This window comes from Phalacrocorax carbo, chromosome 3, assembly GCF_963921805.1.
Source record: "Phalacrocorax carbo chromosome 3, bPhaCar2.1, whole genome shotgun sequence".
Taxonomy (NCBI): Eukaryota; Metazoa; Chordata; class Aves; order Suliformes; family Phalacrocoracidae; genus Phalacrocorax; species Phalacrocorax carbo.
The window spans coordinates 68,358,989-68,469,462 of record NC_087515.1 but is presented as its reverse complement, the minus strand read 5'-3'; the positions used below and the strand labels follow the sequence as shown (position 1 = coordinate 68,469,462).

Here is a 110,474-nt window from a genome sequence, read left to right as displayed (position 1 = left end):
CTCAGGAAAAAGCGCAGTGGTTTATAAGCAGTTCTGTTGGCAGATCCTCAAAGGTGCTAATGTTTGACAAAGCTGTTCTCTGTTTTTCCTAAGGGATGGATACAGAAACCTTTTTAGCCTGGGTAACATCTAGAAAGTGATGCATATCCTTAAGTGAGTCTGCATAGCTGACCTATGACATATGTTAGGGTTCCCATGTGGAACCACACATGACACACAGCATTTACATGGTTTTCCCAGCAAATGAGCACTTCTACACAGCACTTACGCATTCAATACACAAGATATGCTGTAAAATATATCACTTGAATTTTTTTTACATGCTCTAATTGTTCTTATTTTGTACTACATTCTACACTCAAAGTAAGATCTTTTCAGCCATGTTTAAACAGTGAAGCAACACACCAGTATAGTCGGTATACATTTTAAAGTGGAAAAAATATGTAGGATTTGTCCCTCAGAACTCCTTCCGGATTCACACGGAGTGCAACAAACAATTGTGCATGTCTTTTAAACTAGTCTTACATCAACGTAAGATTTTTTCAAACAGTGACACAATCATGTCCAAAGTCAGAATCTGGCCTCTCGCTGAGGAGGTTCTTCACTAGTCTCTATGAAAGGTACCAGCATCAGGCACAGCCACATGTCTGAAACAGCCAATCAACCCCAAAAATGCTACTAGCTAGATCCAGACATGTTTACCAGGCAGCGAAGAAACAAGAACCTAAACAAAGTTTTTGAATTGTCTTGGCATCTGATCAGTTGGGTGAATCAAATGGCTCGAGGAGTGAGAGTAACCGGGAAGACATACAAGAAAACCCTGAAACTGAACAAACTGCTCTCACTGGTAAAGACAAGCAAGTGTGCACAGTTCTGGCCAGCCAGTGAGAGCCTGTCGAGAGGTCCCTTTTCAGGTGGTCACTGCATAACTGGGGAGACTAGTGCTTGCTACACTTTATGAATAATTAGTAGGACGCTCGCAGCTCATCAGCACTTTGAAGGAGTAAAGCAAGTGAATGGGTTTAAAGCACAGGAACCAGGTCTGACTAGTTCAGGCATAGACACCTCTGGTTTTTGTTTGGCTCCTGCTGAAGACAGACAGCCATGGGGTGGCTGGGGGCATGGCCACCACTTTCTGTGGGCTGCACTGGCCCTTCCCTTCTCCCTCAGTGACCTGGGCAGGACACCCCCGGGCAGGAGGAGTCACGCACCTCCCTGGTAACAGATACCAATTTCTTTTAGGAATCACATAGTCAAAGAGCAGAGCACCACTGCTAAGCAACATGGGCTGCTGCCTAGCACTTCTGGATTGCTATCTGAGCATGACTGAGGATTGCTGAATTATATGGTTACTAATCACTGACAGCACTCCCCCTCCAGTTTACCCATAGCACGAATATGGAGACAGTGATGAGTAAATAAATTTTAACATATTTCACAGAACACATTTTTCATTTTGTACTACTAATTCATAATGATGGATGCAGTCAGTCTTAGGTTTTTGTATTAAGGAATTGAGTTGGCATGTGAAGCCAGGTGAGGTGGGTATGATTGAGATAGATGGTAAAAACAAAACAGGCTGTCTCATAGGCCTAATTTATACACTAGAAGCAGCAGTTTAGCTAATTTGTCATGCATTGGCACAAACTCTTTATGTACAGGGTCTTCTAAAGAATGAACTAAGTAGCGCATTAATGATCCAAAATAGATGTCCCCGTGGGGTGATTGCATTTATTTAGTTCACTGATGTTTAGGGCATACATAGCCCATTTCTTCAGTAGCCTGACAGTTAAGAATATTACCATACCAAACGTCATTACTGCCTACCGCCTGTGTGTTACTGTCTCCTTAACACATCCAGTTGAAGAAGTTCTGTAAACACATCTGATACAAGAACTTTAGCTGAAACCACCAATGGAAAGATAATATCTGCAAGACGGAAGTAGGGAAGTAGGGAGTTTGAACATCTGTAAGCTCCCATTGCTGTTTCTGTTATGATAGTGTAACCACGACGTAAGTAAAAGAATCCACAAGCCCTCTTCAGAGGACTGTTTGTCCTGCTTTTTGCCTCTTTTTCAGCTATGCTAATCTTTGAGGCCTTGGGGAAAAAAAAACAACAAACGAACCCACAAACCCAAGCCAAACAAAAAAACTCTAAGAAACAAACCTGAAACACATAAGGACCTATATATGTATAACCATTTGTTCTAGTGACAATGATGTAAATTTCCTAGTTGAAGAGCAGATTGAGATTGTATCCTTAGGCAGACTATAAATTTGTGAACCCACATGCCCATTGACTGATGTAATCTACACTTCTGAATTACTTTTGTAAAGCAGAACACCTCAGTTTGAGAAATTCACTTCGAGTTGCCCCCAAGCCTCTTGGTTAGCATATAGGATACATGAAAACTACACTTAAATCCCTGCTAAATTTCAGATCAGGCTGAGCAGGGATTTGGGAATATGCTTTACACCTTCAGGCTGTCAGCCATTACAGACTGGGGTGGGATAGTGGTTTGGAGGGGAGGAGATGTCAGAAAAGGCCTGACCTCAGCTTAAATGCCTTCTCCAGGAGCGGGGACCGGTGAGGGTCTCAAGGGAAAGTAAACACCTCACCCCAGGCAGGGTAGATATAGATATAGATATCTACCCAGACAGGTAGATATAGTGCATTCAAAATAGCCACATAATGTTCGTTTTATGCTTGTCTGGTGAGTTAATGAAGTCAAACTTGTTTTCCAAAATAGCTGAAAGTAATCAGCCTTGTGATTCAGTCTCAGGCAGTTACAGTGTATATGGGAAAATGTAAGGGTTCACTGATTTAGCTTTGTTCGCTCATTCTTGGCTCCTAAACCTACGCATTTTATAAATAAATCTTTTCTGACTGTAGGTCTTGTTTGCATTGCAGACAGTCAGACTGAAGCAATACAACACCAAAAGAGGTGTGAAATTCTTCTGCATGTGTCTTAAGTAGAGTGCTAATGTCAAAACATCATTTCATTGTTAAAATGCTAATAATTTAAGCAAATGCATATCCCAAGCAGCTCCACAAATTGCAAGTTATTTGTATTCGATTATACACACTGGCCAAATACAATAAAACATACTTTGGTATACATGGTTCAGCAGTCAAGGATAAGCAGTATATCAAGATCTTTTTTTTCCCCCTGCAAAGTCACATTGGTTGGCTTTAACAAAACCAGGAACGAAGGCACTTTCCTGCCCAGCAAATGGCACAGAGGTGCTTCTGTGATTGAAGGACAATGTTGCCATATCTGCCTTTCATCTTTCTCTGGCAAACACCAGAACAATTCCATTTTGAAATAATTTTTATTTCCATAAATATATAACAGCATTGTTGTATTGATATTCCCAGTCACTGTTTTCTCATTTGCATCATCCTTGGGTTCATACCAAAAGAGAGCACAGACAGCTTACTCACACGCAGCCAGTATATATACACTCACACACAGATATATTAGTAAGCTTTTCTGGATGCAGTGGTATAAAGATAGGCATACAGACTCAAAAAGTATTTTTGGACACCATAAAATCATAGCATTTGTGATTAACATGCAAGAAAACCTATTAAAATTACTTTGTTTTCCTTTTTGAATGGATCAGAATAACCATTTCCCCAAACACTCAAGTTCTAATTAAAAATACTATATTAACGTTATATAAGTAAGTAAACTGCTTGGAATTTGTTACTCCTATGTTTCACTGTATCTTTTACTGGGTATATTACTATTCAGAGGTATACTGTAAGATATTAACAATGCAGCTGTCAAATACAGCCTAGATGAATACTTAAAACTGGGCATTTATTTCCACTGTGACATGGAAACCATGGTTAGTATACAATCAAAAAACTTCCAGAGATTAATATGTGTTTTGGTCCAAAATATTACGCTATTTCATGTCACTAAAAAAAAAAAAAAAAAGAATTATCGTCTTCCCTTTTCTCATTGTTTGATTAAAGTAAAAGCCCTATGCAGTCCCTTTGCCTGGCAGCTCCCTTCTGGATGCTCTGTTGCTCAGCCGATGTAAGCACTGGGGGAGCTGTTGAGAAACAAGCCACTGACACTGAAAGAAGCTGTCCCTGTTCCCTCCCCATTTCCCTGTCCGCACTGCCCCCATCCCTCCTGTCAGCCACAAATGCTCTGTGGCCGTATGAGCCAGATCAGGGGACTAACACCACTGAAAACCAAGAACATGGTTAGTTTTGTGTCACATCTGGTCCCCCATCCGGTTCACCATACAGTTGTAGAAATGCTTGTGCTGATGACAGGGAGGTGGTGATGCAAAGATGGCAATGGGCTACCAGGAGTTTATGGGGGAAGACTTTGTCATTTTGGTAACACTGTTGGCTTAAAATATGTGTTGAACTAGTGCCTGATTTAAATAAGGATGTAGACAAACAGTCATTTTGGAAAGAGCTGCCCTGATGTGAAGCATTACTTCCAGCTGCTTATTGTTTCTCAGCTGGAAAGCTGTTGAAACCAAGCTGTTTGGGTGCTCCTGGATGCCAGTTTAGCTATGCAGTAGGTAATCACTGGCACAGTAGGCATGATACCTTAAACTACTACAGCTGTTTTTCACAATGACTCTGACCAAAACTTTAGATGACGAGTGAGTGAATTGTTGCCATCTTTAGAGTCACACTGATCTCCATATTTGCAGCAGTTCTTACAAATCATACCAGTAGGAATGACTGCTAAGGGGAGAATGAGGGGAAGCAGATCTGCCTGCAGGTTAGCGGATTGCTCACCTCTGGGATCCTCCAGGCATTTCATCTCACCCATGCCTTACTGCTCCTGGAGTCCCACTCAGACTCAGTCTTCTGAAAACTGAGTGTTCATCAGATCCAAATTCAGTGCAGGACAGATCCAGTCTTTAGGCTTGCTGTGAGTCTATATGGCTCCATTTATGTTTGCAGTCGAAATGGCTGGGGTAGTCACTTAGGAAGTCAATGTTTCCACCGTGTCTTACTGCTGCTTGGCAGCTCATTACTCCCTGGTCTCAAATGGTCAATGGAAGAGAATGCATTCACGGCCACTTTAATATAGAGTCAGGGCTTAAATCCTCTTTGTTAGTTTAACTTAAGTTGTTGGACTCCAGTGGGTAGACAGGTTTCATTACCATTTTGATGTGGATGAGATAATCTTTAGTAATAGATGAGTGGCGGAGGGACAAATCAGCATTACTAGGCAACTTGAATTATTTAAGACTGCTGGTATTTGGAATTTCTCACATTACACTTGCAAATCTTGTATTCCTTATAAGTACAGACAGATGTTTCTTTTTTCATATCTTCTTTCCTAAGTGTAGTTGGGAGTTTAGAATCTTTAATAACATCTTCAAAATCTTGAGTCTTCCCCTTGCCACAGCATGAGGTCCGGGGTGCTGTAATGCTGGAGCTATGCTGTCATAGCTCATGCCAGTCCAGCACTGTGCAAGGCTGTGTCTAGAGCATAGCATAGCACAGGACAGGTCTTCCGTGGCTGTAAAAAGGTTGTATGTGTCTCTGCAGAATTTGGAGGTGGGTTGCTCTTCATTCAGTACAACCCACAGATGCCATGGTTTGCCCTCCAGCCTGTCCTCTGAAGTCCTGGGCGAACCTGGGGAGAGCTCAGCAGCGCTTTCATCCTGCTGCCTGGCACAGAGTGGGGAGATGGTGGGGAAAGCACAGCTGCACAAGCAGCCTTGAAACAGGTTCTGACAATTGTTTGTGTCCTCTTTTTTTTTCATTGAAAAATCTGACAACCTCAGGATTGCTTTGCCCTTCCCATTGCCTTGTCTTTCGTCAACCAAGGGCTGTCTGTATTCTTAACTGCCAATGATATACAGATGTTAAGATTAGATGGTTGAATGTACCTTTGTAGCATTAAAGTTTACAGAGTATCTAAAACTCAGCTATATCTTAAAGGGCTAAAAATAACCAATGCTGACTGTTATTACTTATGCAATTAAAAATGTAATTAAGGCAATCAAAGGGTAGCACAATAACTGCTAAATGAAGTTTCAAATATTACCACACAGCAATACTTCTATCACACATTCTATCATTTTTATAAATGCTTGTAAAGATACAAGATACATTATCAATTATGTTTTGCAAAGCTGTCTGCAAATCCAGTTTTACTGAGAAGAAATAATTAGCTACATTCCCAGTTTTGTCTTTTAGGATCTCTTGATATTAAAGAATTACACCAAACTGCTCCAAAGAGATTAACAGCTTTTCATCAGTATTTCTGTAATGCATGTCCCTGCTAGGGTAGTGAATTATGAATGCAAGCCGCAGCTAATTCTGCGTTACTTTAAAATACTGAGCTATAAACTGGGGTAGTTTAAGAACTGTTTCACAACCACTTCAATATTCTTTGCTGTACAGACAGCAAATTTCAGAAAAGACACCCATGAAAGTCCCTCCAGCTGCCTGTGTTTGTGTGTGTGTATATGTATTATTGTTATATAATCTTAGTTACAGCGGGAGTTTTTGGAAATAACTGGCTATTGTTCCCTTTTTAGAAGGATAAAGTAAAAGAATTGAAGTCAAAGCAAGTTTTGGGTGAGTGAGAACATTAAATTTGACCCTGGTACATGGGCTGAAATAGCACGAATTAAATGCTCATGGCTGGGGAAAACAGGAACGAAAGGAACAACTCCAAGTGTTCAAAAACTACAAGAACAATTCAGAAAACTAGCTTTAGAAGTTGCTTTATAGCCAAGAATGTTAATGTGCTCCTTTGTGCCAAGCACGTCTTACAGGTATTGTCAGTTTTGACCAAACAGTGATCAACTTTTATAGAATTTCAGCATAATAAAAAGTATCATAGAACACTGTTGGAGCTAACAGCCTTATTCAGTATAAGCAGGTGGTAACAAAACAGGGATTTTATTGACAGAATAGATATTCTTGCTAGCTATTTTCCTCCAGTTCTGGTATTGTATGTTTGAAGGGCACCCTTACGTCTTTTGAAAGCAACAGCAATAATAAACTGCTGGGTTCCACGGACTTCCAAGCAAGAAAATAAACTATCTTCTTGTACCTGCCTGCTGGCCCCTCTCCTGGCAGAAAATGAGCCATTATTTTATAAATATTATTTAAAATACAATGTGTAATTGCTCTGGTGAAATTTCCCATGTTACTGCCACTGTCATTTAGCAAAACTGTTTCACATTCAGTTCTTGGTGAAGCAAGTGATGAAGCCATGCTCTTCTATGCTTGTTTCAGGCAAAACTGTGTTACAGAAGGGAGCAAAGGACTGGAAGCGTCGTGCTAGCCCCTGTACTGCGTGTAGCAGACAGTTCTTACTTAATAAAACAATACTATCAGGCTATTTTTGATTACAACTGAGAATTTGGACTCTAGTGTGGCAACGCTGAAGTAAAACCATCTAGTCTCCATGGCACAGACAAGACAGTCTACATGGCTGTGTTAAGCAAGTCCCTGGGACTGTCCCTATGACCATGTCTCGTGCACCACGTGGAATGGCTTTTATTTCCATAGCTCCGGTTTAGCTCCTTACCGTTCCAGACTGCAGGCTTGATGCTGGCTCAGAAAGGGCCGGGCTGGTTTCTGCTTCTTGGTCTGAACGAGTAGCTATTGCACAGTGCAGTTGGTGAGCAGTAAAATGGCCTATAGTCTTGTCTATACATGCAACCTTGGTGTCAAGCCATCTTGTCTGTGGCTTTGATGCTGGTAGTTGATAGGCAAAATTGATGGTTTCTGCCTTGCAGACACTTGCCTAGGACCCTAAGACACCTCTAGATAAGTACATTTAGGTGCTATTGGTCTGGAGGAAGAGAAGAGAAAGGAAGACTCTGCTACGAGACAGACTGTGGCAGTTCCCAGGGGCAGGAACAGATAAACTGCTTGAAGGGATGTTCTGGTCAGGCTAGCCCAGTTCGGCCAGGGGCAGTATGAAGCTGCTGGTTTTAATCTGCTGACAGCAGTCTATGCAGATCCCCTTATTTGATACCCAACATGGTATGTTCACTGTATAGGGAACCTTAATGTCTCCCTCACAGCTCAGGATTTTATGCCACATAATTTGTCTAGGAGTTAAGTGTGTAACACCTTGAAGTAGTGGTGAAGTGGTTCACCTCAGTGTGAAACCACATCAGTTGATAACAGCATTTCAGTGGGGATAGATCGTGTCCCTTACTTTTGTTTGAAAAGTTCAACCCACACTAAAATAATCTGCATCAAAGCAAATATTTCAGTGGCATAAACTGTATCTGGTGCCCTGATAATTACATTACTGGCTAAGCAGAGAAAGAGAGAAGATCTAACTTTTAAAATACAGATGCTTTAAATATTCCCAGAGCACAGCTTTCTTTTAAGTTATGCTTCTCCAGTAAAAAGAATATAACCTGTGGCTTGAAAAATGGAGATTAGTTCAATAGCTGTATCAGTAGTTACAGTTAAAGCTATACATGAAGCAATAATTTTAGTTACATATATTCTTAACATACATGGGGGTCATAGGAACTGGTGCAGTAAACTGGTAAAATAAAATGTTAACTAAGCCATCTGCCAACTTGCTAAAGCTTTGATGCAGGACACTTGCCAGTTATCCTTTCTATGACTGACATTTTCTTAATTCCATGCAAATTATGTATTAACTGTTTTTGCTATAATCTCAGTGGGCTGCTATTATTAATTTATTTATCTGCATACTAAGACATCAACTGCAGTCAAAACAATTTGTTACTAGCTCAGACTTCCTAATGCCTCTGGGTTTTTACAGCTTTGAAACACTACTTTATCAGAAATTGTGATTCACCCTCAACCCAAGGATAGCATATTTAATTAACATTTCACAAACCTTTTCCAGTAATTCTATATCTGGAAAAAAATGGTACACATCCAATGTCTACCCCCAAATATTCCTTATGTTAAAATCAGCAGAGGGATTAAATTTATTTCAAGTAAAAAACAAACCAAACAATCAAACTTTGTAAAATCCCGATGGCTACTTCAGAAGATCAATTTGAGTCATAGAACCACAGAATACCCTGAGCCAGAAAGGACCCACAAGGATCATTCAGACCAACTCCTGAATCCGTACAGGACAACCTAAAAGTTAAACCGTATACCTAACTCTGTTGTCCAACACTCCTTGGACACCGAAAGTTTAGGGCCATGACCACTTCCCTGGGGGGAGCTTTTTTCAGTGCTTGCAAAGTAGTAGGCATTAAAATAAGATGATCTGAAATTTGGGAGGATGGTAGACTTCGTGTTTAAGATGAGCTTTTTCCATCCCAATAACAAAATGCCTGCATTGACAAAGTTATAAATTGCCTACAAGTCTCTGGGGGATGACTGGATACCATTTCCTGCTGGAAAGCTTTCTCTGCCATTGAAAGCACTCTAAATTTGAGGGTACATCACCCTCAAAATGTGTCTTATATAAAACAATATAGCACTGGTCTCCTTGTCTTTTGGGAAGAGTGAGGATTTGTTCCTTTGAACAAACTTCATAACAATGGTCTTGACAAAGCTGTCACTACATTGTTTGCTTAGCAAAGTCGTGTCTGCCCTGTAATGTGAGACCGCAGGAAGAAATCCAACACAGTCTCCCAAGAATCAAAAGAAAAAAGTGGTCCTTCAGCATTAGTTGCTCTTTGTTTATTATAATGTGGGACTGGACTAGGCTTTAACTGCCAGACACTTCTACCTGCCTGTGGTTTGGAAAAGGTACTGACATACTGCAGTGTGGAGATGATGCCGGGATCATCATGAAGTCTGATAACAGCCACTTAAAAAACAGACCCTCCTTGTTACGCAAAGCTCTCTGAGAAGATTACAGACAAGACTCCTTAGTCTGCCAGATTTCTGGATGGGACTCCTTCTTTTTGGGAAGGGAATCGGGTCAGATTTGTTTTTCACTATAAATACTTTGTTTAATGTTCTATGATACAGTCTTTTTTACTCCTAACTAGAATATTGCTTGTGTCAGGGAGGGATCATTCTTGCCTGTGCATTTAAACATTTTCTGTACCTAACCAGGTCACCAGACAGAAATAATTTCTTTCCGGTTCTACACTTATTCTCGTGGGGATTATGTGTATTATGGGGAGCTGGATGTACGCTTGTTCTGTACTCACAAGAGTGACCTCTTCCTGCCTGCCCCATGTACAGTGCAGACTGAATTATGATAATGATTGTATTTATCTCAAAACTCGGTCAATGCTCTTTTGAGACTGCATAGAAAGTTACAGAGTACGTTGTAAAGCTCTGTGGAATAGTATGGTGAGAGGCCTTTCAGGTTTTGTAGCACAAAAGCAGAGCATTTCAGCAGGGCAACTGGACGGCTTTGTGTGGATGTGGAGGGCAGTGGTGCCTCGTACAAAACCCAGCAATTCCAGTGTTCCGCTTATTGAATGCCTAAGCACGCACAAATAATAAGGCACTGGTAAGGTGACAGGATCAGGTCACTGCACCCTCTAAGAATTTCAAGAGTTGTTGTAATTCCATTCATGTCACTGCAAACTTTGTGCATGTCTGCAGGGGGTACAAAATGCAACTTTGGTGCATAAAAGTACTCTGATGTAGCTCCAGCATCAGAAGGAGAGTCACTATGTTCTTCATTTCAGAATAGGTAGCTCTGGCCTTTCGAACCTGAGGGATGTCAGGTGGAACCATGCTGGTGAATGATGTCAGTGTGTACCTCGCTGTGCTCTCTTTAGGACTTTTGAAATAGGCATTTGTTCTGATTCCTCATCAGTGAGGTCTCTTCTCACATAAGGACTGCCTGCAGAGTTATAAAAATGTAGCTGCTAAATGCTTCTCTCCCCCGCCTCACTGCCCATCCTTTGTGATGATAACGACCCTTATCAGGCATCCAGCACCTGGCAAATGATAGGAGCAGAGTGCAAAATGAGGAATATTTGCTGTGCTACTAAAAGATTGCATAGCACAGAAGTGGCTGAGGATTCTAAAGACTGAGGAGAAGAGAGAGAGGCACCATGACCGTGCTGCTGCAAGTATGCAATGTCCAAGAAGAGTGGACAGAAAGGTTCACGGTTAGGGAGTGAAGAAATGTGATTTGTGGAAAACGTGAATAGTCTGAGAACCTTCTGGAAAACATGTAATGCTCCCCAATTTTTCCCTCTGAAACTGCTCCCCTGCCTTATGTGGCTCCATCTGATGTGGAACTGAACACCTCTTACTCGTGTAAGTTTTGCTAACCACAAATCCTCCTATCCAGAAATTTCATGTAAATAATGCCACATGTGAGTTGCTCTACCAATGCTGATTTCTGCCATGTTTTTCCATCTCTCGAGTGTAATCAGGAGAAAACTTGCAATGGCATCTCCCTGAGCTGTATGGCCCAAAGACCTTCTCCCTCTTCTTTCTTTCAGAATAGCAGCACTAGAACTACATGACCAGCACCCCTGGAAAAAGTTACTTTAGGGGCTCTGGCAGGACTTTCTAGAAATAGTAATATGGCTTGGATCCAATTACATGCTTTCACCAGAGACGGAGTAGCCTTCTTTCTGCCTCAGTTTGCCTGCCCTTCAGCCTCCTCTGTGCCTTTTCAGTGTGGAAAGGCTTCTGTGAGGTCTGACTGAGGAAGTGATCTCACATGATTGACCGTTCTTCCCTTTTCATTCCTTTAGAGGAATCTGCACAAACCACCTAAATTACATCGTTAGGTAATTAGATGACTGGCACCTTCAGGGTGACAAGCATATTGCTCTGCCGTACTAGAATCTCCACCCCATCCTCACTGAAACTTCACCACCACCAATCCAAACATCTCACCCAGACAAGACTCATCTTCCTTCAGGACTTCATACTTGCAGTACCTCCAGCAGTCACCTGCTTCTGCTGTTGGGCTGCCAAGTGTTGCCAAAACGTTGTTGATTCTGAAGGTGCTCTTATTTTTAAGATACAATTTGATCATATCTTTGGAAAATTAAAAAGGATGCCAGCTTATGCAGCAACGTGGCTTGATGCTGTTAAAGCAAGATCGTTATATATATATCACTATATATATATTTCAAGGAAACAGCAATAGTGTGGCCAAGTATGCCCTGTCCTTAGGAATTACACACCTGCAGAACTGCATCTCAGGAAAAATATCTATGACGTAAGACACTACTGTTATTAAAGTAACATTACTGTGGAGGCATTCTGAAGTAACTCATAGTCAACTGAAATATCAGTGAGTGTGGTGTTGTCACAAATACAGATTTGTGGACACTGCCAGCTACACCAATTTGTCACAAATATGATTTGTTACATGGCTTTGGTTAGCAATTTAAGATTTATTAATATTTTTGAGATAGATCACAGTCTTAGGTTGTACAATTCTTAACAGCACTTAAGCATCAGCCAGTTTAAAACAGCAATTTGATGGAATTTGTTACAATCAACATAGCGACTTAGTTGAAGATCCAAGAATGGCAAGGTTCACTCTACTACTTACATGGAAGAAGTGCACAAAGGAAAAATTGAATTACACTTGAGTTAGAATGATTCACAGAGGGATCCTGGATGCAGCAGATAAGGAGGACCCTCCCGTTGAGTCACAAGGTTCAGAATAGGCCCTCCTGTTTTCTGAACTCCTTTCAGAGAGAAGTCTAGGTGCAGCTAGGTCCAATCTTAGTCTCAGACTTGGTCAATGGTTTATGTGAATAGGGATAATACGTATGTATATATAGTCAAGTTGCACATGTACACACACACCCTGAGGTTAACCTGTGATTAAAATTTTCCTTTTTGTGAGTTTCATGAATTACTCACTTTTATGTGCTGGCATTCATCAACGGACAGTTGGTGGACCTCGCAAAGTCAGGCCTTTGAGTCCTCACAAAATCGTCAACAGACGATCGTTCAATCCTTGTGAAATCTACCCTGAGAGGCATCCCAGCCCAGGGGGAGATCCAGGGTCACACAGCCCGCTGTGGTCCCGGAGAGTTCAAAGGGTCTCCCCTCTTGGATCGCTAGTTATAGGATCTCGAGATGATTGGCTTTGGTCAATTTTTTACATTCCGGCCACAATTCGTGCTAAAGTTGTTATGCCCAAGATAACAGGGTGACAGGGCTTATCCTGAGATCTCTGAGTGGCCTGGGAGCAGTGCACCACCACAGGTGTAGCTCAGGCTTTCTGCATGGCTATTGCTGCTAATTAATAGCTTTTTGAAGTAGAGAAGTAGTTCTAAAGTAAATGGGAAATGAAGGTCATACTGTAGGGGATTACTGTAAACCACATCCTTGGTTCACAGGATGTCGTATAATCCTACATTTACGATTACATACCACAACCTGCTACTGATTTACCAGAAATAAAAGCAGATAATTGCCTATTAGAAAGTGGCAGGTCTAGAAGCTCTTACATTATGTATTGAAAGTTCCCAAATGTTTGACAAACTCCATAAGAATTGCTTATTCTCCTGTTCCTGTTTTTAGCTGCCTTGAATAGAAAAGAGTAGCCTTTGTTCACGAGAGCCTTTCTTCAATATTTCTTAATACCACACATACTTTTTAACAGAGATAAGATGAAAAATAACTCTACCAGTTGGTGCTTTTGTTAGGATAAATTCTAGGATATAATGATTAGAAACAACGCTTCAAAAAATGAACTACAAAGTACTTTAAAGATTGTAAGTGCTCAAGATCTCCATTTTACATCTGATCCAGAAAATCAAATGCTCTTCAGGCTTAGTGAGACAGAGGTGTATTGTCTGGCCATGCCCTGTGCCTCATCAGCACAGCCTGAACTTCCCATTCAGCGCCATTTCTAATTATTTTTGTCTGTGTGTGCTCACGTGTGTGTGTGCGTGCGTGCGCGTGGGCGCATACAGGATCATAAGTGCCAGCAGCTGGAGTGGGACCGTGGGTCACAGGGCCATGTGTCTGGGTGCCAGCAGGGCAACTGGCTTGGGAACCAGAGCGGGGTGTGGGTGTCTGTGCATTAGACAAGCAGGGAGAGCAACCGCCCAGGTGCATGAATTAGGTGCGTGACTCACCAGCTAAGCTCAGTTATTGGAGGCATCCACAATGTGTGTGCATGTGCTCTGGTGTGTGAGGGGCTCCCGTGCCCATGTGCCAGCAGCTGGGGACAGTGAGGATCCAGGCTGGGTGGGCTGCACCTAAGCCCGGCTACTGGAGGGATCCACACTGTATATGCACATGTGCATTTCCCACTAACAGACCGACATCCAGATCAGCCAGGGAGGGGAACAGGATGAGGTCGCTGGCGCTTGTTTGAGTGCTGTGGTTTCTGTGTCGGTCTGTGTGGCTGGCAGAGCATTTACATGGCAGCCTCGCTGCTGTTGGGCTGCTGGATTTGGCAACCCTGAACTTGTGCTTTTGCAGCTGATGCCATTTATCACTGAGCTGCACGACTGCTATGCCAAAGAAAGGCTGACCATTTAGCCTAACTCCTGCTATCACTGCTGCCAGCCAAATATTCCAGAAACTTCAGCACACAGAAGAGTCTACTTCCCTAAAAATCTGGCCCTAATAGAAAGTTTTAATCACTCAGAGCTGGGTGCAGTAGGGCTACCTGTGTATAACACAGCCCTAAGACTGAACAAACATCTCCAGTTATATAGAAGCACTAAGATTAGTTTGGTGATAATTTATTTAGGAAATAGAACACTGGTTGAAAAGTGTTGGATCAGCTTCTTTCAATCTAAATTTCATATAAACTCCAATCTTACACAGGCTTCAGACCTCCAATCTCAGGCTGGCTTACAGTCCCCTGTTCTGAGTGCTCACTTAGTGTAGACATGCTTAAAATCAGCCTTAAAATACTTACAGATTATATATGTACCTCCAATATTAAATGCTTTTATTGTGAGCCACAGATGTGTCTGTGCCTGTGTATGCTTTGATGAAACTTGGTCTGGGGAGCTACACACCTGAACTCTACTAGGATTGTGAGATGGGCTGATGACATCCAAATTTGGATTAACCTCCCAGCATTTTAGACCTGCTCAGTCTATTCCTTGTTCATTCTGATTGTCGTTTATTAAATGCAAAACACAGATTGTCAGTGTGCAACGACTCATCTAGGAAGTAGATGACCTGGATCTAGAACACCTTCAATCTGAGGGTGGTGGGACTACTAGACTGTGGAAAGGCCTGGTCTGAGACTCTTCTAGGACACGTCAGCTACAGCTTCAGCGGCCAGAGCAGACTCTCCTTTGCAAAAGTGGGACACAACTTTACGGAGACAAAGAGCAAACAAGAGGCAACCCTAACTGCAGGCTGGAAACAAGAAAATTGGCCCTGAAGCAAGGGTATATTATACAGTCCTATGATCAACCAATTGTCTTCATTATTCTAGGCTTATTTTGATATGGTATAGGGAAAATAAGTGTATAGGATGAGGAGATTCAAGACATATTTCTAGGATTTTAAATATGGCATTAAGATTGCACAGGTGCTATGTAATTATTCACTTATCTGGGAAAGGCTCTAAATGGTAGACGACAAGGGGTTATGTCGTGCATTTCCTTATGGAATGCTAATTACTGTCAGCAAGAATTGATTTCACTGTGGATCAGCTGCTGTTGTTTCCCCAGTAATAATCAGTTTACTCAGCCTTTTCCTGCACTAAGATGCAGAGCAGACAAAAAAAATTCCAAGCCTGCTGAATGTGTGATTTTCTTAGATGAAATCCAAGCAGTCTTTCTTCCTTAAACAAGTGTTTGCAAACAGGGGCTGATATGCTCGTTGGGCAGATGATTTCTATTAAAAACAGTTTGGCAAACATATGGATTAAGTCTTGCAGATACAGAAGAACCCAGTTCAATTAAAGTAAATGGCAAGCACATTGATTTTAGTTGTGTAGGAACAAACCCAGGACGGTCGGTAAAATGGTGACATTTTAACCATTAGAGAGAAAATAAAGATTGAAAACAGATGCTTACATGGAAAGTCACCTTAGACTTTAGGATTATGATTTTTTGGAATTCTGTAGGATGATCCTACAAGAAAAGCATATTTTATGATTAAAAAGTGTCAAAGCTCAAAGCACTAGTGTTGTACAATACTTGTATCTGGTTATTTTAAACCAAATTTTAAAGAAAATTGTAATGCATTTTATACATTTCTAGCCTCTTATTTTACTGAAAAAGGTCTTAAAACAAAGCTTTTTCTACCCTCAAAAAAGGAGTTAAATCTATGAATAAAAATATTATTAGTGACAGATTCACTAGGTGGCAGCATAGTTAGCAATTTTCTGAAAAATCTACCTCATATTCTGTGTATATTTTAGGTACTTTTTGGCCAAGCTGGATATGAAAACAGATAGAAAAACAGCCTCTTAGAAAGCTAACATTAATAAAATAAAATTATTGTAATATGACATTCTTTCAGAACATGTACTAATTTAAGGCTATACTCTATATCTGAGATAAATGGCATACATGTATTACAGTGTGGTAAAGATCCAGAACACAACAGCAAAAATGAAATTCCTAATAAAACAGGTCCACCATAGCTTTTAATCAAGTCTATAGCAGATGGAATCTGAATTGAAGCTTTGGAATGGTTAAAAATAAAAAAAAAGGTAACATTCAGCTATTAAAAGGTATTAGAAATAATCTGAGTTGGCCCTAACCAAGTGAGATATTTAGACAAAATTGCACCCCAGGAGATATAATCACTGTCTTGGCTCTTCAGAACTGGGTGTAGGGCAAACAGCATGGTGTTGAACAAGAGAACAAAGTGAGCAGAAAAGAAAGGTTACGTCTGTGGCTGACCATTTTCCAAACAAGGCTGATGCTGTGAACTTGTAGTTGAAGTCACCTGGTTGAGTATGAGGCTGAAAATGGATCTCACCTGGTTGCAAGGTCCTCTCTGATTTCACGGTCTTACTGTAAATGACAGCTTTTTTTCCTTCTCTTTAAAGGAAAAACTAGGTTAAAACCTTCTCAGCAGGGAAAATGGATATGAAAATACACTGGTAAATGGACTGAAATAATTCAGACTTCTCAACTTCAAAGATTCAGATGAACTGATTGGCCCGTCTCACCTCCATATACACCTTACAATGGGCAATCATAAATTCAGAATGGCTAATGACGAATTACTAAAATGTTCTGTAAGCAAGCTCTTTCCTGGTACAGATCAACGTAATTATCCAATAATCTCTGTTCTGCAGTGCAACTCTCAGCCAGTTCTGCCTAATGTGTGTTTGCGCCGCCGACGCTGCTAACTCATGAGGAACCCAGCCGTGCAGTACTGAGTCAGGCAACCTTCTCTTTGTCTGTCTAATTTCCCCTCATTAATGACTGTGAGATCGGTTACTTTATATTCCAAACTTTAGGACTAATCCCTGCCCTGCTAAGTTGAGCATTTTTTCTTACCAGTTTCTCTAAGGCAGCTTTGCAGCGTAGTTCAGGGTTGTTTCTTATGCCTTTGGCCACTTTCTTTCCCCTAGGAAAGGAACAGGCTGGGTAGAGGGCAGATAGCTACGCAGTTCTGAGCTAAATTCCAGTCCTGGTATTTAATCACAGGGGCTGGCTACCATTCACAAACTGCTTGAGCTGCACACTTGCTGTTGAGGATCTCAGCATCATTCCCTGATGAAATGACAGTTGTGTTCGATCAGGATTGATGCATGCTTTTAGACTTGTGGCAAGCAGAAGATGTATGGCTCAGAAATTAAGTGTAATATGTTGTAGATGTTGCCGTTTAAAATTAAATGGAACAGATTTTGTACTTTTATAGTGCCTGTATATATTTCAGGGGATGGGACCAACAGAAAATACTGTATTCAGCAGAACCCTAGTGACTTTAATTCAAACTAGGCATAACACAGCCTAGTAACTAGAATCTTAATTTCAGAAGTCCAGTAGAGCACAGATAAAATATAACACCTAAATATGTGTATTTATTTTTATAAACTGTGCATGTTACTGTATGATATATAAACATCTATTCATTTGTTCAATTCATTTTCTTGGGAAAAACTCATACTTTCTTCAGCCTCTTTTCTTGAACATGGACTAGAGGGTCAGTTGTCAAAATTTGAAGCCTTGATGATACAGTCCCTGAAGTGCGTGAAAGCCTTGTTACTGCTGCTGCATTGGCATGACGTTTTTCTAACTTCTCTGAGTCTCCTCTCAGTCACGGAGACTTAGACACCACCTTGCCTTCTGCACCTCACAAGCCGATATTCTGACATGTCAGTATTTTAGCCATGGAACTGATGCTTCCTTTCCAGCAAGGGCAACGGGGATCAGGACAGGGCTAGCGGTGGACTCGGCCAATTCCCTGTCATGCCAGGCATCAAACCTAAGTGCGCACCAATGCAGCAGAACCAAGCGTGAGCTGAAAACTAGATGGGAACCATACTTAGGTCTTTTGCCATGGAGAAGGGAGAAGCAAGGACACATAATTCCTCTATCAGCTGTTGTAAAAGCAGAATAACTGCACACCATCCACCTTGCAAAAAGCTTGCCAAAAGGCACAGCTCTAAAACTGTATAAACGATTTGGATTAAGAAACATTAAACACATTCACACCTGCTTTCAAGCTCTGAATGTGCAGCTCTGCAAAATGTCATCTATTTGAAGAAAATCAGATATTCTTCTTTCAGTAAACATCTGTTTGGAAACGAAAAGCTTATTTTTCTGCTATTAACTTTCCTGTCTCCTTTATGCATTTATCTTCCTATTAGCTGAAATACACACCATTGATTACCACTGCACAACAGCCATAAATAATGATATTAAGTTATTCCATTCTTTGCCTTCTCTCCTTGGCTATAAGCTGAAGGTTTTTTAAATAATTCTACATACAATTGCTGAACTTTAATATATAAACAAACTGAAAACCAACAACAACCTGCTAATAAGTATTGAGATGGAAAATATATTATTCTGCTTTACTGTTAAACACAAGAGACTTTCAGTTCCAGTAGAAAGCAGTCAGACTCAAAAAGTGAATGAAAGTCAAATCCCTGTTTAGGTTACTTATACGATGTGAAGACCAATGAAAAACAATTCACTGGACAAGAGTATTTGAAGTGAGATCTGATTTTATGAGATATTCAGTTTTAGATAAAGTATTACAAGCTTGATTTGAATCAATCTGTAATTTAGAAATCCCAAGGATTAGGAAAAAACAGAGTAATTCATTCAAGCATTCACGAGGAAACTACCAGGTGTTTCTTTAGAAAAGAGAGGAGAGGGTAGGAAATCAATGAGGCATTTAACAGTATAAACGTGTTAATATTTGACGTGTACTTCAGACGTAAGGTTGTTTATCCTGGCAATGTGTTCCAATTCAGGTAATAATTCTGAAGTCAAGAGAGTTATTTGTATAAATAAAGGTACTTGATCATGTGTTAGGTTCTGGATTGTTATTTGCAAAGTCATTGTGATTGGAAGCTGTACTTAAACCTTTCTAAAGTACATTTAATGGAATGTTAGGATTTTCCTGATGAAGTTGCTGCAAAATCATCAGTGGTGTGGAAGTGCTGGATAGTATTTAAAAACTGTTTTTACACACACATATCTGCAATAAGCCCGGCTACCACACAGTGAAAGTGATGTACGTGTTTTAAAGGAACCCAAGAAAACAATATGGGTAAACATGAGAGAAGATAAAATATTTAATACCTTATTATGATTAATAAGATATTTAAGTTTACAAACTAATGGAAAATCAAAGGGGTGTACCAGTAAGGTGGTTGTAGCTGCATTGTTTTATATACATTATATATTAATAAAGTTCACTTAGGGAACTTGGTGTACCCATTCTAAGTATTTGCAATTAACTTAAATTGATTAAAAATGTGTGTAAGCTAGCCTGTAGGAAAACAAATCAAGATTAAGTCCAATTTACCTTCAATGCTTTCCCCTAGCTTTTGCAGAGGGTAAACTCTCGCTTGGTAGCTCGAGATGAAAAGTGCTAGCCAACACCTAAGTTAAGAACAGCATCAGCCTTGCTTTGTAATGTGGACAAAATTTAGTTCTACCCTCCTCCCATCTGACAAACCCTTCTGTAATGAGTAACCCAAAACTTACTAAAAGTCATAGGTACAGAATCACAGAATGGCTGAGGTTGGAAGTGACCTCCGGAGGTCATCTGGTTCAACACCCCCTGCTCAAAGCAGGGCCACCTAGAGCTGTTTGCCCAAGACAATGGTTTCTTAGTACCTCCAGTGCTCCATGACCCTCACAGTAAAAAAGTGTTTCCTGATATTCAGAGGGACCCTCCTGCATTTCAGTTGGTGCCCATTGCCTCTGGTCCTGTCATTGGGCACCACTGAAAAGGGACACTGTAATCCATACATATTTTGCAGTAGCTCTACATGTTGACACACTACAGTGAAGCCAGACTATCCTTCCTTTAGAAGAGGATTAAGCTGAATCTATAGCGGTCCTAAATCCAAATAAATTTATTTATGTAGAGACTGTCTGTCAAACAGCAAACAAAGTTTAAATTCATGCCATACCTTGTTTCACAACAGCTTTTCTATGCACATGTCCTGAGACTGGATCTTGGCAAGTTACTTTCATTTTATGGAGATAAGACTTCAGATTACTCCACAGGTGAACAAACCAGAGCTGTTTAAAGGAGTCCAGTGTTTTAAATGTCTTCCAGAATATCTTCCACTAAAAGGCTTTGCTATTTCCAGTATTCACAGATCTGTAGAGTTCATACGCATCATTACAGGACTAAAGGTAGGTAGCTTGCCAGTATTTCTAACATCCCCTCTCAACACATCATAAGCCCAAAAAAGACATCTATAAAGAACAGCTTTGTTATTTTTTCTAGATCTTTTTATCAGAAACATTGGTTGTAAGAGCAGGTTCAAATGGGAATGGCAGTATTTTGCACAGGTGTTGGAGACTCAATAAGGCTGAGGGTCGTGGCACATCGAGCATCTGTTGTCTGCGGCATTATGCTGCACAGGCTGCTGAGCAACCCTTCTGTGGAGCTTGTGCTCCCGTAAATCCCTTTTCTGTACTGCACGGCCACTTCTTATCTAAAATTTGCACTGAGAATGCCATGGGAGGCTCATTCCCCTTAAATAAGTGAGTTCTTATATTCACATAGTAATTTTTACTGTGATGGACTTTCAAAGCACTTCATAAAATTGGGATATTTCCTCTACCGGCAAACTTCTAACAACTCTCATTGTTCCCTATTTGCAACAAATGGCTACTCTGAACAACTGAGGACAAACACAATTCTACTGCATCTGATGCCATTGCTATTGCAGTATTATGTTTAGAACCTGCATTTTTAAGCATTGACTTTTTATTGTCTTTTATGCCAAAATAATAATTTTCAACCCAAACCCCTCTAATTAATAGCACATGTAAAGAACTTAACAATTGGACTAACAAACTCCTACATTTTGATAGTGAAAGTTCATTACTTCACAAGGTCCTGAGGGATCCCAGTATGGGAGATTACTCTCTGAACTGGTAGTGAACGGCTCTGGTAAAACCCACATGAACTCATAAGCCAATATTACACCCACAAGCTCCTGCCACAGAGCAGGATCCTCTGTGCTGCTGGTGGGTGTTCTACAAACCCAGAACAAAAAGGTTGTCCTTGTCAACAGTTCTGGTGTCCCAGAGGTGCTGTCTGAAGTGTGACCGCTTCCCAACTCAGTTTAGAGTCACTCCCTCAGCTAGCCAGCCATGACCTCTCTAGAGCAAGGTCAGCCTTGGGACTGTTTGCCACTGTAACCCCCACTTCACCCTGTGTCCCCCTGAAGCCAGCCACTGCCTCTGGATATGGCCTCACCCACAGCTGGAAAGCAAGCTCAGTGGGGAAGGAAATGGGACACCAGCTCCACAGGAGTCACGTGAATACATCTGGACACTGCAGGTACGAGGGATGCTTGTTGGAGCCTACATGGTTAGTCTCAGCCTCTCACGTGGTCAGTTCAGCCTCAGGATGTGGAGTCACTCCTGTGCAGTCTTTCAGACCCGTGGTCTTTCTCCGATTCCTCCAGCCCCACTCCTGCTCTGCCCCCATAACAGCCTGAAGTCTAGACGTCCCAGAGCAGGAAACTCCACTGTCTCCTGCCTCAACAACCCATCTTCTTAGTAGCTTCTGGTTAAAAAGCATTGCGATACCTTTCCTGTCTGGGCCAAGCCAGCATGCTTGAACCTTTCCTCTTGTCATGAGACTGCATGTCCTAAGGTAGGGAGACCAAGGCTGTGGCAATGCACATGAAAGCATACTCATGAAATCATACTCTACTGTGTTCTTCCACCTATGACAGCCCCTGACTCCAGAAGATGACAGTCTAACCTTACAGGGAAGGACACCAAATTAGGAAACAGTATGAATCGTGCCTGGTCAGCATGCCTTGCACTGATCTCAGCGTTGTCAAATGCTTTTAAAGACATCGCATACCGCTAAGAGGATTTTAGTTGAATTAAACTGGTTACCAGTGAAGTTAGTAACAGAATAGATTTTAAAATTTATTACAAACCAGAAGCATTTTTTTTTCCTACTAAAGATACGGATTTAAGCTTCCCTCAATGGGAAAAGTTCTATGGGAATAGTCAGATGCTTCAGATCCCATGGTAAATAAACTGTAGACCTGAAACACAGCTGATGACTAAATGAAAAATGGAGGCTCTCATGTTTCAGTGAGCAGTGTACAGCCATGCTATTTAACAGCTGTTGGCAAGAAGGCAAGAACAAGAGTGCTGTGACAATTGGAAACCGCAGAGGGAATTTAAATTAAAAAAAAAAAAAAACACAAACAAAAAAAGGCAAATATTCATGCTGGAGTATAACTAGGAGACCAAGGCTAACATCAGTAGTTTTCCTAGGTGGGAAAAAGACCAGAAACTGCATGTCATTTACATGATGCCTTTCATTGACAGATAAAATGAAAGTAAGTACTAGGCAGTACCTCCCTCTGCCATCCAGTGCACTAAATGCACTCTAAAGTCAATAAGAATTTGAATGCAGATGGGCACATAATAAACTGCCTGGTTATGTATAAATAACTGTAACAGAACTGCTCTCCTGAGGAAGATGCTATCCAGCTTTGGTCAAGCTGTGAAGAAGAAAGATATTTTCAGAAGAGGCAGTAAAATAAACAAACAGACACTGACAAAGGTCCTTGTGCTTAATTTCAACACAAAGAATGAATTGATATTTTGGCAAACTTCATCAACGGAGGCTCCAGCTGGCCTGCTGTGTGCTCGTCAGCAGATGTGCTGAAGCAATTAGCAATATGCTAAGGTAGTCAAGCTCATTCTGCAGAGCATTTTATTCCAAAGTAACTCCTTTAACTTAAATATGTTTGGAAAATTGCTTAAAAACATCTTTAAAATAACAGTTTTTCTGAAGCATTTTTCTCCTAGCATCAGGTTAATATGTTTTGACACGATCCCTTTCCATCTTTAGCACTTCAGTGAAGGTATCAATACTTCTCTGAAAATAATTCTGACCTGTACTTAGGATTTTGTTATAATAAATCCTGAGAGATGTATGGAAGTAATGAATAACAGATTCCCCTTAATTAGGCTTTATGTTAATTCCCATTTAAGCAAATCTAATATTCATAAGTAACTATTCAGTTATAACCCATTCATAAATAAGATTTCAGACAATACTGTGATAAAATATGTGGAATGGTAGATGGATATGATTGTTATATAATTATTAATAATGGAAATTTTAAATATTAATAAATGGTTCCACTGCTATCTTTCTGCATTGCCCTCTTAAGCATCATTTGTTGATAATTTACCGGAAATATGCAACAGATTAGATGTTCGTATGTAATTCACCCCTAACAGGCATTTAGAGTTCTTTAGGCAGAACAGAGACCATGAAAAACATAAATAAAATCCTTGAATGGCATCTTTGTATAGAGGCTTGCCCTATCCCTCAATTTTCCCCTTTTCATTTTAGCATAGTAACTACCTCCACGGTGCCTTCTGAGACGATTTCATGATATAAACTGTACTAAGAATCTCCTGTGTTCTGGGTTACTGGTTCAAAAATGAAAGTGTTGTTTATGGGCTTCTCACTCATGACTACAAAAATGATAGGCAGTAGAATGCACTTTTAAAATGGGCTAAAAATTTCAAACGTTTCTCTCCATTTAATTTTTTTTAGCTAGGACATATCTTTCAGATTGATTTGCTTTAGTATACAATCCTCTAAAAGTAATGTATCTCCCAGTATGTCTTACTTGGTTCTCTTGGGAAAACTTAAATCCCTAAGCATTGCAAAATTTCTGTGGAAGGAGGGAAACCTGAATGTAATGCCTTTTTTTCAAGCATTAATTATAATTCTTACATACAAACATATATGTATGTTTGTATGTATGTATTAAAAATCCACTATTTATAAGTACAAGTTCCATATCAGAAAAAAACCAACAAAACATTTTCTAAGAAACTGGGGGAAAAAAGTAAGTTATGGCAGCATATCACCATGCATGTGTTGATGGGTCATGCGAGTACAGAAATATCTCTCAAGCAGATCCATATAAAAAAGGCATGAAGTCACCCTGTTTTCTTTCCCTTAGGGCTTAGGATATTTCTCCACTGGTTCAGAGCACCTCCTCAGGAGGATGGACAGATTACCTGAAGACCTCCCTGCTGAGCTAAACTGAATTCTGAAAATTACAAAATAGTAAATTTTGTCTAATACTTGTATTTTAGTAAAACTCTAATATGAATTAAGACTCCAATCTTATTTTTATAGCACGAAGAGCCCATAATTGTCACTAAGTCAGCTTAGCAGGACACTGAGAACAACATCAAGAGCAATATATGGGGTTTTCAGTTGCATTATTCATGTTTAAATACGTCTTGAAATGTTTTACTTTATAGTGGCAGAACATTCTGCATCTGGAGGAGGCTCAAGCCACACAGGAAGACCCTCATGACATCAGACTAGACTTAATGCAAATGCGTTTTTTTCCCTCTAGAATATGTTCCAGGACTCCTCTATTGTGTGGCATCCTATAACCCCATCCTGACAATCTTTAAGCGTAATGGGAATCTCTAAAGATGATATTGTGCCAGTTTTCTATGCTGAAGATATTTTAGCTATTTTCCCTGAAACATCAACATCTTTCTGAAGTCTTTCCTATAATTGAAGCATTAAGATCTAGCTCTTTAATCAAGGATAGGCCATAATGGTACCTGATTACTGTGGATAAAACGCTAATGACCATGAGAGAGGTGCACTGTCTTTGAGGCACCTGTCACTTTGTAAAATTCGTGCTTTAGCAAAACGTGCATATCTGGTCACCTCACAGGAGGCTTTTAACACCCTCATGCTTTCTTAATGAAGCAAGCTATTGTTCGGTTCTAGTTTCTTTTTTGCCTAGAACCAATAATAGTTAGGAAGCTCATTGGTGGCACTTGTAGGTAATCAATTACATGTTTTACATAATAAGATTGAGCTTATTACATAGACATGGCTTTTTTTCAATGTAAGTAGGCAACAGAAAGAATAATTGCTGCTTCGCTCACTGATGCATTTCGACAGGGATAGAAGTATTCCAGTGAGAGTCATCCATTCACGTTCCCTAGTGCTTCATAGTTTTCTCCCACAATGATAGTGAGAAGAATTTGAGACGGCAAGGAAGGGCATGAAGTCTGAACTCACTATCACCACAACTGAAATCACAGGTGATTACCATGTGACATATGAAATACTTCAGTGACACCATTCAAAATTGTGAAAAAACCTATATTTTCTCCATTATTTAGATTTTCATTCAGAAGAGCAACAATACTTTTCTCAAAGATAGTTCTGCTTCACTTGCTCCTAATTTCCTATAAGTCCCCAGTGGAATTTTATACGGAGATAGAATGACTACTGCTCATGACAGCACTTGCATGGGGAGCTTGTTATGAAACTAGCACATTAAATCACACGGCATGTTGCTTTTTGTTATCTTCCTGGAAATATATGATGAAAAGATGGCAGTTCTGTAAGCCATTTTCTCTTTGCTGGCACTACTGTTGGCATTTCAAATGCAGAGACAAGTCCTTATGCAAACAAGGAAATACGCTGCCTGCGGTCCCAGCATCCCAACTACCTGTCTTGAAACAGCCCAAACAGAAGATCTGTCATTTTTGATTCATCAGGAAACCTTACATGCAGAGAAGTAAAAGCGCCTGCTCCAAACAGTTCAGTAATCTGAGAAAAGATTACATTTCCTATACATTTGTTCATTTAAAAAAATTATTCCGCTAGTACTTTATTTATTGAGGGCTTCTGCTATAATGGACATAAAAGCTACATACTACTCTTCATCTTCTTTTCAAGATGGTGCTGCTATTTAAAGATTCCAACTCAAGAAAGTGTCCCAGACATAGGCCATAGCTCTTAAACCGCACCGACTTCAATAAGCTGAAGAGACCACGCCTTTCTGGAAGAATTTTATCTTCATTATCCTATGCATCAAACAAGAGTTCCAGTTCATATGTATTTAACTTCCTTTATTCAGTGTGTTTTTCAGAGTCTCTTCACCTACATGTGCATATTAATGGTTCTATTTCTAGGTGAGGATTTCTGTGGTTTTTATTAGATACCGACGTCATACATTCCAACATATCCAGGTATTTGTAATATATAATAACATTTTCTTCAAACATTTCCAGTAAAGGCATAATAAAATTTTATTATGCCAGTGGAACACATTTAAGCAAGCCTGATTTCTTAAACCACTTCAAGACAGATTAAAACCTACTACACTCGAACACTTGTTTCATACTTTTGTTGTTATCAAGAGAATAGATATTCCAGCACATTCTTTATATAAAAAAGCCATATATACCCTCAATGCTGAGCAGAAGAAAAAAATTTACTTTCTATTTAGAGAAACTACCAACACATGATTTTCAGAGATTTATTTTTAATATATATACATTTTCATTATACTTGGAGAGCTGGGTGCCTCTTCTTTTTTAAAAAGTTAGGCTGTAGGAAAGTACAAACGGATTAAGTTAAATCAGCATTTTAAGTATTGTTGACAGCTCGCAGATCATTTGGAAGCAGACATTTCTAGCTGTATTCTCACCAGCTTCAGAAACTGTTCAAGGTAAAGCTCAAGCCAATAAATGGTAAATTACATAGTATTCCATCCTGTTTAACTATTGTTAAGATAAATAGTGACACATGCCAGGATCCTTTTACATGATTCTGACACTTTCTTGGCCCTGCGTTTCTTGGCTTACGTTGCTGTTACCAAATATTTGCAGGGTAATTCTGCTGAATGGGATCTCACTGCTTTCTCTCAGTGGCGTACAGATGCAAACCAAAAAGATGCTATCTGCCATGGAAAGCTTCCAGCTGAGTAAAGACGGTGTGTAACAGATGAGTACGGGGAACTGAATTGGTCAGCCTGAGAGCCAGGGGTTTTGGCATTGTGACAGCCCAGCCGCTTTCAAGATTTTTCTAGGCAATATAGAAAGGAGTTTCACGCCGCTGTTACAAGGAGCCCAGTGAAGTAGCTCTGCTGATACTTACAGTGAACCCCTCGTTAGGACTGGTGTGCAAGGCACCATAGGAAAAATAATTAATTGCTTGTTAAACACCTTGGCTAATGGATGCTGGCATAAGGGGCTAGGAGCTGAGCTATCAGTATAACATGGGATATATGCTATATATACCTCTTCTAGACCTCCGACAGTGAGGAAACGTAACTTTTATTTGAAGAGACAGACAGTGGGAGGCAGTGATAGAGTCACAAGTTAAAACAACAGCCTTTGAAGCATCATTCCCCTCTAATAATAATTTTACTGACTCAGAAAAATAGAAAATACAGTAAAGCATACAAGGCCATTTTGCGTGCTCTAGAAGTATATTATAGAAATACCTACACTGTTAACTCCATTTCCTGCTGGAAAACATTGGGATGATTCAGGTCTTTCATGACTGAATTTTGGTTGCTAGCTTGTACCTCCTGATTACATGTAACAGGCTTGTGATTTAAGACTTAGACACCAGTTAGATCCTTGATTGCTTAAGCACTTTCTCATGTACAGATTAAAGATCCTAGATTTTGTACTTCTAGGGGCAGAAACCAGCTATTAAGCCAGAGATCTAGACATATTTTGTGGTTACATGTTTATTATTTATTGACTAACACATCATTTATTATCACTGAGGAACTCTTGATAACCTTATTCACTGCTTATACAGACCAAACTATCACTGATTACGCTGTAAAAAAAATGAGTACAAACAAATCAGTATGAACAAATGATGGATTGAAGATTTATTTTATGTCTTAATCAGAATTAAAGGGATAACAGCTTTAGGCCAATTTTTTTAGTTTAATATAATGTGGAAAGTAAGCTATGTAAGATGACTGATCCACAGTACTATTCACATTAAGTCTTAGCAAAAATAAAAGCTTACAGAGTGGTGTATTCTTACTACAATGGTCCAGACTTGACCACAGCTCTTCACCTTTAGCAGCGATCCTTTCAACCTGCAATTTCATTCATGTTCCAAATTCAGGATATTTCACACTTATCTCCCTATTGCACAGGATAGTTAAGCATCACAAATTCTAGCCAAAGTAGAAATGAGTCTGGATCTTAGAAAAAGTTCCTGTCCAAAGGTGAGAACTAAAAAAAATGCCAGCCTTCTCAGGAAAAAAAAGGAGAGTCTACTGCTTTTGGAAGAAGGGGCAGGTAACACAAGAAGAGTACAGAGACCTTGTTAGGTCTTGCAGGGAGAAAACTTGAAAGGCAGAAGCCCAGCTAGAACTTAACCTGGCCACTGCTGTAAGGGATAACAAAAAATGTTTTTACAAATATATCAACAACAAAAAGAGAATCACAGAGAATCTCGATCCTCTATTGAATGCGGAGGGGAACATTGTAACTGAGGATGAGGAAAAGGCTGAGGTACTTAATGCCTTCTTTGCCTCAGTCTTTAACACAGACCAGTTATCCCCAGGGTACTCAGCCCCCTGAGCCAGAAGGCAGGGATGGATCACAGAATAAACCCCCCATAATCCAGGAGGAAGCAGTTTATGACCTGCTGCTCCACCAGGACACTCACAAGTCTATGGGGCCAGGTGGGATCCACCCAAGAGTACTGAGGGAGCTGGCAGAGGAGCTCACCAAGCCACTCTCCATCATTTACCAGCAGTCCCGGTTAACAGGGAGGTCCCAGACGACTGCAGTCTTGCAGATGTGATGCCCAGCTACAAGGGCCAGAAGGAGGATCCGGGGAACTACAGGCCTGTCAGCTTGACCTCAGTACCGGGGAAGGTTATGGAGTGGTTCGTCTTGAGTGAGCTAACCAGACATGTGCAGGACAACCAGGGGGTCAGGCCCAGTTAGCATGGCTTCATGAAAGGCAGGTCCTGCCTGACCAACCTGATCTAGTGGATGAGGGTAAGGCTGTGGATGTTGTCTACCTTGACTTCAGTAAAGCCTTTCACAATGTCTCCCACAGCATCCTCCTAGAGAAGCTGGCAGCTCATGGCTTGGACGGGTGTACTCTTCAATGGGGAAAAAACTGGCTGGATGGCCAAACCCAGAGAGTTGTGGTGAATGGACCTAAATCCAGCTGGCGGACGGTCACAGGCAGTGTTCCCCAGGGCTCAGTGTTGGGGCCAGTCTTGTTTAATGTTGTTATAAATGATTTGGATGAGGGCATCAAGTGCACCCTCAGCAAGTTTGCAGAAGACACCAAGTTGGGTGGGAGTGTTGATCTGCTCAAAGGTAGGAAGGCTCTGCAGAGGGATCTGGACAGGCTGGATCATTGGGCCGAGGCCAATTGTATGAGGTTTAACAAGGCCAAGGTCCGGGTCCTGCACTTGGGTCACAACAACCCCATGCTACACTACAAGCCTGGGGAAGAGTGGCTGGAGAGCTGCCCGGCAGAGAAGGACCTGGGGGTGTTGGTTGAGAGCCAGCTGAACATGAGCCAGCAGTGTGCCCAGGCAGCCAAGAAGGCCAACAGCATCCTGGCTTGCATCAGGAATAGTGTGGCCAGCAGGAGTAGGGAAGTGATTGTGCCCCTGTGCTCAGCACTGGTGAGGCTGCACCTTGAATACTGTGTTCAGTTTTGGGCCCCTCAGTACAAGAAGGACATTGAGGTGCTGGAGCGTGTCCAGAGAAGGGCAAGGAAGCTGGTGAAGGGTCTACAGAACAAGATATATGAGGAGAGGTTGAGGGAACTTGGGTTGTTTAGTCTGGAGAAGAGGAGGCTGTGGGGAGACCTTATCGCTCTCTACAACTACCTGAAAGGAGGTTGTAGTGAGGTGGGTCTCGGTCTCTTCTCCCAGGTCAACAGCAATAGAACGAGAGGAAACGGCTTCAAGCTGCATCAGGGGAGGTTTAGATTGGATATTAGGAAAAATTTGTTTACTGAAAGAGTGGTCAGGCATTGGAACAGGCTGCCCAGAGAGGTGGAGGAATCACCATCCCTGGAGGTATTCAGAAACTGTGTAGATGTGGCACTTCAGGGCATGGTTTAGGAGACATGGTGGTGTTGGGTTGACAGTTAGACTTGATGATCCTAGAGGTCTTTTCCAACCTTAATGATTCTATGATTCTAAGATACACTTAGAGTGTAATCCACCCACTGCCTTGCTTATTACAGTAAATGAATGACTTTTCATAGTATGAACTGAAAGGTGTAGGCTGAAACGGAAACTGGTATAATACTGCTAACATCCCAACTTTCAAATCAAAGTATTCCATGGCTTTAAATAAATTAAAAGGATGTCACTCATGAGGCTAATTACTGATTCTTGCTATAATCTCAGAAGCAACCACCTTCATAATTAATGCATTAAAATGTTTGTTTTACTGGGCATTAGCACTATCAGTATTGACTTTTAAAGCCTGGTATATTGGTCTTGAAATTGGCTGACTCTCCAGAGATGTGTAGATGACTGAGATTTGAAGAGCCTCAGGGCCTTATTCTCTTCTTTCTTTTGTACTGCAGATCAGGAGTGAGTTCCTTAAATCAATGGTCTTAAGATCAGTATAAAACTGCTGTAAGTAGGAAAAGAAGCAGGCACTACCCCTCTTTAAGAATGCACTGATAGAATTTTAGAAGAATCCAGGCAACACAGGTAAGAAGTAAAGCTGAATGACATCTGCTTGCAAGACACATCTCCCCAGTGCCTGTTGCTCGGATGGGCAGATCTTGTGGTACTATAATCCACAGCAATCTCCCACAAAACACGCTGCCCACAATAATTTAAATTGATTGTCACATTTTCCTACATATAATTTAATAGCCACATGTAAAAACAACAGACCTGCCGCTCAGTGGCAGTGTGGGTTTTGCACATACAGCAAATGCAAGGGGAAGCCTACCCCAGAGATGCTTCTCACTGAGTAGCACTACTGAAATCAGCCCTCTAACCTGTTCACTCTGTCCCCAAAACCTTGGTGGCTCGTACTGTCCCCTGCCTAGGATCTTTTTGGAGGGGTGCTGTTTGAGAGCATAAATAATCTGAGGATTTATTTTAAATGCCAGCACTTCCAAAGGACAAAAGTAATCTGAGAAGCATCTTATGGCATGAAAATATGAATAGAGAAGAAAGACATGGTGATACCATACCTGGTGCAGTTTGGAGGGAAAACAGATGTCACCAGCAAGAACTGAACAGATTGTTTTTCTTGTAGATTTACAAGCCTCAGCCTTTCCACAGAGTGTACAAGAGCAGTGGTGAGTGAAACTGGCACTGGTTGACATCACACCCTTGCACCCCATTTCATCATCTACTCACAGCACAGGAGGATGAAGTTTCCAAATCTCTTCCACAGTGCCATTTTCCATTAATTTTAGAGAAAATTTCTGAATTTTTACTTGTAGAGACATCGCATCTAGAAGGGATTTGGTGGGCATGTATAATCCTTTCATTCATTCCCTCTGTGATGCACGGCTGGGTCTTAAGAGAATTTGAGGTCTCTGAAGTACACACCTTCCTGCAGACCTGTCCCCTCACTAGCCGACATCAAGTATGTTACGTCACACACAAACCAAACTACAGATCTAGTAATATCTGAATGAACAGACTGATATTTGAAAGTGATCCTTCGCTCCTTAAATCAAAACATGCTGAACAGCTGGAAATGCAAAGTTTCACACTTCTGAGGAATGTTACTCTTCTCTTTGCTAGTCCAGAGTTGCTGGCATGTGCTTCTCCTTGCTAGAATAAGGTGATAACAGGGAATATATTTAATGCGGAAGCCCCTGCAGCCATCAGTATAATTGTTATAAAGTGCACGCTGAGAACTGACAACACACTGTACAACCACAAAGAAACTGTACGCGCTTTGGATTTGAAGTCCTGTTGCAGGTTGGTTGGAAGCTCCTAAATCACTACCTGAGATAAATGTAGATATGCCAAGTTTAGCTTATTTCTTTTTGGGAGATGTGTTAGGTAAAACTATGGTAAGTCATATAAAAGGCAATGACAACGGTCAAGTACAATCAGTTTTTGAAAATGAAATAAAACCAGCTACTAACTCAAAAGAAGCGCAGATTTTCCCCCCAAAAGATACGTTCGAGCTCCCATGCAGGCTAGGGTCTCCCCCTCTCCCAACCCCACCGGCTGGATTACCTCGCCTGACTGGAAGGTGCCAGCAGCAGGTAGCTCAACTCTGCCGTCCCCGGCTGGACACGAGGGGTGGGCGGGCGGCCACAACAAACAAAAGAAACCCAAAATAAGCGAAAAAAAAGAAGAGGTGAATCATAAAAGTGTAATTGCCGCTGAGGTGAACCCCCCCATTTCGCTGAATCACTCCGCGCTCCCACGGTTCCCGTCCGGCTTTCACGCGGGGGAGGGGGGGGCGGGCGCCGGGCCACGCACCCCGGGGCCCCCCCGCCCCACCGGCACCCCGCCCTCCCGCCCTCCCTCGCCCCCCCCCCCCCCCGGTGACTCCTCCCTCGCGGCCGCGGCCCCTCAGCCCGCCGGGGCGGAACCGGGCGCCCTACAAATCCGCCGCTCCGGCGGGGCGGGCGGCAGAGCGGCGTGGGGAGGCCCTCTGGAGGGGCGCCCCGGCCGGCTGCTCCTGGTGGGGGGACGCGGCTCTCCCCGGGGAGCGGGGAAACTTCCCTGGCGGGCGGGAGGTGGGGTAGGAGCTGCGTTCCCCATCCCGCGTACGCGGCCGCCGTCCCGCCGCGGGTCTCCCTGTGCCGCCGGCGGCGGGCGGCCAGACCTGCTTAGCGCCCGCCCGGCCCCGCCACGCTCGTCCCCGGTCGCCCCTCCGAGCTCCGGCTGCCGCCTCCTCAGCCGCCCCGCGGGCGACGGGGCCGCCCGGGCTCCCGCCCGCCGCCCTCCTCCGCCTCCTCTCGGCCGCGTCCCTGGGGGACCGGCGGGAAATGGGGGGATCGTTTCCATGGAGACGTGGCCGCAGCCGGGAGGCTTCGGAGTGAAACTTTGCGGCGGGCGGGCGGCCCTGAGGGGAGCGGCGGGGCGGCCCTGAGGGCGGGTGTCCCGCCGGGGTCCGGCGGCGCCGGGGCACCGCGCTGAGGAGCCGGGAAAGTTTTGCGCCGCGGAGCCGCCACCCGCCCACGCCCCCTGAGGCGGCTGCCGTTCCCCCTCCGAGCTCCCGGCGGCCCGCGGAGCCCGCTGCTATGGCACCCGCCCGTCGCCGCGGGGCGAGCAGGGGGAAGCCGCCTCCGGCTGGCCGTGCGGCGGCGGCAGGGGAACGCGCAGCCCCCGGTCGGCGGGCGTCCTCCTCCGGCCGGCAGTGACCGCCCCGGCCTCGCTCCCTGCCTGCTCGCCATGCCTCCCCCCGCCCGCCTCTCGCCGAGGACGATGCCGGGGACGGGCGAGGGGAGCCGCCGCCCCGCCACTCCCTGAGCCAGCCGCCTCCTCACCGGAGCAGCCCCATGTCCTCCGGGCGCCGCGCAGCCCCGCAGCTCCCCGCGCCGTGAGGGCGGCGGACACCTGGCACCTCCCCACAGGTAAGCGGCGGGGTGTGGGTGCGGGTGGCGGGGCTCTCCCTTTCGCCCCGAAACTTCAACCCGCCCGCAGCCGCCGCCCCTCCCGGGGAGCGGCGGGGCCGGGCCGTGGCCGCTCCGGGCGGCGGCGGGGGGGACCGGGTAGACCTGCCCGTGCCCTCGGCGGCCGGGGGCAGGGTGGGAGCGGGGACGGGTAGGTGGGTTTGCCTCTCCCAGAAATGGACTTCCCGCCTCTCGGCGGAGCCGCTGCCGCGCTCCGTGCAGCTGCTACACACCCTCTTTTGTCTGCTCTGGGGCCGGGATACTTGACGTGCGGCCATCGGCTGCCCCGCCGGCCGGGAGCCCGGCCCTGCCCGGCCGAGCGGCCTCGCCCCCCGCGCCGCGCCCGCCCTCCCCCGGCAAGTTTCCTTTATTCTCACAGAAGTTGGGTTTTCCTTAACCGTTGTTTGAGGGGAAAATGGTGGTGTGCTGGGTGTCTGGAAGGAGGAGAGGTAGATGGGGACGGCGGGGTTGCCCAGTTCCCTTGCGTGCAGGCATAACCTACTGCTAAATAAATCGCTCATCGGGTAGAGATAAGCTTACGAGTGAGGTAGACTTTGAAACAGAAGTACTGCAAACAGCTTGGGTGCATGGTAGATACTCCTCACGCTTTATTAACATCACCATTGTTAGTGCTTGCGCTTGAATTCAGTCCGCGTGCAGCTGTTCTGCGGAGCTGGAATTGCAATAGCTGTATCTTCTTGACACTTAAGACTAATTGCCATTAGCCACTGCTAGTCTATTTTATATGGTGGTTATGGAAAAATAAACAGGTTTTACTGTTTAAAGGCAAAAGTATGTAGACAAATGTATTCCTTTAGTGCGGCGTTCTGTGTAACGTGAACTACAAAATAACCTTTAGCAATATAGTGGACTTGCATTTCCTAATCCTTTTAGGACGCATGGACTATATTGTTCAATAAAATTCTGTCAGCAAAGGTTTTGTCTTCTCTGGCTTACCCTGCTTCTAGATCAATACACTTGTAACTATTCTGTTATTTTTCTATAAGCAGATGGTGCTTCCTATCTAGGCAATGGAAGCTAATTAAGTGTCCAGATAGAAAGAAACAGTGCATTTTTTTTCCTTCAGTTGTTTCTGGGCTGCTTTGTAGGAAGGGGGGGGGGAAGGGGGAAGCCCCTTTAAAACAGAAAAATATCTTTCCACTGAATGTAACGTACATTACTTAATAACAAAGCCAAAGGGTCTTTCAAGTTTGAAACGTTTCAATGTACTTCTCATGTTGCAGGTAAATGTACTTCTAGCAAAATATTTGTTAGAAGATAATTATAAGGCAATTTTTAGTAACTTGAAACACGAGTTACAGTTAGGTTTTTGTCCTGAGTGTGGAAAAACACCCTCATGGAAAAAGATATGCGGTAGTTACTGTTTAACTTGGAAAATAAAATCATATATAATTTATTTTTTATTGGCATAGAGATCTATTTTATTTGTTGCTCCTTTGTTGGATTGCAACAATGATCCAAATGAAAGTTGGAAGAGGAATACTGGTGCAAGAGTTCAGCATACTAGAATTATTTTATTTTGGATATAGAAATGGTTTTGCCTCTTACAACCTCACTGGAATTGGAACAGAGCTTCATTTTTTTTTTAATGGAAGCTCTGTAATCAGATTATAAGAGGTGGGCTGTCTGAATTTAATCCTGTGAAGTATGGACTGAGCAAGCATTCCAACAAAGCACTGAAATGTGTGCTGACCCTCAGGCAGGTAAGTAGTTCCAACCTCCATCCCCAATGGCCACCTACAGAGTGAGTTCATTGCATGTAGCACCAGGTCCAGTAACTTCAGTGAAACTCTTCACTGGCTTTACTGCATTGGACTTTTCCTGGACCAAGCCCTCTTTCACTGTGTTCTGCTTCCATTTCCTTGAATGCTGGGTATACGATACAAAAAAACCTGTGCCATATCCAGGTGCTCACATCAGGCATGTCTCACAGGTTGTGTATTCCTGATTGACTCATACCTCTCTGGAAGCAAAAAGGGGGATGAAAATTGGTTAAGGAGTGAAGTACATGCATGGAACAGCAGGAGGCGGCTGCTACTTCTTGTGCCTTGTTCAGTGTATCTTAGGAGCCAAAAATCTGAAATGCTGAAAATTGGTGAAAACTCCCACTGAAACTACTGAAACCAGACAAAGTTATGATATAAAAAATATGAAACCTAAAGGATGCTGTCATGAATAGTTTCCTATTTTTTTAATAGAATGTTGTCCGTCTTATCTGTAAGAGTGGTAGAGAATGTAGTAGAAATAAGAGGAACTCCATATCCTAGCTAGTGATGATGCCTGCATTTGAATTAGTGTCATGCTTTATAAACACATTGATTACTTTTAGTCCATGTGTATTTGATCTCGTGTTACTGGAAGAAAGGGGGAATTGTGAATAACTTTCTAGTGTGCAAGACTAGAGACTAAAAGTAGGATTAATTTCTGAAAACAAAGGCATCCTGTGCCTGTTTAGAAACCCTAAGGTTTCAGACCTCTGTATGAGGCTGGCAGGCAGTGTCTAAGGAAAGAACCCAAACACTTCTAGTAAGGCAGCTGAGGACCAGGTAGAATATCCTATTAGGTAATGTACATACTACAGTTCTACATAAAAGCCTTTAAAAGGACTTGAATTTGTTCTCTGAAAACCTTGTCATTAGACTTCTGATGCTGCAGTATGATGTGTATGGAAAGACATCCCAAATATGATCTTGCTACCAGGATTTAGGGAGGTCCATTCTTGATGTCCATTTACCAGCAGAATCTTTGTATTACTTCCTGTGCTGCTAACTGGTGACTGCCTTTGAGTTCCTCAAACATACTCATCCATAGATGAAGAATTGGGAATCTCCTTAGAGGTTTGGTACATATTTTAAAACATCTGTGTACACTCTCAAAGCCCACTAGAAATAAAGGAAATTGCAGACAGTGTTTGAGTTAGTGTTTTAGTTAGTACTTTAGCTTTATCATAAAAATACTGTAACTAAAAGGGTTTCCTTCTCTACTGGGTAACACATCACCCACACAATCTCTGGGTAATTAGCTTAATAAGCGGACTGCCGATTGCATGGGAAGGTGAAATGCTGACAACATCAGTGAATTAAGCTACTGAACAGATGTTTTGCACAGCTGTTATCCTACCCACTAATTTTACTGGCTGCTGGGTGTTCACCTTTTGTAGAATTTTGGAGAATAAGCTCTGTTCTAAACTTCTGTATTGGGACTTCAGTCTAACTGTACAGCAAGAAGTCACTGCTTTATTCCACCATTAACCATTTCCACATAATGCAGTTTAGTACTGGGTGTATATATATAACTGCTTTTCATATAGGTGAATCTTGCCAGGAGCAGCTCAAGTGGACCTGATGACTGAGCTTAGTACTGAAATACTCAGTTTATACTGGTCTCTTAGTATAAATCAAATTACATTCTCCTTCCAGAACTCTGTTACAGCTTCAGTGTTTTTAAACTTCATGATTTCACCTGGGTACCTTTTCTTAAAGCTTTTCTTTTTTTGCACACCTAGCCAAATGAGATGGATATCCTATAGTGCAGAAACTACTTGAAGCCTTTTATCTGCAGCGGTAGTGGAACATGTTTGTATCACTCAGTAATCTTATTTTGATCTTTTGGTGACAGAAATATTACAAAGAGCACTTGGTGTGTTTTGCAAAAATTCAGTGGCCAGAAGAGCTGAGATGGAAGGATGATTTTCCTCAGTTGTCTCTTCTGTTCTTCAGTGTTTAATGTTGGGGAAAGCTATTGTCCTTTTTCTCTATGTTTCAGTATCTAAAAAAGAGTGACAGGGATCAGGGCCCCCTAAGAAAACTGAATGTCTGAGGAACATTGTCAGTGAGATGTAACAATTTAGCAGAGATTTCAGGAAAGGTAGTACCAAAACAGACTTGCTCAAAATTAAGCAATGAGCTACCATCTTGTGTAGAAAGTCTCTGAAAAGTCTTATGAGGACTGTAAGAAAGTTGTCACTTCACTCTCTTGTGCCCATTTATATTAACTTCTCATTATTTATATCCCCTTGGAATTTTAGTCAATTGTTCCTTTTGTTGGAAGTGTGACCATTTGCCTCCAATTAAAATAAGTAAAAACAAAAGACATATTTGTCTACACTGTTTTTTAATTCTACCCCACTGAGCTAAATGGTGAAACTCTTACTGAATCAGAGAAACTAGGGTTTTGTTGCTTCAAAGAAATACACTTCAGATACATACCCTCACCAAACAGATTATAAAAATCACAAGACATATAAAATATAATGTAGGTTACTTTTCATAGCAACTAGTTTAAAGAAAAAGAACTAGAAAGGAAGGTAAAAAATATTTTTTTACATGAATTAGTTTTTTTTCTTCTTTGCTGTTTCACAAAAGCAGTTGGACCAAGCACCCCAGTGCTACGGTTTTAATACCATCAGTGAAAAGTGCTAAAATTTGAGCCTGTTGAAACTGTATATTTCCATAATTTACTCTGAATTTAGAACAAGGGCATTTTCGATGAAGCGTTGATACAGTTGGGTGCTAATAGCCTATGAGTCCTGGCAATTGGTTAGTGGCATTTAATTCTTTAACTCAAAGTAGTAGAATTTATGCTTTGATGCCTGACCTGTGCTGGGCTCTATAGCATTAGCTCAGAGAGTGGATATGAAATCAAAGGAAGCTTTTCAGAGCTTTCCAATGATAGTCACGCTACTTTCTTCCAAAAAAGGTTGGAATTCAAAAAGTAATTTTAGTTTTTTCAATTTAAACCACCATCAAAGCAGATTAATTAAGAGGCAGTTAAAAAACTTCACTTACTTTATTGATTTTGGTGTGATAGTGGTAACAGTAATAGAATTTGATTTTTTTTTTTTTTACATTCTCCATCTAAATGTGTCTGAATAAATGGCTCTGCTTATCTGTAATCAGTTGCCTATTGTTGAAGAACAAGTTTGTATCTAATTAATTTTATCACTTACATTTTGCTATGTATTAATGGCACTTTTAAAATTTACTTGTACCATAACTTGTCCATCCACCTAGCTGCATGTGTACAGCTGCAACTCAGACTGGTGTTTTCCCTCTCCTTTGTGTAATTCAGAGTACCAAGGGCATATCACACATTAAAACACAGAAGAAATACACAAAGTATGCTGTAATTAGAAACAGTTTGTTACTCAATTTTTGTTTGCCATTACTGAAAAGCTTCTGCTTATGGTTTGTTAGGATTCAGTGTGTGAGAAACCAAAATAAATGAGTAGCTCTTGGAGTTGTTAGGATATTAAACCATCTTCCTGTGTGCTAAAAAAAATCATAATGAAGAGTTATGTTGTATTGGTAGTGCTTGCCCTTTTTCATACGAGTTGGCAGGATTGTCGAGGAAGCATGTTCTAGCCTAGCAATCAACTTGATCCCATTACCTATATTCTTAGAGATGTTCCTCTTTCTGCATGGGTAATTGCACAGACACTGTCTATTTCTCTTGCTCAATTATGAAATTTGGCATGTATTGACATTGTAATGAGATGTACTTTTAACGTATTCCTTCATGAAGAGGGATGAGAGCGGCATCGTGCCTCGGGGCACCGTTTTGCTGCAGCAAACAAGCTTTCCTAAGGAAGTGTTCCTAGGAACACACGATGTGTATGTGACTTAACTGCCATAGCATCTCTTTTTTGCATGATCTTGTGCTAGGCGTGCTTGGTGTATAAGGTATTAGGCAGCCTGCTGGACCCAGAAAAAGGGATGCACCATGGAACTATGCTGTTCTGGAGGCACGGGTGGTGTGGTAGGTTGTTGGAGATCAACTGGAATAAACGTGATACAGTGTCTGAGAGTCGGCAGGTGTGTACTTCTTGCTATAAATTGCTGTGTATTTCACAGTTGGCTTGTTTCACCTGAGGTATGACTATATTTCTGTAGGAAGGAGAAGTTAAATGACAGATAACAGACAAAAAAGAACAAGCAACAAAGTAGGGTAGAAGGGAAAGTAGAAAAAAGAGCAATGACAAAAGAGAAATATTGAAGAAAGAAAAAAATGAAGGCAGAAAAAGGGTGAGGTCTAGTAAGTTGCATTTTTAAAGATGAATGATGCTACATTCAGTGGTATAAATGGAAATAAACTCAATTAATGAGTAGAATAGTAAGACTAAGATGGTGGTGTTTCTTTTCTGAGGTATTCCCATCTTTTGACTCTGGAAAATGAAGAGACTAATTCTTGTCTTTCTAAGATGCATTTTAAATGATTTGTTTTTGTGTATCAAAGTGTGATGCTCTGAAAAAATGATGTTGAACACTTCTTACAGAAGATATACTGTAAGCAAATCAGTTCAAACAGACATATGAAAGGAAAGGGAGCTACGGAGTATAGTTGCTTACAAAGACAGAAACTGCATTTTGAAGTATTTGCAAGTTAGGTGAACTTTTGTTTCTGTTTGCAACCAGATTAATACTCTGAACCCAAAAGTTACCACCGTGCAGATCTGTGTGATCTGTCATTGTCTCACAGAAGACTAGTGAGAACAATAAGCACAGTGGGCACTTCCTTGAAAATGGTGGATCACACGAATACTTAGTTACCATACTTGCACAGATTTTTTTTTCGATATGTTTTTGCTATGTCTGTGTTAAGAAACTAATGAGGCAAAGGCCCGTTCTCTGGCCATGAGGCTAGCCAAAGTGGTCTGTCTATGTCCAGGTGTTAAAATTTCTTTGAGGTGGGCACAAACTGCCTGGTTGGAAGGAGCTTCTGGACTGAACTAGCTAAATGCCTGAGACGGTGCTGGCTGACCTTGGCCACAAATGCCCCCGGCATCCTTCTAGTAGTGTGAAGGAGACACAGTGGATTCCCACTGCCTCTGCCTGTGCCTGGGCACAGCAGCTGGTACTGGGCACTAGATCCATGACTTGTTCAGATCTTTTTCCATGTCAGCCCAAACAATCTTACTACAATGATCCTAATATACATGATTTGAGATAGAAGTAATATATTAAAAATGATCTTTGGAGGCCATTTTCTGCTCTAATTACATTAAAAGAAATCTGATGTCACTTTGCTATTATGGTAGTAACCTTGGTATTATGGGAACCGGAATTTGGAACATTATGTTTAGATACACAAAATATGTGGAATTGGTGGAGCATACTGGGACACCATACTCCCAAATGGATTACAAGTGGTTTGCTAAACAAGCACAAACTTGCGCACAAAATAAATCTCTAGCTGACGGTTCCTTAATGCCACAATAATTTGCCTGGTAAAAATAGCCTGGTACAAAAATGGCTAGCAAATATTAATAATAAACATCCAGAGGCCTAACAGACTCTTCTTGGGAAGTAATGACCTGGCTATTTTTATAGACTTTAAATTAACACAAAGTGATTCTACTGCTCTAAAGTCAAAGTGCTTTCCCCAAACCTTTCCTATGACCCCTACTAAGTATTTGCTTTTCTCTTTGCCAGGAAGAAATTTATTTTCAAATTACTTTGCAGGCGCCTGTTCTGAACTTATTGCCATTATTTTTCGAATTCAATTTTTTATTCTCCTAGGATGTGGCCTCATTAAGTGCTGCCAGTGGTGGAATATCTACAAGGTCCTACATATGTTGCTGGAACATAGGTCAATAGGCTGTGTTTTATTAGAAAGACACAAGTCACTGTTTTCCAATCTAAGCTTGCAAACAATAAGCATACCAGTGAAATTACACACAGAAGTGTTTACTGGTTAAGGACAAGCAATGTTGTGTTTTGCAGAGCTCTGGTTTGTAACTTTTCATTGTCCTATTGGCTATAGAGTTGAAACAGTAATGGAAAATAGGCTATAGCTGGAGACAGTGGTTCTTTATTTTAGTTATTAATGCTGTAAATTTTTTCATTCAGTTAGTTTTGTGTGATCTTTTTCTTGCTGTGGAATTTGGAGATTATGACTAGATGGCATTGAATGTCTTATAATTCCTGTAAAAGAGGTAAGATTATCACAGAGTCAGAATTGGACTGTGAGAGGCTGGGCCCCGATGAAGTAGTATAGCTTTCTGTTAATGTTTTCTAGATAATTTTACCAATGTATTCTTGTGCTGCCTTCATAGCATACAAATGCATTGCTGTGCTTTGTGACATGACTTCATGACATGTGAAATTCATAGTTTTTCCTACTCCAAGGAATTTTGAGAATACTTTTTTGCTTTTATGAGAACTTTCATCAGTGTGCATATTTCCAGGTATTTACCCTGTGTTAGGGAAGGCAAAATCCAAAGGGAGAACCTGGAGCAGAAAATGGTCTGTGTGTTCCTTAGTTTCTGCAGTCCTTCCTTCTAGAGTTTAGACCTAGCCTCAGGGAAAACTCTCTTGTACAGAATGTTCTAATTGTTACTAGACAGAGTTTCATTTTGAATAAGGCTTGTCATCTGTGATTTTCAGGTTTGAGCTTGGGAGGTAATTTTCAGCCCAGAATATTGAGTGGTTTGAAAATATGCCTAACATGTTGCTTAATACTCCTTGAGAAGCCAATATCAGCATCACCCTCAGGTTAAATATGCTTTTGTTAAACTCTGTGGCTGAAGAGATGGCCTTCAGAATTCAGTTCCAAGCTTTCTTTCCTAATGTAGCTATTCTCACTTGTCAGTTGAAGAAGCATCTACTGTGGGATATGGGGAGGAAGAAGAAAAAAGAGAAGGAAGGTCCAGTACAGCAAGCTATGAAGTCAGATGAGGGGGGAGAGAGAGGCTGAAAGAGAGATGGTACTTGGACAGGGTGCTGATGTAAGGGAAGTTTGGTTTGGAAGATTTTTCTGATGAGTCATTTGCTCTGGAATTAGTTGAGGATGTTGCCCTTCAACAGTGAGACTGTGTCTGGGAATATCCATATTCCCAAGAGTGTGTGGCTGAAACTCTTCTAGTACTTAGGGGCTTGGGGCTTCTTAGGTTGGACCTGGTGCTTGGATGTCTGGGTAATGTTTATTGTGTGGATTCTTCTATTGCTTTATATCTTATTGTTTTGTTGTGCCTAACTACCTGCATTTGATTCAGTTGCATGCATTCAGTAGCTCTGTGTAGTGCAGAAAACCCACAGAAATTCTGACACAGTTTGTTAAACTTTCTTAAAAATTGTAGGCAAACACAGTTCACTCCTTGACAATTGTAACCCTGTGACTATAATGATATTATGAAGGCAGAATGTGAATAGAGAGGAAGACGGGTCAGTGGTATAGCAGCAACCACAGACATCAATTATTCTATAGGGGCAAGACTATATTTTTGCAAACAATATTTTAGACAAGTAGTAGGGTAACTCTTACCTGAACAACTGAGAGTATGGGAAGTGGGTCTTATGTCATGTGACTAGAAGTATGTGCAGCATTAATCTCATAACACTGTTTTCCTTGTCTTTCCGTAAATCCACAAGGACTGATGAGGCCAGGTGTTGGCATTTGCCATGGTTAGCAATCTAGAAGAGAAAAGACGTGGTAGAGGTAACACTCAGGTCTTCATCAGTGACAGCAGAGGCTTTGATGTACAGCAGTAAAAGGGCTCTAAAAAAGGAGTCTGATCTGCATTTATGCCTACTGCTCTCCAGAAGTTTGTGGGTTTTGAACTCTTTGCAAACGCTCAACTTAAAAGTTTCTCTAGCAACAATTGCATTGCACTGAAAAAATGCCCTCAGCGTGGTCTTATGCATGTTTGTATTGCTTCTGTCTGCCTTTTGACCATACATCTGCCTTTTAGACTGTGTGTTGTACTCAGTGATGTGCTATGGATAGTGTGTCCTGGGGTACGTTCCAGCCAAGCTCCAGCCCTCATATGCTCATTCACAATATGGAAAGTAGGCAGAGGAGGAAGGGGTATTTGCAGAGGTTGTTGAGATGAACACTAAGTTCAGGTTTTCAAGATTTTTCTTCAAGATCTTGAGGCAGTTTGTTTTCAAAAGCTGAGATGATAATCATATGGTCCTTGAAGGTAAGGTGCTGGACATGTTTCTGCAATTCCTGTGCCTAAAATCTTGTCTTGATAGGTGTCATGGTTTAATCCCAGCCTGCAACTAAGCAGCTGTGTGGTGCTTGCACAGTCCCTATGCCTGCCTGAGAGGGATGGGGGAGAGAATCGGAGGAGTAAAAGTGAGAGAACTCGTGGTTTGAGATAAGAACAGTTTAATAATTGAAATAAAATAAACTGAAATAGTAGTAGCAGTAATAATATGCAAAGCACGTGACGCATGGTACAACTGCTCGCCACCTGGCAACTGATGCCCAGCCTGGCCCCAAGCAGCAATCACTGCCCCCAGCCAGCCTTCCCCTAGTTTATATACCGAGCATTATATCATATGGTATGGAATATCCCTTTGGCCAGTTGGGGTCAGCTGTGCTAGCTGTGCTCCCTCCCAGCTTCTTGTGCACCTACTTGCTGGCAGAGCATTGGAAGCTGAAAAGTCCTTGACTAGTGTAAGCACTACTTAGCAACAACTAAAACATCAGTTTATCAACATTATTCTCATGCTAAATCCCAACCACAGCGCTATACCAGCTACTAGGAGGAAAATTAACTCTAACCCAGCTGAAACCAGGATCAACTTCTCAGATGAATGAGACAGAAAATGTCTACAGGTCCTACTTCATAAATTTCTTACTGTTTTAGATGCAGTGAGTTTCTCCTGAAAAATCCAGAATTTGAGATTTGGTCAAAACAACAGAAATTATTTAAACAGCACTTAAAATAACTTTCACATACATCACTTGTAAAACCATGTGGCTATGATTAAACAAGCTCATTGTGTATGAAAGCTAGAGGGTGTCTGTTTCTGAGTATAACTTGCTTTACACAGATTTTTTCGGAAGAACTACCAGTCATAATGATCAAACTGTAAAAACAGAAAATATGAGCCACAGCAGAGATCTGAAAAACGGCCAGAGAAACCATCCTGGATTTCATCAAAACCCAAAAGATTATACAACTTCATGTCATGGCTTTGGGAGGGTGATAAAATCGAAGCTGATGAATGGCTTGTGTTAATAATTTTGTATTTGGCTTGTATTTTACTTTTCAGGATACTTTATTGTCTAACTTTTTTATTGCTTTTTCTCAGTGTGGGTTTTCTTTGTTTTTACTAAGACAGACTCTCTCCATTCTGTCTGGACAGTTCATGGAGAGGGAGCATGAAAAAAGCCTGGCTATGTAGCCAAGCTAGCATTGCATTATTTGAATGTTTATTTGAACCTCCTGTGGGTCTTCTGTCTGTTCTGACAGTAATTACTGTCTTTCTCAAGCAAACCTGTCTTTTCCAATCACACCTATATATACAGAAATATATATGCATGTATTATAGATATATAAAATCCTGGGAGGAGCATGGGGAGTTTAGGGAACTACTTCATCTTTTTTGTGGAGAAAAAAAAAGATTAGGTAGTGTATTTACCTCATATGGGGGCTTGTAGGCCCCAGTTTTGTTGTGTGCTTCAAAGAATAACCGTATAAACACTTTAATGCTGCAGCCCTACTTTATGACGTGAACTCAAGCCACCCCTGTATTATATAGATACAGGCAAGATACCAGAGTGTACTGCAATATGAAAGAATTTTGTGGACATGATGTTATGTAAAAGGTTTGATAACAGCTGACTTATTCCACTCATCTCTGAAATAGTCCTTTAAATCCTTCAGGTTTTTTGTGTCCCTGCAATGCTCTCTCCTCTATTTATATTGTAGAAGATCTGTTGTCTCCTCCTTTGTTTCACATCTCCCTTTTTGTTTTTTTCCTACATCAGAGCAGCAAATACTTTGGGAAGCATATGGTATTTAGATTTTCTTATATCTAGGGTGAGTATAGCCAGGAACTGTGAGCTGGACCACTGAATGACTCTTGCAAAGTTAATTTCTAGAGTTGTATAAATTACACAGGTCAGCAAAAACATAACAATTTGGATTGTCTGCTCTTGTTACTCACATCTTACATCAATATAAATCCTTGATTTTAATGGAAGTTTTAATATATGTCACAAAACTCGTGGAGGATTAGATGTTACAAACTGAGAATTGGTTGATGTGAGTTGAAAATTGTCTTTTCCTGCTGTGACCTGAAGAACACTGTAAAAAGACTGAATTATTCTTGTTTGCTTACTGTTGCTGTGGTAGTGTGGTGAGATCCTGACCATGTGAAATGGAAGGCAGAATTCCTGTGTATTCCAAAAAGGTTAGGATTTCATTTAGTATGTTAGCTAGTCATGGACTTAGTGCTGGTTCTTACATGGCCCAAAAATGTCAAAGAAGTTTCCTATGAATCATGCCGTTAATACACAAGCAAGCCAAAACAGCTCTCAGAAGGTAGAAGGGTTTTAGTTTGAAGCCATGGCTATCAGTTTCAGCTAATAAGCTGCCATCCTGGAAACCCCCAAAGCCTTCCAGAATGTGCTTTCTGCAAAGACGACTGTCTAGTTTATCTAAGCCATGTTAAGGTGGTATTTTTGTTGTTGTTTTAACGTCCCTAAACATATGCTTTTATTGGCTGGATTTTTAAATGTCTGTCTTCTAAATTCTAAATGATACATCTAATGTGACTGGGTAGAATGAACTTTAGAAGTAGGAGAGATTTTTCCATCTAATTTCTTTGATTATAATAGAATATTATGAAAGTATATGGTAGGTTAATTAAGTTAATCAAGATATGGAGTAGATGTTCAGTTTTCTTATTAGTGATATTCAGACTCTTAATGGAAACATAATGAGGAAGATGTCTCTTCCAGACCAGGGGAAACACTTTTGAGAGAACTTTCAGAAATGCTTTAACACAGATACAAAAGACTTTCTGAGGCCAGTAAATCTCAGGAGGGCAGATGTTCATTCTGCAAAAAAACTGGCCATTCATGAAAGCTCACATCCCTCACTTCAAAAATAGTAGTAAAATCTCAGTAACCTTTATGTCCCAGTGTGCTTCAGCAATAAGATTGGAGTTGTAGGAAAGGTTATATAAATGTACGGAAAATTTACTTTCTTCTTATTCTGCAGTCCCATCTGCTGGGATAGGAAACACTAATTTTCTGCCCCTTGCTATGATCTGACCTGCTTCGTATGACGAAAGGCTGTGAGAGTAAGGGGTCTGTGCCTAACAAGGCTCCTCTCAGAATACCCTTTGATAACTATTAGCTGCATTTTGGAGAAAACCTATTAAGCTCTTTCATCTACTCAGTAGTGTTCATTGGTCCAGAAAAAACCTCTTCCTCCCAGGTTCAGATGTGAAAAGAAACAACTGAGTGTGCATGCTTCCATTGACATGGTGTCACTGGGGACTGAACTGCCGGGCTGAGGTCTTTGTTGTCTCTGCCATGGGTCAGAGTTTCAGCAGCTGCCAAGGAGAATTTGGGCTTACTGTGAATATCGGTGTTTGTGATTCATTCAAGTGTTGTCTTGTATGAAATGGGGTAAGAACAGTGAGTTGCTTCAGCAGTGTAAAAACTGTTGCATTCCTGTGCTAGAGAGTTTGTACCATTAACGTAACTGAAATATTAGTATTAAATTTGTAACGTGCTCCTGAGCTGTTCTAAATGCAGAGTTGTACACCTGAACATCATACAAGAGTATCTGGGAATAATGTATTCAAATTGTAATGGTCTTGCTATAGAAGCACAGGCATAAGAATCTAATGATGAGGGTTTTTTCTTGGCGTTGCCAGAGGTAGTCTGACTTTGGAGAGCTTGCCTGATCCACCTTCCCAGAAATGCCTAGGCACATTGTTCCTGTGTTATTTTCACCCTTTGGAGAATATGTTCATTAGTGTCTTCCTTCAGTTTGCCTTTCTGCAAAATGGGGATATTTCTATAGGAGGGTTAACACTCATAAATACTCATGAAACGTTTTTTGAGATATTTGATTTTGCATAGCACCTTTCATTGAAATCAGTATTATATACACTGAGTGAAAGAGTTCTGTGAATGTTGGTGCCCGAGCAGAATCATAGAAGGTATCTTAATGCACCAAAATATATTGGAAGTTAAAAATCAAAACTGAAAATAAAATAACAATTGAAATTGGAAACATTTCTAACAGTGAGAAGAATTAATTCTTAAAGTACCTTCTAAGAGCTCAGTTCTCCATTAAAATCAAGATTCTATTTCTGAAATATCTAACTCAAGAAGAAGTTATAGGCTTGATACAGAAATCAGAGGTGAATTTCCTTGGTTATGTATGTAGCATACATAGGACAACAATATTTTCTGGCCTAAAATACCCATGAATATATATATTTCTTGGTGGAACAGTCATATGTTTGTGGCTAAATACTGCTTTTCTCTAGAGGGATTTAAATTCCATCAAAGCTATTAGTTTGAAATGTGTAATGTAAGCTCATTATTTAGACAAACATAATGGCCTAGATGTTTATTTTAGGCAACTCTCTGAGGCTGTATTGATAAATAGATGTTGGAGAGATTGGATGTGATTCTCCAGCACACACAGCTTCTCAGATAAACTTTAGATTGCACATGCTTAGTGTAGTGAATGGAACAAACGTGCCTAAGCAGGAGTAGAATTCTGCAGACACACTGTGCCTTTAATGCCTTATTTGTGTGTGGCAAAAGTAGGGCTGATATTGGTAGGCCTGCTAACAAAATTCAGTACCCTGTGGTGATGCCTGAGCTAATATGGGCACCAGACATGGGCTGACTATTACATGCGTGCTCCAGATGAGCCAGTCCAGATGTTTCCATGTAGGACTGGATAATTTACACAAACCCTGTGAGTTCATGAGCAGTTGTCACGCTACGAGCTCTAAACAGCAACATTAAATGTACAATACTACATATAAGCAATTTGGTAATGTTCTTGATGTCTTGAACAAAGATTTGAATCATGTGTCTTATATGGCACACATGACTAGATAATTTCAGCACTTTCTGAACTGTTTCTAAGTTGAAATAACAGTTGTTTTTTATTTCCTTTGCAGTTTATAGGAAAATAAACGTGAATTGCATACCTCATATAACTTTGGAGTTAGTGGTAGAGGTCTCTTCTAGCCTAAACTATTCTATAGTTCTGTGATTTAAGAATAAGTGGGTTTGCTTTGTGTTTGTGTAAGCATGAGTCTGCATACTTCAGGGCCACATAGTTGGACAGATGTATATCGTTGGAGCTATTCCAGGTGTGGAGGAGTCTGTAGACGCCCTTAATGACTGTGGAGGTGAGGTCAGCTATAGGGCTAGATGGGAAGCTTGCAGGCCAGTCAGCAAGGAGGCTCTTTCCTTCCCTGGGGAAATTGCCCTCCGAGCTGGCTAGCACCCTTGATAACTCAGTGCCTGGAAAGGCACCCAAAAAGAAGTGTCGCCTTAAGAGTCTGCCTTTCCTCCTGCCTCTGCTTCTTACAGGCAGCTTCTGTTGGCTGAGTTGTGGTTAGCTTTGTCTCCTGGTAAGCCTCAGGTGTGGGATTTGGAGATTCTGTCCAAGGCACCGATAAGTCATATTTTTGGAGGAAGGACATTATGGCATGTGTTTTGTTCTTGGTGAGGTATTGGACTGTGTTCCCATTGGTGGACTTGGGAGAAGGAAGGTTAGACATGCCAGCTTTTCCCAAACAGAAACAATTAGATGACAACATGGTCTGGGTAACTATGAATGAAGTATTATTTTTAAACATACTTAATCCCTCTAGTATCTCATGCAAATAGTATTTCCAATAAATACTTAGTTTAAAGACAAATGCATACTTTAATAAGCAAAATAATGCTTTGGCTATTTTAACAAAGAATGTAAAAAGTACAAACCACAGTGTTTGTGAAGAAATTGGTTTGGCATATTTGTGGGTTAATTAACCAGTTGAAAAAGTTTGCAGCTAGTGCCTGCTGATAGTACTGAGAAGAATTATTGTGTTGCTTTTATGTTGCAAGGTTAGACCAAAGTGTGGGCAATATCTCTCACATCATATTAATTCACTTCACAAAGCAACACATCATGTGGGGGTCTCAAAGAATCATTGAGAGTTTCCATGATAATTTCAATGGGACCAGAATTTCATATGCCTAATTAAATAGAATAAATGGTTTGTTCATTCTAAAATTCCCTTTGCTGCCCTGAATTCTCACCAAAGCCTTTGTATTTGCAAAGAGCCTAACCTATTACTGCCAAGTCCACCACTAAACCATATCCTCAAGCACCACATCTACCCTCCTTTTAAATACCTCCAGGGATGGTGACTCAGCCACCTCCCTGGGCACCTGTTCCAATGTTTGACAACCCTCTCAGTGAAGAAGTTTTTCCTAATGTCCCACCTAAACTCCCCCTGTGCAGCTTGAGGCCATTTCCTCTCGTCCTATTGCTTGTCACTAGGGAGAAGAGTCCGACCCCCACCTTGCTACAACCTTCCTGTTCAGATTCATGATACAATATAATTGAACAGTTCTTGACATACCTTTTCTTAGAAGAAGAATAATTTGTATGATGAAGATTGGCAGAATATTATGTGAAACATCCAAAATCACCCCCATTCTTATTTAGGTGGCTTGGTTAATAATGGAGAACTTATGTGTTTATCTGTAAAATCTGTACGGTATAAAGAAACTTTTGAAACTTATTTTTTTAAAAGGTAGTTTAAAATTTTGGGCAGAACAGAAGATTATTCTTTCTTGTGTGTGTATCATGTTCTTTCATGATATTACAGAATCTGAACAAAAAATCATCACAGAACTGATGTCCTAGTTATACCAATAGTCTGCATAGCATTTATGTGTATATATGGAGTTGCAGATTTTCAAATAACTAGTTAAAATATTAATATCACTATTGCTATATATTTCTCCCCAATCTCATCTAGAAGTGAAGCAACCAGGTTTTGGTGAAATTTTCTTAAAAAACATTGGATGCAGGACCGCCCTGTTCCATAAAAGTCCTAAGCTGTTCAATTCTGGCAAAATTACAAACAGGAATTTACAAAGAAAATAACTAAGCAACTGGTAAACCGAGCAGCATTTTAAATGGACTTTGGAATGGGAAACCATTCCCTTTGCAGTGATAAAGTATCATCATGAATCAGAAAGTCACAGATACGGCCGTTGAGAATGGTCATTTAATAATTTCTTGTGGTCCATGGCTGAATCAGCTGGAACTGCTGGACCAGATACTGTCAAGCCATAATGCTTCATTCTCATACCCAGCACATAGTTAGAAGACAGTGCAGTTTTAAGCATTATAAATTGCAGGCTCATACTATCTTTTAAAGTAAAATACTTGAAAATAATTTAGATCTCTACCTACCTAGTTAGTTCTCAATTTCAACTTTCCTGTGAACCAAAGGTGTCAGTGCAGGGTGAGGTACAAGAAAAATAGTAAGGAAGCACAATATCTTTGGTGGATAATCTTGAAAAATATCAGTAGGGAGAAGACAAGAATTGAAAGAATGATGGATTTCCATAACTGTTTCTTCACTAAAATGCTCAAGAAAAGGAAGGCGAGTCATACTCTGCATTTTTTTTTTAGTGAACTATGGGAGATTTCATTATGCTTAGTTTGACTTTCAGTGCAAACGCTCTTCATCTGGAGTATATCTAACTGTAGTGATTGTTAACAATGGTTACATTTTAAATTCAGATGTTGATAGCAGAGAAGGCAGGAGGATTTACAATGAGGACATCAAGGAGCTGTAACATAGAGGCTTCCAAATATTTCATAATTTAAAAAAATATACACTTGAGGTCTGCTTTTACATAGTTATGATTAACTTAAAGATTTTTTTTTTTAATGCACATGATTGAAATATTTTGATAAATGTGTCTTTGGTCCTTCATTTATCTGTCAGTGAATTACTAGGCTTTACTGTCAGAGATGCTTTGACTTAATGGACTTGCCCAAAGTCTAAGTTAAATCATTACAAAGTAATAAGTGAACTGCAGTGGACCTTAGATAAAGATCTTCCCCTAAAAACGTTCACTTCATTTTCAACTCAATTGCATGTGCTTATAAGGAACTAGTCTCTCAGTCACACAGAGCTATGCTAAAAGATAACTCTGGATTAATGTGGAGAAGCACTGCCTCTCAAAATGCAAGGACAGACTTAAGGACTAATTTTCTCTTGCCCTTTCCATAGGATGCAGCTTCCTCAAACAAATGGCAAACCTTGACACCGTGCATGAAGGGCATGGCTATTAGTTTTCATGAGAGCCCTTCAGCTAATAGCAAGCTGTTCAAAACGTGGTTGTGTCTGCACATCGCAATGTCAGAGATTTTGTTACCTGCTTAACCAGCATTATGCCATCTGGAGAAAGTAACATCTCTGCAAAAAGAAATACAGAAGTGATGATGTATCCGAGGCAGTAGGATTTGCTTCTCTGCTTTCAAGGCCCAAGCTAGCACCTTTGCATGGTGCTTTGTTTTGAATTTTGTTAGCTGTAGCTCAGTGTTCAGTTTACTGTACTTCATTGCATGGTGTAAGTATGCCCAGTGGCTGCATTCTGGCTGAAAATGAAAGTGGAAAAGACTCTTTATGGTCTGCACAAAAGATCCTGCATCTCTATTCAAAGGCCAGACAACAAAGTATATCTGATTGTTGTAAAAATGCTCTTTATGTTGACAAAACAAATATTTTGTAATAAATATTAGCTTTATCTGTAAAGCTTCTGGTTTTATCTGAAAATAATAATTTAGTAGCTATTTTTTGTTTATTGAGATCTCCACATTCACTGAATATTAACATGAAGTACACTTTATTTATTTCCACTTCTGTAAAAGCTATACCACTGTGCACTTATAGCATACATTAATTCAGTATAGCTTCTTTATGATTTAAAGGTACCAATAATTATGAATTATCTTTACCAACCAATCTGTCCAGTGCTGTGCTGTATGAAACTCTTAAGTTCTTGGGACAAATGAGTGAGTCAGGAAATAAGACAAAAGAGAAGCAAGGGGAGCTGAGGAGAAGAGTAAGAATCCAAACTGAGCTAGTATTTTCATTAAATCCTTGTATTCCTTTTAACACAATCTCCTTTTAGTTGGTCATATTTTTTTTTGTGGTCTACTTTACACTGCACACATGTAGTGGCCTGCAGTGTTTGCCTTGTCTTAAGGCTGATGTGGATGAGGCCTTTATTGTCATTCTGAAACAAAGTGTTTCTGAAGGAAGATGAGGCAATGGGAGGCGTTCTCTAGAAACGTCAGAATATCATTCTAATAGTCAGCATTTTAGAGTGACTTTGATTAAAAACTGGCACATGAGCTTTCCTGGTTCCTTTATAGAAGCAAGGAACTAACCAGCCCTATTTCCAGTATGCATGCTAACATACTGACAAGTAGTCTACCAAAGAGAGACCAGGCTTTATTTCAAGAGAAGGCTGGGAGCAAGCCAAAATAAAGCTTTTAGTGTACAGAAGCATATGACAAGCCTAGATTAAAAAGATATTCAGCGAAAATATTTTTCTCTGGTCATGTCATACTTAACTGCAGTCAGCTTGCTAAGCATTAAAATATACTGCTGAATGCACCTTTTAACTAATTTTAAAATGAGGAAAAACTTCTCAGTATAGTTGATGTGCTAGAGTAGAGAGTGGAAATCTAGGGAGAGTTCAGGGGAGCTACAGTGATATCACATTTGTGGAAGCACGTACACAGATGTGCCTTGAGGAAGGAAGAGGCTTGTTCTCTGCAGTCAGGAGAGTTACATGAGGTAAAGCAATGGGGAGGTTTGTCTTTTTTTTTTTAATTGAACTTATTATGGAAACAAAGTGTAAAGTGGTGAGGAAAATTAATGCATTTAAAGTGTAAGAAACAAGTACTTATCTTTGAGACATGGACTACTGTGTTTTATAGTGTGTAGTGCTGAAAGGTCCTGGTTGGTGAAGGAGCTCATAGGTGCTGTGGTTACTGTGTATGACCTGCTGCTCATAAGTTAAGAGCTGAACTATTATCATAAGTTAAAAATAGAAGGTTTTGGAAGACTTACAGCAGGACTACTTTTAAAAATAGTTTTTCAGCTTCTTGGCCATGTGTCTCCTATTGATTCATTTTGACTGGCCAAAGTGTCAATCCTGCAAATAAACTAAAATGCAAGTTTAGAAAATATCACACAGCTCATGTGTTTCATTGATAAGCAAAACCGTATGAAATTACACATATGATTAGGTTTGCCAGTTTCCATGGAATGACAGAATTTTTCCCCACCTGCCAAAGAGCAAAATGAAAAGCTGTATTACTATGGCCTCAGCTCTGCAAATTCTTGCCAGTTCTAGCAGCTGTTAGTCACATGAAAAATCACGCTGATTTTGATGGAGTGAATTCCAGGATTTAGGTGCACTAAAGGCATTTTCGTTCTGACAAATTCCTCATCCAACTTGTAAGATTATAGTGCTATTTTGCAATCAAGGTGCAATAACTCTGAAGAATTTACTGTGATAGTTTTGTGACCTTAAAATGAAGACGACAGTGCAGGTAAGCAGATGTTTACAGATTAGGCTCTCTGTTGAAATTTATGCTAAATCTGTAAACATAAAGAATACTTTTGTCACTATAGAAATAATAATTCAAGTTCCCATAATTCCTCAGGTACATTAAAATGAGTCTCTTACTTTTTATGGTTATTAAAAGATCAGCGTTTAAGTTCCATGGTAATTATCATCATATTGTTTAATAAGCTAATTTAATGCTGAAGCATGAGTGTTTAAGAATGAATAGCAAGATCAGATCTCTTAAGATTTGAGATGGACAGCCTCCGAAGACTCCTAAGCACATAAATAATAAACCATAGTAGCAGTTATTTTGAAAAGGTGGCAAGGCGCACATCAAGAATTACTGAGAGGAACAAAAGTAATTCTGAGTCACATACAACATTCTGATTGCATTTAAACTGATGGCAACTTCCTCTTGCTTGAACTTAAGGTTTAACCTTTTGTCTTGTTCTGTGCTTTCAAAGCACATATGTGGGCATTCAGATATCTAATTGATAAGACGAATGACTTGAAAATCATGCAGAGAATGGGGAAATGTAGATGAAGCATAGACAGAAAACTTGGAGAAGAAAGTTAACCCTAGAATGTGCTGGCTTCCATATCTCTTTGTCATTCAACTTTTTTTCTCAGCTAAAGATTAATGCATATAACAGTCCTATGACTAGGTGGCTAAACAAAGTGTGGTCTTATCTTCCTCTTTATGGCATACCTTTACTTACTGCTGTCTTTCTGCTGGGATGGATAAGATGGATTTCTTTTGTATTCTATTCCAAAACCCTTAACAGTCTTCCAGGAGCAGAGAGCTAAGACCTATCAGCATGGATTAATTTTTTTTAGTGGGATGTTGTAATATGGAGCATGTAAAGAAGACCTTGCTATTGCTTAAGAAATGTTGATATGACTGTAGGATTGAAGACATCTGTACATTAGCTTTAAGCAAACAGCTAAGGGATGTTATAAGCAGCCATTACCTCCAGAAGCTCCAGAGCCAGGTGATTCCTGCTATGTGGCTGCTGGAACCCAGCCTGAGGTAACCTGAAACCCAGAGGTCTCCATCCCAGACCTGCTGCTTTCCCATTTACAGGTTCAATCGGTAGCAAGGCTAAGCACATACCCCAGAGACACACACACAAAAAGGACATACGCATGACTGGCTACAGAGACTGCCATAGGTGAGGTGCTTCCTTCAACAACAGCTGTGTGTAACATTTCCGTGAGTGACATAACAACCAAGTACCCTTCCTCCTCCTTGTCCGGTAAGGACTGATGTTCACTAGTGAAAGCACACGTACTTTCTTGGGTCCCCCAAGCATCGGCACGGCCCCTCTGTCTGCCCAGCACGTCTGTCTGGATCCCAGGCCCCCTTACCTGCCCTGTGGGTCCTTTACTTGCCAGCTGGTTCAGCTTGGTGCTTGCTGCAAACAGACACATGCACTCACACACTTGTCCCACAGGCACTCCACAATTGTGGGTCCCCCCCCCAAATACCAGCATGAACTGTCTGCTCACCTAATACCCCTGTCAGGTCCTGGAGCCTGCTACTCACTAGCTAGTTCAACTTGAGAACTGTGAGTGAAGACACAAGTTTATCCCTGGTTAGCTTCTTAATGGCCCATCAGTTAGTAACTAGAGGTGTTTGGCATTGTCTCGATTTATCCCTTGTCTATTAGTTTGTGTCTGTGAGCTTTTGTTTATCGCTTTCCTCTTTGCTTATTGTCCCCTTTTGTATTGAAAAGGTCCTTCACTGGATAAAGTTAATGAAGCAGATACTCTCACCTTCCACATGCTGTTACACAGGCTTTGGTGTTGGTAGGGGTGACAACTTGAGCTCAGTAACTTGTACTTAGCGTACCCAAAGGTTGTGCAGGCATCTGGCCAGTTAGACAATGCTTCTGGCCTCTGACCAGTGGCAGGTTTAGCTCTGGTGGTTTCAGATGTTACTCCTGCAACTGTTCATCCCTGTGCTTATGAAAGGACTCCTCCATTGCCAAGCAGTAGCTGTGAACATGTGACAACTCCTCAGTTGCTACAGTTAATGTTTTAGCATATCAGCATGAATCATTAACAAAGTGTTCGTATATTCCATTGCAACTTGCAGTAACTTTGGCCTGGGCACATCTGATTCTGCCGTTCTGCAAGGGCACTGTAAGACTGAGCTGAGAAGTTCTGGGGTTGGATGCAGTAGGGTAAAGCATTTAATCCACTGGACTTCATGCATTAGGGCACTTCCCCTGGTAAGCAACACACAACCCCACTGAGCTGAAGCTGGCCCAGTTTGTTGATAAGACCTCCAGTCACTCCTCTAGTAGCGCTGTGAACCTAGCCTATCTATGTGTTTCTTAATCTTCATTACAGTTTTATCTACAGAATCACAGAATTGTAGAATTGTTTTGTTTGGAAAAGACCTTTAAGATCATCAAGTCCAATCACTAACCTAGTACTGCCAAGTCCACCGCTAAACCATGTCCCTAAGCACCACATCTACGCATCTTTTGAATACCTCCTGGGATGGTGACTCCAGCACTACCTTGTGGTGGAACAGAGCACCCTGTTCCAATGCTTGACAACCCTTCCAGTGAAGAAATTTTTCCTAATATCCAATCTAAACCTCCCCTGGTGCAACTTGAGGCCATTTCCTCCTGTCCTACTGCTTGTTACTTGGGAGAAGAGACCGAGACCCACCTCACTACAACCTCCTTTCAGGTAGTTGTAGGGAGCGATAAGGTCTCCCCACAGCCTCCTCTTCCCCAGACTAAACAACCCAAGTTCCCTCAGCTGCTCCTTATAAGACTGGTGCTGTTGGTACTTCACCGGCTTTGTTGCCTTTCTTTGGGCACACTCCAGCATCTCAATGTCCTTCTTGTACTGAGGGGCCCAAAACTGAACACAGTATTCAAGGTGCAGCCTCACCAGTGCTGAGCACAGGGGCACAATCACTTCCGTGCTCCTGCTGGCCACACTATTGCTGATGCAAGCCAGGATGCTGTTGGCCTTCTTGGCTGCCTGGGCACACTGCTGGCTCATGTTCAGCTGGCTCTCAACCAACACCCCCAGGTCCTTCTCTGCTGGGCGGCTCTCCAGCCACTCCTCCCCAGGCTTGTAGTGTAGCATGGGGTTGTTGTGACCCAAGTGCAGGACCCGGACCTTGGCCTTGTTAAACCTCATACAATTGGCCTTGGCCCAATGATCCAGCCTGTCCAGATCCCTCTGCAGAGCCTTCCTACCTTCGAGCAGATCAACACTCCCACCCAACTTGGTGTCTTCTGCAAACTTGCTGAGGGTGCACTTGATGCCCTCATCCAAATCATTGATAAAGATATTAGAATCAGCCCCTACACTGAGCCCTGGGGAACCCCGCCTGTGACCGTCCGCCAACTGGATTTAGGTCCATTCACCACAACTCTCTGGGTTTGGCCATCCAGCCAGTTTTTTCCCCATTGAAGAGTACACCCGTCCAAGCCATGAGCAGCCAGTTTCTCTAGGAGAATGCTGTGGGAAATGATATTAAAGGCTTTACTGAAGTCGAGGTAGACAACATCCACAGCCTTACCCTCATCCACTAAGTGGGTCACCTTGCTATAGAAGGATATCGTTAGTCAAGCTGGACCTGCCTTTCATGAAGCCATGCTGACTGGGCCTGATTGCCTGGTTGTCCTGTATGTGCAGTGTGATGGCACTCAAGATGAACTGCTCCATAACCTTCCCTGGCACTGAGGTCAGACTGACATGCTTCTTGTTCCCTGGATCCTCCTTCTGGCCCTTCTTGTGGATGGGAGTCACATTTGCTAACCTCCAGTTAACTGGGACCTCCCCAATTAGCCACAACTGTTGATAAAGGATTGAAAGTGGCTCGGTGAGCCCTTCCGCCAGCTCCTTCAATACCCTTGGGTGGATCCCATCAGTCCCCATAGACCTGTGTGTGTCTAGCTGGTATAGCAGGTTGCTAACTGTTTCCTTTTGGATTATGGGGGCTTCATTCTGCTCCCCATTCCTATCTTCCAGGTCGGGGGCTGGGTACCCAGAGGGCAACTGGTCTTACTATTAAAGTTGTGGCAAAGAAGGCATTAAGTACCTCAGCCGTTTCCTCATCCTTTGTCACTATGTTTTGCCCCACATCCAATAAAGGATGGAGATCCTCCTTAGCCCTCCTTTTGTTGCTAATGTATTTATAGAAACATTTTTTATTGTCTTTTATGGCAGTAGCCAGATGAAGTTCTAGTTGGGCATAGGCCCTTCTAATTTTTTTTCCCTGCATAATGTCATGACATCCTTGTAGTCCTCCTGAATTGTCTGCCCTTTCTTCCAAAGGTCATAAACTCTCCTTTTGTTCGTGAGTTCCAGCCAAAGCTGTCTGTTTAGCCAGGCTGGTCGTCTTCCCTGCCTGGTCATCTTTTGGCACATGGAGATGGCCTGCTCCTGTGCCTTTAAGATTTCCTTCTTGAAGAATGTCCAGCCTTCCTGGACTCCTTTGCCCTTCAGGACTGCCCCCCAAGGGACTCTGTCAACCAGTCTCCTAAACAGGCCAAAGTCTGCCCTCTGGAAGTCCAAGGTAGCAGTTCTGCTGACCCCTCTCCTTCTCCATTCTCAATTCCACGATCACTATGCCCAAGACAGTCTCCAACCGTCACATCACCCACAAGTCCTTCTCTGTTCACAAACAACAGGTTGAATGGGGCACCCTCCTCAGTTGGCTCACTCACCAGCTGTGTCAGGAAGTTATCTTCCACACACTCCAGGAACCTCCTAATCTGTTTCCTCTCTGCTGTATTGTATTTTGAGCAGACATCTGGTAAGTTGAAGTCCCCCATGAGAACAAGGGCTAGTGATTGTGAGACTTCTCCCAGCTGCTTATAGAATATTTCATCTGCCTCTTCATCCTGACTAGGTGGTTTGTAACAGACTCCCATCACAATATCTGCCGTGTTGGTTTTCCCCTGACTTTTACCCATAAACACTCAACCCTATCGTCACCATCCTTAAGCTCTAGACAATCCAAACACTCCCTAATTTACAGGGCTCCCCCATCGCCTCTCCTTCCTTGCCTATCCCTTCTGAAGAGTTTATAGCCATCCACTGCAGCACTCCAGCTGTGCAAGTCATCCCACCATATTTCTGTGACGGCAACTATAACATAGTTTTACTGCTGCACAATGGCTTCCAGCTCCTCCTGTTTGTTGTCCGTGGTCTCTGCATTGGTGTAGATGCGCTTCAGTTGGGTTATTGATCCTGCCACCTTTTTGTGGGTAAAAACCCTATGGTAAAACATGGTAAAAACATGACCATTCCCAGGCACTTCTGTGGTTTCTAACACATCCATAACCGTTGCATCTTTGCTGCTGCGTGTATCTCCATCCCCTACCTTCACTGAGATGGCCTACTGAAGGACTTTGCTAGCACACTGTCCCTCAAATGTTAGCTTGCCACCCCCAGGCTTACCTGTAGTGAGCCTGGTTTTATCCCATCCCCCCTTCAGTCTAGTTTAAAGCTCTTTCAGTGAGCCCTGCTAACTCCTGTGCAAAGATCCCTTTCCCCCTCTGAGACAGGTTTACCCTGTTAAATTTGGGGTTTTAAAAATGTTTTTGTTCTGTTTTCTGGATCTCCACTTGCCCATCATGCAGAGATCAGGGTGTGGGAAACATTACAGTAGTTCAAAGAGCTGGCTGTTGCCAGTTCCTAGCATTTTTGGCATAACAGATCTCTATCACAGATCTTACAATCCTTCCAGTAAAATTGACATCCTGAGTGGTTCATCTCCTAAATAGGAAGAAAATGAGGAAGGTTGAATAAAGCTTATGAAGAAATCATGTAGCACAGATGGGATGGAGAGAACTAGAGACACCCAGACCCAAGTCAGAGAGAGTTATGGGAAAAGGGGAAATGGGGAGAGCAGGGAAGCCTGGCAATATGATTTGAAGGGATCCTTGGTGACCAAGTGAGAGAGAGTTGGATCCTGCCCGAGGAAAGAGGGAGATGTTGGAAGCTCCTGATGAGAAGGTTGCACATAGGACAGTTTAGGATTGGGAGTGGATTAAGGGAGACACCTTCTACAGAAGCACCAAAAGGCATTCAAAGGAAACATTCAAAATGCACTAGTTGTGTGACCTGTTCTTAAGCCTCCTCAGGATTTTATAATCTGCAAGTATAATCTGCATTATACTGTGTGTTAGAAAATGCATTTTTCTTAAGAAATGTAAAGGCCCAGTTCTTGCATCCATACTAACAGTAAATAGAATTTTCCTCAAATGAGTAGCCCCAGTCAGTTCCACTTGAACTGTCTGTAATATAAGAAGTAAGGTACTACGTGGTATCTGTAGGGGCCCCAGAATGATTTTCTGTGAGCTACTGTAATACTCCTACATTGAACAGACTGTAGATCACAGCAGGATTTCTCCAGTGGTGTGGTGATATCCCAGATGAGTCACAGCAGCAGGATCTAGCCCCAGCCAGCAAAGTACTGATTGTGGCAAGAATGGCTGTGAACTATAGACAGCAAATCTCTATTCTGTGTTCAAGAATATAGCCAAATTTCAGCTCCATGTTGATGCCATGTCTGAATTAATATCTTTGTTACAGGGGTAAGTTTTTTTAGCCCTTCTTCCTTTGTTTGGTTAGGGTTCTTTTCCCCTGTCTGAGCAAATATCCTGAGAGAATGTATTTGGCCAATAATGCAGCTGTGGATTTTTATGACAACAGGGTGGCAGATGTTGTGTATTTGAATTCCTCTTCAGATGTTACTACATTGATAAACAGCATTCAGGGACTTCTTACTTTGTTGCCTAAGTGTTTTTCCATTTGGCATTTGCCAAGTGGAATGTTAAATTCTGAGACTATAGAAAATGATAAATCAGTGATGATGGCTTAATCACTAACAGAGACGAATTGAATAATAAGCAACCAAAGTGAACATTTGCGAAAAAGTAGCTGTATATTTATACATTTCAAAAATTCCGTGAACACCAGGAAAACTAATCTTTTTAGAGACAGACATTATCTCATTTTTTCCTGGTTTTTTGGACTAATCCAAGGCTAATATATGGACGCTTTCTTCCTATGAGTGATAGCTTCATACTAGGCTTTTTGTTTCTCCTGATTTCTTCCAGTTTCTTCTTTTCAAATGATATATACCTGATTTTCATGATCATGTATACTTATTCTTATATTGCAGAGATCTGGCTTAATTTGTCATAGCATCTCCCGCATTTACATGTGTATGAAACACCTTCTGGCTGAAGGAAATCACGTATTTCAGAAACTGCCAAGGGTTTCCTACAAGGGAGTATAGGGAGCGCACAATTCAGAGTCAGCATGGAGGACCAGGACCCATCTGTGTGGAATATCTGCTTCATAGCACAAGTGTACCTGTTTAAGACATCTGGCTGTTAAAATAACAGTTTGCCGTGAAGATTTAAGGAGTTACTTGGTGGAGGCACAAAAGGCATGAAGAGAGATTTCATCACTCCCCAGTTCTGCCATCTGGAAGTCAGTTGACATGAGACTTGGCCATTGACTTTCAGTAGCAGTCCATTAAGGCCCTAACAGATTTTGAGATCACTGGGGCATGAGGACAGTAGGATTTGGCCTTGAAAAGTTAGAAAGTTAAGATGTTTGCTACAGTATCTGGACACCTCTATGGAACCTTTCTGAACACACAAAAAAGAAATTTTATGTATGCATTTTGTTTTGGTTTGTTTTTTTCCCCGCTAATTTTCCCTCAGAAACCTGTCTTCTAAAAGTAATGGTTTTTATTTCTAAAAGACAGTTCATTTGGCTGCTGAATTTCTGATGTGGCTTTCACCTTGTGATCTTTGGACTCCATGGAGAGTGGCAGGGGGTGGGTCTGTGAACAGCTTCTAAGACACTGATGACTGATTACAAGAAGTCCACATATATTAATTTTGCAGGAGGTTGCACTGGGAATTTTTCAGGTGTCTACAAACCTCAGAAGTTTGAAAAACACTGATCTAGAATATTAATATTTTGCTTGCTGAATTACAGGTGCTAAGGTTTGCCCTCTTCTTTGCTTTTAGTCTTTCCTAGGCTTTCTGGCTCTGGAAACTGGAATCTGGTATTTGCCTTTTGGCTGGTGGCATTATCCAGTTATCTTGGAATTCTTTTCCTAGAAGATATACACATTTCATTTTCCATTGCCAGTTTTATGGCTGGGTGTTAGGACCAGTGTGAAAAAATTTAAAGTGCTTCTAGCTTAAATATGTATTATCTGTGTATTAAAGAGTATTAAAGGAGACAACATGCATTAGAAATCAGTACGTAATGTAAGTTTCAAATGCTGGACTTTTGAGTGCTCTTGAAAGTATTAACACTTTTTATTTTCTGTTTCCTGTATTGCCATATGAAAAAACTCTCTCAATGACCACATAAGAAATAGAGAACCTTGATGTACAAAAAATATTGGCAAATACACAAAATACACAAAATTGAGAAAAGGTAAAACATGCCTTATTCTAGTTGCTCTCAACTGTTACTGCAACCAGTAAAGCAAGCAGTATTAAATATTTAGAGTTTGGTTTTATTAGCTATGTTTAAATTTTAGGTGTAGAGTCAAGACCTCATCAAGGCATTGGCCTTGCTCTGAGTTGGAAGATTCCTGTGTGGGTCTGAGGATGCGGTGTAACCAACTTTTCCTGATAATGTGTCTCAGGCTAAAAATATATTTCAGAGCACTTAGAGCCAGATGGCTCAATACCTTGCAGTATTGATTCCTGACAACTTATAGGCTGATCCTGCACCGAAGATTATAGTAATTTTGCTAGTGCATTCAGTTGGAGGTCATATAAGGGCCTTACCAGTGAATAGTACCTCAATTCTAAATGATATTTTGTGTGTTATTTACCCAATACCAACTACATGCAGTAACACACATGATATTTTATACAAATTTAATAGAAGTAATTTTAATGTTGAAGTTATCATGAAGCTGAATATTGTAACCAGCGTCAAAGTTGGGGAATGGGACTGCATGGAAGTTAGCAGTTACAGCTGGGGTGGGTACTGAGGACTACTGCCAGTGCCAAAGGGTATTTGTGATAATATGTGGGGTGGGGGGCACTGAGGGAAAGGTGGGAGTTGGGGGATCGTGAATTTAACCATGGCCTTTCACCTGTGTCAAGAGATGGCATCTGTTGCCACCATCTGTTCTACTTCTCTGTTTATCTTCCCACGTACAATACCAGGCTGGGAGCCCAAAAAAGGTGACAGAGGGGACACTTTAATGAAAGTTCGATGAATGCTGCTCTGAAGTCCCCAGGCAGCAATTGGAGCTTCTGTGGATATGTGCAGTCTTTTGCCTGAGAGGAAGATGCAACAGGGCTGTCACAAATGTAATTAATATCGTGCAAGGAAGTTTTACTGACTAAGCTTCTATGTAAGATAAGTAGTATGTTTTCTGACAAAAAACTGTAGTGAAATAAAGTTCAGAAAGTTAATCACCCTTAGAGAATGACCATTTGATGGAGCTTCCTGATTTAAAGTAGCTCTGCAGCTACTGTTTAAAACTCCATTCCTCATAAAATCCAGCAAACAGGAATATGTAAAAGTTTTGGCAACCAAGAGTAGATTTCAGTGAGAGAACAATGGGATAAATTAAGGGAAAATAACCAGTCATTGCCATAAACATCTTCAGCTCTTCTAATAAATCTACGGTATTTGGGCAGCAACTTTTCAGCTCTTGGCAAGCCTGTAGGATGTTCCATAGCAAAGACAAGAATTTGGAACACCTCAGGGGGCAAGCCTGGCTGCAGTCTGTGACAGCTGGTAATACATGAGTCTGAAAATGGGGTGCATTTTGTATAAAAGTTTCTTACGAGCAGCATGATTTGTGGAGATCAAAATCACATTTCATAAAAACAGACAATTTTTTTTAACCAGATGAATGTCAGCTCTGTGTGAAGTGTTTCTTTCTTTTGACAGAAGTTGTGTGATTTATAATATGACTCATTCTGTACATGCAATATTTTGGTTAAAAAAAATCACTTTTACGTGTGAAACATTTCACTCCGACTCAGTGTTGACAATAATATGAAAGAAGAGCTTTAGTAAAGTTTCTTTTCATCATCTTTTTTATTTAATCATTGTCAAGACTCTGAAATGCAATGGAGCTAAAATTGAGGGTACACTACGTGATATCCCCTCCAACCCCAGAAAGGTGATGGAACAAATCATTCTCAAGGTCATCTCCAGGCATGTAGAGGAAAAGAAGGTTATCAGAAGTAGTCAACGTGGATTCACCAAGGGAAGATCATGCTTGACCAACCTGATACCCTTGTAAGATGTTGTGACTGGCTAGGTTGATGAAGGGAGAGCAGTGGATGTTGTTTACCTTGACTTCAGCAAGGCTTTTGACACTGTCTCCCATAACATCCTCGTGGACAAGCTTAGGAAGTGTGGGTTAGATGTGCAGACAGTGAGGTGGATTGAGAATGGCAGAGCTCAGAGGGTTGTGATCAATGGGGCAGAGTCTGGTTGGAGGCCTGTAACTAGTGGTGTTCCCCAGGGGTCTGTGCAGGGTCCAGTCCTGTTCAACATATTCATCAATGACCTGGATGAAGGGACAGAGTGTACCCTCAGGAGCTTCGCTGATGATACCAAGCTGGGAGGAGTGGCTGATACGCCAGAAGGCTGTGCTGCCATTCAGCGAAACCTGGACAGGCTGGGGAGCTGGGCTGAGGGGAACCTCATGAAATTCAACAAAAGCAAGTGCAAGGTCCTGCACCTGGGGAGGAGCAACCCTGTGCACCAGTACAGGCTGGGGGCTGAGCTACGGGAAAGCGGCTCTGTTGAGAAGGACCTGGAAGTGCTGGTGGACAACAAGCTGACCATGAGCCATTACTGTGCCCTTGTGGCCAAGAAGGCCAATGGTATCCTGGGCTGCATTAAAAGGAGTGTGGCCAGCAGATCCAGAGAGGTTATCCTCCCCCTCTACTCTGCCCTAGTGAGACCACATTTGGAGTACTGTGTCCAGTTTTGGGCCCCTTAGTTTAAGAAGGATGCAGAACTGCTTGAGCAAGTCCAGCGGAGAGCTATGAAGATGATCAGGGGACTGGAGCATCTCCCTTATGAGGAAAGGCTGAGAGACTTGGGTTTGTTCAGCCTGGAGAAGAGAAGACTATGGGGGGATTTCATCAATACCTATAAATATCTAAAGGGTGAGTGTCAGGATAATGGGACCAGGCTCTTTTCAGTGGTGCCCAACGACAGGACAAGGGGCAATGGGCACAAGCTGGAACACAGGAAGTGCCACCTGACTATGAGGAAAAACCTCTTTCCTGTGAGGGTGCCAGAGCAGTGGCACAGGCTGCCCAGGGAGGCTGTGGAGTCTCCTTCCCTGGAGACATTCAAAACCTGCCTGGACGTGGTCCTGTGCCCCCTGCTCTGGGTGTGCCTACTCAAGCAGGGGGGTTGTACGAGATGATCTCCAGAGGTCCCTTCCAACCCCCACCATTCTGTGATTCTGTGATATCAGAAGAGCATTTTTGCTAATTATATCTGTTTTTCAGAAAAGCAGTTTAGATTAAAAAAAACAAACCTTGTAGGGGCAGCCATACTACATTCAGTAGGTGGGTTTGCCTTAAAATAATAACAATTGAAAACAAAAGCTGAAGCAGCCAAAATATTTTTTGAGTGTTTTGAAAGTGAAACCTTTTTTCCTCTCAAAAGGATGTTTTTAGTCAAAATTCAACCTAAAAATAACTGTTTTAAAACTGGTAGTGACACCAGAAGGAAACCTGTTGTTTGACCCAGAACTAGTTTTGCTTGGTTAGGATTTTGCTAAGAAAGATAAAAGCTATTTATGTTCATGTCCAAACAGTTTTTCATATAATTTCATTTTTAGGATCACTGCAGGGGTACTGGGCCTAAGATTTCCCAGCATATGAACAACTAAAAATTCAGAATGCTGAGTTGGCGCATACGTTACTGAATATCCTCTAGAAAGAATTATATTTTGTTTTTTAAAAACTAGCACTGTTAGAAAAAATTCATTCTTGCATGCTACATTTTTTCATTTCCTGTGTGGTGTTGCCCACATTTGTGTAGCTTCCAAATTATGATAGTGTGAGTGAAAGGAATGCTTCAGAATATCCACAAAATAAATTTCTAATTCACAAGTGAAGGTCTGTCCTTGTTTAAGTCAATGCAAATTTTGCAGCTGAAGATAATAATTAGGATTTCATCCAGTAGTGTCACAGTCATCTTGATCCTTGTGACTCAGCGATCATACCTGATTTATTATTTTTCAATAATGTCTCAGAATTCAAGACTCCGTTCCTGTAAATGTGGAGTGGAAAAACACTTCAGCAACAGTGTGAGAAGTCTCTGAATGCTGTTGAAAACAATTAGAAATTGAACGAAACACCTAATTTTGTTGTACATTGAGAGGGCACGTATGTAAAATTGTGTTCTCAAAATTCAAGAGGTCTCATCACCAGTGTCTTTTGACCACAGTGTAGTTCTTTGGTATTCATAATCCTATTTTGTGTTAGAGGAGCAACTTAATATCCTTTAATATCATTCTGTATTCCTTACACTTTCAAAACTTCCATACAAGCCAATCATAACTTTATATGCACTTAGAAAAGTAGGACCAGGCCTCTAATTGTAGATGACTTTTTTTCTAATTTTGTTTAAATGAATTATGCGAAGTGTAATCCTAAAAGACATTTCCAGATCAAATTCTACTTGCCTTACTAATGCAAAGTTCCTGTTGAGAATTGGGCACCAATAAGAGTAGCATTTGCTTAACCATAAATCTTTGAAAAATCTGATACACAGCAGGTAATTTCAGAGATAAAGAAAGAGAAAAATCATATCTATTACTCTTTCTTCTATTTGGAGATAATTAAGTTCAAAGGTTCTGAAGCAACATTGACTGTGTTACAGGATGTCCTCCACACCAGAAAATGAAATTAATCAGTCATCGCTGTATTAAGTGAAAACGAATTAGTTGCAGACAAAACACTGTAATTCCATTAGTCATGTCAAGATGCAAATGTGGAGATATATATCTTCGCATAAATGTTCACAGATAAACAAAATAATTGAATTCACTGTTCTTATGCAACAGTTATTCTCTTAAGTGTATGATATTTGGTTTACAAGGGTACACAGTAGGTTCTTTACTTCTGTTTTGTCTACGATGATAGGAGAACTTAATTTTTGTTAATCTGGGGTGCCTGGATTCAGGCAGTGGCTCAAGAAAACATCTGTGTTTGTGCTTAGTACAAACAGTCCATCTAAATCTCACTTGCTGCAAGTTTGTCTTTGTTTTAATAATGTTCTCCTGAGGAGTATACTACACAGTCTGATCTCACAGTTTTGCAAGTGTCCAATGACTAGAACTGAAACAAAAGTTTTGCTTAATATATTTTCAAAGCATTTCATTAATTAGTGTCAAAGCAAACTTCATTCTGAGCATTTGCTTTAATTTCTGAAATGTTTCTAGCAACAGAAAACACTTAAAATCACCTGTTAATTAAAAATTACTCAATATTTAGTTGACGTAGTTTTTTTCTATCTACTTGAGGGAATGCAAAGTGGGAAGGGTTCCCTGCCACATTTGAGTGGTAGTGATGTACACAACCTGCTGTGCATAGGTGTGAACTCCTGCATAGCTTGGAAGACAAAGAATCAGGTTCAGCATGTCTGCCCTGTGGAGTTTACAGTCTAACATGTACATCTTCAGCTACTCTACATTCATGCTGATGGATGGCAGCTGGGAGTGGAAGACTATGAGGAAGAGGATTTAGAGTAGCAGTAGGAGAATTTTTGTCAGAACTGTTCTCATAAAGGACGAAATTCGTGGAAGAAACTAGACTGAAAGGGTTGGACCTCAGGTAAGGGACATATAATGGAAGACAGGTGAAGGGGTACAAATCAATGAGTATAATGAATGGGAGTGTTTCCTCTTCACCCAGGTGAGAACTGGACTGCATTCAACATACAAAAAAAAAAAAACAAAGGAAAAGAGACTTCACATTTCTTATTTGAAATCAAAGCTTTGTAAGCTTCAAAAGATTAAATATTTGCTGACAGTATTTTGGGCAATAATAATGAAAATTAAAACAAAGTATCTTTTTGTTATGGTAAAGGTAATTAGGGAGAAATTTGTTTTCTGTGATTGGTACACCTTGCAACTGGCAAAGCAGGGCTTCTTGCATGTGTTACCAGACAGAGGGAGGGGTGCTCCACTGCCACGATTCACCAGAATGGTTTTTACAAATAAAGTTTAGGGAGATGATCAAGATTCTGCCTTCATTATAATGAGGTTGGATAGTTACTACTGCCTTCGCTGTTGTGACTGGATAATTACTCCAAAGCCAGATTTTAAAAGTATTTTTATACAGTGGATATATATGCTTTCATTATGTTATTATCAGCTGATGGTCTGGAACATAAAATGTTGCATATTTTCTGTTGCTAAGGAATCAGCCCTTTAGGGTTGGAAAAAGACTTCAAGCCCTTCAGTGTTTGCTGAAGACATCATTATATTCTCCCTCTAACTTACGTTAGCTGGGTAACAGTGTCTTCAGGATCTGGGAAGAACAATCTAATTTTTTTTGTTTTTGCATATTTTCTTCACAGTTGTCAAACATGTTTAGTTTTGAATAGTTCAAGAAAATCAGTTGAGGTGACAATGAGGAAAACACAGAGCAGCATGGGAAAAAATGAGTAATCAAAACCTCAAACAACCCAAAAGCAAGCAAAGGGCAAAAAGTATGAAAAATGTAGCCCTTCTTCAACTGTACATTGCAGGATCAGTAACAGGGATTTGCGCATATGTCTTTATATGGATTAAAGTCACCTATCAGTAAAAAAGTAAATTGCAGATCTTTCTGAAACAGCTAATAAGTCAAAAGACAATAACAGTGCTGAACCTGTAGAAATCTTAAAGCCTACAGTCCATTTGAAAGAACCACCCTGATCCAGGGTGGTTATGCAAGCTCCTCAGCGTCCCTCTGTGAATCTTTTACATTAAGACTTCAGCAGGATTACAGCTCACAAAAAACCTGCAGGAAGAGGAAGGTGTTAGGACCTAACCCCTGTGTGTGCAACTGGGAAACATCCACCACCATGCAACACTGAGTGTTTGATCCTGCGTTTGTTTGTCAGCACTTTAGTTTCTGTGTTTCCTCACAGCAGTTGATGGCACCAAAGGCTACAGCCCACCTCTTGCTCCCATTACTATAATTATTTCAGAGGGAGGGAAGCCTAGGTTTAGAATCTGGGAAAGTGGGAGAAGGAAGAGCTAGCATAATACTTGAATATTTGCTTTGTATTGCATGAGTGCGCAAATGGAGTTTAATACTTAAGGTCTTCACTACAATAAGGCATTTTTCAATCTGTAATATATGATGACGTTTCACAAGTAATATTTTTATGTTTATTCCTTGTAATAGACTTAAGCTTAAAAGTTGCTTTGTTTGAAACATTTTAGCTACTTTACAAAAAGAAACCCTCAGTTGCTGATATCAGGTAGAGTACTTTTTTTCTTTTTTAATTTCTAATTAATCAAATGCATCATGTGAATATGGTATTGATTGTTAGATTAGTCTTAATAGGTATGCTCTTAAAGAAATAAGAATTACTACATTAAAAATGAACAGCAAACCCCCAGGATGTTATGCCCTAGGTTATTCTTTCTTGATGCACAAGCTTGTCCTTGTTGCATCTGCTCTTGTGCCTGTCCTTTGTATTGGCTACCTCAGGTCCTCATCTCCTGCTCCCTTGGTCTCAGTCTGCAACTTGTGGAGCATGTTGCTTCAACTCGTCAATGCACACAGCATTTTAGCTTAAGGAATGTGAAGCACACTTGTAATGCTGTCAAGGTCAGCTGCCATATTCATATTCTTAAAGTTCAGCATACTTTTAAATGTATTGGTGGATCAAACAAGTGATTTGAGAATATAAAAAGTGATTAATCTGTCCTGCTTAATACTACTGGGAATTCTGAAGGTACCATAACAAATTAATTCATTAGAGAAAGAAATAGCAATGGATTGTTTCATCAGCAGAGCTTAACTCAAAAATATAGTTGACTTCAACTATCTCAGAATATGTGGCACAAAACCAAATGAGCATAAAATGAGCATAATCCAGGAATAAAATGGATCTGGAAGTGAGAAGAATATTTCTAGCTATTGGAGTAGAGTGATCCCAGTGTGAGGGTGGAAACAAATACTTCCTTTTTAGAATGGGGTCTGTATATTTGTTGAAAGAGATTATAATGGGGTTTGATTGTAAAATAACGAACCAAACATCTTTTATAGTCTTGTATTTTTAAAATAATATCTGGTGCTACCTTTGCCATTGGTAAAGGGACTAAACTGTTTTCTCCCTGGATTTTAGTTTGGCTTTAAGGGTGGCATCAAAGAGAGAGTATTTAAAAAATATTCAAAGAAACATTTTCACCTAAATTGGCAAGAGTTTATATTTGTAGAAGTTATTCTGAGTGTTAAAGTACTCTAGTTGACATGGTACAAAGCATGGGCTTCTTTTTAATTTTGTGTGGAGAAAGAACACAATTAATGTTTACTGAGCAGCTGAATATTAAATGTAAAATGTGAAGTGATCCTTATGAAGAAGACTGTGTCTAGGGGCCAGCTTCAATGTTTCAGCAAGGCAGCCTGTATAGGGAAGAGTAAACAAAGCCTTATAGAATTTGTTTATTCTGTTAATATGTTTATTTTCTGTTGGTGTAAACAAATGACATTTGAATGTGTGGTATATTCAGTAATGTAGCCCTTGTGTAATCATTCATACTATAGTAGAAAGATGCACGATTTTGAATTTATATATATTTCAGCATTCTGGTTACTAAGCATGTTAATAATGCTGATGCTAAGTCCCCAGGTGAAATATTCAACTGACAGAGAGCTTTTGACGAAACTATTGCTGCAGCCCATATATTGTAGGAATATTTTATAATAAATGTTTTCCATGTACATTTATGATATATTATTCTCTTCCCCCTCCCCTGTAATTTTCTGCAGCAGAGCTCTGCAGAAGTTCACAGGTGGGCTGTGAACTACAAGGAAGCATGTTTTTAAAAAACAAAATTGAAAGACTATAATTAGAAAGGTCCTTTCAGCAAAAGACTGGTAAATCTTTGTTAGTAACTTTGCTAACGTGTTCTGAATTGACATGGGTTTTGGTTTTTTTTTTGCACACACAAACATAGCCTATATTTTGGTGCTATATAAAGCCTACTATATTTTAAGGAGGAATTACTGAATATGGTCATTACTTAATGTATTTTGAATCTGCTTTTTATGTGCAATGCAAAACCCCAAGCAAACTGGACTGCTGAAATAGAGAGTGAAGAATGCAAAGATTTTGTCCCAAAGTAATGACAGGCATCACCTTATAAATACATTAGGGAAGTGAACAATATGGCCTGTGTATTCTTGTTTAAAATTATTTTCCTCCTTTTCCCATTAGAGAGGCTGTTAGACAGTAAAGCTCTACAGATCTAAAGACAGCAAGGCGTGAATTCCTCAGTTGAAACTTGCCTGAAGCCTTAAAACCCAGTTCAGGGTTGACCTATGTGGAGAATAGGGCAGGAATGAGGAAAGAATAACTGTCAAGGGAAACAGTTATAACTTAATTACTTGGTGCTTAGTAAATAGGAATTTGAAGAGAGTGTTCTAGGGTCAGAGCGAAAGAGCCACAGCCCAGTTAACAGATGGAAACCAGGAAGCCCTAACGCTGAAATGCTTAAAGCTAAACCTTTCCATAATTGCAGGTTCAGACCCTAAGGGTAAAAGTGTCAAAAACTTCTAAGTAATTTGGGAACTCAATTTCCATTTTGAATGAAGATCCCTGGTAACTTCTGAAAGGTTCTGAATCACTCTTTAAAATTTTGCCCTAAGCTTTCTTATGCATTAGTTGTTCCACAATGAGGAAAGGGATATTGACCTTTTAGAAGTGTTTTAAATACCACTGGTGATAATCTTCTGATGATATAATTTTTATAGCTATATTCCAGACATCCTGGAACATAACTTTATTGTGATATTGATGAAGAGTAGGTTCCGGTATGCTTGGGTCTGTTTATGGTCTTACAGGTAAGAAACATGAATCAGGACTTCTTACCTCGAAACAGCATCTCTTACTTACCCCTTCCCTGAGCCAGTAGAGTAAACAAATATTTGTCATTATGCCACGCTAACGCTGGTCCTCAAGAGTTGGCCCTGGGTGGATGTAATCTGCTTACATTATCGGTGAAATAAAGGTTCTTAAAAACTGACCTGTAATACAACCGCATGTGCTGTCAAAAGGAAAGGATAAGAATAAAGATGCAGATGAGTAAAGATGTTCTGAACAATATATGCCTCTTGCAGCCTATACAAATCTAAATCTGTAAATCCCTCCCCTTCTTTTGTCTTGTTCTTACTGCCCCTGTTCTTTTTTCTGTGATAACTGTTTCAGACAAGTACAAGAAGCTCATGTGGAGCATATGGTTAATCCGTGCTAAATGAGGATGCAAATGGTGGACAGCACTCATTGTGAAGGAATGGGAATAGGTAAATGTAGCCTGTGCTGCAGAAAATCAGAACAGGATTGGATTAATCAGCACAGTGTCTATTAGGAGGAGGCCAGGGCAAGCCCAGTTCAATTGAATTTCAGCATGTCACAGCTCTCCAAGCCAGAGTGTCTGTAATTAAGTTCAAAAATCAACGTTAATGCTCAGCTGGGTCACACAGCTCAAATCAGAATATAATCAGGAAGCGCTGGAAAATTAAAGGTTGCATAGAAATATTCTGATGGCTGTATTGCACTTCACCAATGCTCTTCAGTAATGCTTTTTCTGAACAAGTACTACACAGTGGTGTAATACAATTAGGACTGTATGACACTCTTCAAGGACAGGTGTCACTATGCTTATTCATGAGTGTAACAACAAGTAGAATAGAATAGGGGAGGAGTAGGGTGCTGCATCATGCACAGATTGTGAGTTTCCGAGCTAGAAAATGTTGGCACATTGGTATCTCAACTTTTGGCCACCTCTCAGAGCTCACAGGACTTGAGGCCTTTAGAGTGACATGAATGGCCCAGCTGTACTGAAAACAGTTGAGGTGGCACCACGGTCCTGCTTTACAAATTGCATGATGTATATTATACCTCAGGAGGAAAGAAAATTAGAATCTCCTTACATATGCTGATCCTCTGAGCAGGATCACATAGGATGATATTTATGACACCAGGGGATAATGATGTAATTAACAGTAACAGTCTTTACTGACATTTCTGTAATGATTTTAGTATAAGTGAGAATATTTCATCAAGAAAAGTTCTGCATGCAGACTGCATGCAAGGGAGTTGTGTTTGGTAAGACCTATGAGCTGGAGAAGTGATGATTCCTTCCAGGCTAATTTAGGGATTATTTAGGAATCTGTCCCACTGGTCCCAAAGCAGGCTGACTCATCTGGGTTTTTCTTGTTTCAAAATCTGCTAAGGTTCTGCCCTAGCTTCACATAGTGTACACACAAGCTTCCTGTAAAATGGGTCATTTATTTTTTTGCTTCTCAGATGTGGAGTTTTCAGGCTAGATTTGTGGATCTACATATGGATTATGAACTGAAAAGTTAGGAAGAGAGTGCACAGCTGGGTTTCTGTTTGCAGATTTAAGTCGGCTTAAATAAAGCAGACAAATATTGAGCACTAAGACGCTCATACTGTGTCCCTGCTTTCAGCATGTCTGGCAGCGATGAGTTGACTGTTGTGCTGCTGTTCAGCAAAGGCATGTAGTAACAGCCCTTGGGAAACCATCAGGTTCAGTGTTGTCACTGACCATTCCCAGGTATATGGAAGGCTCCTTCTGTGGCACAGAAAGGCTGCCACATGTTATCAGTAAGCAAGTAATAGATGCCTACTATACAAGCATCTCTCCATGGCTTGGAAAATGTGACTTGGGACTGTATGGAAGTGGACTGTCCAAGTGAAAAATCTAAACACAGCTTTCAGCCAATCTGAAACGCTGTGAGTATTCATGGTTGCAGCCTGCAGCTGGACAGACGTCCTTCAAAGATCCCGAATAAAACATTGCAACAAATAAAAATTTGCCAACAAGAACAACAAAAACAAAATAACTGACATGATCTATTCTGTTTTCTGATAGTACAGAAATTATATTTCTAATTATGTACTAGGCATCTTATCTCTGGATCTTTCTCTTCTGAATTTAGCTTTCGAGGGCTACAGTAGAGATGTTGTGAGTACCCTCTGTTCTGACCCATTCGTTCACCCACTCAGCAACTCAGCCCTGAAAAAGTGCAGGCGGCTTGTGTTAAACCTTTTCTCAAATTCACAGCTATTTGAAAAGCAGAAGCATCAGAATTGGCTGGAATTTGGAACAATCTTGGTTGGGATGTGCCTGGCTTAGAACCACGCCCCGGGATGTCAAGGCAGTGTGAGAAGCTGCACGTGGGTACCAGGGCAATGCAGGCTCGTTTCCAAGAGAGCCAGCTGGCATAAGTGTCTGAGGCTTAGGTGCTTACGAACTGCTCAGAGTACACAGTACTTCTCCCTCCGATGGTGGCTATACTGAATCAGCACAGAGCAGTCCATGACTTCTGTGAGGACTGTAGCAAGTTTTCTTATTGGTGTCTTAGCGATGCTCTAGGGTAAGGAAAACTGAAGAGTAAATGAGAAGCCTAAATTAGGTACCTGTGAAGTGGTCATTTAGCCTCTGAACAGGTGATGGTCGATCATTTCTGTAAAGGAAAAACAGCAGTGTGATATGAAAGGAAAAGGAGATTCTTGTTCTGTAAAATCTTACCCTCCAGCTGAACCTGGAGGATGTGATCAGCTTCCAGATCTGCCAGCAGCTGCAAGTGTATCTGACTAGTTAACTCCCACAGACCTTACACATTTCCTACAAATCACACAGTTCTCATAACCAGATGCTTTTTTTTTACATTCCCTTTTGGTTTCATTCTCATCTGTCGTGTTTTTTCATTGCTTGCATAGATCTCACTGTTGATTTGATTTTTCCTTGCCTCCTAGCGTGTCCTCATTTGTTATCTTCATTTTTTTGGCATTTGCGTTGGTTAAATTACAATCTATCTCTGACATTCCAGGCTGTTTGCACACAGTTGCATGATCTGGTTCATCTCTCTGCATGCCCCTTTACCTCTTTATTCACTCTGGGTGGTCCTCAATGTTTGCAGCTCTATCAGCCACTATTTCAAATGTCAAGCTCAGTTCATGTTGTACAGAACTTTTTCCTTCTGATATTTGCTCTGCTAATTCTTGGGCATATTTTTAGAAAACATAACAGTTGTCCTTTTACTTTCTCATGTATCTGGCTTACTGTGTCATTGCTGCAGTTCTTTAATTGCCTTGAACAAGTAGGAATTACTTTATTCACATTTTAGTCCCATAATGAACTTGAACTCATGTGTATATATGTAATCCAGCTGTCTAACCCATTTACTTTACCCATGGTGTTCTAGGAGGTGCCTTTTCTGCACAATCAAAGCCCTCCAGGCTTTCCCAAGGAAGTGAAAGAGCTAGCATAGTACCTGTCTTCAGAATTGACCTGTTAGGACAGTATCTCACAAAACTAGAGACTGGTTACACTTCAGGCATGCTCTGGTTGGTGTTAACTGCACTAATCTGGATAGTCCCAACTGTTCCATGACGTCTGTTGTATTTTAATGTCTGTTGCCTCTTACTCCATACTTACACTGGCGTTGCTGCTGTCTTTCCACTGGGAGGAACAAGCATTGAACAGTGACCTTTAAACACAACTGTGAGAAAAGAGGAATCAAAATTAAACATTTGTTAAAAAGTATTCTGCGTATTTTCTATGAATTTTAGTGAATAGCTTTAATTATGCATGGATAATTTTTGTTTTGTTTTTGCTTGTTGCTTTAGCTGTCTAAATAAATCTATTTCCAGTAATTTGGTAGCATATTGCTAGCCTTCTACTGAAAAAACAATGAACTGGTGATATTGCATTTCACTCTTTGCCTTACACTCTGAACCAAAAACTTCATGGTGGAGTGCTGGCAGCTTCCTGCTGCTCAACCTGTACCTACATTTTCAATTTATCTCCCTCTCCCCATTTCTTCATCCTGCTTTTCTTATTCAGAGCTGGTAATTTTGCAGTAGTGTCTTAAAAAAACCCCACAACCCATACTGTATCTGTTGGTATTCAGTAGTCTGCTGAGTTTTACTGACCTTTACGTTCTTTTCTCCTCACTAATGCATTCAGAAATTGGGTTTAGACATACCAGACTGACTGATACCTACAAATGCTCTGTGATGAGCTGAGAAGACACTAAAGCCTTAAGACAGAATGTAAATTTTACACTAACTCAAAATACTTGTCTCGGTTTTTTCTGTCTTTTTGACTTTTAACTCCTTATTGAAATCATCTTTTAGTTGTTTATGCTGTCTCTGTTTGTACCACAGATCAACAGTTTTCAACAAGGTGCTTCAAATAACTTGGCCACGCATTCATTTTAGTTTAAATGTGCCTTACTTATAAGTGCTTGATTTTGAACAGTATGCTGACTTTGTGGAAGTCAGGAGGATATTCATTAAAATAAACTGATATTTGTCTTTGCCATTAACAGTGACCATATCCAGGCTAAAGAAAAGTAAGTAAAATATTAATATCATAAGGTGATGTAGCAATACCAATGTAAGTGAGGACCTCGAGGAACTAAAATAAGAATACTGCAAGTCATTTGTGAATAACTTGCAACCTATAATACATGCTAATAAAAGTTGACATCTCCTGCTAAAATTAAAATGTTACCTATTATCAGTCAGTGTTGACATCTGTCCTGATCGTATGGGTCAACTGGGATCAAGTTTTAAATTGCACAGGGTAGCTCAAAGATGTTAAAACACAGATGTAGACTTTATGAACGGAGGGCATTGAAATTGCGCAGCACACTAGATAAGCTAGCACACTATCAGCAATGCACCCATTAATAGGTCTTTAACTAGGGCACCATGCTTTAGCTAGCAGTACCATTTATCATTCCTCATGTATTAGGAATATTCTCATTTTTCTCAGGCCTGGCAGCCTACTGTTCCACAAACCCTCTGTTAGGGACTCAGTCTAACTGGAACAACTGGATGGAGCTGGTTTTCTGCAAAATAGGGGGATAGACATATGCTGATTCACAGATGCAAAACGAAGTAACAGCAACTCTGCCATATGTCAGGTCCCATGGAAAAGCTGTAGATGTTTGAAATGTAGGGCAACAGGATGGAGTGTAGGTGTCTGAGGTGAGGGAGGCAGACCTTTTAAGGGTCACGAAAGAAAGTTTTGTGGTAGATGGGTCCTGCACTTTGGTCACAATAACCCCATGCAATGCTACAGGCTTGGGGAGGAGTGCCTGCCTGGAGGAAAAGGACCTGGGGGTGTTGGTTGGCAGCTGGCTGAACATGAGCCAGCAGTGTGCCCAGGTGGCCAAGAAGGCCAATGGCATCCTGGCTTGTATCAGGAATAGTGTGGCCAGCAGGAGCAGGGAAGTGATCGTGCCCCTGTACTGGGCACTGGTGAGGCTGCACCTTGAATACTGTGTTCAGTTTTAGGCCTCTCAGTACAAGAAGGACATTGAGATGCTGGAGCGTGTCCAGAGAAGGGCAAGGAAGCTGGTGAAGGGTCTACAGAACAAGTCTTATGAGGAGTGGCTGAGGGAGCTGGGGTTGTTTAGTCTGGAGAAGAGGAGGCTGTGGGGAGACCTCATCGCTCTCTACAACTACCCAAAAGGAGGTTGTAGCGAGGTGGGGGTCAGTCTCTTCTCCCTAGTAACAAGCAATAGGACGAGAGGAAATGGCCTCAAGCTGCACCAGGGGAAGTTTAGGTTGGATATTAGGAAAAACTTCTTTACCGAAAGGGTTGTCAAACATTGGAACAGGTGTCCAGGGAGGTGGTTGAGTCTCCATCCCTGGAGATATTTAAAAGAAGGGTAGACGTGGTGAGGATATGGCTTAGTGGTGGACTTGGCAGTGATAGGTTAGCGGTTAGACTCGATGATCTTAAGGGTCTTTTCCAACCTTAACGATTCTATGATTCTATGTCAAGTCCACTGTGTGAACAGCACCTGGGCATTCTGGAAGCAAGTAGAAGCAAGGAGGTAGCAGTTCTTTTGCTCTATTTAACTGGCCTTTATGTACTGCCAAGGAGTTGTTTGGTTTTAACCCCCAATGCTGTTCATAGATTGTTCATGGTAAAATAAAAGAGAGATTTACTAAGCAAATCATGTCTCTGTGTATGTGAACTCTGCTACCATAACGTAAGATACGATTCTATAAATGTAGTTCCACAGTATTTCAACATGTCTTTCTCTTAGCATCTCACTACTCATAGGTTACTTGCCTCTCTCTGGGTTCTTCCTGTTTGCAGTGTCCTTAATCTGAGGTGTTACAGCACAAGAGAGTGGTTATTCTAACACAAGTGATAATGGGTATGAGTAAAAGTACAGAGGAAATTGTTTGTGAAGGATAATTTACATAATTGGAATGATCTTAAGCCTTCATATTGACATTTCTATTGTTTTATACATGTGAAATATTAATTTTTGTCTTGCAACTGCTGCTGTTATGTGTACTTTGTAACTTGTGTTTGCTGGTCAACAAGCTGAGTAGCAGTGTGGATGCTTACAGGTTCTACTGATGCCCCCATGTGGATGTCTGGCTAGATCACTCTAGTCTGCAGCTGAAGACATGGTTGAGTTTTACTGTTAATTTAATAATAATTTATTTCTGTAACATCCATTAATGGGCAAAAAAGTTTGACTATGTGGGATACCAAAAGTATTTTTGAACTACGCTTTCGATTCTCTATGAAGTAGTGCTTGACTATCCCTTTTTTGTATCTAGCTTTTCAAACTATTGTTGACATATTGGGAACAGCATCACACTAACCAGTTAACTTATTTTTGTGGGATTCCTGAGACCCAAGAAAATTTTCATTCCAATACTAATGTCCTGTAATAGCTATGATATAACAATGGCCTAATTTTTTGCCAACATAAAATAACCTAAACCTCATACACTTATTTTTCTGTCCCTGTGGATGAATGTAATTATATTGTAACTATCTCAGAGTCCTGCATCCCTGAATCACTGAAAGTTAGTGTAGAGATGCCGAAACTGTCTTTAAATGTGACAGCTCAGATACTGTGACCTTGTTCTTTACAGCAACAGAGGCCTCAGGAGGGGCTGATTTGTCTTGCTTCTTGACAGGGTAAGTTACCTCACGCAAAGGTCCTCGGTATAAAAGACATCCTAATGCTGACCCATGTTTTTTTATTGTTCCTTAGATCATAGTTGGCAAAGATTTCAGAAAGCAATGACAGACCAGATGAGCGTAACGACAGCATAGGGCCTCATCTGTGCTGAAGCAGCTGTTCCTGTTGGCCATATAAACACTCTCACCTTGTGGCTGGGCACTTAACATCTTTTTTGTACCTCTGTCATGCACTGAGATTTTCAAATACAACTACACAGTGTAGATACCTAAGTACTTTTCAGAGTTAGGCTCTTGCATTATTTGAGTGTGTTTAAAAAATTGGTCCTAGGTCTCTGACAGTAAACAGAGAATGCTAACTCCTACTCCTTTAGGTTTGTATATTTTATAGAACAAGAAGTATTTTCTAGGTCAGAGGAAAAGCTTTGCTCAGACATCTTAGTTGTGGAGCACATGGTATCGATTTTGTATCTAATATGAAAATTTTGAAATATCTGCTTTATTTTGTTCCTAATATTATTTGATCTTCCAATCATTGGACTTGTATACAGTGGGAAATTACAGTTGTTAGAATCTGCTAATTAACATGATTAACTGAGCATGTAGTGTAGATAAGGATATTTGTTTGGTCTCATGACAGCTGGTCACTGCCTACATTAAGTGTGTGTCTAGGCTGGAGATTTTGCCTCTGAGTAAATCAAGTAACAGATTGCTAGTTAAGCAAGATGATGTGAGTGTAAATGGTAGCCAAAGCACTCCAGCATTGTTTGTGCTTATATACCTCCACACCAAGTGCCTGCCACAGTTCTATTTGAAGTTTTGTGCATAAGAACTGAAGAACCAGCAATCCAGTGCTTGTAAATGAAGATACTTCCTAACATTTTTGATCTTGTTTCATGTTTGGTTTTTACCAGGAAACTGAATTTATTTGGCACACTGAGCCCAGGGGTGTTTAGTCATTCCTTTCCTTTGCAGTAGATGACAGAGAACATAGCTTTTACTCCGCTTTTACACATTCAGTCTTTCAGAAACATCTAGAGACCTGTATAAAATTTGTTTCATGACTTGTGGTTGATAGCTGATCAATACTCAGATCTGCATGGTGTGAACGTGCTTCAGAAGTTCTGTGGATTTTGGATTTCAGTGGTAGGGTTGCTGGGCTATAGTATTATCTCACAGTTTTCACTTTTTACCTCTGAAAGAAGCTCCTTCATTTATTTTTGGAATGTCTAAAAGATAAAAACTAAAAAAAAAAAAAAGCAGCAAACAAGAATAAATGCATAAAGCTCCACATGCTTCTTTTACAAATTTTAAATTAGATTGTGCTCATAAAGTGATTGTTTTTCAATAAAAAGCTTTATTTTCTGTTTATACTGAAAGCAGATAGATTGCATGGCATAAAAGATTTAAAGTAGTCTACTTATTTCACCTGTAAGCATAGATAACCCAGGATCTTTTCTAATTACTGAATGTGAGCACTAATAATGTGAATGGACAAATGTATCTAAAATAATCATGAATATTTGGCTAAATTGCCAATATCTGCTTCCATTTGTAGTGCTGATTTTCGCTAGAAAATGGATTTACACAAACTAAAGTGCTAAAATAGCTTAGAAACAGGTTTTGTCACTTTAGTCATAAAGGACAGTTATCACCTTACTCAATTTAGGCTAAAAAAACCCTGGCTGTTTTTTAGTAGAAAAACTCAGGCAAACTGGAGAATGCAAGCAAATAAAAGCAAAAGTAAAGCCTAGTATATCCAACTTTTATTTTCCTGTGTGCATATCATACTTTTTTCTTCTAGAAAGAAAATGAAACAACTTTATTAGTCAATCACCTTTAAGCACCTTTTCTTCAAATCTTATAAAGCTTCCTCCTGTTTTTGTTTCCCCAGCCTATTTTTAGCTCCCTCTTGCTTTTTGTTTTAGTTCTGTAATATATTTTAGAACAGGACATGATGTGTCTGAGCGTTACAAGTTAAAATTCCTGTGTGTAAGTAAAGAATTTATTGGTGCCTACTTCTGACAACAAGTTACAGCTCTCAATTTATTGATAATTTAATACAATGAATACAGAGATTACAGTAGGCATTCCACAAATACAACTGGTGCCTGAGAGCTTGTGTTTCTTTAGTCTGTCATCTAGGACTGAGCTAAGCTGGTACAGCTATGGAGAGCAGGACAGCTGGGAATTCAGGACATCACCCATGATGATGGTGGGGCAGGGTTTATGCTGCATGAGACAGGTGTTTTGTGTCCTGAGAACAGGTTTGGTTCAGTGTATGATGGGTGGGAAGCTGTTCTAGACATAAGAGACCTGGTTCCAACCTCATTTTACATGAGTTTTACATTGGTAAAATCCATGAACTTCTGTAGACTCACACCGGATTTACTGCAGCGTGCCAGCAGATGTAGCTGAGGATGGAACAAATTTAAAAGTGAATGCAACTGGGCCAGGCAAAACCTTGTAGACCAAAACTAGGCCAAGTCAGAGAGCAGTGTCTTGAAAGCAAAATATAGAAAGTCAGGTTCCTTTTTCTGTCTTTGATGTGTGCTCTGTGCTTTTGTGAGTGGCTAACGAGCTCTGTGTAATGCTGCCAATATTGAATGTTGCTGATTTTGCACAGAATACAATGTATGACCCACTGAAAGGATCAGGCTGAAGAAGAAGTAATAGCAAAGAGGATAAGCAGCACAGGCATTCATCTCTGTGCAGTATTGCTGGGTGTTCACCTTACTTTTGACCTTGGCATAACAGTTGAAATAATTAATGTATGTGACAGATACTGTAAGTGATGAAGGCATTCAAATGGGATTTTTGTTTGGTTTGATTTAAAGAATGCCGTCATGGCATTCCCCAAATCTGGGTAACAGGCATCCTCACTTTACCATACAATGATATTCCATAGTTATTGGATGATTATTTCAAGTTAGTTTAGAGCCGAATAAAATCCCAGGTGATTTCAAAAAAGGAATTTGACATTAATAAAACGTGAAGAAAGGCATTTGCAGACTGGAGCAAGTTCAGCCTGGGGCCCCCAGGGAGGTTGGGGGCTGAAACTCTTGCCCTGCAAACAGACTGAGCAAGTGGGGCTGGTTTAGCCTTGAAGAAGAGATGGCTCTGGGAGGACCTAACAACAGCCCCCCAGTACCTCCAGGAGGGTGCTCAAGAAGACAGAGCCAGGGTCTTCACAGTGCCACGTGGTGTTAGGACGTGCGACAACAGACAGAAGTTGCTGCAACAGACAGAGGTTCAGACTGGATATAGGGAGGAACTTTCTCCCCATGGGGCAGAGGGGCAGTGGCGCAGGCTGGGCAGGGAGGCCGTGCCAGCTCGTCCTGGGGATGTTTCCAGACCAGACTAGACACAGCCCTGAGCAACCTTGTCTGACCATGCAGCTGGCCCTGCTGTGAGCAGGAGGTTTGGCTAGAGACTTCCTGAGCTCCAGCTTCACTTGGATTATCCAGTGATTGTATATGATCCTATATTCACATTGTCTACATGAACGAGGGCTCTGACCTGCTGTCCTGGACAGTATGTACCAAAGTTTTGTTTGAAAAATAAAATTTTGCTCTTCAAGCTCACTTCCATGTGCTTTCTAAAGGAAGGAGAGGCTTGCATTACTGCGGACACAAACTGATGAACTGTGAAAGTATGGGTATTGATCAGTTGTACCTTTGTCACTAAGTTCTATTCCTTGTCCAGCTGAGAGGTTCACTTAATAGTAATGAAGTGTAGTTTTATAACTCTAGTTCAGTGGGGTTTGGCTTTTTTTTTTTTGATTGGAGTTTTATTTTCTCCCCCCTCCAAATAATAGTGGAGGATTAAAGATTTTTTATTGTAATTTTTGTGAATTGGGGTAATTTTATAGCCTTTCTACTGAGTCATTATGCAGACATTTAGTGTAACAGCTTGAGGAAGGCTAGATTAGGAAGTTGGGTTACTCAGTCATACATTGACTTCCCTAGCTGTGAGAGTCCTGCTTTAACACAAGGCAGTGGACGGTCGTAAAAGTCAGGGAATGCAATGGCCCAGGCTTGCTAATGAAATAGGATGAATGCAAGTCCAAACGCAGATTTGGTATATTCCGTGTGGACTGAGCGTGGTTCCTTCGACTGCTTGCCACACCTGAAAGTTGCATCAGAGTCACTTTGATAAAAGGGAACTGTGCCCCTTTGTACAATGTAAAGGTACCTCTTTGCATATGTTTCAAACCAGTGTGACACAGTATAGTTATAGAAATATCTATAAAAATGAGATTTCATAATTCTCAATTTAAATCCTAGATTTGTTTTTTGAAAATTCATTTTCCGTTCTTAGTTTGTTTCAGTATTCAGCTTTTAATAGTAGAACAATGAGCTGCTTCTCTTTGGTTCCCAGTGTGTGTTCAGTCCATCCTCTAGATCCACTCCAAATCAGTTTTCTGTCCTTCACAATTTGTGGACCCCCTGGATTCCTTAAAGCAGTAAATATTTCAGTGTTTTTAAGAAAGTTCTGATGTGCCATGCCTAGTTATATTTCACAGATTGTGCAGAGAAAACGGCAGGACCCCTGTGGTCTTGCTTGGACTAGTACAGTGCAGATTTGATAACCACTGCCAGATCTAAATTTTTTAAATAAATGCATCACTGTCAGACTTCAAATTTCCCAGCAGATTTTGACGTGTCCTTGATATGAGCTTTTGTTTTCCACTTACGAGTGCGAAGATTTTACTATTTAACATAGACCTATTGTAAAGCAAGTACAGACCATTTGATACAGCTGCATAGTCTACTAATATCCAGGGAACCTCAGTTTTTAATCTCTGCGATGGACCTTCTGCCTACTGCTGCACCCGAACACCCTGGTGCCCTTGCATCGGCTGACCCATGCGCAGCTTCCCTTTTCCTTTTTATGCTGTGAAACTGCTTGCTTGCACGATTTGGCCTGTATGCATAATCTGACTGGCAGCCAGGAGGTTAAAAGGACGTGATTAGTACCTAAGTTTATCCCTTTACAGCCTAAAAGAGGCACCGTTAAAGGGAATTTGAACTCAAAGGGTTTGTTTCAGCTGGAAATTTCAAAGCTTTAATGTTTTAAACAGGCATGCAGTTTCCTGTCCTTGGCTTTTGCTAGCATGACTTTAAAATCCCAGCTGAGGTTATGAAGATTTTTAATACCACATTTCACGTGCTTTCTTCTCACCTATTGTCAATTAAAGTACACTTAAAATACCCCATAATCATGAATACAAAAGATGTCTTTTGCCTGCTTTCTTTTCTTTTTAAATCTGTTCAATCAGGTCGTTTTTTGAATAGGTATGAGGAGAGAGATGCCTCATAAGGTAGTCCCATTGGTGTGCTAGGCATTTGGAGGGGGCTGCTTGTTAAACTGCTAAATAAAAATGTAATTTGAGGTGATTTTTTCTGCGTCTTGTGGAACTACCCTCTGTTTGGTCTTGCTGTTTTATCTCTACCAGAATGATTAATCCCTTTGGGCATATAAAGTTGCATATTTTTACCATTGGAACAGAACAGATTGTACCAGATAACAACCTCTGTGCATAGATAATGTATTGATAGGTGTGTATTGTACATCAGGAGAAAAGTATAGCTGTGTTAAGTGCAGATTAATACTATTTGTTTACTCAGTTACGTTATCAGTTCTCTTATTACTTTATCATTTGCATTCTTGATTATGAGAAATATTTTCTGTGTAAACAGTCTCTCGCATACCTCCTTAATTTCTAGGACTCTAGGTTTATCAAAGGTAAAAGAAACTTTCCTTGATATTAAAATTTGTCCTCTTGTTAAAATTTGAAATTGAATCAGTTAAATGATAACAAATCAAGTACTAATGGGAAATAAATTTCCTAATCAGCTGAAATAGTAAGATAGGAAATGCTATGGTAATATAAATCATGTTCTGTCACACACTGTTTACTGCAGTGATGTTTAATTCTTTGCTGAGACACAAGAGCTATGCTTTTGAGAAAGTTTTACATACGTTAAACTACAGGGAAATAGCATGTATAGTTCTGAATATTTCACATAATTAAGCTTCAACCATTTTTCAGATAGTAAATATGAAAGAGAAATATGCAAACAGAAAAGATTAGATGTCGTAAGGGACACTGAAATGTATCTGGAATAAAACAAATCATACTAAAGAAATACAATTCTAGTATTCTTTAGTTTGCTTCCCATCTTCGCTGCTAGCATACCTTTAAAATTAAGTGTAAGATCTCAGTATAATTCACATTACTATGTCTGTATTCAAAAGGCTAAGTTGTAGGTAGAAGTAATAACCTTTATAGTACCAAAATAGTTGAAAAAAATTAGCTAAGCTTTCAGGCATCTAAAATAGAAGCCCCAAGCTTTAAAGCATACTACAAGTTGAGAACAATTGCTAAGGGATTAATTAGATTTTTAATAGTTAGACCATCTCTGAAAAAAGTTAGTTAACAGCAGTACAGTTAAGGTGATGCTAGTCCTTAGGGAGGAAAGAGGGGCAGCCTCTTGGGTGAAAGAGAGAAATAAATAGTTTGTAGTTTGTGGAACCAAGAGAAGTTAGTTGGAGCCACTAGAACATGCTATGAAGTCAATTCCTTTCATTGAATCTGTGCTCTTGCACACATCTTTCAGATTTTCCTAGGCTGCCTAGCGTTAGAGCCATTGTCTAAATAGCAGCTCTTGCCTCAGTTGCTCTTAAAACAGAAATGTGCAGTCTGTAATAGGTTCTTGCAGTTGACACATCTCTCATATCTGGGCTAATCAGTCAGTGAGTCAACTGGCCTCAAATCCCATGAAATCCTACCCCACCCATTTTGTCATTTGCTTAGCTTCCAAAAGATAACTGGGAATTACCTGTGTAGACAGTTCCTAGCTTCAAAAGGACTCTGAGTCACTCCTCTTATCTGCTCTACCTCCCTGTGGAGGTGTCCAGGCTGTTCAGATTGCTCTGTGCTCTGCAGCTACTCTAGCGAGTCCCCAGCTCACCTGCCTCCTTCCTCCCTTCCTTCCTCTAGGCAGGCAAAGTCAGGTATGGGTAATGCTAGCAGCATAAATGCACTATATTTCTGTCTGATCATCAGTGGTAGCCTATTGTACTGGTAGAAAAGAGGGATCCATGTCCACCTGCGCTAATTTTGTCTGTCTGATAATTTACCTGTGCCTTATCTTTGTATCACAGAGTCAATCTACTGTTTCTTTGTTGATTCAACCTCCTGACTTGGTTGGGAAAATACTTCATTATTTGCTACGCGAATGCAAGTCTAGTGGTTACTCACAACACTTTTGTGAAAGCTGTTTTAACCCTCTTTCTTGTTTCCTTTATGACAGCCTTTCCTTAAGCATCTGAGCAACCTTTCCCCATACAGAAAGGTGATAAAGGAGAATCCCTTCCAGCTTCTCTGGCAGCTTTGGCTTGGGCAGCCAGTGTAATGTAAGGAAAAAGCAGATGTCAGTCCACATCCCGGGGTGATGCTTCTTTTATCATTACCCATTATGCATCAAATCTGCAAACCTTTCCTGCATGAATTTATTCCTCCAGCTGTAGTATTCTCTTCTTAAATAGGCTGCAGACCCTCTTGTGGCTCTTTACCCACCCATACTTCTGCAGATGTTATTGTGCTGGGTTTGGGTGGCAAGGTTTTGGTAGCAGGGAGGCTGCCGGGGTGGCTTCTGTGAGAAGCTGCCAGAAGGTTCCCCTGCGTCCGATAGAGCCAATGCCAGCTGGCCCCAAAACGGACCTACTGCTGGCTGAGGCTGAGCCCATCAGTGATGGTGGTAGTCCCTCTGGGATATAACATATTTAAGAAGGGGAAAAAACTGCTGTGCAGAAACATCAGCTGGAGAGAGGAGTGACAATATGTGAAAGGAGCATCCCTGCAGACACCCAGGTCACTGAAGAAGGAGGGGGAGGAGGTGCTCCAGGCACCGGAGCAGAGATTCCCTTGCAACCTGTGGTGAAGGCCATGATGAGGCAGGCTGTCCCCCTGCAGCCCATGGAGGTTAACAGTGCAGCAGATATCCACCTGCAGCCCGTGGAGTCTGTGACCCCGTGGGAAGCCCGTGCTGGAGCAGGCTCCTGGCAGCACCCGTGGCCCTGTGGAGAGAGGAGCCCACGCTAGAGCAGGGTTGCTGGCAGGACTTGTGACCCCACAGGGGACCCACGCTGGAGCAGTCTGTTCCTGAAGGGCTGCACCCCATGGAAGGGACCCACGCTTGAGCGGTTCATAAAGTAACTGCAGCCTGTGGGAAGGACTCACATTGGAGAAGTTCATGGAGGACTGTCTCCCATGGAGGGGAGGAGTCCTCCCCATGAGAAGGAAGGAGCGGCAGAGACAATGTGTGATCAACTGATCGCAACCCCCATTCCGCGTCCCCCTGCACCACTGGTGGGGAGGAGGTGAGGAAATAGGGAGTAGTGTTAAGCCCAGAAAGAAGGGAGGGGTGGGGGGAAGGTGTTTTAAGGTTTGGTTTTATTTCTCATTGCCCTAGTCTGATTTGATTGGCAATAAATTAATTTTCTTTTTTTACATTTCCCTGAGTCAAGTCTGTTTTGCCAGTGACAGTAACTGGTGAGTGCTCTCCCTGTTCTTATCTCGACCCATGAGACTTTTGTTACATTTTCTCTCCCCTGTCCAGCTGAGGAGGGGAGTGATAGAGCAGCTTTGGTGGGCACCTGGCATCCACCACAGTTATCCAGATCTTTCGCTTTGTCTCCATTTCTCTGTCCTTGCCACATGGCTCTCTGCAGGCCCTGCAGAGGCTACAGGCACCTGAGATAACAACCAGTAGTATCTGCTGAGGGGTCCATCTTTTTTTCATGCTAAGGGGACACATAACACCTGTTACTCCATTTGCTGCTAGGTTTTTTAAGGCATCTCCTAGAAAGCATGCCAGATGCAGAGAACTGGGCTTAGCCTACAGACTGGCTGAAAGGTGAAGTACATCTTGCTAATGGCCATTGAAGAGGTTAGAACTGAAGCGTCAAGAGCCTGAGTAATTCTCTGTGCAAACAATGCAGAGAGAGAGCAAGAGCAAGCAGGAGCTGCTCTACAGAACCTCTGCCAAGACAGGCTTTTCTTGGGTGATCTTTGAGCGGCTGACAGGGCTGGTGTCAGGGCCACTCTGTAACAACAGCACAATGCAAAGCAAAGCTAAATGTAGAGGTAAATCTGGGCTACCGCTTCTTTCAAGACTAAAACCCTGAGCTGTCCAGGCCTTTGGACCTGATGTTCTTGCAGAAGATGAAACAAACAAAGCAGCTATGAAGTTAGAGAGCGACTCAACATTTGTTCTTCAAGAGGAGCATGGCAGCTGTGGTGCTTTCATATCAGCAAGACAGTTGTGTTTTATAAAATGAATTACAGGCCTGTCCCTTTCTTTTTGTTCTGTATTCCTCATCCATTTTACCATTATTCAATTTGTTTTAGAGGCAGCCTGTCTCATTCAAAGTGCCACCAAAGAGATGCTGTCTGAGCTTTTAGTGTAAGCTTTATTTACCTGAGTCAGTCTTCTAAGTCTTTGCTTGTTCAGAAGTTTGAATTCAGACTTGAGGGTAAAACTAAACGTAACCACTGTACTGTGTTAAATAAGAGAAGCAGCATTTGTAATTGGTACTCATTATGGCTGTTATGTGGTGAAACTAAACAGATTTGCAGAATAAATCAAATGTATCTGCAATGTCACTTTATTCTAAATATAATATTTTCTAAAAAAAGGTTTCTATCTTAATATGTACTTTGTTGTAATTGGTTTCTGAAAAGCTGTCAGCATGAAGTGAAATCATCTCATACCAGTATGTCTGTTAATACCATTGGTTTTATTAGATGTAGAAGAGACCAAAATTCAACTGTTAATATTAAGTAGCTTATAAGCCTTACCAACACTGTGGCTTAATACAAATTATTATTTACACACCTGGTAGTGATTTTTTCCATGAAGAAGATACAATAATATTGATGTGAACTCAAGAAATAGGAAAGAGACTCCTTCTATGTATAAAATATGCTTGTATCTTGTTGCAGCCAGAGTTTCTTTCCCCTGTGCCCAAGCTCTGATGCCTGTAAAGTGAACCAGAGGAACATGTTCCCCTGAAATGCTGGGAGGCAGGCAGCTATGTGGCTTGAGAGACCTCGCTTTCTCTCTCACTTTCACTTTAAGAGATCTCAATTTCTGTCTGTCCTTCAAGTTGCTGGAGACCAATTAATAATGAAATTGAGATGTGGTTTTCCTGCAATTTTTGCAATATTCGCAAATCAGAGCTTTCTATAGAAAGACACCCCAAGATGCAATTTTTAAGAATGGTTTTATTGGCTCTACTTTTCAGAGTTAGAGAAGAGCTCTTACTAAAGGTATGTTTAAAATATTTAGCAAGCAGATGTGAGCTTACTCTGTTCACCCTTTGATGCAATCCAGGTAGCTGTGATAAGCACAGTACAGTACGCAAAATAGCAAATGCTACCAACAGACAGAGTATGGATTTAGCACTACCCTGCTATGCTGGTGCAGTTCCTTGGCAGCCCTGAGAATGGACAGGGTAGGTTGATGTGTGCTTGTAAAATACCACATGAATATGGAAACTCCTTGTCCCTGCCAAAGGTCTGATTATAGCTGAATGATTATTCATTTCTGTAAAGATATGCCATAATTCTCTTAATTTATTTCATAGAGAAAACTAATTACATTTAATTGAGCCATGACAAAATACGACAGCTTTATAATGGATAAGTCCTATTTATTCCTGTCTAGAGATTCAAAACATTGTTTTACAGAATAATGATCTTCTGTTTTGGCAGAAACTGTTAAACACATAGGCATATGAGAAAGTTTTGTTTTAATTTTTAAAGACTATCAAAGTCAAATAACTCTTGTCGATGGATTTTTAAATTGTTGCATTAAAAACAATAGCTTTTCACAAGGCAGTCAAGAAATTAATTGGCATTGAACTATTGAAATTGCCCAGATAGCATAAATATGGAAGTGAATTGCAAAGGGTGAGAATTTCCGGAGAGATTAGGAACATGAAACAAGTGAAATTTCTGAGATTTTTGGAATAACGCTATGAATTTCTCTTTCAGAAATTCAGAAAATGCTGTATACTTTTATCAGGTCTTTCCTTCATAAAGAAAAGTTATCTCACAAAGAGAGAGGAAGCACTCTGTGCTTCAGTAATGATGGTGCAGGGAGGGAGTTCAGGTTGCTACTCTTTCTGACTGTCATCTGAATTGCTGCTGAATGCATAATGGTGAACACTGGATACATTTTTTTCCTGGATTAGTCCTTCCACTTGGCCACCTGTCTGAAATTCCCTATTAATTTCATAATCAAGTTCATAATTGGTGGGTTGGACCAATTTCTGTTTGTAGATATTCATATGTGACGCTTGCATTGTTGGAAATCTGTGATGGTGTCCAAATATAGAGTCTGTCTGTTTGTTTCTCATACTATGATAGATCTAATATATTTTTTTTTAACAGGTGCACTGCTAAGATTTTTTGGAAAATATAAATATTTTAAAAGATCTGATGAAAATTACTGCCTGTAAATTGCAACAGTCACCGGTTTGCTTTGACTCTGCTTTTCAGCCTCTGACATTATTCACCCAGTCCAACTTTAGCTTTGTCTCCTTGTGTAACCATCCCCAGCTTTGACATGGAGCCTTTCTTTATCTCTGAGACTAGTAAGGCCACCAAAGAGAATGTAATTTTTTTATACCTGGCTTACAGCATTTTACTTTTAGTCTATAATATTACCAAGTATTCATTCTAATATTAATTAATTAAGCTCAGAAACTATTTTTGAGTCTGATTATAAGATGCCTTCTAAAATAAAATTTTCCTAAACTGTGTTTTTTCATTTGTTATTCTTACTCATAAAAAACTATCAAACATGGCTTTCTCTTTTTAAAGCCATGCTGGTTAGTGTTTCTTGTGTAATAGACAGCCAGGTATGAAATGAAAAAATTTCCTCATAAAATGATGAAGCTTTGAATTGATGAACTTGAAATTTATGAAGATTTCTTATCTGGTGAACTAAACTGAGCTACTTGATTTGTAGTCGATGAGGAGCCAAGAAGGGGAGAAAAAAGATCTCGATATGCATAAAAGAGGATCGGCTTTATTAGGAAAGAAAAAAATGATTCTGTAGTTGAGACTCAGGTGATCTGAATAGGCTTAATAAAAGCTTCTTTACATGATGGAATAAATATGTATTTGAAATCTATAAGGAAAGATCTCTTAAAGGCGATTTGTAGAATGATCTGTATTCATAGCCATTGTATGCCACAGAAGTTTTTAAAAGAACTACTAGCTAATGTGCTGAAAAGATCTAAAACACATACAAGGTAATAACGTATTATTGACTTTGCTGCAGACCAGTCCAGAGATAAATCATCTATTAAGACTTCTGAATATTTTCATCTTTTATCCTGATATATCACCACTAAGAGCGCTAACTTTCTGCTACTGTTTGTATCACTGATGGAAGATTTATTGCCTATATTTACAGAGATAAAAGACTCTTGCATATTTTTTTAAGATGCCATGTGAATCTCAATACTGTTACTATGTCATAACTGGATCAAGATATAGAAGCTTTTCTGAAGTCATTAATATTTTGAGTATGAAAAATTATCTATAGATTAACAAAGTGCTATTTATATTTGCAGATATAACCTTTACTTTCCTCAACATTTCTCCTTTTTTTTTCCTTTTTTTCTCCCAGGGCACAATATAGAGCTATGATAGCAACCGGAGGAGTCATAACAGGACTGGCTGCCTTAAAAAGGCAAGACTCTGCCAGGTCTCAGCAACATGTAAACCTTGCCGCAGCACCAGCTTCTGAGGAAAACAAACCAGTTAGACGCCGGCCCAGGGCAGATGTAGTAATCGTCAGGGGCAAAATCCGTCTCTATTCTCCTTCAGGATTCTTCCTTGTTTTGGGAGTGCTTATCGCATTCTTGGGAATTGCAATGGCCATCCTTGGATACTGGCCCCAAAAGGAACAGGTTTTAGGATCTGAAGATAATCTATCTGTAAATGAAACCCAGGTCCTGAGCGGCCAAGGAAGTATTTTACTTCGTTTCTTTGAACAGCACATGCATTCAGATAAGATGAAAATGCTGGGCCCTTTCACTATGGGCATTGGAATCTTCATTTTTATTTGCGCAAATGCCATTCTGCATGAAAACCGTGACAAGGAAACAAAAATCATACACATGAGAGACATATACTCCACTGTAATAGACATCCACACCCTGAGGATCAAAGAACAAAAGCAGCTGAGTGGTGCCTTCACTGGCTTGTTGGGGGAAGGAGAACTGAGGCACAGCGGGAGCTCGTGTGCGTCACGGCTGGCTGCGAACACAGTTGCACCTTTCTCTGGCTTCAAGGGTAGTTTTAGAATGGATAGTTCTGCTGAAGAGGATGAGATTACCCTAAATGAAGATAGGACCACGAGTAGCCTCCTGCCACCTTTGCTGACTGAGCAACGTGGTTCAGTCTTTGGACTTTACCCTCATTCCAGCAAAGCTTCAGATGACAAAAACACTAGCTCTATAAAGTGTGAAACAAAATCCATCGTGTCATCTTCCATTAGTGCTTTCACACTGCCAGTAATTAAACTGAATAACTGTGTTATTGATGAGCCCAGTATAGACAACATAACTGAGGACTCGGAGGTCACTAGGAGTTGGTCTAGAAATCTGTCGATGGATTCTCTGGCCATTCCACTAACTGATACCAATGAATCCTACAGACCGGCAGCTACCATGCTGCCACGACACAATTCATTTGTGGACACTCCATCCGATCAGTTCAAATCTTCTATGACTCTCGGACCAAGCACAGGAAAGCTTTTATCCCCCGGCGCTGCCAAGAAACAGTTTGGGTCCAACACATCTTTGCATCTTCTGTCTTCACATTCGAAGTCGCTGGACTTGGACAGGGGTCCATCTACGCTCACTGTCCAAGCTGAGCAAAGGAAACACCCCAGCTGGCCCAGACTGGATCGGAGCAACAGTAAAGGGTATATGAAACTAGAAAACAAAGAGGACCCGATGGATAGGTTACTTGTGCCACAGGCGCCAGTCAAGAAGGACTTCACTAATAAGGAAAAGCTTCTTATGATATCAAGATCTCATAATAATTTGAGTTTTGAACACGATGAGTTTTTGAGTAACAACCTGAAGCGAGGAACTTCTGAAACAAGATTTTAATATTTAAATTCCAATTTAGAAGATGTCATACAGTATTTTTTAAAAATAAAACATTTTACCAAGTGTTTCCTTTTCAGTGAGACTAGTACAAGCCTGTTTTTAACCAAATGCTTAATAGCCTATGAAAATTGGCTTGTGTGAACAGAGATCTTCATCTTTGTAATGCCAAGAGTTTTTTGTCTTAGTAATACACAGCTGCAATACTGTACGTTATCATTGCTCGGAGAGTTTTGGTACAACTGATTCCAATTTTTCCCAAGCTGCCATTTCTTTTGTTCTATATAAGCATGTTACTTTCTGTTGATTTGACTCCAGAAGCCTGCATTAGGAAAAAAGCTCATTTTACCTGTAAGTTCTGTTTATTTAATGACTGCAAGAGTCTAAAAACAGTGCTTGCAGTCTAGAATGGGAAGCGAGCAGGAGCACATACTGGAATTGTCAAATCCAGACCGTTATCCTAGGTGTTGTCTTTCACATACGGTACATCTCGGTAACTGCCGTCTTGCCATTGTCATTGTGAGAAACTTGTTTACATATTGGAGTGGGTGGATAGAAAAGAGTGGCTATAATTAAAACCACTTTTGTGAATTCATTGTAACTGGTCGAGTTGAATACCTGTGTTGTGAATTATTAACTATGCTTTGTACAATAATCTTTCTGCATCCATTGTAATGTAATCCTGTAATTCTGGGAAAATTACATAAAGTAAGAAATCTGAAAATTCTTCTGGGATTAGTTCTCTAAACCACTTTGATTGGCAGCAGTTTTAAAATCGAAATATACAGATTCAATTAAAATGGTAGGAACATGATGAATGCCAACAGGATTTTAGAAACACGGTGTATAAAAAGATGTTATTGTGACACGCATCTGAAAAGAATAATGGAAAATTAATATATTGCCTCTCATTACAATAGCAAGAAGCTAAATAACTGGATCTCTATGTTCAAAACACGGATACAAAGCATAAAATTCAATATGTACACTAAGATAGTATGAAAGCCCCATGCCTAAATTTTGATTTATATATTTCACATAATTACGAGTGTGATGGTTCACTGGAGGCTTAGCTGTGGCAATTTGCATTACAAGATTTTGCAAAAGGAAGTGACATTTAAAACAATGTTTTTCTCAGCAAAGCAAGCTTCACAGTTGACAGTTGTAGGCTATTGCTGAAGAAAATGAGAATTTGAATGTGCATGCCAGAAGGTTTTTATGTATTTCATTAAGGTATTTAGGCCGTGATCCTGCCATGACAGCCGTGCTAGAGAATGTCACTTCAAGCTGCAAGGCTCACCTACCAGGATGTTGGTCTTAACTGGTCGTTTTTGATATATTCACTTAACCTAAATACTCAGGAATTATTTTTAATGGCTTTTCCCAAAAAGAATCAAACCTGTTAAAATGTCCTTGCTCTTCAATTATGGAAGATGAAAGATAAAAATGTCACCTCTTTTCTTTTAAGGTTCAGCTCCATATTTCAACTGCGCGATGTTTATGTATCAGGAGCATTATTTGCTCAGTGAATTGAGGCATAGTGTTAACTGTTAGAACCTCAAGCCTATATATTGTAACAGAGTTGGCTAAATATTTTGCTATGAAGCTTTTAATAACTTTCTGGTTTGTGTTCTTAAGACATTTGCTATTTTTTGAAATAAAATGTCTATCTACATATATCCATTGTAAGACCTGTTTTTCCTCTGTGATCTCAAATCTTCCATATAAAAGTATAATTAAGTATCATAACATTGTATATAACATTGTGCTTAATATGTTAGCCCGCCACTAGAGATTTGGCAACAACTAATTGATTCCAATGACGTTCCCACACATGTAAAGGCTGAATTTTTTTTCCACACAATGTGAAATGTATTCAAAGTGGCTTTGACATAAGGAAATTTTGCATTAAAAAAACATCCGGTTCATTTTAGTTTGGCAGTAAGTATTCTTACAAAAATGGAAAACAGTACTGAAGACGTGAATGGTGTAAGCTTTCATTTCCTTAACAGCAATCTTAAATCATAGCCTAAAAGACTGGGGTTTGGGTACCATCATATGTGGGAATAGCGGTCCTTTTGTAAGTATAGCTGGGCATGAGCTTCTAATTTTAACACAGATACCTGGTACTGAAAAATGTACTCACCTTATAAAAATTTACCCCCTTGGGAGACCAAGATAAAACTCCTGACTTAAAGCAAGAAATCAAAATAGCACCATGCAAAGTGCTGTGGTGACCTGTGCCAGTGCTTGTTCTCCCTCACAGTAAAGGAATGTTATGTGATATTCATAGGGACCCTCCTGTGATTCAGTGTGTGCCTTTTGCCTCTTGTCCTGTCACTGGGCACCAGGCTCTTTTCAGAGCCTGGCTCCTTTTTTTTGCACCCTCCTTTAGGTATTTATACACACTGATAAGATCCCCCTGAGTCTTCTCTTCTCTAGGCTAAACAGTCTCTTGGCCATTCCTCGTGGGAGAGGTGCTCCAGTCCCTTCATCATCTTTGTGGCCCTTCACTGGACTGGCTCCAGTATGTCCCCGTCTCTCTTGTACTTAGGAGCCCAGAACTGGACCCAGCACTGTGGGTGTGGCCTCACCAGGCCATGTAGAGGGGAAGGATCCCCTCCTGCAAGGGTGATGTGAGACTTTGCATCCTTCCATATTCCTTTGGTGGGTCCAACTCAAGCTCAAGTCAGGAAAACTTCTAGATGTTCAAAAGGCCTGAACATAGAGTCTTCATATGTAGAAGTCAGAAACTGCAGTAGGGCAAAGACCTCTGAACCCTTTGCAATACATGAGGAGAGTTAGGAACCTTACGGTGGCCAAAATGGGGGTCAGGGACAGCTGGCAGGTAAGGAACTGGTGAAGACAAGAACACACCTTAAACTTAAATTCTATCTTTAGGGCAAAAGTCTCATATTTGATCTGTTGCTGATCCAGTTCACAGACTTTTTTCTTTTAGATTTCATTTCTGTTATTGATGCTCTATGCAGCCCCACAATGAGTTGCTCTGGTACAACTGCAGGGTGAAAAAGCAGCCAATGACAGGATGTTTTAAACTAGTTTTGTCATGGGAGAAAATAACTGTATAGCTACACCACAAGCATTTTCCTGGAATAAGAAGCTAAACCTTACATCTAGCCAGAGGAAATGTTATGGTACTGCATCCTTTGTATGTAATAACTCCAAAAAGAAATAATTGAGATATTGCAAGCGATGAGTTTGCTTCTTCCTCTGCTTAAGACTATTAAAAAAAAAATACATTTTCTACCTCTCAGATAAGCACCTTCATCACTGCCTATGGATTAGACCAATGTTAAGGTCTGTCCCTCCCTCCTGGGCAAAGCTGTTTCACTCTGCTCATTTATTAGGCAAGTTTCATCAGGAAATAAAGGGCATGAGTCTGCAGTGATAGAGTAGAAATACTGGGTTACATTGTCTCTTCCCAGATTGCTTCTACATTTTACGTGAAATGGCCGCTGGATAAAATCCTTCAAAGAGGCACTGGATTCTTGCCAGGTTGATATTTTAACCGCTCCCCTGAGGAGCCCAGCTTACTCTCCCTGTGAGCCAATGAACCTACCCCTTCCACGCAGAGCAGCGCAGAGTTCAGCGGGAGGGACTGGCAAATGCTCCGGCTGCTCAATTGCCTGCGGCTTAATGGATGGGGAGGTGTTGGCATGGGTTTTCTCAGCAGGAAATGTTGTGGCATGATGTTACCCATCCTGATGGCTGCTCTAATGATTGGGCTGTGTAAAGGGTGGAAAGGCGAGCTGGCACCACCAGTCTGGTTTTGAAAGAAAGTGAAATTTAGTGTTACAACTGAGCAGAATTTTTGAGGCTGCCATTTTTGCAGGTAAGCATCTACATCTGTCCCACCTCACGTATTAGATAGCTAAATAATTGTTTTTGCAGCCATATCAGAGTACCTTTCTCAGACCTGGAGCTGATTTCACTTATCCTTAAAATACAGCGTTACTAGTCCTTTAGTTTCTGCTGAGTGAAATTTGGGAAATAGTTTTAACCTACAGCAGCAGTTTTCTCTCTGAAAAGCTTTTCAGGCAGCTTGTGGAATTCCTGGATTGCTTTAGTCTTATGCTCTTAAATTCTTTCTAGGAATCTTTTTCTGACCTTTTCCAGGAACTTCTGCCTTCATCTTCCCAGCACTATCTTCTTTTTTGTTAATTTTCCTACCAAATATGGCATTATGATGAACAAGAAGTCGTCTTTTAGCAAGACTGTGCACGTGTATATATGAGAATGTAAATGGGATAAATGATCTATTATAATGTAGGAGTGCTTCAATTAGTATGATTTAACTACTCAAGGGCAAGTTCATGCCCTTTGTTTAAACCTTTTCAAATTAAACTCAGGAGCAAATTAATTGCAGTTATCACAGTTATCACATGTTTAACTTTTAGGTCACATTAATTAACTCATCAATATTCTATGTACGGTGAGGTTGAGTTGTTTTGTGTTTTAGGACTCAGTATCTCAAACTAACCTCACTGGAGTATTTTATGCATTCAGCAAAGACCGGTTTTTAACAGAATTACTTGTCTGAATGGCAGTTGGCAGAATTATAGCCCTGAGTCTCATGAAGAACGGAAGTCTGATAGTTACAATACTTCCATTTTAGAATAGTTTGTTGAAATTTAAATGTAACAATCCACTGTATTAAACAAAAAGCAGTATGTCTAATCTGTTGTCTTCGTTCTAATTCAGGTAGAAAATGCTTTAGAGGAGAGTAATTTATGTAATCACTGCAGATTGTCCACAGGAAGAATCATAAAACTACTGTTGTCCCTTACCAGTTTTTATTCCAGCTAGTGTAATTATTCAGGATGGCATTCACAGAAACATCTAATCCATTTCTGAATCCCACTAAGCCCTTCAGTTTACTAACATTGTTTTTGCAAATTACTGCAAATTAATTATGAGTTGCCAATAAATAGATTTCCCTTATCAGTTTGAAATTCTTTATCAGGACTTTTATTTCATTCCAACAGCCAACTGCTCTCCTATTAAAAAATATACCAGGCATAACCTGATATCTCTTAAAATTATATTGATATTTCAGGGCGGGGTGTTGGTTTTTTGTATTTTCAAAGAAATTAATCCAACTATTTGCTCAGAGTTTTCCTGTGATTCACCGTACAAGCAGTTTAGCATGCAGATTTTATAGGCAATACTGTATTTGTTTTGGCCTCTAATTACATGTTTTTTCACTTTTAATTTTAAATTATATTTCATTTCAGCCCATTAAGACAATTCCGTTTTCCTTCTGATCTCTTTCATATTGATAATACTTACCTGTTCAGGCCGTATGGGCTGTCAGCGCAGCCCAACAGGAGTAAGGTCTGTGCCTGGTGCCGAGGACCCGATGCCCGTACTGGTTGCATTTCAGAGGGCTTACTCCACTAGCCCCCCCCCCCCCCGCCCCAGCCAGTTGGACTGAACATCCATTGGCGGCTGGAACATTTTATATGTTCCTGGAGGACATCTCCTCATTTTTTTACCTCTGGAAGGAGTCCAGTGTGTGCCTTGAGATTGCTCTTTGACATGAACTGAAGTGTGGTACACGAGGCCAAGTCAGAGGTTTGTTTCAAAGCAACACTACCGACCTGGAAAAAATGCTACTTTAGCCACACCCTTAGTGACTTCTGAGAATTACATCTACACAAACGTACATTTTTCTTAAATCTGATAATAAATGCCATTTGGTAAGATTAGTTCCATGTCAGGTCCTTGAAAAACTCCACTAATTACCTCCCTGAAGCCTTATATATCCCCTACCAGCCCAACTTGTCACCTCCTCTAGTTTTCCTCCTAACTCTCTTCTCCAGCTTAGCTAATAATTTCATATGTGCTACTGTATGAAATGCATTGCAGAAGTCAGAGCAGATGAGATCTGCTGCATATTTTGTCTAGAAAATTATTTTTTCAGAAAGAGGTATCTGTTTAGCGTGGCATGATCTGTCTTTGGCTCATCTGCTCAGCACCTTATCCTATTTCCCATTTTCATCCTTGTCTTTAGTTCCTTGAAATTTGTTTTTTTTTTCCTCAAGCCTTCTACTGCCCAGATCATACAAGCAGGCTTGAGAGTGGACAGATAACTTCTCCCTTCCTTCTTTCTGCCATTTCATAAAAAGAGTTTAAAAGATTACTACTTTTAATACATGTAGCCTTCCTTCTTTCTGTCAGCTCAGTAGAGGTACTGAAATTCCTTGCTATGATATGTTCTATGAGCCAATTTTTACAGGCTGCTGTAACAGAGATTGTTTGCCCCCACACCATGAGAGCATTCAGGGCTTGAGTTTAGCTTTCTCACAGGTGAGGATTTACACAGCTTCCATTTTCACACTTTCTTTTTTCCATTTTCCACACTTTCGTATCTCCCATTTCCAGATATTTTTTCCTACTATTCACCTTACCTTTCCCCCTTTTCTAATATAGTTAACCTAGCTGAAAAATGAGGTGAAGTATTCACTTAGTATGTAGGCTTAATCTGGCACGAACCTGTCACTTTCAGTGGTTTGGGGGGGTCGTTTCATTTAAATTGGACTAGAGGGTAGCTGGATGTGACACTTCCCGCTTCGCGTCGTGTTCCCACACTCACCGTCTGCTCTGTTACGTCCATTTTCCCACTATGCTTGTGGGGTTCCTTTGGTTTTGTTTTGGTGAGCCGTCATTAATCCAGCTGGGTCTCAAAGCATCTCCAGAAGCTTCCTACAACTGAGGTGCATATTTGTGTGCTGCTGGTTTTAAAACCCCCCCTCTGCCTTACCTGGGAGTCAGATCACCAGCCTCCTTCCCTGGCTGATTTCAATAACTCCTTTTCTTCTGAAATTACCAAAATTTGTCCAGCTGAAATCAACACTCGGAGTCCCTCTGTAGTGTGTCTTTTTTGTTTAAAGTTAATTGGATCAGTTTATGAGCACTTGAGTTTCTAGGAGCACCTTGTCTACAGCACAGGCAGTGCTTAACAAAAGCCGGTACTATACAGCTATTGTCTGTGGCAGACATCTGTTGGCTCTTTTGCCTAGGGATATCTCTGCTCAATTGTTACAACCACCATTTGTTCACAGCCTTTTTTTTCCTGGGAAATTAAGTTTTCTACATGGCAAAGGTAAAAATTCAAGGTAAAGACAGTATTTAACTTTGTTAGCAATATTCAATATGCCTCTGCTTTTTAATTCAGCCTTCACAGGGAAAAATATTCCTGTGCCTTCTAGCACAGGACTAGTCCAGACTATCTGGACTGTCTGGAGGCCTTAAATATTTGTGCAATGTAATTCTGAAAACACTGAGCCAAAACAGAACATCCAAGATGACAGTATAATATTGTTATGTGGATTTAATGGAATAGATTTAATGGAATATAATGTTTTCAGAATTAACCTCTAGTTTCCTTAGCATAGGCACAAAATTTCATTTTTTAGACTGACTGTTGAAGACACATTTCCACTGAGCTGCCTTCACTGAGATGTGGTTTGCTTTTCTGCATAAGTGCAGATACTTTTGAAATTATCACAGTACTTAAGCACTTCAAATAACTCCTTCCAGAGTGCATTTCTTAGCATTTTTCAGGAATAATTATCAGTTTAGGCATGTTCTAGTCTACCTTGAAGTAATGCGGCTCCAATTTGTTGTGATTACTGTCTTATTGAAGTCACTAATTTTTCAAGGGTCTCAATGGACTCAAATAAAAGTACATGAATGGAAGAATACAGAGAAAATTGGGTGCTATTTTGCAGAGGGTATGCTATAGTTAAACTCATCTTACACCTGTAGAGAATTCATTATCATTTTAACAGACAGAAAGCGCTGATACACGATGTCAGCATATTATCCCCAGCAAACAAGTGTTTGTTACTATCTCTTTATGGGGAGTAGGAAGTGGATTAGAATTATAACTTAGTTGAGTGGCCTTTGATTCTTGTGTAGAGGAGTCACGTGAAGACAATGGATCAGGAGGGGTTAGGAATTAATAAAACATACATTGGATTTTTCATTAAACTGTATTTTCTAAATCTGTATGCCTTATAACTAACACTGAAATGGAGGACTTGCTTATTGTCACAGAAAAAAGTCCTAATTATTCTTCTAAGGAAGAAAATACACCTATTTCTTGTCCACTGACTTTTTGAATGAAAGTTTTTATCTTATAACATTGATACCTATCTCACTGTTATCTAGACTGGCAGTTTTGCAAAGTTTTCATGTCTTCCTTAATATTTTATTTTACTCTGCATTTTGCTTTTGCAGGTAGGACAGGTTAGGGCATTGCTGGAAGTCATTAAGAATTCTCTGATATTTACGTTTGCACTGACACCTGACACCCCTTTACAGTGATGCTTTAGTCTCTGGTCTCGTATTGGTGTAAGATGACTAAATCTTGTCTGCCAACATAAGGGACAGATTCCTGCTCTCTTCCTTCTTCCCACCCTTTTCTTCATGATCCTACTCCCTGACTACCTGTGTGGTCAGCCAGGTCAGGAAATGAAAACAAACTCAGCAAAAAAAGCTACAGCAGCAACAACTCATAGAATCATAGAGTCATAGAATGTCCTGAGTTGGAAGGGACCCACAAGGATCATCAAGTCCACTCTTGTCCCTGCACAGGACAACCCCAAATTCACGCCATGTCTCTGAGGGCATTGTCCAAGTGCTTCTGGAATATCGTCAGGCTTCGTGCCATGACTGCCTCCCTGGGGAGCCTGTTCCAGGGCTCCACCACCCTCTGCGGGAAGAACCTTTTCCCAATATTCAACCTAACCCTCCCCTGGCACATCTTCCTGCCATTCCTTCGTGTCCTGTCGTTGGTCACCAGAGAGGAGAGATCAGTGCCTGCCCCTCATCCTCCCCTTGTGAGGAAGCTGCAGACCGCGGTGAGGTCTGCCCTCAGCCTCTTCTTCTCCAGGTTGAACGAACCAAGTGACTTTAGCTGCTTTTCATACAGTTCCTCCTCTAAACCCTTCACCAACTTCGTGGCCCTCTGGACACTCTCTAGTAGCTTTATGTCCTTAATGTACTGTGGCGCCCAAAACTGCACACAGCACTCGAGGTGAGGCCGCACCAGCGCAGAGCAGAGCACGACAATCCCCTCCCTCGACCGGCTGCAATGCAGGGCTTGATGCACCCCAGGGCACGGTTGGTCCTCTTGGCTGCCAGGGCACACTGCCGGCTCATGTTCAACTTGCTGTCAACCAGAACCCCCAGGTGCCTCTCTGCAGAGGGACCAGGTCCCTCTCTCCAGCCCCTCGTTCCCCAGTCTGTATGCGCATCCAGGGCTGCCGTGCCCCAGGTGCAAAATCCGGCACTTGCCCCTGTTAAACTTCATACACGGTTGGCGATTGCTCAGCTCTCCAGTCTGTCCACAACTCATTGCATCAAACAACCAGCAGCAGCAACCAAGTAGTTTTCAGGTGGATCAGAGAGCCGGTCTGCTTCAAGACTTAGCTGGGTAAGCGCAGAGGAAGAGCCAGGCTGCCATGGCAGCAGATAGGTTTCAGCTGATTGTGAACCTCACCCTCTCTTCATAATATCATAATGACTAAGATGAATTGTGATTTTGGATGGCACTATAGTCTAATGGTTTCTAGAGGAACATAACATACTATCTGTGGTTTCTAATATCTGTTTTGGTAATAACTTCCTGGAACACGTGTCTGATTTTCTGTCTGTATCTACTCTTGCCATCTTTCAAGCATCTAGTTGGTGTTTGTCTATGAATGAGTACACCATTTGTAGAAATCAAAATCCATTCCTGAAAAGAGAAAAGAGAATGAAGTTTTCTTGATATGTATTATTGGTAAGTCATGCATTCACCTTCTGTTCCGTTGCTAAAGGTAGGCATGGGTGCTTCTTAATGACTGTGTTTATAATAGTCAGTTACTTTCTCCTCTGAGATCTGTAGACCTTAATTAGTTGATGTTATAAGTAGCTTTCCAAACCTAAGGCAGATGGAAAAAAAATGTACCTGAGCCTTTCTATGTCTTACTGATTTCCAGAACAGATTGAAAGGTTCATTTTTTAAATTAAATTATTTCATTTGAATAATGTGCTGGATCATGTATGCATATGAATTTTACACACATATGTATATATGTGTATACCCACAACATTTTTATTGGATCTGGGAGCTGATCTACTTTGGAGCATGCTACTTCAGAGCATTCTGCTTTTGTTGCTCAGCAGAAATAAACGGCATGGTGCAAAGTGGGAAGGGAGATGAAGATGCCTGTGTCCAAAATGCTGGGCTGCCTTCATCCATTCCTGCCTCAGTGGAAGTAAGTGCGATATAAATCATTAAAGCAAAGACTTAGAAGAGTAAAACAATTATTAATGAGGTTAAAGAGCCGTAAAAAGGAGGCTAGCATCCCAAGTCAGAGACTGGGAGGTTGCAGGCTAGTATATCACCAAATTGAGTCTCAAAGGATTCAGGCTACTGCATTTACAAATTATCTGATTTTTAAAAAATAGGGTGATGTCTCTGATTTTATCGTTGTTGGAGAACCCCAGGAAAAAAAAAGCTAGTGCAGTGAATCAGAAAGATATCTGTTGCTGGCAGCAGACTTGGACAGTCCATTATAAACACACTTCTGTGGTTATTACACACTATTAACAAAAAAATTTAAGAAGAAATGAAGTCCTTAATATGTGGTATAAAACATTATTAAGACACAGGTTTCCACATTCCCCATGGGAGAATAAATCATGACACTTTCCTCTTGACATCCTGGAACTGAAACCTGTGTGGTGACTTGAAACTGGTATGGGCTACTGGACCCTACGACACACAATTGCAGCCTCTTTGAGGCAGGTCTGAGAAGGTCAGGGGCTGACACTCCTTGCAGAGTTAGTACTTATTAACATAAACAGTATATTCTGTGCAATCACACACCCTTTCTAGTTTCTCTTCTTCCCTTCCCTGACATCAGGAATGTGTATTGTGGTAAAGAAACTCCGTGCGTTTTCAGATATGCTGATATCTGAAAGTCTTTGCCAGTCTGCCAGCATATTTAGGCTTTGGCAGCTTGAAAGGCACTTAAATGAACCCATACTGTAATAGAAAAAATGCCTTGCAACATAAAAATCGGAATTTATGTAAGAAATTGCCACATAAGCCTCAGGCATTCAAATGTGATCTGCAGATAAAAGGTATCAGGTAAGGACAAGGTATAAGCTTCACCTGACACAGGCCAGGTAGGTGATCTGCAAAACTCCATGGCATGCAATATACTAGCCTGGATCATGGCTATAAACTTGGCCTGGGGAAAGAAAGACTGTGCTTTTCACTGAACTGAACAAATAATTAATTAATCATAGCTAACTATTTTCAGGATATTACTCACATTTGCTTTTTATAATATTGATGCTTAAAATTACTTTCCCCAGAGGTGCCAGGATAAGCAATGCACGTGTACTTGTGGCAGACACATACACAGATCATGACCACGGTCCAGCTGACCTTAATTTTCAAATTAGTAGCTATAGAAAAGAAAAACTACCTTTCATTCAGTTTTGATTTCTTCATGTTACCTACCTAAGGAAAGCTTCTGTATTTCATAAAATAGAGATTCAGCATAAACAACCATGTGCAGTGGGAGACAAAAGGATTTGTGTTATTTAAAACCTGAGCATAGTGAGACGTGGAGAGAATACTGGCTTTCTTGAAGGGGGAAATTCAATCTGCTGAAGTTGAAAGTTTCACTGCAGCTACTTAAGATCATCCAGTTGAGTGCTATGAGAAGGATGATGGATCATTTCTAGCCATCCAGAAAGCTCAGCTCAGCTATAACCTGCAAAAATATTTACCTGACTATCCTCCTGAGTCCAAGGCCTGGTTTAGTGAAGTACTGTGCTTGTATTGTCTATAGATGGCTTTCTTCCTGAATGAGTAGCAGTGTCTGCTGGTATAAAAATGTAAGTTATAAGTCAATAGGCACTTGAAGGACAAACACGGTCATGTTCTCGTTGTCTTTCCTCATTTGTCCCCTTAAGCTAGTGTAGTCTTTTGTCTTACTTTTTCAAGGGTGTAGAAGCAAATGATGGAATAAAAATTAAATAACTTTCAAAACCAGATTCTCTGTGGTGCGGCTCTGTCACAAAACCTGTAGAAACTGAATGAAAATGGTTTTGAAAGACTCTCACCTCTGGTCGAAAACCACAATCCTGAATGAACTCTGAATAGGCTGGGTATAGTGGAAAGACATACATATCACCAGGTGACAGAATTAGATGCATGCCATTTTAGAGAGTGGGTAAATTATACAGACAAGTTTGAAATAAGGATTTTTCTCCTTTTTCTATTTGTGGAACAGAAGCTGTTGAAGAAATGTGTTCTGACCAACTTTTTGCTGCATACAACTGCCTGAAATATATTCCTTTTTAGGTTTTTGGAGCTGGTCAGAAGAGTTAGAATGGCAGTATCTCTTCATAAAAGTGTAGGCTTCTCCATATGTTCCTGAATAGGCATCTGCTCTATTTAAAAGAAAGTATACCCAGAGTATAAAGGCAGCTGAAGTTTTCTATTTTATTAAATGCCTTTTTAATAGTAGGAAAAAACTTAATGACTAAAGTTAGTGATAATTTCAGTGTGATAAGAAAGAGTCTAAAACAGATTGAAGACCCCTCAGTTATTTCATATATGTTGCTAAACCATAAGGAGTAGTAACATTTCATTATCTTAGGAACATTGGGAACTTTGCCAAGGTGCAAGAAGCTTCTATTTAATATCAGTTTTTCGAATAATAATATTTGCAAAAGTATTGGGTACAGGTCTTCATGTAGTCAGCCGTATCTCCTGCAAATCCAGTAGCTGATACTACAAATGATTCAGCTATTTTAAAATGACATTTAGAGTCTAGCAGAATTGATGAAAACATCAGTTACTGGACTTCTACCTAATAACATGGGAAAAGCTGAACAGTATCAGAAAAAGCAATCAACAACAGGACTAGCAGGATCCAGACCCTGAAATTATCATTAAGTTTCCACTTAAGCTTGTTTCTCTTTGAATCAGCATAGTTCAATTTACAATAATTTCCTTCAGGATTCTTTCGTTACTCAAGCCTGTGGGCATCATCCTAAAGCTAAGAATGTAGTATTTGCCTTTTTCAGTATGAAGGAACCATCTGTTTTTTCTCCTACACAAGTAATACTGACAAAGGACATATATAACTGCAGTAACATTATCTAAAAGGAAAACAACATTTGCTTTCTCCAAGGAACATAAATAACATATTGAAAAGCTTATGAACATCCACCGTATGTATTTTGCTGGATATAGCAGAACTTTAACTAGTTATAGTAACAAAAATTCAATTTTCTGTTGGTAGGAATTGAGGTTTATATTGCCTTTTCTCTTAGCCCTGTCACCACTCCGTGTTTCCTGTCACAGTGAAAGTTGGCTTTAACAGATAAGAACATGAGAGGCAATCATTTTGCCTGGCAGACTGTCTAAATCCTTCCTGTTTCAGCCACTTGCCATTCCAGTTTCTACCCTTAAATTAACTGACTTTTTCTCCTGACTTTGTCCATCCTTTTCAAACTGTGGCTGTTTTCAGTAGGTACAGCAGCACCCTTAGCTGCTCATGGGGAGAAAGGATTTACTGAGTGTTTAAGGGAATGCAGCAAAATCAGGGTCATGGCATCAAACTCAGTCAGAGCAGTGTGCCTGACATGCCCCTTTATGCGGTGAAGAGTGTATGTCCACTTCACTCTGTTTTCTCCATTAGACATTTTTCCATTTAAAATTTCCTCCTTTCACCCCCACACAGACTCAAAACAAGGCGTTTCCATTCTACTAATATATGCTGTCTATTTCATGCCCCTGCAGACTGTTTCTTTCCTCCAGCCTTTCCATTGCAAGGAGTGGCTAAGTTAATCTTTTTCTGCATCATTCTACCTCTGTTGCAGGACCTCTGCTTATCCTTCATAGCCTGCACCTTACAACAGTGAGATCACAAGCCTCAGATTTTCTTAGCTCAAAGGTGCCACCAAAGACATTGCATGCTGGAGAACAAGATAGTCCCTGTCAAAGGTATCTTTGTAGAATCCCAAATGTAAGTCCATTTTGCTCTTAGAGGAATGAGCAAAGGAAGAAATGTGGCTTCAGAGCACCTACAGAAAGCTAAACACAACAGTTCCTGATGGGTTCCCAGAACTGTATTACTGTGAACACTCATAAAACCAAAAACTGATGTTATTGGGAATATTTTTAAAGCAGCCTCAAAAAGAAACCTTATGTGAATGCAACAGGCTGTCGCTCACATTTGTCACTAAAAAGACAGATGTCCCTTCAGTTAATTTTCAAGTGTTTTACTTTTGTTTGATTTAAATGTTATGAGTGAGATGGAAAGTGGTTTGCTTAGTGTTTGCAGTTACCTGACTTACATTGACTGATCTCATAAAAGAAAAACACGACCCAAAACTCAGGAAGGTGGCCACAGAACAGACTTCTCTCCTCCATGGAGAGTGCTGGCAGTGCAGGGCAGGGGCCACAGTCTGACCTCAACTTCATCATCAAGTCTTGATTATAAATATATCAAAGATCAAGCAGAAAAGCAGGAAAATTTACCGTATTGTTTGTACTGTGACCACAGCTTTGAATATACCGGCATCAGGAGACAGAGGGAGGCTGGTTCCTTCAGTAATGCATTTCCTATTTGGTGGAATCATCCTTGATGCCTCCTCTTGCAACATGTTTCTTCTTCTTCTTCACTCCCTGGATGAAAATAAGACAATAATAAAATATTGAATAAGAGTGAAAGTAAGAGAAATAAATTATAAAGTATCAAAATGGAGTAAATGAGAAGTGGAAGTTTCTGTGGGAACGCTCATTTTGAAAGAGAAGGGAATGAGGGTGAATTTCCAATTTTCATTTCATGCAAAGCTATTAAATAAAGGGACATCTAGCAGTTTTTTTCTTTTCTTTCCCTTTGTGAAAGGGCAGAGGAGATGCACTCCTCTGGTCTTTCACATCCTTTCCTTCACTTCAGCCAATACCTTTGCTTAGTTCAATACATATTTTTCTATAAATGCCATAGCAGGTGACAAGCCGAGGAGTGAGAATCTTGTTGTGTGGGGAGAGTGCCAAGGAAAATGGAGGGAAAATCTCCAGAAAGGATCAGAATTCATGGAAAGATCAACTGACCAGAGAAAATGTCAATTTTTTTCCCTTAAAGGTAGGTGGCATCCCTCAAGAGAGAAAACAAGCAACAGAAAAAAAAGGAAGGTAAGATAGCCCGACGCCTTGCCCTTATGTTCCAGAAGCTCAGTGACAAATGTCAACGACAACTGCATCTATGCTTTGGACACCAAGAAATAGGCTTTCATGAAAGAGTGCCTTATAGGCGTGTTTTTGCAAATTGTCAGGGTTTAGTTTTCCTTGAAGTCTTGTGTAGAGGATATCACCCACCACTCAGTTTGTCTGATGTTTCCTCAACCTGAGAGGGTTGAAGCTCTGCGTGTTGTTGGTTTGGTTCTACATCCTAAACCCGAGCTGCAGAGCTACGGTTCGCCCATCCAGGCAGCAAGTCTGGGGAGTCAGCAAAACTACAACAGATTATTCCAGAACCTTCACCTGAAAAAAAAATCAGTGTCAGCAGATGATTTCAAGCCTAGAGATAGCAGAAATGCCTGAGGTCTCAGCTGCCCTAGATTGTGAACTGGGTAGGAGTCTGGTGACAATAAACTGGACAGGTTGCTGAGCAAGCAAGAAAGCTGTCAGAGAAGTGACTCGCTGCAGAAGCAGTACAAGCTGGCCCAGAACAGAGCTAAAGGGACGCTGTCAAAGACAGTGACCCAGTAGAGAGTCAGAAATTACGTATTTTGGGAAGTGGGGTGTTTGAGAGCCACTGGAAAGCATCATGGAAAGCAGCAGGAGCCAAATAACTGCGTAACTTTTCTTACCACATTGCCAATTGTCATGGTTTGACTGCAAATCTTGCAATATTTGGAGAGTAATTTTCTTGCTATTTGTGGGAGTCTATGTTCTCACAGGAGGGGAAAACAAACCCTAGACAACATTATTTACCCTCTGTCCTGCAAAAATTCCTGATATGTGGCTTAAGCACATTCCCCATACTCGGAAGTCAGAAAATGATGGAAAAAGCTTAAATCTGTAAATTTAAGAAGTGAATTGTAAAATATCTTAATTCTTTTAAAGAGAGGCTACTGATTTTTTTTGGACTTAGCCCAGTTTTAAAGGCCTGGGCCTGGAGAAAATTGGGGCTAGCCATAAGAGGTCTGCTTCAGGAGGTTATCTTCTTGCGGGAGCTCCTTGTAGAGTTGAGTGCACCCAAAGAAAACATTAATATTCATTTGATGTGTAAAAGTTTATAGGTGTCCTAGCAGTGAGTCTGAATCCTGTTCTGTGGCTGCACATGGAGCTGACAAGTGGGATTTGTAATGTCTAACCGGGCGGATGGATTAACCACACAACTGCAAGTACATGTGGAGAGGTTCCTACTATAACACCTTTTTCCTCAGTTCTAGCTTTTTTTTCTTTAGTGTCCTTACAAGAGAACATGGAAGAGAGAGCAGAAAAGAAAAGAAATCTCATTTCAACTTGTTTCTGTGCTTTTGTGTACAGATAGCAAAAAAACCCCAAAACAACCCAACATATTTCTCACTGCACTATATTTATTTCAGGACTGGATTTCAGAATGATCTGGTTCTTTACTCTGAAGTGGCTCATGACAGGATTTGGCAGGAAAGGAGACCTGT

At 40.7% G+C, this 110,474-nt stretch overlaps 1 protein-coding gene across 3 annotated transcripts; it reads left to right on the top strand.

Moving 5' to 3' along the window:
* The first annotated feature begins 33,498 nt into the window (after window positions 1-33,498).
* On the top strand, window positions 33,499-95,420 carry TMEM200A (transmembrane protein 200A). Of its 3 annotated transcripts, XM_064447300.1 has the most exons (3): window positions 33,499-33,883; window positions 79,496-79,541; window positions 92,255-95,420. In XM_064447300.1, the coding sequence occupies exon 3, from the start codon at window positions 92,271-92,273 to the stop codon at window positions 93,744-93,746; it is 1,476 nt and encodes a 491-aa protein (XP_064303370.1). In that variant the 5' UTR covers window positions 33,499-33,883; window positions 79,496-79,541; window positions 92,255-92,270; the 3' UTR covers window positions 93,747-95,420. The 3 variants fall into 3 exon arrangements, with proteins under 3 accessions (XP_064303370.1, XP_064303368.1, XP_064303369.1); XM_064447298.1 differs by lacking the exon at window positions 79,496-79,541 and having other exon boundaries at window positions 33,759-33,883; XM_064447299.1 differs by lacking the exons at window positions 33,499-33,883; window positions 79,496-79,541 and adding an exon at window positions 35,623-35,646.
* Window positions 95,421-110,474: the final 15,054 nt, after the last annotated feature.

Excerpts from the sequence above, each read along its gene's own strand:
- TMEM200A (XM_064447300.1), top strand. The coding sequence starts at position 92,271 with ATGATAGCAACCGGAGGAGTCATAACAGGACTGGCTGCCTTAAAAAGG.